Source organism: Barbatula barbatula (assembly GCF_947034865.1).
Source record: "Barbatula barbatula genome assembly, chromosome: 18".
NCBI classification, from domain to species: domain Eukaryota; kingdom Metazoa; phylum Chordata; class Actinopteri; order Cypriniformes; family Nemacheilidae; genus Barbatula; species Barbatula barbatula.
Genome location: NC_136781.1, coordinates 924,841 through 1,065,989, shown reverse-complemented (window position 1 = coordinate 1,065,989; position 141,149 = coordinate 924,841). Strand labels below are relative to the sequence as shown.

General features: G+C 39.7%; 13 protein-coding genes across 17 annotated transcripts in view; 7 read left to right on the top strand and 6 right to left on the bottom strand.

Moving 5' to 3' along the window:
- The window catches only part of kcnip1a (Kv channel interacting protein 1 a), a gene marked incomplete at its 5' end in the record, with an annotated part of 16,840 nt that extends 10,297 nt beyond the window's left edge, over positions 1-6,543 (bottom strand). Inside the window, one exon of the mRNA XM_079479416.1 lies at positions 6,486-6,543. Coding sequence (XP_079335542.1) covers positions 6,486-6,543 — 58 coding nt within the window. The remainder of the gene's footprint in view (positions 1-6,485) is intronic.
- Positions 6,544-21,240: 14,697 nt separating this feature from the next.
- pmt (phosphoethanolamine methyltransferase) lies at positions 21,241-30,515 on the top strand. Of its 2 annotated transcripts, XM_079479865.1 has the most exons (13): positions 21,241-21,368; positions 22,054-22,215; positions 22,944-23,121; positions 23,374-23,529; positions 25,293-25,429; positions 25,606-25,763; positions 25,942-26,136; positions 26,735-26,824; positions 26,931-27,020; positions 28,749-28,871; positions 29,210-29,341; positions 29,487-29,603; positions 29,882-30,515. In XM_079479865.1, exons 3-13 carry the CDS (start codon positions 22,961-22,963, stop codon positions 29,990-29,992), a joined length of 1,470 nt encoding a protein of 489 aa, XP_079335991.1. In that variant the 5' UTR covers positions 21,241-21,368; positions 22,054-22,215; positions 22,944-22,960; the 3' UTR covers positions 29,993-30,515. The 2 variants fall into 2 exon arrangements, with proteins under 2 accessions (XP_079335991.1, XP_079335990.1); XM_079479864.1 differs by lacking the exon at positions 21,241-21,368 and having other exon boundaries at positions 22,190-22,475.
- An 81-nt stretch (positions 30,516-30,596) lies between these two features.
- LOC306907622 (uncharacterized protein) lies at positions 30,597-42,504 on the top strand. The gene is made up of 17 exons (XM_079479863.1): positions 30,597-30,776; positions 30,870-30,942; positions 31,919-32,051; positions 32,429-32,650; positions 32,874-33,020; positions 33,380-33,539; positions 34,233-34,361; positions 34,472-34,591; positions 35,623-35,726; positions 36,505-36,675; positions 37,688-37,807; positions 38,200-38,271; positions 38,405-38,444; positions 38,776-38,924; positions 39,334-40,090; positions 41,272-41,498; positions 41,607-42,504. The coding sequence occupies exons 1-17, from the start codon at positions 30,735-30,737 to the stop codon at positions 41,758-41,760; spliced, it is 2,820 nt and encodes a 939-aa protein (XP_079335989.1). The 5' UTR covers positions 30,597-30,734; the 3' UTR covers positions 41,761-42,504.
- Positions 42,505-42,708: 204 nt separating this feature from the next.
- tbc1d9b (TBC1 domain family member 9b) lies at positions 42,709-58,285 on the bottom strand. Of its 2 annotated transcripts, XM_079479861.1 has the most exons (23): positions 58,061-58,285; positions 56,652-56,762; positions 56,146-56,264; positions 55,509-55,737; positions 55,166-55,424; positions 54,874-55,081; positions 54,630-54,809; positions 53,360-53,524; positions 52,902-53,052; positions 52,384-52,598; positions 51,785-51,902; positions 50,482-50,684; positions 50,323-50,405; positions 50,062-50,191; positions 49,887-49,985; positions 49,737-49,805; positions 49,172-49,412; positions 48,419-48,484; positions 48,097-48,168; positions 47,359-47,409; positions 45,766-45,822; positions 45,391-45,488; positions 42,709-45,060 (listed from the first exon to the last, which is right to left on the bottom strand). In XM_079479861.1, the coding sequence occupies exons 1-23, from the start codon at positions 58,176-58,178 to the stop codon at positions 44,449-44,451; spliced, it is 3,654 nt and encodes a 1,217-aa protein (XP_079335987.1). In that variant the 5' UTR covers positions 58,179-58,285; the 3' UTR covers positions 42,709-44,448. The 2 variants fall into 2 exon arrangements, with proteins under 2 accessions (XP_079335987.1, XP_079335988.1); XM_079479862.1 differs by lacking the exon at positions 47,359-47,409.
- Positions 58,286-58,605: 320 nt separating this feature from the next.
- Positions 58,606-78,001, bottom strand: bbs12 (Bardet-Biedl syndrome 12). The gene is given in 5 exon segments (XM_079479663.1): positions 58,606-60,775; positions 68,129-68,156; positions 68,158-68,294; positions 75,080-75,143; positions 77,882-78,001. Coding segments are annotated over 3 exon segments (1,812 nt in total). The 5' UTR covers positions 68,199-68,294; positions 75,080-75,143; positions 77,882-78,001; the 3' UTR covers positions 58,606-59,032.
- Positions 62,062-64,176, top strand: cetn4 (centrin 4). The gene is made up of 5 exons (XM_079479664.1): positions 62,062-62,203; positions 62,793-62,948; positions 63,318-63,446; positions 63,583-63,720; positions 63,927-64,176. The coding sequence occupies exons 1-5, from the start codon at positions 62,201-62,203 to the stop codon at positions 64,014-64,016; spliced, it is 516 nt and encodes a 171-aa protein (XP_079335790.1). The 5' UTR covers positions 62,062-62,200; the 3' UTR covers positions 64,017-64,176.
- Positions 72,679-75,631, top strand: il21 (interleukin 21). Its single transcript, XM_079479665.1, has 6 exons — positions 72,679-73,097; positions 73,191-73,235; positions 74,312-74,431; positions 74,553-74,588; positions 74,673-74,756; positions 75,132-75,631. The coding sequence occupies exons 1-6, from the start codon at positions 72,963-72,965 to the stop codon at positions 75,150-75,152; spliced, it is 441 nt and encodes a 146-aa protein (XP_079335791.1). The 5' UTR covers positions 72,679-72,962; the 3' UTR covers positions 75,153-75,631.
- Positions 78,002-88,340: 10,339 nt separating the features above from the next.
- Positions 88,341-97,484, bottom strand: adad1 (adenosine deaminase domain containing 1 (testis-specific)). Its single transcript, XM_079479662.1, has 13 exons — positions 97,355-97,484; positions 96,978-97,150; positions 96,604-96,738; positions 96,347-96,514; positions 93,778-93,846; positions 93,290-93,415; positions 92,489-92,612; positions 91,190-91,360; positions 90,699-90,931; positions 89,910-90,144; positions 89,380-89,512; positions 89,165-89,274; positions 88,341-88,782 (listed from the first exon to the last, which is right to left on the bottom strand). The coding sequence occupies exons 2-13, from the start codon at positions 97,135-97,137 to the stop codon at positions 88,776-88,778; spliced, it is 1,671 nt and encodes a 556-aa protein (XP_079335788.1). The 5' UTR covers positions 97,138-97,150; positions 97,355-97,484; the 3' UTR covers positions 88,341-88,775.
- Positions 97,485-101,254: 3,770 nt separating this feature from the next.
- Positions 101,255-107,301, top strand: srp72 (signal recognition particle 72). The gene is made up of 18 exons (XM_079479187.1): positions 101,255-101,438; positions 101,911-102,031; positions 102,247-102,370; positions 102,689-102,832; positions 103,135-103,246; positions 103,574-103,605; positions 103,756-103,880; positions 104,186-104,243; positions 104,345-104,476; positions 104,563-104,691; positions 104,763-104,835; positions 104,920-104,984; positions 105,111-105,206; positions 105,287-105,468; positions 105,588-105,725; positions 105,811-105,845; positions 106,246-106,405; positions 106,570-107,301. The coding sequence occupies exons 1-18, from the start codon at positions 101,339-101,341 to the stop codon at positions 106,730-106,732; spliced, it is 1,989 nt and encodes a 662-aa protein (XP_079335313.1). The 5' UTR covers positions 101,255-101,338; the 3' UTR covers positions 106,733-107,301.
- Positions 107,302-107,783: 482 nt separating this feature from the next.
- Positions 107,784-114,676, top strand: arl9 (ADP-ribosylation factor-like 9). The gene is made up of 4 exons (XM_079479188.1): positions 107,784-109,433; positions 109,822-109,990; positions 110,104-110,279; positions 114,035-114,676. The coding sequence occupies exons 1-4, from the start codon at positions 109,260-109,262 to the stop codon at positions 114,209-114,211; spliced, it is 696 nt and encodes a 231-aa protein (XP_079335314.1). The 5' UTR covers positions 107,784-109,259; the 3' UTR covers positions 114,212-114,676.
- A 228-nt stretch (positions 114,677-114,904) lies between these two features.
- On the top strand, positions 114,905-117,349 carry spmap2l (sperm microtubule associated protein 2 like). Of its 2 annotated transcripts, none has more exons than XM_079479380.1 (6): positions 114,905-114,950; positions 115,201-115,231; positions 115,318-115,374; positions 115,517-116,218; positions 116,688-116,829; positions 117,119-117,349. In XM_079479380.1, exons 4-6 carry the CDS (start codon positions 116,124-116,126, stop codon positions 117,230-117,232), a joined length of 351 nt encoding a protein of 116 aa, XP_079335506.1. In that variant the 5' UTR covers positions 114,905-114,950; positions 115,201-115,231; positions 115,318-115,374; positions 115,517-116,123; the 3' UTR covers positions 117,233-117,349. The 2 variants fall into 2 exon arrangements, with proteins under 2 accessions (XP_079335506.1, XP_079335507.1); XM_079479381.1 differs by lacking the exon at positions 114,905-114,950 and having other exon boundaries at positions 115,095-115,231; positions 115,517-115,648; positions 115,972-116,218.
- A 1,882-nt stretch (positions 117,350-119,231) lies between these two features.
- On the bottom strand, positions 119,232-122,672 carry hopx (HOP homeobox). The gene is made up of 2 exons (XM_079479160.1): positions 122,336-122,672; positions 119,232-120,862 (listed from the first exon to the last, which is right to left on the bottom strand). Exons 1-2 carry the CDS (start codon positions 122,489-122,491, stop codon positions 120,785-120,787), a joined length of 234 nt encoding a protein of 77 aa, XP_079335286.1. The 5' UTR covers positions 122,492-122,672; the 3' UTR covers positions 119,232-120,784.
- Positions 122,673-129,420: 6,748 nt separating this feature from the next.
- The window catches only part of sec24b (SEC24 homolog B, COPII coat complex component), a 12,682-nt gene continuing 953 nt past the window's right edge, over positions 129,421-141,149 (bottom strand). Inside the window, exons 2-24 of one of the 2 annotated variants that reach the window (XM_079479189.1) lie at positions 140,175-140,822; positions 139,955-140,092; positions 139,414-139,524; positions 136,822-136,905; positions 136,565-136,731; positions 136,282-136,466; positions 135,614-135,716; positions 134,765-134,891; positions 134,524-134,633; positions 134,332-134,444; positions 134,128-134,246; positions 133,950-134,005; positions 133,591-133,797; positions 133,387-133,510; positions 133,151-133,309; positions 132,884-133,057; positions 132,638-132,748; positions 132,193-132,368; positions 131,811-131,948; positions 131,607-131,711; positions 131,429-131,521; positions 130,851-130,954; positions 129,421-130,454 (exon numbers count right to left, since the gene is read on the bottom strand). In XM_079479189.1, the coding sequence (XP_079335315.1) occupies positions 130,340-130,454; positions 130,851-130,954; positions 131,429-131,521; positions 131,607-131,711; positions 131,811-131,948; positions 132,193-132,368; positions 132,638-132,748; positions 132,884-133,057; positions 133,151-133,309; positions 133,387-133,510; positions 133,591-133,797; positions 133,950-134,005; positions 134,128-134,246; positions 134,332-134,444; positions 134,524-134,633; positions 134,765-134,891; positions 135,614-135,716; positions 136,282-136,466; positions 136,565-136,731; positions 136,822-136,905; positions 139,414-139,524; positions 139,955-140,092; positions 140,175-140,822 (3,467 nt within the window). In that variant the 3' untranslated portion in view covers positions 129,421-130,339. The remainder of the gene's footprint in view (positions 130,455-130,850; positions 130,955-131,428; positions 131,522-131,606; positions 131,712-131,810; positions 131,949-132,192; positions 132,369-132,637; positions 132,749-132,883; positions 133,058-133,150; positions 133,310-133,386; positions 133,511-133,590; positions 133,798-133,949; positions 134,006-134,127; positions 134,247-134,331; positions 134,445-134,523; positions 134,634-134,764; positions 134,892-135,613; positions 135,717-136,281; positions 136,467-136,564; positions 136,732-136,821; positions 136,906-139,413; positions 139,525-139,954; positions 140,093-140,174; positions 140,823-141,149) is intronic. The other variant, XM_079479190.1, reaches the window with a different exon arrangement.

The following is a 141,149-nucleotide window of genomic DNA, read 5'->3' as shown; positions in this document are numbered from 1 at the left end:
CAAACTTTACATATCGTTGTACCCCTACATATAACACTATAACATAACAGTGACACGAAGTACTATGTCCTGTCTGTCTGTCTCTCTTCATCTAACTCTCACAAAACAGAAGAAATCAATTCTTCACCAGAAAGAGTGAACGTTTGATGTTTTACACCCAGCAGCAGTTTAATAAAGACTCTGAGATGAGAGAGTGTGTGTGTTTGACAGAAGAATACACAAATGCTAAAAATATTCTTTCAAATATCGCTTTTCCTAAAAGAACACAAATAAACATCAACACACCAACCAAAACAACTCACTATTGTTCGCCCAAATCACAACAAATCTATTATTCTGACAGAAATATACATCACACAGGCGTACTGTGGAAATGAACAGGACCTATGGCAGAAAAACAAATGTGAGAAAGAGATGTTTGTCTCAATCTAACACAGAATCTTTTAGCTGATCTTATAAATAACATGGCTTTATAAAGGTGTGACCTGCACCTGATCTATCTGACATCTCTGAGACAGACAGCATCCCGTCTCCAGGAAACCATCATTTGAATTGAGATGTGTTTATTTATGGCTGAGTGTATCACCGGACAAAACATCAATCATATATCAGACTGGTTTGATATCATTTATGCTTCTTCATCCATACATTTAAGCATCTCCCTAGTCCCTCCCTTCTCAAGTTGACACTTGACTGTCTGATACTTGCTTTTTCACTCCAAGTAACTATAATCAAATAATAAAATCAAAAATCTGATGATGAAGAAGAAGAAAATATACCAATATTGATCCTGTAATGAAAAGGAAATGATTACGGTTATCTGTAAAAATCCTTTCACAAAGGAAAGGTTTCTATTTTAGGACCACCCACCATTTCTAGGTCACCTTGTAGCTTTTAATACTTTTTTTTGTGCAGTTGATTCTAAAATCCCTACAGTGTGACAAATGACTATTTAAAAGTGGTCTCCTGATTTGCTGCTCTTAGCTGGTTTAAGCCGGTCTATCTCGTCTCCCAGGATCAAAACCCTTCTGAAACTTTCCACTGGTTTAGACTGGTAATGAAAGCATCATTTAACCACCCTTGTGACGTCTCTTCTCGATTTTTCCCTATCCTCTGCTTTCTCACTTCTAACAAAAGAGGTAAAAGGCCAAAAGTAATAGAAAGAATAATAGTAAGATCAGGTTCAGTATATTTCACATCTCTGAATCAGATCTGTTAGTGCTAGTGGCCGACAGGTATGGGCCGATATTGAGAAAGCAATGAGTAATAAATACTAAAAAAAGTAATAAAAACTGTTTATGCAATATTCTCTTAATTGCACAACATTTAATGAGGTTACACTTTAATATTGACAATTAGTGCAGCTTTTTTGTTTATCTGTTTTACAATCCAACAGAAGATTATAGCTAAAGTGTTTCAATGATGACGAAAACCAAATGTAATTTCTTTATGTTAATATACAGATACTGCACAAAAAAAGGCATGAAGCTATTTTACTCCGTATGTTTCACTTTCTTAAATTCGGTAAAAGTAAAACAATTCTTGACAATAAAGATTTAAGTCGGTTTTGTCTCTGTGAAAACAATACAAATCCACGACAAAAAGCACAGCCCATAAATTTGCTCTTTTAGTAGCATGTAGCTTAGCGTCAAAACAGACTAAAACGTACACTCCAGTCCACACATTAAGTTATCGTGGACAGTTAAATGCGGTGGATATTAAATATACATATATAGGAATTCAAACGTGTTATTACTTAACATACAGTGTACGTGTCTCTGTGGCTATGTCGTGTGTGAGCTCATGTTGGGACTATAGCAATATTATCCGACTGCAATACTGGAGGTCGCAATGCCAAGGACCTGCCCTTCTGGGACCCTATTTTTTTGATAGATTAACCACATTCCAAGTACAGTGTGAAGACACAGGATGACTCAGGGTAGATTTAAGATTGTGTACTTAATTAACAAATTAACAGTTGAACACAAACATATTTCTATATGAACCAAAGAAGTAAAGAATACTGTGGCCTCAAGACTTCCACACACAGCCACTAGATGACGCATCTACGTCATCCATACACCGTTTGTCCGCATTAATCCGCAGGTTTTGCAAACGCTGCATCTTGCAGTTTTAGTTCATTTAAATGTATGCTTTCAGTTGAGACTACAACGCGTTTATATAAGACAGTGACTAGATCGGCCGTTTAGTTTCAAGCCATCAAATTTCAGAATGGCCTATTTAAGTCTCTGTATATAGATAATGTTTAATGTTAAAGCAGATCATTTAGACGTCTCAACTTCCAGACTCTGGATTTTCTGTGTATGTTACAAAACGCTGTTCAGTTCCCCCTTAATAAAAAATGACACCACAGGCTTTCTTAAAGTACCAAAACAGCTGCGTTTGGCTTCTATTGGTCCATTTTTGGAGAGGTGCACATCAAGCTACGGTGCAAGGTATGCGTAGGACCTACGCACGAGCATAAACTGAACTCTAGGCAGCAGAAGTGATTCTCACGGCTGAAATGAGAGCACTGGCTGCAGGCCACATCAGTCTGATGCCAGCCGAGCTTCATTCTGTCTCGCAGCTTCTCTCATTCAGTTCATTTCATCCAGCGGGAATAACACACACCGCTCTATTCCTTAATACACTTTAAGAGCTTGAAAAAAGAACCAAGTGCCATGACATGTGAGGTTTTTGGACACATGTCGTGGTATTACCATGATATTCATGGCACCATGTAAATGCAAACTATACCATGGTATGAATGTTTAGTATTTCTGTTTCGAGCGTGATCCCATTACAATGTTTTTGTTTTGGAAATGTATGATGATGATAGCATGTCTGGACATGTGCATGGTTTTATTTATGGTGGTACAACGTAAATACCATGGTATATAAAAATAAGTGCTATGGTATTATCCTCACTCCGCGATGGTACAACAGCAGTATGTTTGTGTGTTTATCAGCGGTTTAGTAACTGAAGTGGAAGTTTGGCAAACATCTCAATATGTTTCTATGTTCCTGCTGTACAAGGTGATATTTGTGCAAGACAGAAATAAAAACTTTCTCCTTCATTCATTTCCTTTCGTGTTTTCTTTGTAACTTGACCTGATTTTCTCATCTCTGTCTCACTCAGCGCTCGTTGTGTGCGTGTCTTTATGTAATGAATGAATCACTAATCTCTGCTTTGTCGGAGCCATTAAAACTCATACTGCTGAAGACATTCACATGATTTAAACCACATTACATCTGCCCACAACCTGTTTGTTCAGCAGCCCGTAAAACATTTTTGATCAAAATACCCTTTGTGTATCATGTTCATACGTTCATCGATCCGCTCTCTCTCTCTCTTAATAGAAATATTACCTCTTTATTACCTCTTACCACATTTTCAGTATCTTTCTTCACAATTTTGCACAAAAATAAAACATCATATATTGAATACACAATATACTTTTTTGTCATTTTTAAAAGTCGTGGAAAGTAAGAGTCCAGATCACATAGTCCAATGTTTTGTTCTTATCCATTCTTGGGTGATTTTACCTGTATGTTTTGGGTCATTATCCTGCTGGAGGACTCGTGACCTGCTACTGAGACTGAGCTTTCTGACACTGTACGTTTCGCTCCAGGATACCTTGATAGTCTTGAGATTTCATTGTGTTCTGCACAGATTCAAGGCACCCTGTGCCAGATGCAGCAAAGCAGCCCCCAAACATAACCGAGCCTCTTCCATGTTTCACTGTAGGTATGGGGCACTGCCTAGAAAGCTTGATTTTTTTCGTCTGTGAAAAGAGCTGATGTGACAGGCCAAAAAGCTCCAGTTTTGACTCATCTGTCCAAAGGACATTCTCCCAGAAGGGTTGTAGCTTGTCAATAAGAATTTTAGCAAATTCCAGTCGGGCTTTTTTATGTTTTTCTTCCATGGAGCGCACTTTTGCTCAAAAAGCAACGGATGGTGCGATCAGAAACTGACGTACCTTCACCTTGGAGCAGGGGCGGACTGACGAGTAGGACATTCTTGTAACATACAACACAGCCCCTCTCCGACCCACGTCGACAGTATTGGTGGAGGGACGATGCCATCAAACACACCTTCACCACAACATACCTTCCCCTGTTGACAAAATTGGTGGAGGGCCGTTGTTGGCCGAATAGGCCAGGGCCGAAATTGCTTCTGAGTCTGCCCCTGCCTTGGAGTTCAGCTTGTATGTGTTTGGCAGTTATCCTTGGTTCTTTTTCTACCATTCGCACCCCTTTTGTTCCAATCTGGGGTGGATTTTCCTTCTCCGGCCGCGCCCAGTGAGATTGGCTACAATTCCATGGACCTTAAAGCTCTCAATGATATTAGCAACTGTGGTCACAGGAACATCAAGCTGCTTGGAGATGGTCTTGTAGCCTTTACCTTTAACATGCTTGTCTATTACTTTCTTTCTGAACTCCTCAAACGGCTCTATCCTTTGCTTTCTCTGGTCCATGTGGGGAACACAATGATACCAAACAGCACAGTGACTACTTTTCGCCATTTAAAAAGGCTGAATGACTCATTACATGATTGGATACATGTGTGATACTAATTAAATAAACTAATTGGTTAGACTAATATCACTATAATCCAATTATGTATTATCTTTTCTAAGGGGTACCAACAAATGTGTCCAGGCCATTTTGCAGATCATTTAAGATTTGCAATTTAAGGATTTGAGATCATCACTAGGCAGATGAGCCATATTTAGAGACCAGAACAAGACCGAGACTAATAAACTGAGTCAGTCAACAACTATCCAGAACACCTTAGCAACACCCTGGCAACTACACAACTTACATAACCACCCTCACATCTTAGCAACCCCCTGGTAACTACACAATTTACATAACCACCCTCAGAACACCTTAGCAACACCCTGGCAACTACACAACTTACATAACCACCCTCACACCTTAGCAACCCCCTGGTAACTACACAATTTACATAACCACCCTCAGAACACCTTAGCAACACCCTGGCAACTACACAACTTACATAACCACCCTCACACCTTAGCAACCCCCTGGTAACTACACAATTTACATAACCACCCTCAGAACACCTTAGCAACAACCTGGCAACTACACAACTAACATAACCACCCTCACACCTTAGCAACCCCCTGGTAACTACACAATTTACATAACCACCCTCAGAACACCTTAGCAACACCCTGGCAAATACACAACTTACATAACTACCCTCAGGAAAACTTTGCAAAACCCTGGTAACTACACAATTTACATGACCACTCTCAGAACACCTTAGCAACACCCTGGCAACTAGGGCTGGGTATCGATTCTGAAGTTCCGATTCTATTTGATTCCGATTCACAAGCTCTCGATTCTATTCGATTCTCTATTCGAGTCAATGATTACAGATACAAGTCCTATAGATTTTTCTGAAAAAAGATCACCAAATATCAGACTGCAATGGTGAATAAAAAATGAAACGAGAGCAACAAATCTGTATATTAAACTTTAAACAGACTTAAGTATATTGAAACAGAACAGTCGCATACCTTGATCAAACAAGATCAGGTCATTTTACATTTAAGATACAGTATCAAAAACAATTTCACAAAATTATCTGTAAAGAGAGGCTGCAATCATATGAACCGCTGCCATCTGTGAAGGTGATGTTAAATTCGACGACGAAAAAATCTATTTACAGTTTTTGAGAACCGATATTGAATCGACCGCATTTTACAAAAACGATTTATCGATTTTTCAGTTTTTTTCCGTTCATTACATGTCTGTCCGGTCCTACTGTAAAATATTGACGATTAAATGCTAACAAAAGTGAAATAATCTTTGCACAACTATTTCTTGGTTTCAATATTTACAAACACACACAGTCCATTGGTCTGATGAGAGTTAAGGCCATAATCATTAACGCACACGTGTATGCGCACGCAGGCGCAAACGATATAATGCCAACAGTGAATACCATCACCTTTTATAGATCGGCAGTACATCGTGTATTTACATAACTCCTAGTCCAGGAACTATTCATTTAAGAGACGGATGAGATTTACAATAAATAAATACCACTGACAGACGCAGGAACAATGTTGTGTCATTTTCTCGTTCTAAAAATACACACACATTATTTTACATCAATGACATTCAACAATTAAACATACACTCATTCTTAAACAACTCTTAACGGTTGTGCTTGAAAAAACATTGAAAAGTCATTAATGCTTTACGGTCAATGATGTGAACAACTATCTAATACAGATTTTTCAATACTGTTTGTGTTGTGTAAAACATTGATGTATTCATTCTGGCGCGCACTGAGTTATACAAGTTCTTTTAAATCGAGCCACAACAAAACAACGCTCTAGCAATCACATAGAAACACCCTAAAAGCTCAGAACACCCAAGCACACAGCGATCACTCGTTTTGGATGGACATGCACATCTTGCAGAGTTAAAAACACACAGACTCTTACCTGCGCTATGATTCACCTGTTTGTTCTGCAGAGAGAATGTGCCCATAGCCAGACCCATATCTGCCCTGACACAAAGTGTCTCTTTACTGTACTTTTAGTCTATGTCTCTCTATCTGAGACAAAGACACACTCCCTCTCTCTCTCTCATCTTATTTGTCTTTTCTTACTCTGCCCTATCAATGCATGTGAATATTACTCTCTTACTGTCTGTCTGTTCAAATCTCTCTCTCCACCCACCCTGTAGACACCCCTCAAGAGGAAAGCGAGAGATTGAACACCAGAGTCAAGTAAGTAAGTATGAAAGAAAGTATGAAAGAAAGTAAGTAAGTAAGGAAGGAAGGAAGGAAGTAAAGAAGGAAAGAAACAAAGAAACAAAGAAAGAAAGATCTGTTCCAGGGACGTCGCTACTGGGACACTTGCCTCTTTATAAATTTCAAACTTAAGTTTTAACAATCTTTATTTGTCTGTGTAATAATTTATTGAGGTAGGCTATGAAAACTACATTATTACATTTTAAAGAGTACGAGTATGATTATGGATGAAAGAAAGAAAAAAAGAAAGAAAGAAAGAAAGTACATTATTATATTTGAAAGAAGAGAGTATTAGTATGAGTATGAATGAAAGAAAGAAAGAAACATGATGAACCTAAAGTAAGTTTCTAAATAATATCAATCATCATATTTTGACTCGATCATGACTAGCCCCTGTAGATGGACATCAGCAGAAGCAGAAAGTAGATATGATGAGTTTGAAACAAACTACTGCAACATCCCCAGCCGGTCAGGTCTCAGACATTAACGTTAGAAGAAAATGTCTCAGTAAAACCTCTGTCAAGTCTGTAAAATTGCATTGTCGCTTAGAAAAACTTGTCTGTTTTTCAGATAAAAAGTGTTCTTTATATTAAATGCAGCCATAAAACGACTGGTTTCGTAATATTTTGTAATTGTATATTCTTGAAAAGATGTAGTTATTGATTGTTATCAATGCGTAATGAATGCAGAAAAAAAAACTTTCATTATTTCCATACAAACATGTTAATAAAGTTTATGTTAAGTATGTCGAAGATACTAAAATATTTGTAAATACATTAAAGCAACAATGAGCTGTTTTGGTGTATGGTTGATAAGCGCATTTACTGTCGCTGTATAATATTGAGATCCTGATTATTTAACACGATTACTCATTAACCTTAAGAACAACATAGAAAATAAAAACAACTTTGCTTTTAAACTCTGAATTTACCTGAAAGATAAATGCATAGAAACAGCACTGCTGAACCCATGTAAAGAATAGGTGTACGCTGAGGATTTATACTACAAGAAAAGAGAGGATCCTTGCTAAAATGGAATGCGGCACAATAATCGTTTAGCTCGATTTTTTGTAATTGATGAAGACCAAAACTGACGATTACGATTAACTTTCGATTTAATTACACAGCCCTATTGTTTAGTAACCCATGCGAATCATTTTCTGTGGTTATATTTTCAGAAACACACTCGCGGCCAGGCGTTGTGCTTTGTGTAATAGGTTACATCAATAACTTGCCTTCACCTCGCTATGGGAATAGTGGCTAGCATAGTAACTTTAGATACCGATAGCATTTGTCCACGTGCATGAACTAAGAAACCAGCAACTTTTGAACATTTATTGTGGTTTGATAGTCATCATTTACAATAAATACACAAAATTCGTGACGAGGCGCGATCATGCTACATAAGCGTTTGAGACCCGGCAACATTACATTATTTCTAGTCTATCTTACGGTTATAAAGTGTGAACCAGTAACCTTAGTGCGCCAATAAACCACCTTACTAATACGCTCAAAAGTACAGGACAGTAAGAATTTTTTTTTTACATATAAGACTTTATTATCCAGTAGCGGGAAGGCTAACGTTTGGTCTCCATCTCTTTCGCAAACCGTTTCCTCTTGTAGCTCGCCTCGCAAATCCGTCAGATATTGATTCGTGTTCGGGCTCGTATCCGATCACTCTCTCACTTTTCCACTTTGTTTATTTTTTGCTGGCTCTGCCATGGTGATAGTTTGGAGTCTTGCGTTGAACTAGATCCTTTTGTCTCATTGTTAGATGTTGGTTAACTTCACCCAGGCTATGAGTAAAACGTGACGTATGCTGTAAAGCAGGTGATGGGCGGGGATTGCGATCCTACCCGCGTACCACAGTTACAAGTGCGATTTCAGCCGATGGAGGGCTGCTTAGGTAGCAGCGGCAGTAAAATTTGTCCAGTCAAGAGCTACTAAAATCACTTTAGAGAGATTATTTGAAGGTCGATTAACGGCTTGTTGTTGCTTTAATGTTTATATTTTAGGAATAGTGGTTTAAGCGAGGGAAGTTTATATAGTGCAGTCTGTTTCATACTTCTTGCACAAAGCAAGTTTTTAAGCAAAAAGTGATAGAAAAAGTAATGGGGGGCCTGTGCCCCACTAGAGCTTTAGGACTAGCGATGCCCCGATCTGTTCCACATCATGTGTACTGAAGCCAATCTTTTACTTTATAGCCCATAATTTCCTTTTAACACAATATTTATGTCTTGGAAATGAATGTTTCAGAGAGACACTGTCCATCCACAGGCTGTCGTGCATACGTGTGTTCTAGGTGAGGGATATACCACACGAAATATACATTCTCACATTCACAAAATATCTACAAATCACATCACAAAATGTACGAGTAATACCTAAACAGCATTATAGCTCAAGTAAACAAGTTATCATTTCAAAGCAAAGATCTTCGAGTAATAGAAACAACATATATCTAATGTCCAAAAACATCAGGTAAACGTGGGGAAATCTGTCAAATCTTGCTAATACGCAGGTGCACGCAAACACACAGCGCATCTCATTGTGAAGCGTTTTGATGGCATAGTTTCTCAATCCCTTGAGAGAAAACGCGACACGTCTGACAGCAACTTTAATTAAACACATTCACGATGACAAATTATCATTTCAATGTCAAAGCCGAGCCCTCCTGCTGCCAGACACACAACCATGTACAACAAATCTCATTTACTGAATACAAATAGCCTCCATTGCCATCAGAGGAAATGAGTTTAATGATGATTAAAAATAAATGATGTTGATATTTAACTGATCTCATCAGTGAAAAGCCAATGAAGGCTGAATGGCTTTCCTCGTCTTCCCTGACGTGAGTTTACAGGTAACACAGGACAAATTTATTTTCATAACTCCAGTTCTGATAACTGGATACACATTATAAGAAATAACTTTATAGAGACCGTCCTTACAAACAGCAAATAGTGGTAAAAATACAGACATTATCGACTGAAATTTGATCAACATCCTCATGACATTATCAAGTTTCCTTTATCTGGAAATTTGTGTTATATATGTCATGTGACTATGCTATATATCATTCAATAAGCACATTAAACATTTAGGTCAAACTAAAATCAAGGAAAAATGCATTCAATTTGACTAAATGATGTTCCTTGTAATGGGCTTTGGCGCCCTCTGGTGTTTGTAGGGAACATTACAGGGCTTCACCTTTATATATAAAAAATGAGAACAGTCAAACAAATAGCAACAAACCATTTTCAACAGGCTTGTTTTACTATAGACATATTAAATGTTTTTAATTATACTAAGTGGCCTTTATTACATCAGTTTTCTTTATTTTAGCCAGCCACTTTCTCACAGAGACTCACAACAGCGCCATCTATCGACCAACAGTAAGACAAACAAGACAACAAACTAAAACGCTTATTATAAAAGTTACATTTATAAACGATATAAAAGCTTGAATGGTATCGTATTCCAAATTATACTCGTTTAGCCGTTACTTACCAACAATGATTATAGCTCCAGCAATATCAAAAAGATTGACTTCTTAAGTAAAAATGTTGAATATTTATTTATAACACTATATCATAATAAACATTAAAGGGAATTTCCATTCATCTCATCCACGGAAAACTTGGGAAACACCAGTTTGTGTTGCATAGACCCAAACAAACAAGCAATCGTACAAAACCACATAAACAAAAACAATACACACATAGCCATGTGTAAATAACAATAAAAACATAACAGCATATTTAACAACAGACACTTCAAACACATTTCTAGCACATGAGCTGCAGTAACGTCAAACATAAACAAAACGGCGCTGACAATTCATTTAAAATCATGAAATAAACGTGAACCGCTTATCTCGTGGGTTCAGAACACGTATGTGAATTAAAATATACATCCAAGACATTTATTTTGATGTGCTCCACTGATTTACTGACTAATATTTCATGACCTCAAACTCGAGACGAAGACGGAAAAACTAATTAAAAGTCCAATGTGGGCGGGACGTCTAGTTTTTAAAGAAATATGCTGCTTTTAACTGACGCCAAAGATGGAGAAATCAATATATATATATATACAAATATTAAATGAATGTAAATAAGTGAAATCAAATTAACAAAGTACGTTCTGTCAGACAATTTACATGCGTCGTTGTCCGCGTCGACCACACGCGTGATGATTGTTTAACCAAGACAAGAGCCGAAGAAGAAGCAGCTCCAGAATCATTAGCAGTGATGGCGGCAAGTAAACAGACACTTTTGCTGCAGCTTGAGATGTTAAATACAGAAAAACAAATAATTTACTAAGATAATTCATTCGAAAATTGCGTTTGTGTAAACATGACGCTATTGCGGAGTTTTTTTACCCGAGGGAGGCGTTCAAATAGACCAATCACAGCGCTTGCTTTGAGTTGACGCGTTGAAGCATATTTGGAGAAGTGCACGCACAGCATACGCTTTAGCCGCGCAGAAGTATAAATCGGGCTCAAGGGATCATTTATTTATTCATTAATTAATTTATACGTACAATTAAATAAGACTTCAGTTAAGTGTCATCAGGAGAGGGAGAAAATGCAGATGGAAATGAATAAATAAACATTTAATTTAACATAAAATGTATGTATAAAAATATCTGAAATTAAAGTAATGCACATGTGATAGCTATTTGTATCCAATAGGTGTCAGTATAACTCAAGATTCTCTCTCAGCATCTCATTAGTCTCCTGCTGGGTGAACAGACAGCTAAAGTGGCTACAAGCTGTGAATATAAATGTGAATGTTAAAGTAATGTTTGATTACAGTCTTTCCTTCTGACTGTTATGAAAACTTGAACACACCTTTAAACCCGAGCAAAGCCGCTGAACCATCTCATGACATAGAGAGCTTTTTATTAGACATTAACTACTGCAGTGGAAATTGAATTCCATGCATCCGAGAGATTGAAATTGAAAAGTGAAATGATTGAAAGTGAGAGTTTCTCTGCAGTTTTCTGGTAAAGAAATGTTTCCCCTGCAGCAGGTTTGAGATGAGGAGTGTTTCTCACGCCGGAGAGAAGAAACAAGCTCTGTGAGAATCAATAAAACCTGCAGGACAGAACGATGCAAACAGCTTTTGTGTATTTCGATCTTCACAAAAGAATTGTGTTTAAGAGGTATGATTCAAGTCAATAATTCAATATAATTTAAGAAAGTGTCTATAAATAAGTTCTATAGTCATATACGTGCATTTTTACATAAACTGTATAAATACTATGGTTTCAGTTGTGTGTTTTTGTGCTTTCTATAAATCAAGACACACACAGAGAGAGAGAGAGAGAGAGAGAGAGAGAGTTGTCTGTCTAGTGTCGGCCGGGTCTGGATGATATTTGCTTGTGCCAGAAAATCTCCTGAGGTCACTGCACTTAAAGAACAATGCAAACATAACTTAACAAACTTTCAACACCGGGAAGCAAAATGACACACACATGAGAGGCGTGATGTGCTTGTGTTCCCTGGGGGAACGGACAGAAAACACACACACACACACACACACAGGACTGCGTCTGTGTTTCATCTGAAAGCTCCACAGGGAGTTCTGTGTAACATCTGAGTCTGAATAAATCACATTACTTGAGAATCAGAGAGCGGAAGTGTGTGTATGTTTCAATGTTTATTTCAGAATTGACTGTATGGCCTCCAGTCTCTCAACCAAATACATTCAAATACATAATATAAAAAGTAAGAGGCACAGACTTGCTTAGTGAATGTGTGTATGTGTGCTGACATGAAAAGAAAACTACATCCATTTTACATTCGTAAATGCTGCTCTTAAAGTGCTTGCAAGAAGAGACATTGCTGATTTGTATCTAGAATGATGAATGTCAAATGTTTCCTCAAGACTTTTAAAAGTGATCTCAGCAATGTCTCGAACCCAACGGTGTGTTCACATTAGCCAAGAAATTACAGTAAAAGTCTGAAGTCAACTTGAATGTTATCTATTTATATTTTTGAGACATTTAAGAGGAAACGTCTGAGATGTCATTCGTGTGTGGTGTCCTGGCAGGCCCTATGCCGGGGAACAAATGTCCAAACATTTTTGGGAAAAACAAGTTGAAAGTCATGATAAATTATGTTTATTTGACCATATTAAAAGTAAGGTTTAGGGGAGAGAACATACAGTTTGTTTAAAGTTATTACAGTACGTCACATAGACAAGTGAAGTGAGCTTGAGAACACATTTTTCTGTGAACAACATTATTACCTCCAAACCACAATGCGCAGCTTATAAACAATCATGTGATGCAATATATAAGCCAATATATCTTGACTTTTCCCAAACACGGAAACTCAGCCAACATTTACTCACCCTCATGTCCCTTCAAACCTGTGATCCAAATCTTATATAACAGCTTTATGTGAGAAACACATGAATAATATTTAATAAACATTTTGCTGTCAGCATTGCTTTGAAATCTCAGTTTTTTGTAATCATTTCTTTTTGGGCTGTTTGTCGTTTTTGTACTCAACTGGTTCACCTTCATTCACTTTCATATGAAGAAAAAACAACATTGACATGTTTGTATACGTGGTGATGAATATAGTTGAACTGGTATATGAAGTGAACATGTTTTCATACCTTTATTAAGGGTTCCAGTCACCAGTTTACTCACAGACAGAGCAAACTTCACTAACCCGTGTTTGCAGCGTCTGGCACAGCCCGACATCCTCAGTACCGGCGGTCAGAGGTCACAACAAGGGTCAGATGTAATGAAGTCCAGAACGAGTTTAGTCCTCGGCTCAAGAGCACACAGAAGACGAACTCGAACTCTCCAACTAGCGGATGCATTAAATCAGGTCCATCAAACAGAATGACTGAAATCCAGAACTTCAGAGATGACCGAAAGCTGGTTGAAAAGATTTACAATCAGACAAACAAGAAAGACACTCAAACTCCTTTAAAGAAAAGTGAAAGGGTAGGGAAAGATGTATGAATAACTGAAGATGTCAGAGATCCTCTGATGAAGATACAGCAGGAGAACTGATGCACGCAGCCTGATTTTATCCACCTTTCTTATGACCATCTCTCTCTCTCTCTCTCTCTCTCTCTCTCTCTCTCTGCTGCAGAGCATCGTTCTGCCTCCAGCACTGCTGTCTGTGGTAACCCCCTTCCAAAGCAAGATGCTTCTGTATTTCTGCATGTACAGTAAATAAAACCCAATATACACCGTAACCGCAGTATGACACATTATTATACACAGACTAAACACCCCACACACAAACTCTTTTCAAGGCATTCCTACAGGACTGATCTAACATTTACTCTAAATCTTGATATTTTACATTATATGTGCAAATAAGACACTCGTCGTGTAATTTCCTTTTTCCTTTTTTATAATTTTTGATTTGGTTGTGTAGTCTTTAGTACAGCAAGACAACATTAAACACCACAGGCAGGATTGTGTTGGTTTTCAGATCAGCGCACATACCAAGATGTTCTTCTTTTCTGTTCTAACCCAAATCTCTTCTGCTTTACAACTGCAGTGTGCTGCAAACCTGTGGCTCAGTGTTGCCTGAAGTCCACTCATTTGCTCTCTAAACAACACCACATCACCAGCCATTTCAATTGTAATGTGTAAGATAGAGGGTAAATTAAAAGACGGTACCCGAAAGATGGTTAACTACGCCTGGGAAGGGCAAAGCCAGAGGAAACTCTGGTGGATGTCCGCAGCGGTCCTGACGTGCAGATGGGTCATCAAAACTGGGTATAGGGGCGAAAGACTAATTGAACCATCTAGTAGCTGGTTCCCTCCGAAGTTTCCCTCAGGGAAGCTGCCGCTCGTTCGCAGTTTTATCCGGTAAAGCGAATGACTAGAGGCCTTGGGGCCGAAACGATCTCAACCTGTTCTCAAAACGTTAAATGGGTAAGAAGCCGGGCATGGAATGCGAGCGGCCAAGTGGGCCACTTTTGGTAAGCAGAACTGCCGCTGCGGGATGAACCGAACGCCGGGTTAAGACGCCCAATGCCGACGCTCATCAGACCCCAGAAAAGGTGTTTGTTGATAACAAACTGGAGCGTCGGGCCCATACGGTGGAGCCGCCGAGGCTGCAGATCTTGGTGGTAGTAGCAAATATTCAAACGAGAGCTTTGAACGCCTGAAGATTAAAAGAGCATAAAAGTCATTAAGAGAAGGGAAATATTTTACGCATCAACTCACTTTTATATTGAAAAACAAAATTTCTGGTTTCATTTATTTAGCAGTTATAATATCAAACATTGGGTCAAACAATAAGCATTGTAAAGCACCTTTAATTTCTGTTATTCTGTTATTTCTGAACTGTTCATGCACAATTCAGATTAACAACTTTCTAAAAGTAGTTTTAATCCTCAAATTTCAAATGTTTTTGTATAACTGTAAGAGAGAAACATTTCCTCACTTCCATCGACGTTGATCATTTCGTTTCCTGGATTTTCTCTGCGGCTGTGAGCGTCATTAATACATAAAATCAGAGAAAACGTAAAATCTCATGCATAGAAATGCATCGGCGGTTTGTTTTTCTCTCGCCCACTTATATTCTGTACCATTTATCTATGAGTCCTTCTGTTCCCACCATCAAAGTGCCCCATCATGGCAGAAGTGCAGAGAGAGGAAGTTATTAAACGTAGATGAAAAGCAGAAAGAAAGAGAGAAAGAGAGAGAGAGAAGGACAGTGAGGAGACTTCCCATGCTTAGGGGAACGAAAGACAGACAGACAGACAGACAGACAAGTGAACAGAAAACCTTCCTCTCTGAACAGAGCAGCGCTCACATCTGTGAAATGTAGTTTGGTCTGAAATGAGTTTGTTTATGCTGTAAAGAATTACTGAAGCATACCTGCTTATCACAAACAAAGAAAAATCAAGAAACGGAAAAATAAGAGACTGAAAACACTATGGCGTGGTTTCTCACACAGGGATTATCTTAAATGAGGACTAGGCCTTGGTCAAATGAGGACATTCACGTAGTTTTTACAAACATGACATACAAAAAACATCACATATGTGCAATTTGAGGCAAAACGATGGCACTGATGTATTTTAGGATATATCAATGCAAGTTGTTTTCAGGTTAGACAGCTCTAACAATTACTTTAGTTTGGTCTAGTCATAAACCCTGTACGGGAAACCTCCCCTAAATACAAAATTGTTTGAGTTATTAAAATGAGCCGATCATAAAAGCAAATCGCCATTCGGAGAGGCGCAAACATGTGTGTGAGACCGATTCAAACAAGTCTCGACATTTACCATCAGTCCTTGAGATGAAGAGAAGATAAAATGCCTGTTCGGGAAAAATGTGAGTGAACAAAGGAGAACAAAACCTGTTTAGCCATGACATCATATCATCTCATCATAAACAGTGAAAAGAAAAGAGATGACATGGTGGAATGGAGAGGGGAGAGAGAGAGAGAGACAGAGAGAGAGAGAGAAAGAAATAATTGATGAAAAATTGTTTCATTCACAGACTTGCATAACTGGGCGAATGAAACCAACACGTTTAGGTCATATTTCACCCCAGAAACACAAGAGAAAAATATATGTACACACAGATCTTCATATTACATTACAGTATAAACTTACTACACTAGTTTTGGAGATTCATCCCGACTAGCAGGGACAAGATGAGGAAATAAACTAATGAAATGATATGATGCAAGGCGGGCTGTAAAAGCTGTTTAGCACGCACACACAATCTGTCGCACAGGGGTCTTGAAAACAGCTGCTACCCTTGGATACATCAGACCGTCTGGGACACAACATCCCAAACACACACACACACACATTTATGTTTTATTATCTCCGTCAGGACAGTACAATTTATAAGCTTTTGTGTCCGTGGGACCTCACTTTTGGTCCCCACAGTGACACAGGTCCCCATGAGTTGGTGTGCATTTAGGTTTAGGTCTCACTTACATGTAAAAACCAAGTCCACACACACACACACACACACTCCTATACACAGTAAACACGTGGACTGAGATCACTAACAGACCTAATAAAGCAAAGATCACACAGTTTGATTTAGTTACGAAGCATCTTTATTATCAGTGTTCAAATATAAAAAAATATGTCATTTTGGTTTAAATGTTTCTTTAATTGTTGCAATATTTTACTCTAACATTCTCTCTCTCTCTCTCTCTCTCTCTCTCATTCTCCCATTTCTATTCTGAGGCATAAGGAAAGAAAAGCTCATAATAGATCATGTGTAAATAGGTAGTGAGATAGAGACTTTGCTCACTGATTTGTGATTCTCCAGTGGCCGGAAAGCAGTATTTGGTTCGGTCTCTTAAAGCTGTCAACATAATGACAATAAAACACAGAAACTCTCACACACACACACACACACCTCAGTCCTGTGAGAGCAAGCGTTCAGCATGCACAGAAAACATCTGATGAAAGATGCCATGAGAGCAGCTGTCAGAGTCCAGAAGTGAAGGAGATGATTCTTCAGAGAAACACACTGAAGTGAATCCACCTGCTTTTAAATCACACAAGACACTTCGGCAGATTTCTCTTCCAGCTGTGCTTTGTTGTTTAGTGCAAACTAATGTAACAATACAGTACATGTGTGACCATTCCAGACTCAGAGGTGTTGGGCTCGCCGTCAAGTCTAAAATGTTTCTCAAATTGTGTTTTCACATTTGGGTAACACTTTGCATTAAGGTATAAAGCATTCATAAATGTGTTCATTAATGATAAATAAGTCATTTACAAACGCATTATACAGCAGTTATAAATGCTTGAGTAAAAAGAGGGATTCTAACGAAATACCTGCCAAAAAGTGAGCCATGTTTAACTCGCATGTTATAAATGCTTAATAAATGTATTCATTCATCATTTATTTGACTCTAAAGAAGATTGATTATTATCTTGATGTTGTTTGTAATATAGTATGTCAGACTGGACACTGTAGGGTGTGATGATATTTTTCTTATACCTGCTTACTATTGGCCAGGTATTTTGTTAGAATCCCTCTTTTTATTCATGCAGTTATAACTGCTTTATAATGCATTTGTAAATGACTTACTAATCATTAATGAACACATTTATAAATGCTTCATAAAGGATACCTTAATGTAAAGTGTTACCCACATTTGTTCTGTGCTCACGGTCAGACATTAGGATACTGAAACCCTTTCACAAATCAAAAAAATCATGTTTCATGTATTAACACAAACACTTTGAGATGCAGAAGCTCAATTTCACGCTTCATTGTTTCAGTTCCGCATTTGTAATGTAATGCAAGTAAATGATGCATTCATTCATTCTCAGCAAAGCCGGATGGGAGCGCTATTGTGGGAGTTAACAAACTACCATGTCTATCAAACTGTCATTGCGGTGGAAGTTTCAGTAAATAGTTAACAGTAATACATTTTACAATCCAGTTTATTGTATAACTTCTTACTGTTCATTCGCAAAACGAATGAATTAATTTAAGTTCAGTAAACCGAAACAGCAAAAAAAGCATGAATAAGGACTAAATAGAACGACAGAAGGGGCTTAAACAGTTTATAGCTTTGGGCTTGTTTTGCTATTCATAAAATGAACGGAGAGATGGGAGGAGTTTCCCTCAAATCTGCAAGTACTATATTAACATATATTGAAAAAAATGTTTAGTGCATTAATATTAAAACAATGCAATAATAAAATTTGTATAATAGCCTACACTCAAAACTTAATGATGGAAAAGAACTCTGGTGTAGCTTTCAGCTTTCAAGTTTTGTTCAGAGATGGGAAGCATTTTATATTCATTTCTACAAAAGCAGAACCAAAGCCATGGGAGAGCAAGCCTGCAAACCTTCAGCCAAAAAAGCACCCTGGCTTCAGCAGAACGCAGGAAAGGAGACCAGATGCTAGTTTTTAGAATGGATGTCAATGGGTTTGGTTAGCCGTCTCCATTTGGAAGTATTACAGACTCTCCGATCTCCCTATAATAAGAGTATATCTGGCAGAGCGTCACACTCTTGAGAGGGATTGTGGGATTGATTCAGTTACACACTAAAGAATATTGTACGGCTAATTGAATTAGACCAATTATTGACATTTGCATTGTGCTGTATATAGTAATGGGTGAGACACTGAAAGAACGTTTAAATGTTATTTTGGTCTTTTGTGCAACCACCAGATTTCTTGACCTTAGTTTAAACAACATATTGTTTGTGTTATATTTCTATAGGACCAGCTCCTACAAAATGTCTTGTATCCAACATCCATTTTCTCCCTTTCCTCATTAGTTTGAATGTTAAACAGCAGGTCATATGGGATGTCACGTCTCTCACATGAAAATCTGTTCTGTAGGAATCTGAGATGCTATCTGAACTGAATCACAATGTAAAGAGCCAGGCATCATATGCAGCTGTGCTTTCAAAGAAGCATCACGGTTTCTATTGCTCATAGACATACTGTTCTTTAAAACCACGTTAACTGAATCATTTACTTTATTATCAAATCACGCAGCTTGTTGTTTCTCATGGTTTTGACTTAGTATAGCATTACAACCTTTGACCTGGGACGCTAAATCTTCATCTAAAATCCACACAGAAGAATATATCGCATAGCAACACCCTGGTTACCACCTACACTTTCTATCATCATGGTGGTGATTTTTGCTCATGCAAGCATCACACACATTCTCACTATCTTCCGTGTTAAAATGTTGAAACATTAGCACTAGTTTGGTGCCGTATAACATGTTTTATTTTCCCCAATAATGCTCAGTCACGGGGAAGAGCTTCTGGTGTTAGGAATGGCACATTTACTGCCGCAAGATCGTGAATTTGTTTTGTAATAATGTTCACTCAACCATTCTTTATCTCTCATATAAACACACACACACTCACTCAAACACTCTCATGTAGACACTCAGCGGTGTGAAAACACACTTGTCTCGCTCCTGCTGTGTTTTTGCTGAGGTAGTTTGGACGACAGCGTACACCGCCCCCCCGAAACAGCAATAAATGACAGTGATAAACCAATGTAGACCAGAGCCAATAGATTCCTGTGCGTTTGTGTTGGAGAGAGAGAGTGTGTTGTTACTGAATTTTTCAAAAGCTTTTATATACATGGTAGCAATTAAAAAAGATCTTCAAAAAAGAAACACAAATAAAAAGAGAAAAGAAAAATCAATAGGACAAGAAGAGCACATTAAATCAAAATGTCATGATCTGAACAATAAACAGAAACTGGTTTTGTATGAATGAGATTTGAGACTCAGACAGTGGCCAGAGATTCACCGTTTCCAGTAATGTTCTTCCTAAAATGAGATGTTTATCTAATAAAAATAAATAAACTTAAGCTTAACGCTGTAACTCAGTGGTTTGAGCGTGGGGCATTACATCATTATTCTATACAAATGTGTAGAATAATGCAAGATGCTTTGGTCAAATGCATAAATGTCAATGCCTCAAAAACAATGTGGTGAACTTTAATGTGTAGAAAAAGATAAAGAGGAATAAATAATTCAATAAGCCAAGAAAACACACAGGGGGGAGGTATTAAACAATGCACAAATAAAATCTGATCGACCCTATTAAAGAGAGCTCTTGAGATCATATGAGATGTGCTGACATCTAGTGGTTCATCAATGACATAACCCCAAATGTATTCAGGGTTATTTTTCCTGATTTATTTGCAATACGTTAGAAGTATGTATTCAGAATGAAAACTGTATTTGTATTATGGTAGTATCGTTGGTAGGCTATCAGTAATGTGAAATATACACCATATACTGCAATGGTATATACTTCACATACACTGCAAAGGTATGGTACACCACTGTAATACCATGGTACATGTCTCGGTACAATATTTTAGACCATATTAAACAAAACATGGCATTAAATGTGCTCATAATCCGTATTTGGATCATTTGTATCCAGTTTGTTGAATGAACTACATTTTATTCTGAATGCTGCATGGATGCACATCAAACACGTGCACCTATCATCTTTGATCTTTGTAAATCATTATCTTACTCCAATGTGTAACTGGTTCTAAGAGCACACAGACGTGGCAGTGGAATATGTGGTTCAAATCCAAGAACAAAAGCTCTGGAGACTCTGAACAACATCACACCACAGTCCAGCACTGAATCCAGGTCATCTTAACCAACTGAACTCTGAACTCATGTTTACACCCGTCAGGTGTGTGCTGGAAGAGTGACTCACGAGTCGACTGACAGACCAGTGTAGTGTATGAGTGCAGTATAAATCTTACACTCATTTCATTAAAAGAAACTAAATATTAAACATGGAAAAATACGGAATGAATACAAAAAGATGAGCAAACAGACAAAACATCAAAGATATTTCTCCTGAGAAAGAGTCACAAATGTCAGTGTCATTAGTTTCATAAGAGACGTCAACAATGTGTCAAACTGAGCTTATATTTGTCAAGTCGGCAATCAAAAGTCAATATTATTGAAGAACTCAAAATGAACTCAAACATTTTTGATTTGCTTGCACTTTAGCATTTGGAAGGTGATAGTTTGTAGTAAGAACCTTTCATACAGAATTGGGACATTCTGTCAGTTCCAGCTTTCAGGTGGGTTAAAGAACAGCATGTTTCTCTTGCATCATCTGTCTTTGAGCTCACGCTGGTGTTTTATCTCAGCGGAAATTCAGTGATCAGTTATTGTGTGAAGCGCTAATAAATGATTTCCCTGCATTTATAATCTTTTTAAACCGTGTAATTGCGTGGATTAAGAAGATTATGAAATGCTGTGTTGTTTCAACCCAAGGACAAACAAAGACATTACTTTAAATTGAGTTAAAATCCATTCTTTTGCAAAATGTCCATATTTCAACCAATCAGCATAATATTTTACACCTTTATGAATATAACATGTTAACATTGATGTTGAGAGAACATGCTATTACATAACAAGTAAAGCTATATATATGGACTTATCACAATTGATCCCAAAGCATCACATATAATGACATTCCAGGGCAATAATGTTGGAAACGTTTAATAGCTATTTTGATCTTCAAAGCAACACTGTACAACACAATATTGGATTAAGTATTAGAAATAAAGTTTGAACAGTCTAGCCGGGTTGGTCTGCAAAATGCATGAGGCAATATTGCGCAACGCACATTCCTCCCTGGAGCGCGCATGGAGACGCGTCAGCACATTTCCAACAGAAGCCCGTGCACATGTAGCGCTTCATGTAATACACCATGCGCGCTTTTCCTTGTCGTGTAATTTTACATTCACCATTGGGAAGGCTGAGGAGGAGCCGCCTTTCCTTTGTATCTCCCTTTCTTCTCCAATCAGAGAGCGCGTTTGGACATGGGCTCATGATCGGACACATCCCATTACTGACGCCTCCCAGCATTCACGCTTCCACGCACAGCCTCCCTGAGCTCGCATCGAGTCCGAGACTGAGGTAAGAGAGAGGAAATCCCGTTCCAGGACAGATTGTAACACCTCCAGACCAAACATTATTATTATTCATGCGTAAAGGCGCGTGTCTCCACCCCTCGCCCTCGTGGTCTTTCGGGTTTATGAGCTGCGAGCCATATAGACCCATCACAGAGCGCATGAATATTTAAAGACACACAGAGGCTCACCGAACAGTTGTTGGTGTAAAGACTTTGATCTATATCTGTACTGTATTTGACTTTAAATAAGTGATCATGGACCAAGGTAAGACACGTTTATTTGGGAAATAGCTTTTGTCACAGTATGTGTTGTATTGATTTTAATTGAATGACACATGGCACATTATAAGATGTTTGTCTGACTCCGTCAATATTTGCGGTAGAAAAGCAAGAGATCTTGGAACAATCCCAGACCTTTTTCACTTTGGTCTTGCAGAGTGTAACTTTCAATACATGTTTTGCCCCTGACATCTTTTTTGCAGCTTATTAATTCTAAAGCTTGAAAATGCATAAAATTGTTCAATTTGAAAAAATAATGAATGCAATCTATGTCATGGCCAAATTCTGGATAATTACAGTAATTAAGTCTGATTTTCAAGTGCCTGAATTTACATGATCATTAAAGATACACAATTATTTTGAACAGTTGCTTTGATCTAGATGTTTGATGAATTTAGGTCATTCGGGTATTAAGTATTTGTAACATACTTATACCTGGATTTGGTCTTTAAAGAAACGGAGAGAAACACCATGACAGAGTTTTGGAAGGAACACTCCAAGTTGGCGACGGTAGAGGAGATGATGCTGGATTCTAACGCGCACCGGCTAACACAACATGAACTTCCAGAGATCCTCTCAATGCTGCCATGTCTGGCCGGGAAAGATGTGCTGGAACTCGGAGCTGGAATTGGGTCAGTGACCACATTGTCCTTTACATTTAGACCCGTCTCTGTCAAACTGACATTTGGGCAAAAACGGTCACATCAAGGTTAAATAATTACTTTTCAGTAATTATGGTATCAGTTTTAATATTTCATGAGTATACATAGTGCTGAGGTTTCACAGTGAATTTACATTTCTGTAGGGATTGTTGTCCTTATCCGTGTTTTGTGTAAAACGTGTTGTTTTTTCTCTATTGTCATCACGACCTCTGACCTTTGCAGCCGTTACACGTGTCACCTCATTGGCAAGGCCCGTCACGTGACCGCGGTGGACTTCATGGAGAACTTTGTGGAAAAAAACAGGGAGGACAACAGTCACCTAGGCAACGCCGAGTTCCTCCAAGCTGATGTCACAAAGCTGGACTTCCCAAAACACAGGTGCACACTAACTACATTTACTAGAATGTACATTATACACAAAACTTATGAAGGAAACGAGGGTTGGAGGACTTTTGAGGCATTTTGAGCTTTGTACATTACAGCTATACATTTTGATTCGTGTTGGATACTTCGGCTACACTTATAAATGTCTGCATGTCAGCAACAGATTATTAGTTAAAGAAAAAATATTTTTAAGAAAAAATAAAGAAGCTTAAAAAGCATTTGACAGATGACTCTTTTCTGTTCTGATGTTTACAACATATGACGTGCAGTAGGGGTGAGTGGGGTAAGATGAGCCAGTGGGTAAGTATATATTAAATATAATAACTAGCATTAACCTTGAACCTATATTTAAACGTACGTAGCCTTATACTACCCCGTACTTCCTTAGGTATGAACACTGTTTGTACACTATAGGTACACGTACTGTAAAATAAAGTGCAAACACTCAGGGCGTAACATGTTTGGCATTAAAAAGCACTTTATAATGCCAAGAATCTACAAAAACAGACATAGTGAGAGCAGAAAATCATTTATTATTAATAAAAATAACTCTCAGTTTCATCGGTTTGTGGATGATTACAACTTTGTTATAACAAGGTTATTTCAGAAATGCAAACCGAAAGATATTGTAAATGACAAGACAAATGTAAAGTTATTTTGCTTATTTTTGGTTTAAATTAGCTTAAAAAAAACTATTAGTATTTGCAATGGAAATAAATGATTGAATTACTTTTTCAAGTGTACATGTTTAAAAACACGGTCTTTATTCAAATGTGTCATGATTCTGTCTAATCTTGTCTTGGTAGTCTGGTCTAGGGGCAGAATCATGACAGACCTACGTGTTTTATGTGGAGAGAAACATATTATTGTCAATCAGGACATGATATGTGTTCTCTCCAGTCTCGTCATTGGCCCCGCCCCTCTCGTTCCTAGTGTTGCTTTCCTCCTGTGTCTTATTACCCACACCTGCCCATTGTTATCTCCTTTGTTAGTCTCCCTATTTAATACCCTCTTGTCTATTGTCTTGTGCTCGTTCGTTGTACGTGTTTCCTTGGATGTACTTATATGCCATTCTTGTTACCGTGTTCCTGAAGCCTTCAAAAGTCAAGTCTAGTCTTAGTGTTTTGTATTTGCGAGTCCTGTTGAGTGTTTAGTTTTCAGTTGTGGTATTTTGTTAGTAGTGTTTTCCCCATCGAGGGAGTTTATGTTTTGTTCCTGTTTTATTTATTTATTAAAGTCTATTTGTTACCCCTTCATCCCCGTTTTGCTGCCTGCACCTGGGTTCTCCTTCAGTTTCGTGACACAAATGCAGTTGCATGCTCACTATATTTCCATATGGTTCAACTCCCCCCCCTGACTCGGATCTACTTACCCCTATCGTGGGGCAAACAGAAACAAAGGAGCACTTTTTTATATGAAGCCATTTGTTAAAACCTTATGTCATAGAGGTTTTCTTATCATTAAGATTGATATGAAACATCCTGAAATTAGATAACATACTTTTATTGCACTCATTCCTTATTTTCTGTCATCTCGAGGACCACTTAAGTAGAAAATGGCTCATCTTACCCCACTGCCCAACAAATCCCCCCCCCCCATACCCAAATATATACTCAGTTCGCTGTTTACTTTTATAAATACTGACGTTTTCATTTTCAATAAATCACAGTATTTTAATGCTTGACCGGAAGACATGAAATCACGCTCTATCTTTCTCTCTCTCTCTCTCTCTCTCTCTCTCTACCCCTCTGTGTCAGTTTTGACTTGGTCTTCTCTAATTGGCTGTTGATGTATCTGAGCGATCAGGAGTTGAGGTCGCTGGCTGAAAAGATGCTCGGTTGGCTCCGTCCAGGCGGGCACCTCTTCTTCAGAGAGTCCTGCTTTCACCAATCAGGTTCGAGAAAACTGCTTTGCACCTCATTGGTTTGTTTTTATCACATTGATTTACCTTGTTATATTCTCTGTCTTATTTCGGTTAGATTGATGTACAAAAACAATGAAAACCAAATACTTATTTTTAAAGTTTAAACATTTTAAAGGTGTAACTGTTTGTCGTTTTAACCCAAACAGGTGACAGCAAGCGAGATTTCAACCCCACCCACTACAGAACCCCCGCCCACTACAACCACCTTATGACATCAGTGGTGCTGAACGAATCAGAGAAGGGAGGAAAGCAATGCTGCGGTTTTGATATAGTCCTCAACAAACCAGTTCAGACCTACGTCAAGGTAAACAAAGTCCTACGGACACCGTCGCATTAAAGTCGACCATTCGCAGCGCAAAGGCTGTGGGTTCAAGTCCCAGATAACAAATGTATATTTTCATGCACTTTAAGTCGTTTTGAATAAAAGTATCGGCCAAATGCGTTAATGTAAAGAATGTATAAGGAACCTTGTCATGTTCCAGATGAAGAAGAATCAGAACCAGCTGTGTTGGATCCTGCAGAAGGTTGGGCGTAATGGAGTCGAGCAGCATCCGGGCGGATTCTCCACATTCCAGCAGTTTCTGGATAACCAGCAGTACACCCGTAGAGGAATCCTGCGTTATGAGAAGATGTTTGGCTCTGGATATGTCAGCACAGGAGGACCCGGCACTACAAAGGTCAGAAGTTTCAGAAAAGTCAAGGGGTGTTCATTTTACAAACATGTGCACAAGAAGAATAGTCTGTTTTAAGATAGCAAATTTGTTTCATATAAAAATATAAAATGTGCTTACTATTGCAACACAGTTGCTGTATTTATATAAGCTTTTATTCTTCTGTCTAGTTAACAAGCAATTTCACAACAAATTGCTATGAATAAACGGTAACATTTTAAACAAAAATGATGTGTTTCCTTTGAAAAGTTGCTATCTTATATGCAATCACATGGCCGGTTACTTAGAATTAAAATTGTTTTTCTTGCCATCTATTCAACACACTTCTGTAGAAGCACATCTCTAGACAGTACGTCATCTTTTCACTTAAAGGGGTCATTTGACGCGGCTAAAACAAATATTATTGTTTGCTTTAGATGTAATACAATGTGTATACACGATTTATTTCCACATACCGAGCATGTTTGTATCTCCTCTTTGCTCCGCCTCTCTGAAACGCGCTGATATTTTACAAAGCTCATTGCTCTGAAAAGTTCACTTGTGCGTAGTGATCGGTCGATCATTAATCACTTGTTTTCTGATACACGAGTCTTTAACCCGCCAGGTGTTTGTGGAAATGTTGAACTTGACCCCAGGACAGAAGGTGCTGGATGTCGGCTGTGGAATTGGAGGTGGAGATTTCTACATGGCCAAGGTGAGCGATCATCAGAGACGTCTAGTGTACAACAAACACCATCCCTTTAACAATATCTTAACAACACATCAGACATGCAGATTTATAACCACTGTGTGCGATTCAGACTTTTGGTGTTGAAGTTCTGGGGATGGACCTGTCGTCTAACATGGTGGAGATCGCTATGGAGAGAGCCGTCACAGAGAAGCTTCCTCTAGTAAGTCACGTTTATCAAGACATGTCTATGAAAACCCCCGTAAGAGGAAAAAAACAAGAGATTAAATGGACAGCAAATGGAAACTTTTGTTAAGTCTCATCTGTGTCTCAGATATTTCTCCTAAGAGAAGGGGTAACAAATGTCACTGAGTTTGAGAAGAGTCAAACTGAGCTCAAATTTGCTAAGTCTGCCATCAAAAGTCAATTTTAGTGAAGATCTCAATATGAACTCAAATTGAACCAACGACCTCTACAATCTACATTCATTTACACCTCCAGACTCCTCATGTGTTGAAAACAATAACACTCTCATTTCTCCATGAGCAAATTTAGAGAAAGATCTGTGACTTCAATGAAAAACAACAAATGACCAATAAATTCTCACTCTTGCACCAGTCAAATATCTAGATGCCGCATTAGCATCCGTACAGTAGTGATGCCCTCGCCCATAGATATAAATATCTAGATGCCGCATTAGCATCCGTACAGTAGTACACTTACAGAAGTGATGCCTTCGCCCATAGATATAAATATCTAGATGCCGCATTAGCATCCGTACAGTAGTACACTTACAGAAGTGATGCCTTCGCCCATAGATATAAATATCTAGATGCCGCATTAGCATCCGTACAGTAGTGATGCCCTCGCCCATAGATATAAATATCTAGATGCCGCATTAGCATCCGTACAGTAGTACACTTACAGTAGTGATGCCCTCGCCCATAGATATAAATATCTAGATGCCGCATTAGCATCCGTACAGTAGTACACTTACAGTAGTGATGCCCTCCCCCATAGATATAAATATCTAGATGCCGCATTAGCATCCGTACAGTAGTACACTTACAGTAGTGATGCCCTCGCCCATAGATATAAATATCTAGATGCCGCATTAGCATCCGTACAGTAGTACACTTACAGTAGTGATGCCCTCGCCCATAGATATAAATATCTAGATGCCGCATTAGCATCCGTACAGTAGTACACTTACAGTAGTGATGCCCTCGCCCATAGATATAAAAATCTAGATGCCGCATAAGCATCCGTAGCATCGTCCGCCATTTTGGAGCGATGCGAGCCGATCCGTGTTGCAAAGTCTGCGGCTTTCCAGTGGAATTGGGACAGTTTTTAACTGTTGGTTATAAGTGGAAGGCTTTTTTTATTAAGCTGCCAATCTTAAAATATTAAGATTATTTAAAAATGTTAATTTCTGTTGTTTGGACTAGGGACGTTAGACTCGTCATGAAGGATTTTCTATCACAAATCTGGCAACCCTGCACAAGCCGGTCCGTTATCACTCGAGAGCAAGCTGTCTGTGTATGATTATGAAAACATATTTGTTGTTGTGTAAACTCAAACGTTATATTTGCTAAACTAACACATTTCGACAACGAATGAGTATCCCATTTTTCGGGTGTTGTGGCATTCGAGCATACTGTGAGTGACGCCAGTGGACCTTTCCAAGATGGCCGATGCGTCTACGTGCCTGGAGCGCTTAAATTAAGCATATCTATGCCGTGGCTGCCCAGACACTTTAGATAATAACCTAGAAATTATAATTTTGAGTAAGAAGCTTGTGGCCACGCAACATAAATATTATAATTATCGACTTTATCTTTACATGCAATGACATGAGACTAATGCGATCACTAACCTTGTTGAGGTTGAGAAATAATACAGCCAATGGTTGTTGACCTAAAATGGAAGTGATGATGTCATTCTTCTGCAGGTGCAGTTTGAGGTGTCAGATGCCACGAAGAGAAGCTTTCCTGACTGCACCTTCGATGTGGTGTACAGCAGAGACACCATCCTGCACATCAAGGACAAACTTGACCTCTTCAGAAAGTTTTATGTGAGCGTACCGACAGCTACACGCATGCATATGTGTATGGGGATGGAACCTTATTAAAAAACAAGCCGTTGCGTTTTTACCAAACTTAAGCAGATAGAGTCAAACTCACGACAGGAATAATAAGATAATTGAATGGATGTGAATAATTATCGGAGGAGGTGAGCACATTTGCGGAGAACGCTGTAAAAATAAATGTTAAACTACAACTAGGAAACCCAGTATGATTGACTTTATTCCATGAAGAAAAAAGTCAATCTTCTGTTCAAGTTGTGTTCTTGTGTTCCAGTAAAGCAAACGGGTCGATCATTGGTTTGACTTGTTGAATGTGTGCGTTTCAGTCGTGGTTAAAGCCAGGCGGGAAGCTTCTGATCAGTGATTATTGTTGTGGAGAGCAGCCGTGGTCTCCAGCGTTTCAGGAGTATGTGAGTCAGAGGGGATATATCCTCTACACACCTCAGAGATACGGACAGGTGAGACACGCACGAGAACACCGATATCTGATGAAATCAAACTGAACTATTCATGTTTGTTTGTGATCAGATTAATGATTGATCCGTCATGTGTGTCGTGATGCTTGTTTGTGTTTGCGCTGTGATGATATTGCGTGTGTTGTAGTTTCTGAAAGAGGTGGGATTCACGAACGTTCAAGCTTTGGACAGAACAGAACAGTTTATTCAAGTCATAAAGTCTGAATTACTGAGAGCGGAGGAGATCAAGGAAGCTTTTATACAGGTGAACTCACACACACACAAACATTTATACACACGTCTACTAAAACACACAAATACATTTGTTCACACATACATAGACACTCATTCAAATACGAAAAGACAAAAACACAAGCATTTGTTCACAAATACACACACACGCACATTCAATCACTTACTTCCTCACACACAAACATTGATTTCATTGATATAAATGACTTCAAATCTTTTTTAATTTACTGAAGACAAGATGTGCTGGACAGGAATTAGCTGTAACGTCATAAACCTCCGTCTCTTCTGCAGGAGTTCTCCGGGGAAGATTATGATATTATCATAAACGGATGGACAGAAAAACTACAGCGCTGTGAGACCGGAGACCAACGCTGGGGACTTTTCTACGCCACCAAAGACTGACACAGAGAGAGAGAAAGAGAGAGAGAGAGATCCAACAAATTATCAAACAAAATATCTGCTGTTTTTAAATACACTATTCTGTTAAATTCTGTGAATTGCAAGACAGTGCTGTAATGTGATTTCCTCTTAGAACAATATTATAAAAATATCAAATTGTATCTACTATGTTTTTACTTAATTCTCTGATGACATTCAAATATTTTATAAAAAAAACATTTAAATAAAGTAGACAAGTTCACAAACATTGTTTGTGCCTCACTGAAAACTAGAGATGTATTGTCATCAAGGTGGGACTTCAATGTGTTTTTCTTTGGAGCAGCACTGCGGCAAAATCTTATTGTCTTGAAATTCCCACATAAAATGAAAATCTATAGATTTATTAACTTAACAATTAAAAAAGAATAATACATACTGTATATAATAGTAAATGGTATTTATGGTGACTAAAAAACGAAGATGCTACTCAATGCCATAGAACCACCACTGGTCTATAAAGAACCTCCAACTGTGATCTTTTTGCAGCATTTTATGAGTGTGTCATATTTTCTTATTAAGTTCCCATCTTTTCTGCAAAGTGTATGTCTACATAGTTTATATTTGAATATGTAAGCATGCACTGTGCACATACAGACACTTGACATTTGTGGGTGGGAGTGTCACACAGACCCAGGTCTGAAAGAGGAAGCGCTGCTGAGCTCAAGACGCATCAGTCGCTCTCTCTCTCCATCTGACGCGCGTCTTCATGATGGCGAGACTCAGTGAACACGGCATCCGCCTGAGCTCTGTAAGTTTACTTTATAACTACATTCACTTTCATGCATTTTCATCTGCTTTCATATAATCTACGTTATTTTAAATCGTCTACATTATGCTCTAGATGAGCCCGACGTATCTGGAGAGCAACTCCACCAGTCATACATGGCCATTCAGCGCTGTCGCCGAGCTCATAGGTAAACATAACAAATGCATTTTGAAATTTGCACGAAACCTCAGTTTGTGAAGGAAGTAATGCGAGTTTCGTTTTAAACTTCCGCAAAGTCTTACAGACTGTGCACGCGTATTTGGATGACGTGCGCTTTTACGCACCTGCTGCTGGTGCGTTTTTGGGGCTCTCCGTGAGCCCACCGATCACGAAATATAGCACTTTATTGAAACTACTCACTTTCTAAAAAGCAATGAAATGACTCTGTACTAACTCATGAAGTCTTAAAAATCCACCTTGACACCATGGACAATACTGACGAGTCTTAACACATGGCTTCCTGTAATAAGTACTTTTCATCAATGCGTATATGTTAAATTCCTACTGCACAAATGAAAATACGTTTTTTAAAATGTCATATTATTTTATACAGAGCTGTGGAAGTATACAGAGTACAAACATTTACATAATTGGTAACTATAAGTTAAATAAAGAAAGAATGTTTGTTAGCTTAGAAAAAACTGTTGGTTGCAAGAAAAGCATATTCATTGTGAAAGGGTATGATCTGCACCTGTGGTTAGGACACCTGTGTGAACATGAGTGGAAATGACTTCATACAGCCACTACATGACTTACATGTGCAAACACTATACAGAGTTCACAGCTGAAGATGTTGTTTAAGTGTTCGGGAGCAGATCCAACAGAGACAGTGGAAACATTTCTAAATGTGTTCATCTTTGATCATTTAATAATCAAGATACGAAGAGTAGGAACTTAATTCAGCTTAATGCTTCAACAGGATGCATAACGGAAGAAAACCAGCACACGTGTTTGTGTTGCTGCCTTTAGGTTGTGGGTTTGTGTCACTTAAGTTTAAAGGTTTTTAAAAAGTGTGAACGATGTACACGCGATTGCTCAAAGCGTACATTCAACGGATATAACGCATGTGGTGTTAATAAACAACAGCTGAATGTAGCTGAACTGATACAGATGATCTGTCACAGATAACGCATCCGACCCCGGAGTCACAGCCAAAAACATCTGGATTGATGTTCTTACAGTCGGGGAACAGCTGTGTCTCAGTTTTATGGACAACGGGAGCGGAATGACACCTAACAGACTCCACAAAATGCTCAGGTGCTGAATACACAGATATATTTACATACATTTGTCATATCATAGACGCTTGACCATTGATTCTTTTGGCAACCGTCAGCCTCAAAGAGATTTTTTTACAAACAAATTCCGTCATGGAAACCTGTACAGTATATGACTCTTCGGTGGAAAAAAAAAGACCAGATATTTTAAGAAACGTCTCAGTGGTTTTGTGTTCGTACGGAGGAAGTCAATGGGGTCCACGCTCTTCGAAATATCTTCTTTTGTGTTCTGATGACGAAAGAAAGCCACACAGGTCTGAAATGACACCCATTTCAGCAACTCCATAGCAGCTCCCTGGCATCGTGTCAGCAGGTTTTGCATGACCACTAAAATCTATTTTACTCTCGTTTTTATAGTTTTGGATTCACAGAGAAGGGTTCTGCCAAAGGCAGTCACAAGCCCATCGGGGTTTACGGTAACGGGTTTAAGTCGGGTTCGATGCGTTTGGGACGGGACGCTCTGATCTTGACGAAGAACGGAGGCTGTCAGAGCGTCGGTATGCTTTCGCAAAGCTTCCTGCAAGCCATCAACGCTCAAGCTGTCATCGTACCCATCGCACCCTTCAACCAACAGACCAATATCCTTCTGTCCAGCCCAGATCACATACTGCATTCATTTATCTGAATAAATATAATTCACTTGTCTGTTTGTTTCAAGTCAACACCAGTAACCAAATATTGTTATCTTGACATTAAAGCAAAATATGTTTATAGTATATAAACAGTCAAATGTGTGAACTCCGTCCTTGGACACAGGGTGACATGTTTGGAGCGCGTTTGCCCTTAACAGTCCCATCTTACAGACGCTGGTGGTGACAGAGGATTCAGAGGCCAGTCTCAGAGCCATCCTGAAATATTCTCTCTTCAACACCGTATCGGAGTTAGAGGAACAGCTGGACTCCATACAGGGCAAGAAAGGCACTAAGATCATCATCTGGAACATCCGCAGGTCCGTAGCACAGAGAAACCATACGAAACACATTATTAACAGTATTGACAAATGTATTGAGAGAAACAAATCATGCCGGAAGAGCGTTTGGCTGATTTGAATATGTTTTGAATATTACCTTGAAACTGTTTAGTTTAACAAACGTCAGTTCTTGACATATGACATATTTGAAAAAGGGACACTTGACATACTCGTACAAGACCAAGCAAAGATGAACTCATTCTTTATTTTAATTTTATTTTATTTAAGCTACATTTCTACATTTTTGGGGGGGTTCCATTTCGACTCTGTGGCAAATCAAGGTGTGATCCGTCATGGTTTGCTTTGTATTTCTCACCCTTTTCCCACCTGTGCGACAGAAATAAAGACGGAAAGCCAGAATTTGACTTCGACACGGATGCAGAGGACATCCGTCTGCCGGAAATCCATTCAGAGGAGGCGAAGGAGAAATGGAGGAGAGATTATTACAGACATCGCAGAGAGAGTCACAGCACACCGGAGATGGAGTTTTCTCTCCGAGTGAGTGACAGAGAGATCTAGCCAGAAACTATGAGAGAGAGAGAGAGATTTGAATATAAGACATTTTGTCCATCTGGATTTACATTTGGAGTGACATTGACCTCAAGATTAAACGGAGAGCAAAGTTTTGTGAAAGTCTAATTTCCGTGTCATGAGAAAAATAATCTCACGAATCTCATTAGAGTTTCAGAACACAGAAAAATCGCCTGATTTAAAAAGGTCAAATTAACTCTCACAGTGTATATAATCCACACTTGAGAGTGTGGATTATGTATACACTGCGAGTAATCTTCGGTTTTACTTTGAAGAGATGTCAACAATGTGTCAAACTGAGCTCAGATTTGTCAAGTCTGCAATTGAAGATCTCAATATGAACTCAAACATTTCTCATCAAATTGACCCAAATCCAGATCATTTCAAGCGTCTCATTTGTTTCCGTTTCCATGTTCTTGAAGTTCTTCATACGTGAAAAATGTTTACATTGTACTTGCTGTTGATTGTCTTTGTCTAACCAAATGTATGGAAATGAATGTGTGCTGGATGTTCACTTTACATATAAACACACGCGACTCCTAATGAGATTGTGTTGGAAATGAAGACGTCTATTACAGCATCCGTGAATCCAGAACAGTTTGCGGTTCAAATGAAGACAGAAATAAAACACACGTCTCTCTCTCTCTCTCTCTTTTTCAGGCATATCTCAGTATTCTTTACCTGAAGCCCAGGATTCAGATCATTTTGCGACAGAAGAAAGTTCAAACTAAGCTGGTGGCCAAGAGTCTGTCTTTGATCGAGAACGACGTCTATAAACCACATTTCATCGTATCCTTTCACAGACCGCTGATTTCTGTAAAAGACAATGAAAATATGTGTAACAACTTCAGACGTTCTGGACGAGAGACGAAATGTTTTCTTTAAAAGCCACCGCTCAGAAGGACAGAGTGAAAATAACGTTTGGATTCAACAGGATAAGAAAGGAGCACTACGGCATTATGATGTACCATAAAAACAGACTCATAAAAGCCTATGAGAAAGTCGGCTGCCAAATCAAGGTATTAGACACATAATCTATATAAAATTGTGGACAAACAGTGAAATGGCATTGGCTCTCGTTTGTCTTGTGACTGTTTACGGTATAAAACACTATTGGCTGTCACGCGCTAACCTTGAGCGTACAGTTTAATAAAACACGAGCCTGCTGGACTCACACCGGGCTTCAGAATACTCGCCACGCAACCCGTTTGTAATGCTCTTATGCTGTTTTTGGTTAGTGTTTGCAATAAAAACCCATATCTGACTTCAGTTTCGTTGTTGCGGTCGGGAAGTGTGTATTTAAAGGTTTAGGGTAGGGGTCGGGTAAGGTGCTACATACAGTATCTATTAAAGTACAAAGTATTTATAAAATTATTTCAGAAGCAAACCGTGACACTCACATGCATTCTTGCAGTCAGAGACACTTTACTGCAAAGGTTTTTGTCAAGGCGGCACGTGAAAAGAGAAAGAGAAAGAGAAAGAGAGGGACTCGCAAGAGTCTTTCTGCTTAGTTACATCGACCGATGATAAATAAACTATAATTTATACACTATTTTAATGTATTACGTTTTTATCAATCATGTATTAAACATTTGAAATTGTATTTAAAACACGAAATGTAAATGATTATATAGTTAAAAAATTTCTGTCGTCAAGTACCACTAGTGGAACGCTTTAGCGGACCAATACGGTTCGTCACTTTAGCGCCCCCGGTGGACGTTTGTGTCCGTACCTCTGTAAAAAAAAGTTTACAAAAGGTACATATTTCCTATTAAGGGAATAACTATTTTACAATAAGGCTAATTCGTATGAGTTCGTATAACGCGAGTCATACAAAAATGTACGATTCTTAGAAAAATAAATAATTAAGCCCCGCCACAAACCTGACATCCATGCACAAAAAGGATTGTACAAATTCGTAGTATGAATATTTTACAAGCCACCTTGACAGATTGCATTACGTTCTGTGGTCAGACTAAATAAATGGTTTTGGTCTTGTGCATTTGGTGACCCCGTCAGTGTGTTTATCTTCCTCTTGTGTGTTGTTCAGTCATCAGGTCAAAGGTCAGGGGCCGGTGTCATTGGAGTGATTGAGTGTAACTTCCTCAAGCCGGCTCATAACAAGCAGGATTTCGAGTACACTAAAGAATACAGGTGGAGCTCACCACAAACATACTCATGCAACGCTACACCAAAGCCATCCAACTCATATAACAACTCATTTAAATCCCGGCCTGATTCACTCGCTTAATTCAAAGCCACAGAGAACACGTCCTTCAGTGACAGTGAACACATTGGTGTAAAGAGGAGAACTAACAATACACAATAAGGTTTTTTTTATTTATAAACATTAAAGCTGCAATTTGTAACGTTTGACTTTCGATCGCCATCTCTGAAACAAACCTGCGGGCTACTTCATGTACTTATTTTTAAGTTTTTTTTGTTTATCTTAAATTATTATTAAGAAAAATATATAAACTACAGCTTTAATAACATTTAAAAGAGGACTGTCAAACGATTAATCGCATTCAGAATACAAGTTTGTGTTTACAAAATAGATGTCTGTGTACTGTGCATATTTATATTTAAGAAAAATATCTAAATTAATTAACATTTATATATCATTTAAATAATTGGTCAATATAAATATGTCAATATTTCCTACGTAAATGTCTGAATATGTGTTTATAAATACAAAATGAATATGCACAGTTTGCATATATATGTACTGTATTATGTTAACAAAAACCTTTATTCTGGATGCGATTTATCGCGATTGAAAGTGCTAAATTAGACAAAACAAACTGTATAATAAATGTAATAAAAATACATTCTAAATGTAAATAATAAACGTGTATTTTTATCATATTAGTTGTTTATCTATTTAAATGTTTACATTTCTAACCACACTTTTGCTTTTGTATACTCCTAGACTTACTCTGGCAGCTCTCGGCCTCAAACTGAACGACTACTGGTGTGAAAAGAAGGAAAAGAAAGCAAAAGAGAGAGCGTTTCAGGCCCTGGAGAGGAAAAAGGAAGACGAGGATGCAGAGGACTCTGAGGAAGTAGACGAGGAAGAAGAAGAGAAAGAAGATGAGGAAGAGTAAGCTTCTTTCCCCCCCGGCTTTTCATACAGATGCAAAACAGTTGCTTTATTGAAACGGGTTTCCTCGTACCTGCATCTTTCTGATGGGACGAGTTCATCCATCTGTCAGAGAGGTGGCTGAGCGGCATCGGCCACACTGAGCTGTGGGTTTGTGGGTAAAAAAAAAAGAGAGATGCTTGCTAAAAACTGACTGTGTATTTTCTGTTAGACCACAGAGCTCACACATTTACACACAGTGATGCTTTGGATAACAGAAGTAGACATGTGCTGTTGTATTGTACAGATCTGTTCGTGACATGGATTTACATGTCAACAAGCCTAAAATAATAAACACCTAAACTTTTAGTTGTTTTATAGAAGATGATTTTAAAGATATGATTTAAAAATGAGTAAAAGTATTATCTGGATAGAGTTGTTACTTTCAGCCAATCACTCGAGCCGTAAATGTCACATGACATCTGAATCTAGAGCCACAGGAATAAGAAATATACAGATAAAAACGGTATCGCTCATGTTTTATTCACATTTATTGAAACACTTAAAAATAAATGAACAAAAAATGTGTCAACCATGGAACAAAAAGGTTGTTAAAACAGATTCGTTTGATAACCACGGAACAACATTTTTCTGTAAAATAAAAGTTAGTTGGATCTATTCTCTTCCGTTAAAGGGTATGTTCACGCGAAACAAAAATTTGTGTCATCATTTATTCACCCTCATGTCTTTCTTCAGCGGAACACAAAAGAAGATATTTTGAGAAATGTCTCAGTGGTTTTGTGATCATACGGTGGAATCAATGGTGTTCAGTGTTGTTTGGTTATCAACGCTCTTCAAAATATCATCTTGTGTGTTCTGCAGAAGAAAGAAACTAATACAGGTTTGTGGATAATTCACTGTATCCCTTAAAATCTGACGTGTTGATTGTAATGTTGTGACGTTGAATCGAGAGCATCTCTGTGAAGCCAATGAATAAGAGTTGGTGGGTTGATGAGTCTCACCTTTCCTCCAGTGATGAGACGTGGATTCAGTGCGAGGCGTGTTTGAAATGGAGAGGAATTGCAAGCCATCTGTTCTCTGGAAACGTTCCCGACCCCTTCAGGTGCAGCATGCATCCAGTGTCACATCTGCGGTGAGTGATCAAGTAGTGTACTTTAAAGAGATACTCCACCCAAATGCATTTACATGTAAGTTCTGTCATCATTTACTCATCTTCCTTTGCGTTCACCAGAACAAAGATATTTATAAAGATTTGAAACAACCGAAGGGTGATCAAATGATGACGGGCGGAGTATTTCTTTAATATGGACTATGGCAAGGCTTACAAGCACTACGAATTTTCCTACAGTTTACCATAGTAAATAATCATTGGGCTATGACTCAAAACAAACAGATAAAGATAAAACACGTACCTTTAATGCACTGTACTCTGCGTTGTTATATATAAAAGGATTTACCAAATGCACCGATCTAAATGTTTCAGCATAAACCGATTGAGGAATTATTGCATGTGTTTGTTTACAGGAGTTGTTTGTTGCCAGAGAACACAGAGGAGAACGTCACATCAGCCAGCTATGAAAAAACCTTCAAGAAACAGTTAAGAAATAAAAAACGTCTCTGCGTGCATGTGTGCGTGTGAGACCACATCCTGAAGTCTGAATTCACACGCGGTTAATGTGCAAGCGTGTCTTTAAAGCGACTCACTGTTTATTTGTTTGTGTGTGTACAGGGAACAGGCGTCAGTGAGGAGAAGAGGAAGATCTTTGGAGGTACACATCTCATGTGTCTCGGTTGCGTGTATGAATGCTCTCTGTTTGCGGCCGTCTCCTTTTACATGTGGCCAGATAGGACATATCGTTTATACGAAAACTTTGCATACGCAAACTTGAACTATTGTTTAGTGTGTGTGTGTGTAGGCAATGGGTTTGTGCATTACAATGCAAATCAACCAGAAACACAACGTTTTGACTGCACTCGTTGTCTTTTCGTGGTCATAAGAGTGTTTTATAAAAATAATGATGTTCATGTGAAACGGCATCACGTCCTTTTTGGGATTGTGATGTGCTGTTCACACCCCTGACTGAAATAAGTGTGTTATAGTTGAATAAAAGCTCAGCGCATCCTCTTTGTCGAGTGCTATCTGAACCTACATCAGCGACCAAACAGGATGAGGTCACGGTTTCCGTGGAGACGCAGGTTGATGATGGAGTCGCTGCCCCGGAAGAGGAGGAATCGTCGCCATCGCCAAGGTCTGAAAGATACAGAATATAACATTTACAATCACTTTTGTAAAAGCTCAGATGTAGGACAGAAACAAACTGAAATGGTCACGAGGTGTGGTTAATATACAGTAATAACCAAGGAAAAAAACCCTCAAAACAGACAGTTTAGTTTCATTTACATCACAGCCTGGAATCTGATGAGAAGCTGAAGTGCAGAATAATGTCATAAAACATCGATCTGTATTGGTGTATCTTCTTTCTGTGTCATTTGTAGATGTTTTGGAGAACATTAGTTTATTATATGCAAGATATCTTTTAAGTTCTTGCTAAAAGCCACAAAACTTGCATTTTGATTTCATTGGGACTTAAGAAGGTACAAAACATCTAATACATGATTCTCTATTGCTGTTGTTTATTTTCTATTTGCTCTTTATAGAAAAAGAAGGAAAGAAGCATCTTCACATGATGAATTGTGGAAATTATCCTCATACCTAGATGAAATCGCTTGCGACATGCCTCGGGTACGTCAATATACCGAAACAACAGATCAAATTCACAACGCATCAGATATACCAGTTCAATTTTATGGAGAATCGGAAACAACAGATACAATTCACGAAGCATCAGAAAGAGAAACAACAGATGAAATTCAGAAATCAACAGAAATGGAAACCACTGATAAAATGAACCAAGACCCAGAAAAAGAAACAACAGATAAATCTCACAAAGTGTCAGAAACAAACATCCCAGCAGCACCCGGCGTGGATACATCGTCCCACGAGGAACACGTGCATCCGGAAGCGGCTGCGCTCGAGAGTCCCGCAGAGCCGCAGACATCTCACGGGCCTCCGCAGTCCAGAAACCCCCTTCACCCTCTGTCCCCTCACGCCTCCGTGGCTCAGACGGTTGTGGTCACGCCTCTGAGCCGCTCGGGGTTTCAGCCCGTTTCACCGTTTCCGGGGGACGGCTCGGACCGCGCGGCCCTCAGTCAGAGACTCGCTCAGCTGGACCGCGAGGCCAAGCGGCTTAAACGAATCCTGGGAATCAGGGAGACGGTGATGGAGGTTGCCATGGTAACCGATGGGGAATCATCAGAAGCCACCATGGCCGAGGAGCGGTCTGCATGTGCAGACTCAGGGTCACATGAACAGAATGTGGAAAGACGGACGTCCTGCTCAAGCCTGGACTGTCAGGTAAGATGAGGGATGCCACTTTACATTTATCGATGCAAAGCTGTGAGGGCACATTGTGTACCGGTACATTGATTTAGCAGACGCTTGGATGTAAAGTGATTTACAGATGAGAGAGCATTTAACACTTTTAACAAGGAGCCAACAACACAACACGTGGGAAAAGAGTTAAAAGAAAAACGTATATGTTTAATATTTTATACAAAGAAAGCAGAAAGTTGGGGGTTTGTGTTCATAGACCTTGATGTCATAAAACGCAGAAAATACATCTCATCACTGGCTTTAAGTGGACAAATAAACAAAAAAACTGATCCCTACCTAAAAACATTTTCTAAAGTAAACTACGGTGTTTCTCAACCTTACTATAGTAAATACAATAGCACAGTGGTTCTCAAACTGGGGACCCCAAGATGGATCCAGTGGGGCACAATTTTTGTGGCATTGTGACATGAAATATAGAAATTTATCATAAGTGTTACGCATAATACATAAATAAAATAAGCCTACAACCAAAATAACCGAGGTTCCAGCATTGTATAACTGAATAGCCTGTTTTAGGTTTAATTAAAATTCTAAGTTTAAGATTAAAAGATTATAAGCTTTCCTGTAGCTCAGTGGTAAGAGCATGGCACTAGCGGCACCAAGGTCATGTGTCGATCCCACGGCTTGCACATACTCAGATACAAATGTAGAGTATCATTCAGTGCAAGTCACTTTGAATTAAAGTATCTGCCAAATGCGTAAACGTAAATAAATCTTTCTTTGGGGGGCCGCAAAGCATGCACCCTACGCAAAGCGGGCCTTACAACGAAAAAGTTTGAGAACCACTTCTACTATAATATATTAAGTTAGTACTACAAAATAGTACTATACAAGTATTTTTTACAATTTATAGTAAATACTATAGCATACTACAATATTACATAGTTTTTTAACAATAGGACCTACAGTAGTATAGTAGGTTGTGGGTTGTACAAGCACTATGATATATGAAACAAGCAGATTTCTGTTTTAATGGTTTGTAAAACCCCTCTTGCAAAACTGACATATTGTTATTATTCAACAAATTGAACATCTTCGATGACATATTTATGCTCATACTCATACATTCTGTAGAGTCTTCAATGAAACATTACCAAATCAATCATCACTTACATGATATGTACCAACTTGAACTCCTTCAGAGGTCGGACGCACAGGTGAACGGTCTGGAGACGGGGAAAAGCATCTCTAAAGATGAGCTGTACTGGAGTAAAACATGTGCTAAACTCCAGACTGAGAATCAGACTTTATTAACAGATCTGGACAAGATGAGAACAGAAAGAGACCAACTGCTCAACCAAATGAGACAAACGGAGATGAACGAGAGGAGAGACCAGAGCACAAACACGACCAACCACACATACAGCAGGTCCGTGTACAACAATGATGAAGAAAAACACTATTCATCTTGAAATGAATGTAGAAATTCTTGTGCCGTACCTTAAACATCTCTGTCTGTCTGTCTTCCCCCCGACAGCACCGTCACGCTGGACAGACTGCGATCCATCCGTCATAACGTGGTGGCATTGCTGTCCTCCATTCTGCCAAGCTTGGATATGCAGGGCATAAGCTTCGACACAGTTGATGTAGACAATATCCTACAGCAGATCATTCAGGCCAACAACCTCTGATCCTGGAACAGTGATAACCGAAGAGACCTGGACAACACGGGCGGTGACAAAGACCGATGGGGCCTAAAGTGATCGTTCTTTCAACGTTTACTCATGTCTTGTCAAACCTTTGAGTTTCTTTCTTCTGCAGGACACAAAAGAAGATATTTTGAAGAAATATCTTCGTTTGTGTTTTACTGAAGGAAGAAACGTATGCAGGTTTTGAATGACGTGAGGGGGGACATATTAAGACAGATTCTTTCCGTTCTGGCTGAAGAATCTTTTTAAGACTTCAAGAAAGCAAATGCTTCCAAACACACAGCATTAATGTCAAACATGAACCTGTTTTGTATTACCGTAGTTTTACTACAAATGCCAAGGTTAAAGTATGGTTATAGTGGTAAAATCATGGTAAATCTGTGTTACTTATGGTTTTAGCACAAATAGAACAACAAACATGCTTCATTTCATACGGAAATCTACATTTCCTAAAGCAAAACAAAAACAAACACGCAGTCTTTCCAGTGCTTCAGGACAAACAACATTCAAATCATGTCACAGCTGGTCAAGGACACGCACACATTTCAACAGAGATCTTCATAGATATATTTAAACCGGCTTTTCTATAAACTGTACTGAGCTCAGAATAAGCATCATTTTCAAGTGTTACTGTATTTTTATAAACCTTTTTACTACTGTTGCTCTGATTTTGTTAACATGTTTATTGTTTTTATCACACAATAAAGATCATCAGGGTTTTTTGTGGTTTTAAACCGCGTCGAGTATGTACATCTGAGAGAAGGCTTGTATCCTTTTATTTAAAAACCTTTTCCACGCCGGGGCGTTTTAACATCAACAATTCTACTATTGCTTTACTACAGATACACACGATTGAAGAACAGCTTCTGACGTCCTCGAGCATCAATGCACATGCTCGGACAAAGTTATTAGGCAATAATACACATTTTTCCAGAACTTTTCTTTTATTACAGAATATTACACAATACTGCTTCATAACAATACGCTTTAAAACAACCTTTAAACGGGTGGACAGCAGATTATATCTAATGCAGGTCACTGTATGAGACACAAACTCTCCACAGTGAGAAAATACAGATTCATTTATTTTGTGAGATGCAGGAAATGAGAAACAGTGTTAGTCTGTGAATGAATCAGAATTCAAGCAGTTGTTTTCACAGTCGGACAGAGGTCACGAGGCAAAGGTTCAGCAAAGCTCCTTCACCTTCAAATTCATGGTACGACAAAATAAAAGCACGCTTCGGTGGATTATATTCGCTCCATACCAAACAAAAAATATTTGTATAACTTAGCCAGTGTTTGCGTGAGCGGCCGTTTAAAAACACGTGACGCAATTATAATTCTGCATCACTTATTTAAAACTTCGCCCTCATTTACACGCTTTTATCGACAACATTTTGGCCATGTTTGTTTTTCACATCTGAAAATGAATACTGAGGCCTTACAGAATCTCTTCAGAAGAGAACCGAGTTAAAGCTTATACAAGTACAAAAAACAACAATTAAAAACGACATATAGAGAATAGAAAAAAGATTATGTGAAGGGATAAACGAAGCAACGCAAAACACGTCTGAAAGAAAACCAAATAGATCATTGCATAAGATTTGATGTTATCTAATATATTTTATAATGCCTAACTATTAACAAATTGAGAAGATGCGGAAGTGTGTTTCAGTCATGTGATCCCCACTTAAGTCTTTAAGGTTATGATTCTTCTTTCTATCTAAATATAGTTTGTAACTTTGCAAAATACACCGACAATCCTTCCCAAAACAAGCTCGAAGAATTTCTCTGTGATCATTTGGTAAAATCATAAATTGTTGCATTACATAAAAAAACAATGCCGTTCAATGACGCATATATTAGTGATCAAAGCAACAATTTACACATGTAGGACAAACAGATTTTTGTATTTAATGCAACAATTCACACAGGAATAGTTTCATGAGGTTTGACGATGCCCGACACTGGCGAGAAAACAAGCAGAAATCAGCATTGACTAATGTAGTAAAGGACATTTTAAAGTTGAATAAAATAGCTACATGTTTGACGGCACATCAGTGCCTATCAGTGTGTTTTTAGCTTAAGGCAATAAGCTATTTACAAACAATAAAGCGTTTTAGTTTTTAAGCGACGGGCCAATGCGTTATTACGTTACATGGGCTTTGAGGTGTGCAGAATGATCAGAGGAACGAGTATTAAAAGTGAATGCTTCATATTCACATCAAGGACACTTTCTTTCGGCCAAGTACACTAAATATACATCTCGCGTGCAAGAAAGCATTAGTGACATACACTTCAGAGTGAGATAATCTCTCGAGACGAGTGTGCAAATCAAACCATTAGTGTGACGGTTCTTTCATCCATCTTTATAGTACGACTAAAAGCGGATTAACATACGTTCTTTCTGTAGATAATATAGATTTCATATACAGTAAACCATGAAGGTACCAAACAAGCCACATCCCATAATCCTTACTTCCTGCGAGCTGATGGCGTTCAAATATGAAAACCATCAAAGCCAAGACACCTCAGAGAAACAGAAAGCACATTAATTGAGACTATGAGACACTAGAAGTATCAAACTCCCGATGCGTTGGTCACGACATACATACACCGATGTTTGTGTTGTTCATGCGTGTTTGATGCATGCGTGTGTGTGTGCGCGTGTCAATGCGCAGACAGAGAGAAATCGAGGTCGCTCGACGTGCTGGTCTGTCTCTCCACCGCTCTCAGCGACTTGCACGCCATCATTTTGCTCTGAATGTCGTGCTTTTTCTCGAAGTAGTCAACCAGCGACGTTTCGGTCAAGAATGATGCTAAAACCTGCTCCAACGTAATCGACCAATCGCCATCCGGCGCGCTGACCTTCCTCCGATCCGCCCCCTCCCCTCCCATGCAGCCTATCAGAACGGTGTCTTCTGCGATATCCTCGCACTGCAGCGAACCGGCGCTCACCACAGAGTAAGATGACACAGACGTGTCGTCTTTGGTGTCTTCGTCTGAGCCGTTCGCCGTGGGAGGGGGCGTCTCCAGCTGCGCCTCTGCCAGGGCTTTGCAGACCTCACTGGAAGAGTCTTCCCTGTCCGGCTGCGGGGCGTCCGTCACGCAGGGCGAGTGAGATTCGGCTTTCTTGCCGCCGTTGTTGGTGAATTTTTTCCCCACTTCTCCGATCTGCAGCAGGAGACTGGCCACGGTGGCGATGCCGTGATAAAGCTCCTGCTCTGACGGATCCTCGCTGAACATGTTGTACAGAGTTTTACACATCTCAATAAACTGCTCCTGTTAAAAAGAACGCACAGAAATGTTTTTAAACTGGACAAAAGTTAAATCAAGACAATGTTAATGTGCATGGTTTACCCTTTTTTTTCTTACTAAAAGTTCACAGTACAAAAAACTAAAAAAATAGTCTGACTGTTTACTTCAAATAAAGAAATTGTATTACACATATGACAGTGACCCAGATCTGAAAAAAATGTTTTTGGGCCTTACTGTCCATCACAAATTTTCCAATTGACACGATTCTCGATCTGCGATATTCAATCAGATTTGGGCCGAAGTATAACCTTTTATTCTCCCCCACACATCAAACACCTTATAAAGTCCGATCACCTGATTCATGCGAGGCAGATCTTTGATATTATCTTTCTTTGGCTCGTTTTCTTTGGCCCACATTCTCAGATAGTATTTATAATCCTTTGGCTTCTCCTCTGAAACCCACAAACATCAGACACAGTCATGAGCATTCAAAGATATGCCTGTATGACTTTCTTTCATCAGCACAACACTAAAGAAGATATTTTGAAGAATTTCGATAATCAAACAACACTGAACCTCATTGACTTTCATCATATGAACGCAAAACCACAGAGACATTTCTCAAAATATCTTCTTTTGTGTTTCACAGAAGAGAGAGTCCAGGTTTATAACCACATGAGGATGATGAATGCATTTTCATTTTTGGCCCAACCGTTTGTGTATTTCTACCTTTCTTTTCCTCTGTGTCACCGCTGGCTCCATCTCCTCCCACTTTTAGTTCCTCGCCTGTTAAAAGTGTGTTAATCCAGATGAATAAACACAAACATGATTACAACATGACTGTAAAGAACAGTATCCTGATAAAGGAATTGTTCACTTTCAACATGATAATTTACTCACCCCTGTTGTCATCCAAGATGTTAATGTATTTTTTTCTTTAGTCGAAAGGAAATTAAGGTTTTTGATGAAAACATTCCAGGATTATTCTCCATACAGTGGACTTCAATGGACTCCAAACGGTTGAAGGTCAAAATAACAGTTTCAGTGCAGCTTCAAAGGGCTTTTGAAGGTATTTAAACAATACCAGACAACAAATAATTATCTAGCGAAATGAGCGGCCATTTTAAAATGTATATGCTTTATAAGGACAAATGCTCACCTTGCTCTGTTCTGCGAAGCGACTTCGTGTAATAACATTAAAAAGGTCACGCTTGACGTCGGCAAGCAAGAGTCAGTTTCAATGTTCAATGTTCAATGACACATATTCAACTGTCTTTGTGTCAGTTTTTTGTTTAAAATGGTCATTTCGTGTGCGTATCCTGGATTCCGCCTACGTCAAGCGTGACCTTTTCAACGTAATTACGTAATACGTGAAGTTGTAAACGCGCTTCGCAGAACAATGCAAGGTGAGTATTTGTGTTTATAAAGCATATACATTATTTTTTGGACCGTTCGTTTCACTAGATAAAACCCTAATTCATCGTCTGTTATCGTTTAAAGCTGCACTGAAACTGGCATTTTGTTCTTCAACCGTTTGGAGTCCATTGAAGTCCACTGTATGGAGAATAATCCTGGAATGTTTTCATCAAAAACCTTCATTTCTTTTCGAATCTTGGATGACAACAGGGGTGAGTAAATGATCATGAAAATGTAAGTTGAAAGTGAACAATTCCTTTAATAATGAAGATGACTATAGATCTGCAGCTCATACTGTAGTTCTGTTCCAAAACCTAGTGAGCTGCCTACATGGACAGCATTCTAAGCATCACCACGCTATGTTTGAGTTAGTGTTTTTCGAAAGCAACATAATCATGCCATACTTTTAAGACCCCTTTATGGACAACATGTAAAGCAACTTCACATGCCCTTTACTAAGACCATCCCAGAATGCACCGTGACATGCTCAGCAAAACTTTTTACGAAATGAGAGAATTGTTAACTATGCATTTGATCATGTTAGCTATGTTTTTTTTTTCAACACAAAAAATTCATATACCCATCCAATGCAATATTTGTGTTGCACTGTAGTTGACTTCGAAGACAGCTGACTATGCAGGGAGCAGACATCAAGTCAGGTAGGTTTTGGAACATAAAGTGCATTTACGGGACTCTGTGTTGTAAACACAGTTAAAAAGCACATCGTTGTGTGCTCGTAAACACCCCAACACACATCCTAACAGGCTGAATATACCAAACCAGCAGTGAGGGGGGGTCAGTGAGAGGACAGTGTACAGAGACCCTCAATACAGATGCTCTAAAGCCCAATGAACGTGCTTTAAAAAGCGAAGAAGGACCGGTTACTATGACATCATAGACACAAACCTGACATCACTTCCTGTGCCAGGAAGTCCAGATGAGACAGGAAGGGAGGATCTAGAGTGATCGAGAAAGAGACAGAATAATAAAAAGTAAAGAAAGAAATGAGGACAATTTAAGTAAAGAGAGAAGAAAGCAGGAGAAGGACAAGACATGACACGAGTAGGCTGAGAGATCATGGTTAATAATCAGCTGTGCGGTATTAAAGAATATATCGTGGTATGTGATACCCGCGTTGTGGCACGGTGTTCAATACGGTGTTATTTCTTCTATAAGCATCAACCTAAAACTTACAGTCCAGAAGCACTTCCGTTGTCGTTTTTTTATCTTAAATATATAAATGAAACCAAGATATTCGTTTAACATTTTGATTCGGTTATATTAAATGATAATTCAGCCCTAATATTCAGGGTTTTTTGAAAACCTGCACTGTACCCTCCACAGACACACGCAGGGCAGAACACAAGCCTCAAAGAGAAACCAACTATCAGTATTGAGCATTACGAGTTCAACTCAGAGAAGAAAATGAAGGAAAGAGTTTTGATTTGATTGTAATAGATTGTGTTCATGTTCCTGAAGATCAGATCTGTCAATATAATGCAAGATCTAACACAACGACTCTGAACAGTTACAGTAGTCTGTGATTATTGTTTGTCAGAGAGGGAAACGTGTAGAAACAGAAGTATGGCGCAAAATACGTGATAAGACTGGCTAAAATTATATTTAAAAAAAATATGCGTGTACCTTGCGGTGTGTCATCATCTGTAAAAAACTGTGTTGCCTCTAGTGCTGACTCCGCCTCCTCTGGGCACAACGCTGCAGAGGAAAGAAGAGAGAGACTCTTTAGTAGCACATGCCACAAACACATTCTTGATACATCACACCCTTTACACACAGCTCAAAAGTAACACATCTCATCTTCAAATCTGAACACATCTCAACACAGAATCGTCTTTAAACATTTCCTCACACCTCTGTGCTTCACACCGCTATAAACACATTTGAAGGATTTTCACACTTTGACCGTCTTACTGTTGAAGTTCACCATTAGTTTCTGTAAACTCACCAGGAGGCAGGTGCACTTTGTACAGTAGTTTGAGTTTCTCAGTCATATCTCCATGATACATCCCACCTGAGAAACACAAAACACACATCACAGAATACAAACATTATGTCTACTTGAAGTTATTACACTGCATTCGTTTACAATATTTATTATACAACACTCCTTCTGGTTCTAGAATCCCATTGGCTGAGAGCCGTGCGATATTTTACAAAGGGAAACACTTCGCCGCATGTATCGCTTCATCACTGCGCTAAATCGGACTAATGAAAGTAACACATGCACATTAGGCAGTGTCTTTTCAAAAACGAGGGTCTTGAGACGTGCGTTACTGTGAACAAGCGCATGTTTACATTTAGAAACAATCGCAATGGGAACAACGCATTCTCTGCGAGTGTCTTCTTACGGTCTCTCGCTTTCATTCACAATGCAAGTCCTATCTCATTATTTCCCACTCATAACTACACTGAAGCAGCACTGTGCTCATTTTAAATACGTGACGGTTTGGAATTAGTAACAGAGGTTTGTTCAACCTTATGCTGCCGAGCTGGAATTCGTAACGGAAGACAGTAGTTCCCATTTCCTTCAAAAACGAAGGGTTTTAAAGACACTCCATAAAGACTCTATTTCAGAAAGGCTCCTGCGCTATTATCACAGCCATGCTGATATAGAGCACTATCACACTCCTACTCGAGCGATATTGCATTAAGATCACAAAGTTTTGATTCTCTCGGCGTGAAGCGAGCATCTACTCACTGAGACCGGTGACAAACTCTTTGAAGTTGATGAGGGAGTCTTTGTTTTGGTCGAGCAAGCGGAAGAGTCTGCTGGCAAGCGTGTTGGAGTGAAGACCGCAGCTCCAGGGTGCGAGGGCAGAGAAGAGCTGAGCGAACTGACCGCAGTCAATGCGGTACTGCTCAAGGTACGGCTGGCTGGGGTCGTGACGCTCTGCCGCCGTGCTGCTCGCTCCCCAATAACAGCTCATGATGTGTTTGGCCTGTGACGGACACAAACCTAAGTTTATTGACTAGAACCAATGAGAGCATGAGATCGGTTTTCTCCAAGTTTGAAATGAAGAGGGAATGCGGCTATATGGATGTTCAACATATTTTAATCAAATGTTTTTCTAGATTGATTTTTCTTCTTTTGCTGAACAGAAAACATTAAAACAAAGAAAATGAGGACTTCTCATTGGTTAATAAACATCGATGTCTGAATGAATTGCATGAATCTGCTCTAAAGCCTTGAGCGAGCGTGTTGTTCTGATGCTTTCAAACCACAAACACGTATACCACTCATGTTCAGAAGGGCTTCATCTCACCTTAAACAGAACATAGAGCTCCTCCAGCTCCTCAATGGTGAAGGCAGATTCTGTCATGATGGCCCGCACCTGAACATCAAACGCACACAACATCACACGTCCGAAAATACACTCTGGAAATGCACTCGTTCACGTACACAAAACCCTTACCACGCTCCTCTTGGCTGTATCTTCTAATGACTGGATGACCTTTAACCTTTGTTTGAACCTCATCTGCTCGATGACATCAGCACGCAGACTGCCAAACTTCTGCAATAAGGAAATTAGTAGTAAATTAACAAGAAGTATATAAACCGGTCAAAAACAGTTAGCCCCGCCCTCTCACCTCATAGGACGCTTTAATGAGCTCAAACACGTCAATCTCAGGTGGAGGGGTGTTGCCACTGGTCAACAGGGCGTGAAGGTGGGGAATGGGCGGAGAAACAGTCTGCTTATTCACAACATTATCCAGATATCTGCAGGACAGAGACGCAGAAAACTCTTTCAAATTTCATTCAAATAAAACATTTCTAACTAAAAATGTTCAAACTGTATCTAGAACAGCAAAGTCTTCTATGACACGCCCCTTAATTCAAGCCACACCCACCTGCCCAAAATAGTCATGGCTTCTCCCTCATCCGAGCACGCCAGCAGCTGATCCATGTTAGCGTGTAGAACAGCTAAAGACACCTACATACGAGACACATCTACCGTCAGACAGACACACTGACATTTAATAGAATTACACTATTGGCTTCTTTTTGACCTGGAAAATGACTTTAATGCCCTCGTAAAAGAAACAGTCGACCAGCAACACAGCGCTATCGAACGGCATGACGGAGAGAAAGAGAGTGAGAAACCACGAAAGCGAGATGGTGGAGATGACGCCCAAGTCCTGCATGTGCTCGTACAACAACGGCAACACCTCACGGGTGAGCTCCTCGAACACGCCCTGATCCACCAACGCCCCTGAGAGAGAGAGAAATATCTGTCATTATTTACTGTTCTTTTATTTTTGTATAGTTTATGTTATTGTGTTTTTTCTGTTATTGTTGTTTGTATTTTTGCCTGTTATTTTTTCTATTCTGTTCTTGTATTTTTTCTTTTATTCTGTTCTTGTATTTTTTCCTGTTACGAAATTTTTCAATCACGTTTAAAACCACAGAGGCGAACCAAAGTGCTGCACAATGAGATATAAAACAAGAGTACACCTGTACATTCAGCAACATCATCAAAAATAAGATAAGAATAATCATTGAAGCAAGCATGAGTAAGATGCAGCTCGTACAGAACGCTGCTGCTTCTGAGCATATTAAACCAGTCCTTAGATCCCAAAACTAGGATTGATCTTAAAGAGCTGTTAATCATTTATAAATCACTAAACAGGTTTACATCTAGTGAGCATATCTCATTGATCATTAGGATCAAGTCAGTTAGATATAGCAAGGGTTCAATCTAAACAAGGGAATTAGCTTTTATGCTGCCGTAGCTAGAATCAGCATCCAGAAGAGATCAGATGTGCCAAAACATGATCGACATTGAAATGCAGATTTAAAACTCATCATCTTGTCAGCTGTGCATGTACTGAATGAGCACTGTGCCTTGTTCGGACTGACTGCACTATATTTCATGTATAATCATGCTATTCTAAACTGTTTTAATTCACTTCAAATACATTTAAATGTCTTGTTTTAATGTTGTGATTGTTTTATTGGATTAGTTTAATTATTTTTATGTTACCATTGTGTACGAAATGTGCTATATAGACAAACTTGCCTTGCCTAAGGAACATTAAAAGCAAGAGAAAATACAGGTGTTTTGAGTCTGGTTTCAAAAATGGAGATTAGTTTTAACATGCAATGGAAGACTATTCCAGAGTTTCGGGCCAAAACTGGCAAATCTTTGTATTTTTCTGCTATTGTATTTTGTCTATTATTGTATTTTTGCAAAATTGTAATTTTGTACAATCATGTACCTTAAATTGATCAAAAATGAGAGGAAAAGAGAGAGATCTGACCGATTATAGTTCTCAGCATGCGTTTATATATATTTGTGTACTTGTGACTAACCTACGACTCTAGTGTTGTAATAATCGGGCAGCATTCGTTCACACAGAGCAACAAGCAGCCAAAACGCCTCCTCTTCATTACAATACAACAACAACACAGACGTGACGATATTCATCGCCTGCAGAGAGAACACAGACTTACATCAACAACTATTCACACAAACAGATGTTTACTGTGAGATGATGTCAAAAAAGACCATCAACACTTTTACATGTAGGCCAAAAACATGCTCTATGAAAACAAACAATATTTTGCCCATGTGGCCCATTAGATCTCTTATGATAGTCTCTTAAAGCGATAGTTCACCCAAAAAAAGAAAATGACTACATTTAGTAACCCTCATGTCAATTTATACCTTTATGACTTTCTTCTGCAGAACACAATTTTTGAACACCATTGACTTCCATTGCATGCACACAAAACCACCGAAACATTTCTCAAAATATCTTATTTTGTGTTTCACAGGCGAAAGAGTCACATAAACATTTTTAACCACATGACTTCGTTTTTGGGTGAGCTATTCCTGTAAGAACACAGGTCTCATAAAACAGGTCACATCGGAAAATAGTTCATTTCTTTTCACGCATGCGTTTGTGTACCTGGCAGTACCCGATGCCCGGGTTCCTGTACGCATAAGCGGTCAAAACTCGTCTGAGGGCAGCGATGCCCATCTCGTTCTGGAACGCGTGATGCTCGGGCATTGATCGATGAAGATCTCTCTCGATCTCCTCTGTTGCTAGGGTACATTTGCCCATGGCCTGCTCAACCAAACTGCCATAGTAACCGGGGTGTGCGGCCATCTCGTTTTGTGCACCTGGAGAGAGCCGGAAATACACTTATTAAATCTCCACAGATGACAACATGTTTCTCTTAGACAGCATGAGACATGTCACACGTGTGTGTTAACAGAACCTCGGTGTTCACACACAGACCCGCACGGCTGTGACAAATATATCAACATTTATCAAACATGCAGCACACAACACAAGCGCATTGTCCAAAATCCCACAATGCAATGTGCTTGACATGATTTTCCTTTTTCAGTGTGATGATTAAGTCATTTAGTTATTTGATCTCGGTGTAAACAGCGCCTCCTGCCGTCTGATGAACTCATTACCTGAGAAGAGCAGCCAGAGTTCTCCTCTCAACGTCTCTGGTATCCCGTTCAGAACCAGCTCTCGGGTTTTAGACGTCCGGTACATGCAAACTCCACGTCCAAACTCAAAGAAGTGGATGTTCCATGATTCTTCCTTCATCTTCTCTCTCGTCTGGATCATGAAAACGAAAATAGATCCAAACACAATCCATCCAAAGTAAATCGATGACTTTTATCCATTGTAGTCATAGTCCAGCTAATGTATATTTTTTATCCTTTATTATATCAAATAAACTCAAATATTGTTTTAATGACGGATAAACGTTATAAGTGATGAAGTTATGTATTCATTTACACACACAGAGATAATGTATAGCACGCCGGTCATTATCTCTATTTATAATGATTGGCGTATTCATAATACGCTGTTTTACGTGTGCTATATTTCAGGGTTGATGAAAATGAGGGGTGTGTCTCACAGCTTTGGGTCCCAGCTCCTCCGGGACGTCCTGTTGGTAGATCTTCAGGAGACCATGTTTGGCGGTGAGCACATCGGGGCTGAAGTGTTTGTTGGGAGGTATCTCCCCTGCTCCCAGCGATGGAGATGGCGGAAAAGAGGGAGGCGTGCTTGGGCTGGGGTTCTCCTGGATACAGATCAGGAATAAATCCTTTCAATTATTAAAGGTGCCGTGATCCCATCTTTAGTTAGTGTGTAATGTTGCTGTTAGAGCATAAATAATACTTGCAAAATTATAAAGCTTTGAAAAAGTTCAATGCCAAGCGAGATATTGTCTTTAACAGAACTACAGAGAACGGCTGGAATCGGACTACAGCCCTCTTCTTTCCTGGGTACATGATGTCACTATTCCGAGTTTTTGGATGACCTCCGGCCAAAGGAATATGCATAAAAGCGGCGATGCCTTCCTTAGAGAAGAGTGTTTGGATCAGAGATTGTAAACACTTGACTGACACAGCTGGTAATAAGAATTCATCTAAACACATTCTAAGATAACCGACGGTCGAATAACAGCTTCCATTACTTTAACATCGGCTGTGAAAGCTGTTCTGTGAAATACACTGAATTGTGTGTGTGTGTATCCCTCCAAAACACTTTTATGAATTCTGTTATTAGTGTTAGTATAACCGGTTTGACACCAATCCGTCCGGAGTCATTTCCCTCACCATTGTATGAAAAACAAGGGAATCCTTGCTATAGTAGGAACAAACGCGCTCTTTAACAAAGATTGACGTTTGCACATACACTATCAGACCTCCGTTTCACTTCTCAGCGTGTTTGTAACAGATGACGCCATTTACTGTTTATTGGTAAAAGCCAAAGCTTGTGCACTGAGAGAGGGACCGACAAATCACAACAGTCGCTGATATGGTATGGGTGGGACATCTTGAATCATTGGTAACCAATCACGACAGAATCTGATCGTTCCGTGAGAAGATGGTCAACCGTGAAGAATAGACTCGAAATATGTGAAATGTAAAGCCTTTTTTGAAACTAGAAACACCCGAAAAAACTTTATCAAAGCTTCAAATACGAGACCTGCACCTTTAATACCAGACACATGTAGGATCCAACGGGAAGAGTTCACATGCATCGTTTCTACAAAACCTGCATTGTAATCCCAGCGATTCTCTCGATGTTTCTTAGTGAACTATGTGTCACTTCACACCGCCAGCATCATCAAACACATCAGGAATATCTCATATCACAAGCAATACTTCACTATTACTCACAGATGGAGCGGTTAGTCCACAGGGTCTGTCCGGCGTCCGCTGAAGGAAATCTGAGATTCGCTGCACCAGAAAATCTCGATCTTTAAGATTGGCGAACAGGAAGGTCATCTTGTTTTTAGTGCTGATGGAGAGAGGACTCGGCAACACGCTGCTGCTGTCGGCTTTCTCCACTATAGTCACCTACAGAGAAAGAGCGTGAGAGCGCTTGTGTTGTGTGGTTATCTGTGTGTGTGTGTGCGTTTACCTCTCTCAACGGGATGATGAGTTGACACAAGTCTTCCTCGCGGCTGGCGAAGCAGATGTAATTGTTCGAAACAAACATCTGTCCAACGACATGCATCTTGGCAAATGGAGTCCAGAGCGTGCAGTCTGTGTGGCCGTCCAAACGCTCGTCAGGCGTGAGTCTGAACAATGCTCTGTAGCGCTCGTTCTTCGCCCGGGCATCCAAATCTCTGAAACACACGACACCCAGAACTTACAACATCAAATCTTTCTTCACATGAGTTAGCTACTCCATAAAGTTGATCTTTTCAGACCTCTTGAGAGCGGAGACGTTCTTCAGGGTCTTGCAGGGTTTGGGGAGCGAGCGGTCGGCAGCGAAGCTCTCGTTGTCTAACAGTTGTCTCATGGCGATGTTGGCCAGCTGCTCCATCAGTTTGAAGGTCTCGTTGATGTTGAGGAACATGGAGAAAAAATGCTCGGTGTCCCGCGTGCTGACGCGGATGCTTTCCGGGAAAACCAGCGTGGCGTTCTTGTCTAACTGTGTGATGTCCGTCCACTGGACCACCAGTGAAACTACAGCGAGAGAGCGGGGAGTAACTCAATAATTCTTAGGATTTGTGTGTCAACGTGTCAATCAAACAAAAGGTAAAAGCCCACCCTCTTTTCCCAGCAGGAATGAGTAGAAGCACAGGTGATTGACGGACAGGTAGATCCAGCCCTGTCGCGGGACTCTGCCCTTCCAGTAACTGCAGGGATAATAATTCACCAGCTTCTCTTCCTCCGGCATTCCAAACAGCTTCCTCATCTTCAGCTCGGCTTCACGAAATTTCCCAGGATCCTCGTCGTCCTGAGGTCTGAGGCCTCTATTCTCCTCCGCGATGATGCCCTACAGGGAAGACATTAAACAAGGCCAAACTCTCTGTTAGAAATCTGTCAAACATTGTGTCGAGCTTGGGATAGAAAGAAGCATGTGTCCAAACGTTTGACTGGTTGTTTTCTTACAGTATAAACGCATGCATACTGCAAGGCCTATGGTACATCTTACAATTCACAGATATGCAAATGCATGAGTGATATATTTTGTATAACTTTTGATAGATATAAAATACGGGAGCCGGGAGTGTTGTTGGCATGTATTCAGTATGCTGTAGTGATATAATGATATGAAGCTAACATGAATCTGTGGTCTGAGAAATAATGAATTTATTTAATGAAACAAATTGGGCAAAGCACAGTATAAAGATTCATAAAAATGTGTTTGTGTGTGTTTAGAAGACTTATGTCGAAGACCCACCTGTATTTTACCCTTGACAAATGTGGTGATGTCATCATCATTGTCAAAGATGGAGAGAGTTTGAAGCAGATTTGCCTCTAGCCACTCCCAGTGTTTGGTGATCTCCTTACGAGACGAACCTGACACACACAAATACAGAAGCAGGTTAATAAAATGTAATGAGTTAAGTCACAATAATCTTCTTGACACTTGGACTAAACACATCTTGAAAAATCAATTCGTCTCCAGAAACTCCAGACCAAAGGTTCCTATATTCCACAGACCCCTGTATATCATCCACCATGACGTAATATGACAATCTGTTCCCTAATCCTGTATTGATTAAGTGACTGATTTTATTATTTTAGAAAGAATCAGTTTTGACAGATGTGGAACGGATCCAGGAAAGGTACGTGAGAGTGATTCTTTCCCTTTTTGGGATGACCCTACAATTCACAGCACTCCTGCATATCATCTTTTCAAGTGGTTCGGGTGGTTTCGGGTCCCTGTAAGAAAGAAACACAAACCACAAGCGATGTTCCAGAAGATCTGAGACTCTCCTGTCTGATGCAGAATTCTGTACGGGGCGACACGAGCGCTGGAGTCCAACACAACATCCAGCGTACCCACCAACAAACCTGACAAACACACAGAACCAGGAGAATTAAACACACACAAAAAAACAAACGTCTTTTAAAAAAATGCAACGCCTATGGGTGAAAGTGTGACGGTTAAATACTTATATACAAATTCAGTTAAACGTGTTATCTGCAACTGGTGAGAATGTTTAGTGGTCCTTACAACCAAAAGTCTCATTCCCTGGCCGGATGCGTTTTTACTTTAAATCTAATAAAATCAACAGGTTGTGTGTGAGGACTGGTTTATGAGTTAAGGGATAGAAAATAGAATTAGCCTGGTATGAATACAATGCAAGTCTTTGAGAGAGAGAGGAATTGAACATAACTCTGTCATAACATCTCTGTCACACGCTCACGTCTTTACTTCCTCCGTCACATGATCTGTTCATGAGTGATATGAACACGAATCGCTTCCGTCAAACAGAGTGACAAAAACACAAGCGTGACATCACACACCAAATAAAATCTTCACAGAAGCAACGTGACACACAGGTAGAAGAAACACAGACCAAAACACACCCACATCACAACACTGCACTGCAATGATGTCATTACATGTATAAGGTCAGAGGTCAATTCAGTCATTGTACTGTCATGTGAGTGACTTGACTTAAAACTCATGTTTTTTTGTTTTGTGTCACGAGGAGACAAATAAGAACAAGAATGAGACCAAGATGAGGTTTCTTTGGTCTAAAATCTGTTCATGTGCGACGGAACTAAAAATGAAATGTAATTTGTCTCTTAATATGTTCTCACTAGTATATAACTTGAGCATCACAGTTAATAACAGTGTTCTGTGAATTTTCATGATTGAGATTAATCTGAAAGACTACAAGCAAAGTGGGAGTCAAGTATTACACATCTGTATAATCTGCATGCGTAAACAAAGACAGAATGACACCATTAATCCAGATACACAATATAATGACACACATTACAGAAAACACGGATGTGACAACCTGTAGAAGCAGCACATAAATAATAACAGATGAGTCACCATCAACCACCCAAAACTAACTACACATACCATAAAACATTTATAACACGCTATATTCAATGATGCACGAGTTATTTTTGATGCACATTCTACGGATTTCCTCATATAATCCAAATGTAAATAATCAACACATGACGCATCAGTCACAATAAGATGCGACCAAAACATTTTACACTTGCCACGATTACCAAGCACCATGCAATAGACTCGTAATAATATATATTTAAAGTTGCATTTGTAACATGTCATGCATTTTCCAATTATTATGCAATGCGAGTTAATTTAGCGCTCGTAACGTTACCCGTGATTCCTCCTCCGCGGCCGTGTCCCTTGCGTCTCTGCAGAATGAAATAAGGGTTCGCGCGCTCGCTCACCCACAGCGCGTTCGCCAGTAACACTTCCTCTGGAGTAATCCACATGGCGAAACTCGTCACTAACACTTTATTTAGACATGAAAGGTGCGAGTTTATATCACGCCAGAGTGGACAGAACTCAGTTGATGTTTGACGGACCGCCCAGCTGATCCGACTGCGGGAGAAACCAGCCACAGTGGAGCCAAGATGGCGTCTGGAGCAGGATGCTTTCAAAATAAAAGCCTTTTTACTAGAACGTGCTGATTTGTTATCAAACATAAAGAATACTGCGAATGCATAGATATGAAAGTATGCATTTAATAATACATATTTAAATGAACAAATGTCTTTAGAAGAAAGAGATCCGATACACGCGTACAAAAAATTAGAGCCATGAGACTTTTGTTTGTCAGACATGAGAATTTAAGAATGATACGTTTTACTGAACAAATAACTTTAATAAATTAAAGTGAGGAAAACACACAATGAGGAGTCCTATGGAAACTTTTATTAAGTAGTAACATACGCTCATTTGTAATATCCGGTTCTGTTGTACACATTTATGTCCACGTGGTGGCAGTATTAAATAATATACATTCAGCTTTTTTTTTAAAAATTTCATGTTTATCCCAGGTATTTCAGTGCAGTGAACATAGAAATAATTTAAGAATTAAAAGAATTAACCTAATAATTGCATTAATGTATTCAATTCGACATGATAAAAAAGACAGAGACTGAATTAAAGTTTTTATCCTTTATGATAGAAAATACTGGTTCTCTGAAATCACATATTTCTACCACACCGTACAACAGCATCTAGTAAGAATAGATGACATTGATTCTTGACAATTACTGAACAGGTTGTATTTAAAGCCCTTCAAATGAAACATACCATGTATCCCGACTAAAGTCTGTCATTCTTAAAGAAACATTAACTCATTATAAACATTTTCTCCTTCACGGGCACCTGTAATGATCTCAGTGTCAGACTGAAGAACAAGAAGCACCAGATCTAATGCTCTCCTCCAAGCTTCAAACTTCACCGTCACATTATCATACACAGAAGTCACAGAATCTGTGTCCGCCTCCATCGGGGCCCACAATGCTTTAACACACAAGGGTTCTCCGTCCTCACAGAGTCTCAGCAGGCGTGTGACAGATGTCCGAGCCTCCGCTTTACATGAGACCGTCCCACAGTTCAGCATCAGTGTGGAGATATAGTCCATCCAGCCGTCGGCCATCAGCCGCATCACAACCTTCTCATGTGGCTTTTCCATCCCAGTCCGTGTGGATTTATAAATCTGTCGGATGCAGAGAAGCTCTGTGGCCGCCGCTCCCCGCAGAAGCTTCCCGTCTTTAAACGCCTGGTGCAGACGGTGAGCGCATCTCCAAAACCGACCCTCCAGGCTTTGTAACTCGGCACCTATGGAGCAGGTTATGACCGCTGTGACCAAAGACGCACCTGCAGCTGTAATGCTGATGGCGGTTGATTCGTTTTTCCCACCGTCGCTGCTGAACTCCCTCCATCGCCGGATCTTCACCCCTTGGCCAACGCATCGTTCGGCGAGCTGTGTGATGTATGACACGAGCACGGCACCCGTGGATGTGCTGAAGTCCTTCAAAATGTCACTTCTCACACCTTCAACAACCAGAACGTTGTAAGGAATGCAACGATCCTTCAGCTTTACAGACACCACACCACTCACAAGCAGAACATCTACGCTCAGTTTCCGCAGCATTTTGGATGCGCTCTCGATCCAGCGCTCTTCACGGCTCACACACGTCACGTCAGGACGATCTGTGATGTGTGTGATGTGTGCAGGCCTGTTAAAGCCCACGTGGCGATAATCCTCGCTCAAATCACCGGTCACCAGAACGATTCTTAACGTCTGCTCCTGAAGGTGTTGAACCACTGAAGACTGGTCTGCGGACACCAGCACGACGTACCCGTGGAGCACACGCGAGTGTTTCTCAGAAGGCCCGGACACTGGACATGTGACAAGCTTTTGGATATCCAGCGCGCTCGTGTTATTTCCAGACTGCAGCTTGTAAGCTTCCAAAACTAAATTCATGGAGTCCTGACATCCGTGGCTGATGCCGTGTGCTATATGAGACACATCGGCGCTTTTCACCGTTTGAAGATCATTTGAAGTAAAGTGTCTGCTGTGCCTCAGTGTTAACCTGATATTCTGAGGGAGCTTTTCCTCCGTTTTCTTTCGCTCGAAGACCTCGAAGTCTTTCTTACTGGACACTTCTTCCAAACATACAGCCGAGCGTCGGCACGCCTCCAAACACACCTCTAGTCCGTTAGTCATGGCATTTTTTATGTCCAACACACTTATTCCTCTATTCAGACAATCCAAAGCGACTCTACTCCAGATCCCGGTCAGAAACACGAGCGTGTTTGACCCAGACCGGAGGATCTTCTGATGAGCCTGTACGGTTTCATTTAGCAGCTGAGCGACAGAGCTGTCCGTCTCTATGTTCTCCAGCAGATGTGCAGAGGAGCTGACCAACACCGCACTACCTCCATCCTCATCCTGAATGAACTTCTGACGTTTATTTGGACCCAGAAAGGAATGAGATGTGGTTGCAATGGCTTCCAGCTGCTGGAGAGCGATGTGGCGACGCTGACCGATGGAGGCCACTGAAGCTCTGGACATCTGTTAGAGGAATGAAAGGATGCTGGTTAGAAATTAAAATAATCATATTTAAACGTTACATTTCCTGTGAAGTAAATTTGTGTGTTACAGCCACAGAAAAAACACGAGACCACTTCAAAATTATATTTAGTCTTCTGTATTTACTCCGTCTAGATATGTGTTTTAGTAAAATTATCATTTTTATTACATTCCACAACATTTCTCCCAAATGAAATTTGGTTTGTTTGTGTTTTTGCATTTATTTGCAGGGAATCAAAACGAAACAAACTGATAAAAATAACAACAACACAAAATGCAACGAAAGCCAGATTTCTTCACAACTTCATGCCTCGGTCTTTCACGTTTGCATTGGGTGACTTTATGTAATCCCTGAGGTTTCTATCTGTTGGAATTCAACACACACTGGACTGAAATTGACACGATACGTATAGAAATGATGATTAAAAGCAAAACTGTGATCTCTTACTTTTTTCCTATAATAAAATGTCTAAATTTCCATCATAGATAGTATTTTTGAACCTTAAATTAAACATGAACGTATACTACAGCATTTACAGCATTATTGATTGACTTAAAACAGAAAACTATACAAACACACTTCAGTAAAGGCTACTACACTATACTACACCATTTCTTTACGTGGGCACACATAATACAAATACTGGAGTCAAGATTAAGGTCTTCTGTGGGCTCATGTGGTTTAAACCTACATTGTTTTAGTTGCGGTGGAGATTATAAACCACTATGCGATGACTTGTAATGCTTTAAATCGACATTTTAAATGAAGATCTCGGACATAAACAATGCATTGACGCTGCACACACGTTTCGACACGATGACTACGAATAAATACTCCCATGCTTTAGCTGACGAGGACAGATCAAGCGTTTATATCAAAGAAGTTAACACGAGTGTCGATAAACATACAGAACACATTTCAGTTACGTCACGCGAATGGCAAACGTAAAGCACTTCAGCGTGTTAACCAGTTAATTAATTTAATTTAATCTCATTTAAACCTCTCTGTGAATACTTGTATGTTACATTTTAAAGACAACAGCACAACAATATTCACTTTGTTAATCATTCTGCAGAAGACACGTACCTCCCTTCGCCAAGTTATATCGCGCGCATGCGCAGTCCACTACCACCGCACACGATTACGTCAGCACGTTGCTAAGAGACAGACGCCAAACGAACGCAACTGTCAGTTACATCACATGTATCCGATTACTGGCCGATGATTGGTCGCCGGGTTACTTTACAGCGAAACGACATCGCCTATTGGCCCAGACTGTTGTCACTCACTCCGCATACAAACGCCCTCAGAGGAAAACGTCGCCACTAGCAGCATTTCCTACTGTTGTTTACTAACATTTGACGCGTTTTGCGAAGCTTAAATCGGATTTTACTGATATTTCCCACATGGTAGGTGCACTTTATATTGAGTTGTGAAACTTGTTGAGTTAATGTACGTCCGGAGAAGCTAAATGAGAGATTGTGTTGGTTAGCTGAGCTGTTAGCCTGCATTGTTATGGAAACCAACAGTTACCCGAAAGTCAGTAAAATAAACATATTTGTATTTATTTTATTTATTTGATCTGCCTCGTGCTTTTTGATTTGCGTGAATGTGCTTTATTAATGTTGGTTGAGATTAAACCAATAGTATTGTAAACCCACGTGCATGCGATTTTACGAGTAATCTTAATTGCAATTTAACTCCATATGTTTGGTCTCATTATGCGTTTTAAAGCATTTAAATAGCGTGTAAATAACACGAAGAATAACTCATTGACATCATTTAAATGATAGTCACTCATATTTGAGATTGCTTCTTTATATCAGTTTGAATACTTTAACTTATACTTTAAATGCTATGTGCTTTGAGTATTGATTGAATGCAATATAACAATAATACACATTTAATACACACAATAAAGATCAAAATGCAACGCAACGCCCCCTAGTGAAAGTTTGGTCGCATCTCTATTTGTGTCTCTCTGGTGTTTTATTCAAGGCTTCTAGCTTCAGAAAACCCAGTGGCACCAGTAACCAGAGGAAAAAAGCAGGTCCCAAACCAGAGCTGACCGAAGAACAGAGGCAAGAAATTAAAGAAGCCTTCGATCTGTTTGACACAGACGGTGCAGGGACTATAGATGTGAAAGAACTGAAGGTACAGTTTAACTCATAGCTTGTGCTTGTCCTATTATAGACTCCAAATCTAATTGATTTACATAAAGGATTTATTGAGTAATTGTGAGTGATTAATTCCCACTACTTACTCTCAACTTCATTCCCAGATGCTTTCAACAGTATTGAAGATCCAGTGTATGTTCATTCATTGGCTGATTTTCCTTCCTTATTTTGAGAACCACATAAGAAGATAATTTGACGACATTGTATCATAAAATAATGTGTCTGTGTTCAGCAGGTGCACAATTTCATGAAGCAAAAGCCTTTAGTTCATTTAGATCTAAGGATGAATAGAACGCATAAAAAGTCATGAAATTTGAATAATAGAGCGATTGGATTATTGCCGTAGGTTGCTATGCGAGCTCTGGGCTTTGAGCCAAAGAAAGAGGAAATAAAGAAGATGATCGCTGATATTGATAAAGAAGGAACGGGCACAATCGACTTCAGTGATTTCCTGTCTATGATGACAGTGAAGATGGTACGTCTGATGTTAATAATAACAAAACTAATCAACATATACATTTATGAACACTTTAAAGTGTTATAATGGCAAATTACATAAATAATACGAATTAACACCCACTTATAATGTGGGTCTTTGTATATTTCACAAGAGCGAGAAGGACTCCAAAGAAGAGATCCTGAAAGCATTTAGACTTTTTGACGATGACTGCACAGGCAAAATCTCCTTCAAAAACCTCAAGAGAGTGGCCAAAGAGCTCGGGGAGAACCTCACAGAAGAAGAGCTACAGGTGGGTCTGGATACAGCAGGGAAATCCACAGAAACATGGTTCTCCTCAGAAGCTGACTAGTTAGTCAGTGGGTAGTTAAGTGGCTTTTGATCTGATAAGAGGTTACGGAGGAACAGCTGACATATGTTGGAAAAACCTGCTGCAAAATAACATGTTTTTGTAGACTGTTGTTTTAACATGATTGTGTTTCTTCTTTTTTGACGCAGGAAATGATAGATGAAGCAGACAGAGATGGAGACGGTGAAATTAATGAGCAGGAGTTTTTAAGAATCATGAAAAAGACAAGTCTCTACTGAATCTACCCCCCGTGCCCTTAAACCCTCACCGAAGCTGTATCTGTAAGACTCTTAAAGTGTTGATTTGTGTTGCTTTCTTTTCTATGAGGTTGTAAAAATATTTTAATCTATAATTATTTTGTACAATATTAAATACACAATAAAATGTATTTGTGTTGTCTGTCTGCATGTACATATGATATACAGCTAAAGAGGAATCCGAGCAACACCTGATATGAATGTCACTGAATTATTAGCTAAAGTAGGAAACCAGTCAATTTAATCACGTTTAAATAGTTAAACAATAGAATCACAATAATTGAAAACCAAGTACTAGGATGGTGTTTGGTTTCCTAAACAGTGTGGACCTTGGATGCTGAATCGATCATTTTAAAATTGGATTAATATCCTTCAGTGTTACACATTTGCTATCAGATATATTTGCCAAACTGATATATCATTTATAAAGAAAAAAATAACTACAACTACCACAGTGCTATTTCAGTATTGTCTCGAGTCAAGCATGAGAATAGTTCTGAGAGAAGTTTCAGCATCTATTTTTGTTTGTTTGTTTTGCTTTTGCAAATGGTTATGCCATGAAATTCAGACATTTCTAAGTGCGCAGATATATGAAGTACATTATTGGGAAACATAGAGGGCACTCTCAGAAATGCCAGGCAACAACACTTGAAATTGCTTGTTATTAGTAATGAAAGACTCGTACTTGTTTATTTGAAGAGTAAAAGACTCCAACCACAGACAATCAGATAAACGTGACCAACTTTTACTGTGAAAGATTGAAAACATAAGTAAATAAACATCATCAGCCCAAACATTTATTGTTAAAACACTGAAGCTTTGAAGGAAATTTAACATGTCAAATCAATTGAAAAGTTTTAGTTAGAAGTAGTTAGAAGAAACAAGGTGTCCCTCAAAAAATCAACAAACAAGAGCTGACAGTGATGATGTACAGGACAAATCGAAGGTATAATCAAGTGTGTCATCTTTTCATGAGCTTCAACGTGCTGTGTCGTACGGGCAAAAATCTGACCTTTGGGTCACGTTGGAAGGTGTAGCTAAAGTGTTTTCTCAAGAAGTCTCGAGTGGGTCAATAATGTCTTCATTGAAATCTACTAATGTGAACTTAAGAAGCTTAATAAAAAAATTGTTCAGACTCCTAAGAGAGCACGGGATAGTTCAATAATAAAAATGTAGTCATCACACGAAACTTTTGTGTTCTGAAAGTCATACAGATTTGGAATAATGTGAGTAAACCATGAAAGAATTTTCATCTTTGGTGAAATATCCCCTTTCTGAAGCATTTTAATATAAAACAATATGGTTATTAAGTGTACTTTTACATTTTCTGGTGAAATACGAGTTTACATTAATTGCCGTGTCCATGCAAAATATATCCGTACAACCTTCCCTGTTTTTTATCAATCCATTACAAAAGTGCTTTTTGAGACCAACACAGCTAGTCACATTTGACTTTGTTTCAAAAGTCTGTCTATGCAGAGAGCTAAATAAACGTGTCGTCTGGTGGTGAGAGAGGCCTGTGAGAGCAGAGACTCTCTCAACCATCAATATGACTCAGCCACTGGGAGAGAAATGAATGAGACTTTAATGAAATGACGCCGCTCAGACCTTCATGACTAACACATCAGTAAAAGTGATTTTGCTTTTCACGCGTCAAATTAAAGCCGAGAAGGCACGTTGCACAGGCCGTGGATCCATGCTAAATTCAGCTTCGCTTCACAAATACACACAGTTTCCAAAAATAATGAAAAGTGCGATCTGCAGACCTCACCTGTGTAATAAACAGGATTTCAGTCATTCGTTATTTTCCGAACAGCAGAGGCGTTGGTGTTCTGCTCGCAGGGGTGAAAGTTTGTTTACAAGTTTCAGACCCGTAAAATCCTCAATGGAAAGTAGGAAATGATGGTGTCGAAATTTCATCGCTGCCTCCGTCTCAAAATGTCTGATGCTTTGATAACGACGAACGCCAACGCAAGCGTCTGTGACCCCCTGCCTCGTACAGCTACTGAAAACTTGACTTTCTCTGTTTTGTGCAAGTAAAGAACACCAGATTGATCTTCTCTTATATTACTCACATTAAAATCAGAAGCAAAACCCTGACGATATCTCAACATTCGCGTTAAAAAGGACCAGAACGTAAAACAACAGTACCATGTTTTTTTTATCTAGGCATGTACAGTGGTGAAAACATGCTGTTCCATATAAATACCACGGTATAGTACATGATAAAAACAGGACAGTACTGTGATGGTTTTGGGTCGTAATACCATTGGAAGGAATACACTTTCGACCACCTTCCATAATGCATAGTAACCGATCCGTAACTTTACCATGGTACCACCACAGCCATGACGTTCCTTTAATGAACTATTAACCTAATCAATAACTTGTAAAAACCAAAGTCGCATCTCTTCTCAGAAACGTCCCATGTCGCCTCTGTACTGTGTGTGCCGCTCTGATGGAAAAATTAACTTTGATGTCATAAATAATACTCCCACATACAGGCCTCTGGACAGAAACTTGTTTCTAGTTTCCTCTAAATCTCTGCGTTTCCATAACAACATGTGTCTTCTGTTGTTTTCAGAAGCGGCGATCTGTTAACCCCTAAATGCCAGGGAAATGTCACGGTTTCAGAAACGATAATAGTGTGTTAATGAAGTGAGAGACCCTTTTAGTTTTCAGTCAGACACCAAACGTCTCGCTGCCTCGCACCACGAACACTCCACACTGATGCCTAACACTGGTATGTACCGTTTTGTTGTGGTTGGTTTTTGTTAGAAATAATACAGATTTTGTGTTGACGTCCCAATCTGTGCCATAACTTCAGTCAGACATTCTATATGAATGAATTCAGCTGATTTCCTTAAGTCCCGACTGACTTTTTTACATATCTGTGTTCATTTATGGTTATTGGTTTGGTTTATGAAGCTCACTCAGGTGTTAGCATTAGAAGATTTCATGTTTTATACTCGTGTACTTGTGACACACAGAAAGGGCGTGACGTTCTCATTGAAGTATTCGAAACTCTTGAAGCGAAATGACCTGCTGAGGGAAACACCTCCATCGTCTCCTGTCGACGTGTGCAGGTGTCTTTCCAAACAAATGAATAAATGACACAGCAGCAAAAAATAAAACTCTTTGAATCAGTCGAATGTTTTGTTGGTTTTAGATGGTTTAGCAGGTCTTTTAGCTGAAAAGCCTCAAAATGAGATGTGGTCCTATTAATCCTATTATACTCTTAGGAATAAAATGTTTTTTTGTGGCGGATAAAGATTGTATATCTATAAAAAAAAATTGAGAAATTGTTATTCAATTGAAAAGCTTTCTGAATAAACAAAAACGGTTCTTCTTTTTGGCATCGGCCGCTTTTTCACGAAGAACCCTTTTAAGCGCCCTTAGTTTTAAGAGTGTAGTCAAGTTTAAGCTGGGTTTAATCTGCAGGAACCTCACTTAATACTGTACAATTGCTAATGCAAATAATGTATTTTCATCTATGTAAATGAAACCCATTTATTTATTTAAATGAAATCTGATGAAATGTTGGATACATTGAAATACAATTTTCAACATTTTTCCTACACTTTAACCATGAAAGTAAATCATAATTTTGTATGTTTTATTATGTTTTAGCAATATATTATATGTTGAATGATTAAAACATGCTTTAAGTATGTACTCTTATGTTTTTGCACATAATAAGAATAAGAAAGCAGAGGTTAGGTTATTTATTAGTTTATTTAGGGTAATAATTTGCCACGGCTGGAAATTATAGTTGGAGATATAATGACTGCTTAAAATTCATAAAGTACACACTTTTGCTACACAATGGTACACAATATTACTAAAGACATGAATCTTATATAAATTTTCTTACAATTTCAACTCAATTTAATCCTTGATGACAAATTCTATCAAAATTCTATTCTATCAATGTCGACTCATTTAAATTCATGTCATTTTCCAGATTGAGAAGTAGGACACAAGGAGCCACACATTCCATAGCAAAGCATCAACAAAGCACATTTATTCCCAGCTTACATACAGCCAGACCGGCCGTCCCCCGCCCACATCGCCCAGTCTTCCTGTGCACTTACCGTAAAATCCGCAAAATCGACATGCCTCTTTCTCAGTCTGAATAAGTGATTCACTTGCGTCTTCACACATGCCCCAATATCAGTCGTCTGAACGGTTGCCTGTTGACTTCAGCTGGGCTGGAATCAATATTCTGATCGGGCTTGTTGTGTCTGCATGTCTGATGTTCTGCGTGTAAAAGAGAAAGTGAAAACTGAATATTCAACTCTCAACCTACACCCAAATGCACGCCTGACGCGCTTCATGCTAATGTATAGAAAATGGCCACACTGAGCAACAAAACTCGAACTATATATCCGTGTGCTGAGTAAACTCAGAAATAATACTCAAATAGCATCATTGTCCTACTTCTCAATGGCTTCCTCATTTGCGTTTCAGTCGAGGTCTGTTTCAAGACACGCAATTGGTGGATTTTAGGGAAGCTACAGTTTACAATTTAGATAAAACACAAAATACATTACATTTAATTGCCATCATAAATCTAACCAGCACATATTCTTCACCTGGATCTACAGCACCCATGACAACATTTTTGCAAGCACTTCTTTGCATATTGATTTTAAATACTCCTATTTCTGATATAGAGACAACAACACTGTGAAAAATCTTGAGCCCCATTTAGAGTACTCAAAACTAAATAATTATAAATAAAATTAAACTATTATTATTTTGAACTAAACCCAAGTCATTTTGTTTTTGAATGTTCTTAATATTTCATGTTTTTAACTTGCATTGTTAAGTAATGCCAACATTTACAAACTATAGTTTTATGTTCACCGAACATTGTCTTTCATGCTCAATCCAAACAAAGACGTGCTAATCACAGCATTTGCATTTCTAATGTAATGCTGTTTATCAACATTCAAAACCTGTTGTGAACCTAACCAAACGCTCTCTTCAGCTCAATGGTAACCTCTTAAAACCCCCAATATCCCCAAAACTCTTTTTATATCAATAAATCAGTGTACTAAACGTTAAGAAAACCACCACTTCTTCCGTTATTCTTAAACATTTATTAAATAACATTTCAAATATTTTTTTTCAGTCTTATGCAATGAATGCTGAGAAATCCTCATGTCTTTGTGACAGTTAATCTAACTTTTAAGTCAATTTAATTTAAATAGTATATAGGAAAATGCCCAAAAAAGCCTTTAGTTTACTCAAGATAATATATACATTATTTCATTCTCAAAAAAGATATGATTGCAACAATTGATATTAAGTTGGATACCGTTATATTTACCTATAAGGGAAATAAAAGCAAACATTGATCACGGTACTAATATTTATTGATCTGGTAAAATTAAATAAAAAAAATGTGTAACGTTTTGCCATGTTTATACTCCAAACACAACAACACTCTTTAACGCATCTTTGAATATATATAAAAAATAACGAGCAAAGATGTCCATTTTCCAAAGGCTCACTTTTGATCACTACTGTATGAAGACGTAAGAACATTTAAATGCAAGATATCTGTTACAGATTTATCAATTAAAAATTATTTCGACAAAACATTTTTCATATCGTATATAAACATAAAACATGAAAGTCTTATGAGCCCAATCTTAAGGAGAAGTCTTTGGAAGGATCTATTTAATAAACTTACTGTGACGTTAATTTACAAAGTGAAGTTAAGATGTTTAAAACACTTTAGTTTGTGTTTATCAAAAAATTACAGAAAAATTGTTTTGCTTAAAGCTCGATCACTTATAGATAAAGATTTAGCCTCTGATGCTACTTTAAATATAACAAATAGTAAAAAAATTAAGATCTGGTTTAGACTTATTTTTTTAAGTTTCTCACCCAATAATAAGATCTGGCAAAGAGACTACAAATGAAACTAGCCTCTGGCTAATTTTGGTTGTATTTACATCCATGGTCTCTTTTGGAAAAAAAATATAATAAAAGGAGAAATGTTCACACTGAAAGCTCCGATCATAAATCGGATCAATTTTAGCAGACATTGTTGGAGAGCAGTCAAATTAAACATCACTTCTAAATAAAATATTATTTACTATAAGAATGAAATGTAAGTGCATTTTGATACAGACATTAAATTTTTTCTTCAGTCTCATCAGATGTACAGTATATGGCACCTGTAAAACCTTTAAACCATATTGTGACTCAGTCCAGTCAAACCTGTCTGTCTCGCTCCAGCGTGGGTCAATTTGTTTTTGTTATTGACTGAATGACGTTTTAAATCATGATCAATAACTCACCTCGATATAAGAACGCATGTAAAACCCGCCTCCAGAAAACAAACTGATCAAGAGACAAATCACATCATTTCAATTCATTTTCCATAGAAAGAAAATATGTTTTATAATATAAATCAATATCCTCAAATAGGAAAAAATGTATAGAAACCTGTTTAACACTGAAGTTGTGATATGCACACGAGGTGATTCAGTTTTATTTTAAAATAGAAACACAGTGAGTAAGAATTCTGTGCTGAATTTTACTTGATTTCACCTTATAATGGAAATATGACAACAGAAACTGACTCATAACCTGAAATATCTGAGCTATAAGTGATCTTTGATCACCGTAGGGTCTTTCCCCCTTTTAAGTAAAGCTTCTAGATGTTTATAAAAACTCAATATTTTTGAGCGTTGAATTGAGTGTCGAGTCATTTGAAGGGCGTGTCAGAGGTTAAACGGTTAATCTTCAAATAAGACACATTTTCCTTTAATGGAAACACTGAGTGTCGCTTTTTAAGGTAAACAATCAATTCATCCCTTTTAGACTCACTTTACACTATAGTTTCCACTGCGCTGCATTATTTTTGTATGCAAATACCAAACAAGAGATTTGGGACTTTTGTGCGGTTAGTCATCACAACATGTAAAAGTGTAGGAAAAAAAGGGACAATTTGTGTTGCATTTTTCATTTAAAAACAGTCTGATTCAAATGATATGATCTGTTTGAGGAGATCTCAAACTTAATCAAACAAATGTTGAGGAAAGATGAAGAAAATGAAACTCAGTTTATGTTAAGGGATAAAAGTGCACTGTACTTTGATACTTATTTATTTAAATATAAATTTCAATATAATGCTTGAATAAGGACTAAAAATAAGCTTTATATCCAAATATTCTACATAAATATCCTCCAAACCGTCTTGAATATGTAAAAATGTGATTTGTTTTCTTCATTCCTTCTCACATTCAGAATGGACAGGAAATAAAGGCTGAAACAAAGGCGGGGATAAATAATCATTATAGGGCGGAACAAACAAATACATTTTGATAAAAACAAACATTTTTCTTCAGAAAATGACCTACATTTCTTGTTGACTTTAAAGGGCTAGTTCGAGAAGATATTTTGAAGAACGTTGATAACCAGACAGCACATTGATGTCCATTGTATGAACACAAAATCAAAATATCTTCAATTGTGTTCCAATGAAGAAAGAGTCATATTTTTTCAACCTCATGAGGATGAATAAAAGATGACAGAATGTTTATTTTTGGGTCTTTAGTCAGCGTGTGATGGAGTAGGATAGGTTTTACAAATCCACCTCTCCTTGAGTGTTCATGTAATAGCTCCCGAAATGGTGATGTATTCCTAGCTGTGTATTGTCACACTTGCCTAATATCTTTCTCACACCTCCGACACAAAACCTTTGGGTTTACATCATCACCCGCAGACATCATCAATCTGCCCATCTCTCTCTCTCTCTCTCTCACACACACTCAAAAACAAACACACACACACGATAAGTTTAATTCATGCAATTTCACCTTTAGACTCCCCCCAACACGCACATACAATTTGTTTTCCAGGTGAAGGGAAATCATCGAGATCTTGACATAACCGAAATAGGAAACTTCTGAATCATATTGTTTTCACCTTAACACAACTCGTCTTCCATGATCTTAGAGAGTGTCACTTCGAGACCGGAGGAATCCCCAGCGCAACTTCCTCCCCGGTCCAGGGGTCACTGGGGCCTTCCCCGCCACAGTGACACTATGGGTACGGCATCTAGCAACCGCCACCCACAACTTCCTGTTCAGCACGACCCGAGTCTTCTGATTGGCCGAAGGAGGGATTGTTTCACATGCCCATGCGTATGACATCATTTCCTATTCTGCGATCGGTCATTTCAAAACGTGTCACGATACTACGGCCAACGATGCGGGAGGGGGCGTTTACACACAAACGCACACGGCCGTGTGCTGAACGCGAGGAACATCTGTGCTTTATACAACATTGTCATGTCGACGTCTAAATGTCCATCAGCTGAGTTTATGTGTAAATATTTCATTTCCACCAGTCCGAGATACTGAGCTATTCTTATCTCACAAGTCAAAAAGTACATTAAACTTCCTGTTTTTGTCTATAATCAATATGGTTTGTGGGAAGCCGCAAAGAAAAGCACCTTTTCATATCCATTTAGTTGATGAAGTCTTTCACACACACACACACACACATGCGGCACTGATGCTGATTCAGAATGAGAAGAGGAACTGACAGCATTTTGTAGTTTCCTGCCAAGTGTGCAGAAAGTCTGGGTCAGGTTCATACACGCACACACACATGGGCGCGCACACAAACAGAAACACACACGCACCGACACACACACACACGCATGCACGCTGCATCCGTACACCCCCACACACACGGCTCTCGATTACATCTCTCTCGATTGACAGTCATGACGAAGGCCAGTGGAAAAGAAAAACTCATTATGTCCGTCCCTCTAGTTTTCCAATCTCCACGAGAAAGCGGTTTTCCTGGGTCCTGAAGGATATAAAGGTGAATCTCTACCTTTCGCCAGTATGAAGGACAAAGCATTAGAGAAAACACAGAGCTGTTTTTACCGGGTCAAACATGAAGTTTGTGTGTGTTCTGTTGGCAGTGGCGTGCTGGGCTGTAGCGGCGGCCGAAGAGTCTGTAGCCATCCTCACGCTCAGCAAAGCTATGAATGAACTCAAGAAGGTGGAGAAGGATTATAGCAGAGGAACGGTAAGAACCTTTCTGATGTTCTGCAGATTCGACATCACTGTCTTTGCTGCGGAACGACATTGACTTTTCTTTTCTTTTTTTTGTCTTAACCAGGTCACTGACACAATGATCAACTCGCCCCCCGTCAATGACATGAAGGTAAGAAAGAGTTTTAACTCGAGAGGCAGGGAACGCGAAAGTCTGAACGTCTAATGCGAGCGCATCATTATGTTTATTGTTTGACAGCGGTCTGTGCATGACTCAGTGAACCGGTCTGGCGTAATGTAAACGTGATTGAACTCATTCTTATACAGCCCACCTTTTATAACAGCCTGGTTTCACTAGTACAACGTGCTACAGATTTATTAATCCACAGAAACAGATTCAAACCAAGATTTACATGACAGAGTATGTGGGTGGATTTCGTTCAAATGATTCGTGTTTCAAGGAACTCAAGGCAGAAACAAACAGCGCATCTCCTTATCGCTAACTCTCAGTCGTAGTTTTTCTGACAAACACACTCTATTTTTGTGAATGCTCATCTTAGAACAAATACAAGTAATGTTGCACAATGAGAAAGCATTCGGTCAGGAAAAGGCGACTGGTGAGGTTTAAGAGTCGAGCCGTAGAATCATACACACAACTTCGTTTTAACGTTTAAACTATCTTTGTCCAATTTCGTTTTTAGCGAAAAGTCATGAGCAAATAGTAAAATGAAACTTTTTTGCTGTATATTATGGTAAAGCAGAAGTTTTGAAAACCTTTCATGTTTCCTCTGCGTTAAAAGCAGAAGGGAAATTTCCTGTTGAGATGTATAGATTTCTGCGACCAGTACTGACACACACAGAGAGAGAGAGAGAGAGAGAGAGAGAGAGAGAGACATAACGTTATATTACCGTACATTCCTTTAATCTTTTATGCATGTATGTATGTATATGTATATTTGCTTTTGTAAATCCTTTTAATTTTATTTTATTTATCACTATTATTATCTTTCTTTTTGTTTGTATACATGCTCTATTTGTACGCAGCCCAATGCTTTGGCAATACGAGAGAGAGAGAGAGAGAGAGAGAGAGTACAGTTATTCCAGAAAACACTTGTGCAGTCTGAGCCAAAATAATTTTTGGTTTGCGCAGATATTTCACAAATGTCCATCTCTAATCTGACTATAAAACTATTCAAGATAAAAGTCTAAATGTCACCCGGGTTAAACGCTTTGATTTTTCTTTAACAGGACTGCTGCATTGCATCGGCTCTCAAATGTTTCGCATCCAAAGTGATTTACCTTCCCGTCAGTAACAAAATGAAGATCCCACAGAGAGTGATCCACAGAGAGCTCCTCAAAGCCAAAATTGTAAGTGAATTATCTTTATGCTTCTTGTGTCTGTATTTGCATATATTGAAATCATATTTGTTCATCTCAACATCAAACCAAAGGTCTTGTCACTCATGTATTTATTGCTTTCCTTTTATAGCTTAATAAAGTGTCCTGTTCCAGCAATGAGACAGAGGTAAGAAAGAAAAACAACTGCACATTCAGAAATGAAATATCCCAACGCAGGTTTCTAACGTCTATGTGTATCGGTGTGTTTCAGAAAGCCCAGTGCAAACCCTGTAACATGTATCCAATGGTTGACGGACACACGTATTTAAAGAACTTTCAAACTCTTCTGCAAAAGGTTAGTAGAAAAACTAAATCTGCAACGATGGCAGAACGCTGTCTTTATAAACTGTCTATGAAAAGAAATTGGGATCATTTTAAACCCGTTTGCTGGTGGATTACTCGAAAACACCCCGTTTATATCTCACCCCAAATCAAAAGAAAGAAATAACACAAAGAAAATGTAGAATTAGCTTGAGGACAGATCCTTAAATAACTATTAACACTTTGGTTTGGTTTGTCCAACACAATGACAAACTCTCAATGTATTACATGAGCTTTATTTTGCTCTGATTGTGGGTTTTCTTGAGATTCACGGTGATCGTCTATGTGGTGTTTTACCTGAATATGTTCTGCAATAAGATAACCAACGGCCCACTTTCTTCTCCTCTAGATCTTCATCAGACTGCAATAGAGATGAGTACAGTGAGAAAGTGTACATGACACTACCCCAGCAGAACCTCCAAACTGCACCGCTGCTCCGACATCCCGCTACTCTATTTATTACTTATTTATTGAACATTTTCGTGATTATTTCCACTAGGAGATCTGTTCAAGGATTGTTGAGTTTTTGGGAACAGGGAAGCAAATGTTTAGAACTTGTTGATTTGAATGAAAAGTCTGTAGCACCACCTCGCGTTGACTTCACACAACTGATGTCTTAAAACCATTCCTGGAAAGAAACTGTGAGGTGCTTTCCCTGCCGAACATGCAAAAACACACAAGTGCTCTTTATGGAAGATAAGACCATGTTTTCTCAAAACACGTTTAACCTTAACATCCGTCTGGAAAAGCGTTTTATAGATCTATATGTATCTAAACCTGATATCTCACAATGAGATGTATGTATTGTTTCTGTGGATATTTATTTGATAATAAAAGTTTATCATATTTACGTCATGGCTGTGTCTGTGCATCTCAAATCTACTCATTCTGTAGGCCTATTACAACAACTTTTATTGTTTATCTAATATTAGTATATAAATAACATTAGTCCATCAAAAATGAAGAAATAGCAGAAATATAAGAATTGATTTAAGTTCATATATGAGCTTTTTCAATGTTGCCCATATTTAACCAATTTCCTGAGTCTACAAAACATGACCCATTATGTATTACTGGAACCGCATTCAGCTTTCGACCGGCACTAATATTTTAGTTCACTACAGAATTATTGACTTAAAAAAAAGATGATGTGCCTAAGCAGATTTTATGAAAATGAAATAATTGTTACGTTCCTTTTTAAAAAAGAAATTGAGTTAAAATAACTACATAAAATCGACTAATTTTGGATGTTAAGTTTTGTATTATTTTGTTTGAGTAATTTTAATTGAACAAATGATTAAGTAAATCCAACTCAATTTTATTATTTCTCACTTAAACTCACTTAAATTGGTTCAATTACGTTTACTTATTTATTTTATGTTGAGATTACACATCATATCATTTTTGAAGCAGTGGATCTGTAGTTCCCAGCATGCTTTGCATCTGACTGCGTTAGGTGATTCATTTTTCAGATTAAATGTCATTTTAAAGTGTTGTTCAGTAAAAAGAAAGACTTTTTTGTGTTGTGTGTAGATGTAATTGTGGTTTTTTTAAGGGATTATCGTTGTTCAGAAGAGCGGTGCTTGTGCCTTTAGGCTGAGGGAGGCACAACATTAGTCATGTTATGTGTTACTGTCATTACACAGACCACCAGTCTCTTCTCACTTCACCATCTACAATCTAGAAAAATTTGACATTTAAAGATGAAGGTAAATGAACCGTGAAGTTTTAGTTAGACGTAATCTTTTTTTGTATACTTCAAGTAATATTTACTTATTATTTTAACGAACACTAAATGTATTTAATGAGTAGAATAGGTTTTATTCTAAGTTGAATTATAGGAGCAAATTTTCCTTAAAAAATATTCGTGCAAATTGTTACATTAAGAAAATTATTTTTACAGTGTTCGTTTGTCTAAAGAAAATGTTTAAATTTAGGTAACGTTATTCAGAATAACATATTCCCTGGCTTTGTCGTAGTATGAAATGCCTTTACATCAGGTATACGACCGCAGCCGGCCCTGTAATCTAATCCTGGCCACATTGTATTATGATGTATATTAAAAATCTTTAAGATGTTGCATTATAAATGTACATAAAGGACCTTAATTGAACAAAACATTTACAGTAAACACCTTACAATTTAACATCACAAAGTGTATATTTTTTACTAATGACATAAGTGCGTTTGATGCTCATGAACACCGGTGTCTGCGTAACCACAGCAACAGTTGAGTGTTTTCCATCAGCATCAGTTGTCATTGATAAAACACGAGGGCTGTTGTCATTTACTCAAACAAGTTTAGAAGAAAAACCAAAGACACCAAATCATCTGATTTAGCCAATCCAACTACCAGCTGAATAATGAAGACACGCCTCTATCTTACACCTTAACTTAAACTAAATTGAATACTATTTAATACATTAAAAACCTCTTTTATGCCGTTTACCTGTATATTCTACTTGTAAAGATATCCCTCGTATTAGTAAACATGTTTTTACTTTTCACTTTTCTGTACCAAACAATGTTCTTCATTACAAAAACACGGGTTTATATGATGTGTAAATCACCCTGCTGGAAATATAGAATAAGAAAAGACATAAACTGATTTAGACATCGAATAAGCCCATGTTTTTGTAATGATGAACACGTGACTGCAGGTGGTCTGGTACAGGTAAGTGAAGCACGAGCGCCCTCTGCTGATAACAGAAGGTCATACACATGGAAATTCAGCCACAACGGTGTCCCAGAACCAGGACATTTATTTAAAATACATTTTTTGTATCATAACATCACATCTTATAATAAAAAGCCAGTTGTGAGCTTCAGATCCAAGCAAAATATAGTTATAACATACCATTTCAACAAGCACAGCATCCAAGGTGCACGCACGTGATCACAGAGATTGAACGATCTAGAAGACGGTATGTCGCCCAAACACAGCAGATAAAGTCACTTCAGTATACATGTTGGGCGTACATTGACGCCTTTCAGCTTTTAAACACCTTCACCGCATATATCCACACAGTTGTGTGACCAAACTGAATTAAAAAGCGACGCACCTCAATATAATGTTCTCAATAACAGCTGCCTATTTACCTCACTCGACTGCTGCAGGCGCGCCAACAGCGCCGCCATCTTGGAAAGGTCAACATCGCGTCCATTCGGGGGCAAACACGCAGCCAGACGCTATTGGTCATACGAACAGTCAAGATAAAGATTATAGATTAGGCAACAAAAGTAATAACCTTTTTAACATACTAATATTCTTTGTACTGTAAAATAATCAATTTCCAACTGAGCATTTTGGACGTGTTTCTCAGAACAAGTTAGGGGAAAATATTTCAATTTATGTTTATTTTTCTCATCATTTGGAGATTTTGTATTGTTTTAACCACTCCATAACCCCCTTGTCTTCCTCAATGGACCATTAATCCACTATATTTTTATTCTATTTTATTTTTTTAGATGAATGCCTCTCAGAGGCCACACCCACTATGTCTGTCACAATGAGAGGCCCAAAAACTCCTGAACACTCTTCATCATAGGCGGTCATTATTCATATACTCATATACAAATTATACTTTTAATTTGAAGAGCTCTTATCGTGATTACTAAGCTGTCCACGGTCAGTTTGTAAAAACCACAGAAAGACCAATTGACTTCTTCACATCATCCCAAACCAATATGATTTTCTTGAGAAAGAAATGAATTGTTCTTTTCATTCGAGGAAAACACTCTGCCGTGCTTTTATACATACAAATTGAGAACGCAGTTTGACATCAAACTCTGTGATCTTTGTGTGGTAACAAAATATAGGTTTCCTGGTAAATGCATTGTTAAACATGTAGTAACTAAATGGAAGAGTTTGCGGAGAGACAACCAAGGAGTGAATCCATATTAGCAAATATTTTTTATACTGTGATTTATGAAATGTGTTTTGATTTATGCAAATTTTGTTTAAAAATAGCCTATATCGTTCATGGGATATTAACAAGTTTCCCTTACCTTTTTCTGTAAACTAAAACCAAATCACTAATCAAATATTTATGGAGCCTGTCTTGTCTCCAAAGCCCTCTGGATGTCAGGATGCGGAGTCTCCAGACCAGGGTCGGGGAGAGCTTCATCAGCCAGGCAGTCAGGAAGCTAAACTCCCTTCCCACCCTCCCTTCTCTTGACCCCATCATCAGGGAGTTCCACTCCCAAACGCAAATTGACACATGAATAGTTATTCCACCCGTCACATCAAGTATTATCGGTTTACCCAAAGGGTGATGGTTGTGACATCATTCCACCGGATGCTTCATGAGAGGAACACATGTTTTTCATGAAAAAGCAATAACACACATGGATGAGTCTGTGACAGAATTCTCTGAAATGAGCAGAAAGTTACTGCTGTGAATATTATAGTGATGTGAATAGATATTTTCATGTTTTCATCAAATCTAAAGTTGCTGAATTGTCAAATGTAAAATAAATGTAAATGTAACAAAAAGATGTAAATACATAAGAGTGTTATACAATATTACTACAATATTCAAAAAGCTAAATAGTTGTTTTTTAAATAGTTAGTTTATAGTAAATGGTTTGGGGAAAAATATTTACGTATAGTACCCCCCCGCCTACCTGGCCCACCTTTCATCTCATATCTGGAGCCGGGCCTGAACAAATGACATTGAGGGCCGCGTTCAGCATTTTAATAGACTTGTTTTTAAATGTGATGCAAGTTTCTTCGGTGACGTACAGTAGCTGTTGACACATGGGGCTGCACTGTAGAAATCTCTGTGTTGTAAATAGCTCTTGGATAAAGCCCAGGAAAAAAGGAAACATCTCACAATTTTACAACCATGTTTTTTTCTCCCCTTCAGGAATGTCTTCTGCCCTCCCATAAGAGCAATGAGTTCACATCCAGAAGAGATTCATGTTATGACTGAAGACATGCATGAGTCCATAACAAATCCAGGTGTAAATATGTGAATAAAATACAACGAATACCAATGAGAGACATATCAACAACTTCATTTGACATACACTGTTCAAAATGTCAGCAGCTGCCAAGATCAATTAAAGTCACGTATTTACACCACATTAGTCAGCAAAACTGCACATCTTTGCAAATCAGATCAGACCATGCACAAGCTTGACATTTTAAAAAAAATCCCCAGAGCCGTGTTTTGTGCTTACACGACACCATTTGACTCCAGAGCACCTTGAGTTTACGGGTAAATTTTTGTGGTAAGAAACACCTGAAATGTTGTTTGGTAGTATCACTGAACAATAGAAACACAGAGCCAAACAAAAACACTCGTATCCTGATGCAAACTCATGAAACCTGGTTAGCCACAACTGACAGCTGCATAAAACCTCTCTCAGCAGGTGTGTGCGTTTTTAAAAACAGCTGTGTGTGATTTCCAGCCCGGGGAATTCAGGTGGACGGCCTTTCTTCTGCATCTGGTCACATGGTGATTAAGTGCTGGAGTACAGAGATGACAATATCAAGGTCACAGAGAACCACAGATGCTCTTCTGAAATCCTCACATCCAAAGAGCTTCTCTACATGCCCAGAACAAGTTTACATGCTGTCAGGACATGTTCTTTGGGGACGGAGGTCAGCTAAGGTGTGAAAGATGTGTAGTGTGTTAGTTGATAGAGGTTGTGACCCGGCGCTTATGTCGGGCCCATCACTGATTCGAGTCCATCTTGGAGTATATTTGATTAATACTTCTGAATGTGAAATGCAACATCATTCCAGTTACAACATACAACATACATGTCTACTCTATTTACACTCTTAAAAAAAGGTGCTTCAAAAGCTTCGTCCATGCAGTTGAAGAACCTTTTGTTTTTTTAGGTGTAGGGGACCAACAAGAAGAAAATTTGAGTCTTTAGCTCATCAATGCATGCAGTTTGGTGAATAGAGTGCAGGAGGTATAAATCTGATTATCATCCGTATTGTAGTGGTACTGAAAACAATCATTTGAAGCAGCTGTGCGCGCACCGGTCCCGCATCTTATCACGGAGGAGATTGGGAGCTTAAAAGGATGTTCGGCAGGACTGTTGACGAGAGAGGACCGGGCCCGTATGGGACATATGTTTAGTTTGTGTATGTTTTATGGCCGGCAGTCTACCGTGAGGTGGCTGCCGGTTACTTCCGTGTTTATTGTTTATTTAATTAAAGTTTTAGTGTTTGAATGTTCGCCGGTTCCCGCCTCCTTCCTTCCCTTCTAACGAACTGTATTACAGTCATCTGAATAATTTAGTTTCACAAAAGTTCTTTGTGGCAAAAAAAATCGTTCTTCAGATTATAGAAAACGTAAGAAAGAGATTGTTCTTTAAAGAACCTTTGACTGAATGGTTCTTCGTGGAACCAGAAATGGTTCTTCTATGGCATTACTGTGATGAACCGTTCAAGCATCTTTATTTTTAAGAGTGTATCCTCTATAAAAAAACTTCTATCATCATTCATCTATCACACTACTTTTGATACCACCTAGAATAACTAAATCCACCAAAGGGGGTCGAGCTTTCTCATACGTAGCACCTAAACTCTGGAATAGCCTTCCTGATATTATTCCAGGATCAGGCACACTCGCCCAATTTAAATCTAGATTAAAGACACATCTTTTCAGACAAGCATTAACTTAATGCAAAATATGCAAAATAAACCACCAGGAGATGCTGACATTAGATATTATTTACTAGAATAATTGGATTTATTATATAAAACACCATGTAGTGTGTTTTACCCTTTCTTGGGTTTTTCGTTTTCCCCTGTAAAGCTGCTTTGGAACAATGCAAATTGTGAAAAGCGCTATATAAATAAAATTGAATTGAATTGAATTCATCCTGACATCATTCAATACCTGTATATGACTCTTTTTTTGGAACACAAAATATGTTTTGTCAACAATTTATTAACACTCTTCAAAATATCTTCTTTTCTTTTCTGCAGAAGAAAAAAGTTTGGAATGACATATATATATATATATATATATTATAAATAAATCATAACACTCATTTCTGATCTCTTTAGATACACTTTTATGGTTAGGTTACTCATCATCACTTTCTGTCCCAATAGAGGACTGACCATACAGATCCCACACATTACTATAACCATTAAATCAACAATACGTTTCATGATTATGACTCAGCAAACATTTGTGAATACCACAATTCCCCTTTCTTGTTCTGACCGTGCCATCTTTCCATAGTTCAGGTTGTTCAACATGACGCAAGTATGTGGGTTTGATAATAAAACACAAACAAATAATTATCTAAAAAATAATTTTCAGCCTACAACCCAGTTTTCACGATCACGTCTGAACGCTGTAGTCCTGAGACCCTCACTCGGGCTTTTAACCACTGAAAACACGTCACATCACTCAGAAACATCCTGTTAGCCTAGTTATTACACACACAGGTTTACAACACCATTACGTCAGATTTTATAAACAAATCTACCATAAAACATCAAATGGTAGAGCACCGAAAAAGCAGAAGAGGAGGTTGTGGGTTTGATTCCCAGGGAACGCGCGATCTAATTAAAACATATATCTTAAATATACCGAAGGTCACTTTGGATAAATACATCCCGACCTTTAAATCTCAGTGGTGCCATGAACGCACAGAAACATGTTATTGCTCAGAAGGAGAAATAAAAAAGACACAAATCAGAGTGTCATTTTTGAAACACATTAAGAGCAAGGAGGTGTATAACTGATATCAATCCGTTCGGTCATTTAATATTGACTTTTGATTGCTGACTTGACAAAAGAGTTCTCTTTTGAAACTCTAATGAAAGAGACATTTGTCACAGACATCTGACTTTTTATATGTGAGATGTACTTAATATAGTTTCCCTCCAATTTCTGGGAATAGTTTATGAAAAATAAGTCTTATTTTTTTTTTTTTTTCTGAATTGGGATGAGATCTCATCACATCTTATCTTTACATTCTATAAAAAATAAACAAATGTATTAAGGTTGTCCATTTCATTCACTGATTATCACATTTTGCGTTGCATTGTTTTGTTATTTGAAGCATATTTTAATAAAAATATTCAAGAATACCATGGCTAGAGTAGCTATGCATCCATGTGAGATTCGATCAGATGTTCTTTTAATTTTACATTACAATGTTGTTTTGTGTGACAGAAAGTTTCTGTCAATGTCTTTTATTGTGCTTCTTTTATTGCATCCAGCAGAAAGTTTTAAATTAAAACAAAACTCACTTTATAGAAATATGTAATGAATTACACCACTGTCAAATTTGATTTGCTGTTTCAACTTTTAAAAATGTGTTACCTGGTTTTATATAAATATGAGTTTGTCAATGAATTTGATGCAAACTCGTTGTGTTGACTCGTATTTTTAAGTTAACTCAAAATTTTAAGGCAGCCAGGTGACTTAGGAAAAGTAATAAAATATTACTTTACAAATTAGTTATAATAACTTTTATATATTTTCTCAGTGCTGAAGTCTGTCAATGGAGAATAGTGTCAGCCTGAGCTAATGTGGGACTCTGAAACACGTGACTTCAGCATTCTCAGATCAGATTCTTCCGATTGCTCATAGATTATTTTTCACAAGTGGAAACAGATTTATATTTGAAAGCGTTCCGGGTGGGACGAGTATCACTTTTGCCAAGGTCATGAGTTCAATCCCAGGGGATTGCATAATGCTGTAGTCAGAAACAAATGTATAACAAATGCAATGTAAGTCTTTGGATAACGTAAATCCCGGCCTACTTCTTTCGCCGTCATCTTCGAAGCTCAGTAATTCACATTCAATCAAACTAAAAGAAGCGTTCAGAGGTAGACCTCCTTATAAGAATAAACACATCGGTTTCACAATTTGTCTTTCATGTGGTCAAACTTTATAGGGGAAATAATCCATCAAGCACCCATTTTTCCGTTTATTTCTTTTGAAGTGGAACGGTCTGTGGTATTCTGACGTATATGTAAAGATTGTGAGAGATACAAATCCTCATCAAATGCTCACAGGGAACCCTGAGGTGCTGATAGATGCGTTTCCATGACAACAGCACCTTCAGGTGTCATGCACCACCATCATCCAGAGCTCAGCAGAGGGCTTTTCCCTGATGCCTTCCCTTTCTCTCTCACTTTCACTAAACACATCCCACATAATTAACCACTAAAGGACACTCACCGCATTGAGATGTTCCCCTCAACGCTCAGTCCCTCACCTCGCGTCAGGTTAAAGCAGGACATTTGCTATAGTCTGTCATTTGCTATTTGTTTGATCGTGCACACTTAAAATAGATGTGTTAATGTTATTGTTTTGTGTTATTTGTTTGACACATCATGTGTTACTTTCAAAACACACCTTGTTGTTTCCTCCCAAGAAAACATTGTGTTGTGCTCAAGCAAAAGAGAATGTGTTCAATGGCGTAGCTCTCTTTGCTCTGCGGTTGGTTAACCAAAAGGATATTATGAGAAATGTCTCAGTGATTTCTGTTCATACTACAGAAGTCAATGAGGGTCAGGGTTGTTTGGTTATCAACATTCTTCAAAATATCTTTTTTGTGAGTGAAAGAGTAAAAAATGAATAAGAATAAATGAAACCAAACCTTTTTCACTCCAGATCCATTCCCAATTCAATTCTGAGCGGTGCAATGGAAACAAGATCTGTTAATAATGTTAAACCGATCTCCTTCCAAGCTATACGGGTAAAATGTACACAAGCATTTTCTACAGAGCATCCCATGGAAATACAACGTAAAGAAGATTGTGACTCGTTGCATGAACATGAACACAAAATGTGATCATGACATCATTTTTTGTATGATAAATATTTTGCATGGTTAAAAACCCTGGAGACTGTGATTGAACGGAGGTTAACACTCTCTGAACCACAGTCGCCTCAATTGACGTGACAATGGATGTGTATAAGAACAGACACCTATGTAACATGTGTAGGATAATGCAATGTAAGTCGCTTTGGATAACAGCGTCTGCCAAATGCATAAATGTAATGTAAAAATGTATAACAACACACACTATATAACAATCTTTCACACTTTCTCTATCCTACGTCTTCGTGTGTAAGTTTCTCTACAAACCATCCTAGAACTTTGCTTTTTTTGTCTGCATGTTTCCTGCGCCTTTCGGATTATTCACTTATGTTGTATTTCTTGCAGAGCAGCTTTTGTAACATCAATAAATCTTTTCTACATCAAAGAACATTTTGCAAAGCGATTCGGCAAATATACAGTAGATGTTTTTCACTGCCAAACATGTTCATCTACGGCATCATCATTTAAAACCTTTATTTACACATTTACCTTTTATTTAATTTGTATTTAAAACAAAGTAATCAGAAATCTAGACGACCAAATGAAACCCAAAATAGCCACGAGGAGTCAGCAGGCATAGCAGATGCTATGTGCTGTGTATTGTCAAATATCAAATGACAGGTTCTTTAAGTTATTAACTAAGTATGACTGTCCACATTCAGCCGAGGAAACAACATCTGTGTACAACCTCAACACACACACTGAGGTGGAGGGTGGAAGGAGAGGGGGGTGGGGGCTAGCTCGAGGAGAAAAGGGCAATATGAAAACTCCCAACAGTCATCAAAAGGGGAAAAAAAGTCCAGCGCTTCATTGCATATGCCCACCCATTCATTTTCCAAACCTTGAGCTGCGATTATAAATACAGATTCGAGGTGCTTTCATATCACTTGCACTCGTGGATACACAAGAATCAGGTGCATCTCAGAAGACATATCCCTCAGACATCATGTCATCTCTACCCTGCATCTGTACCGTGACACTGGCTCTGCTCTACTGTCTGACCGCTCATCCCTTGAGACACAACGCGTACTTACAGCTGATTGACGATTTTTCTAAAACTACTGAAAAAGACAAATGCGTAAGTATCTTATCATGAAACCACACGACAATATCAGCCATCTGATGTATAACCGACGCTTTAATAATTGACTTAACTTTGTGTTTTTTTTTATCACAGTTTAATGAGATAAACCCAACATTCTACACTCCCGTCGATGTAAAGGTGAGTAAACCTATGAGATCTTTGCTTCTCGATTTTTGAGCATCGAACACGTTCGTTTGCGAGAGATAAGAGATCAGAGGAACAGGAAGGAGGTTAACTATGCCAAAGCCAAACCTCAAGCCAGCAAAGATAGCTCTCACAACACACACACACACACACCTGGAGGTTTAGTGTCTACATCCTCCGTAACAGCCTCCATCGGACATCAAGTTCTAAAACTTTTCTGTTTCTGACTCTTAGGAGAACTGCCTGTATTCTGCTCTGAATTGCTGTATCATAGAACTGGATGCGTTTATTCGAGATTGTAATTTGATGGAGGCTGCGGATGATCTCATGTTGACACTGACGAATATGAACAAATATAACGCAGTAAGTTAAATTTGTTCTTCACTGACTAAACCATTATGTGACTTGAATAATGTTTGAAGTGCGATCTGTTCTCACACTTCTTCTTCATTTGCTCTCATTTCATAGTCCGATTCCTCCTGCTCCCATTTCGACTGTGAAGTCTCACCCGAAAAACCCTTCAATGAATTCTTGAAGGACACGAAATCTCTCCTGCAACAAATAATGTCTCTAAATAAGTAGACGTCTGCTCCGAGCAACCTCGAATGAAACTCTGGACCAAAACTAAAACTAACACTGTGAGGTTTCTGTGCCCGGGGTTTACATCTACAGAACCTTCCGATGAAACTCAGCACAGACCCTTATAGGATTGTATGGGTTAACGCGTTTCGACATTGCACTGCTAGGAAAGCATTCTTTTCAATAGTGTTCAACTTCTATGAAGACAGATATGCTGCCAGTTCTCAGGATGTATTTTAGAAAGAAAAAAGCACTAGAATGTTTTTAAGACATAAGCTTCGCTGCTTATTTATGTATTTATGAGAATATTTATTTATGTTATTGGTTATTTATAAGGACATCTGCCATGTGTATTTAAAGACAAATAAAAGTGAACTTATTTAAAAAAAAACTTCTGATTCCTTGATTTTTTTTGTCATTCACTTCTGTGCGAGTTTAAATACTCAAAAGTCATTTTTGCAATAGAGTGGATGTGACCCGTCCGCTGACTTTGGTTTTGACCCCCTAACCTACATGCGAGTTCAGGGACGGCGGAATTTTTAAGTTCAGGTGGACATCGTGCACATCGTGCACGTGGACCCTTTGGGAAAGTCCCCGATCAAACTTTCTATGACAAATGATGTGAAAATAGATCCACCGCATTCCACTCTTACTAATATTAAGTCACTCAGCCATCACCTTTACCCACCTAAACCGCAACGGGACGCTCAGACTTACAGTCTATAGGAGCAGAAATTGATCTCACATCGCTGCCAAGTAGTTCATGTGACGTTGAACCCCATTGACTTCCAGTGTATGAACACAGAACCGCAAAGACATTTCACAAAATATCTTCTCTTGTGAAGCGATCACATACAGGTTTACAAGCACATTAGAGAATAAACGATGGGGTGAACTATCCCTTCAAATGCCAAACATATAAGGCACACTTTTACAAGAATTACAAATTACTCAAGACCGCTTCTTCCAGAACGAGACATGTTTGAGGATCAGGAGGTGTGTGTGTGTGGTGTCACGGTACGGTTTGTCAGTGATGTAAGTTAGAAAACAAAACTATAAAATATAATAGATCTCTTATGTGCGAGTGTTATTGAGACCAAACCACACCTCGGTGAAGTTCCTCAATAAGTCTTGATGGCTTTATTCCATATGTGATCTCGTCATGATGCGGGACGAAGCAGTTCAGTTCATCACCTCATTACTGATCACAGATCAGTAGCGCAGGACAGGTGATGCATCAGTCGAATGAAACCCTTAAAACCACATCCTGAAATGTAAGGTGTGTGAGTCTTTGAATGCACAGAACACTTTTGTAAACCGAATGACATTGCAGTTGTATTCTGTTGCTTTTAAGAAACAATTCGACCCCACGTGAAACTGTTTTGTTATTTTCTCAATCGCATCACATGCCATGTAGTTACTCACGCCAAATCTTTCAAAGTCTCAAGAACATGCCCGGGCCCCATGAGCAGTGACGGCAGCATGCAAGTTGCATTTGAAATTTCACCCTTGACCTTTGACCCCTGCAACTGCACGAATCCAACCATCTGCAATCATCCGACTTATTTACGCATTTAATACTAACATAACTAGTCAAAGTTTACATTTATATGCATTTGGCAGACCAAGTCTTTAAAATGGGACTTCACGTTCGCAATTGATCATAATGCGCATTCTCGGAAATCAAACCCGCAGCACTAACGCAACACACTCGCACTTGAGCTGCAATTTAAGGGTTAATACAATGCATTGCATGAATTTCTATTCAATTGCAATAAGATTAAGCCGTAATCCAACAACAGCACACCTCTGTTTAGAGCGTGCACATCTTTCCTACATGCACAACACATTGAACCTGCACGTCTCCCACACACAAAAACATCACGCACAAAAAAAAGTAAGAAACGCTTACGTGAACATTTTAAGACATACATACAGGGTACGAAGTATCAGTGTTTATTTGCAGTCTTCTCCACGTCCGGACACTCCACTGCATTTGACAGTGATCGCATTTTAATGAAAGGCCGATCCTCACATGAGCACCACTAACAAAGACACTGGATGCAGTGAAAACTTTAACAGGAAGCTTCTGAGGTTTCCTGTGTTGTAGCGTGATCATTTACCTCTCCAAACATACTACACCCTTCTACAACCTTCTTCATGGCCCCGCGCTCGACTGGAAAAGCGATACTTCATCTTTAATCCCAAATGTATTCATCTTCACGTGGTTGCAAACCTGTATGCGAGTCTTTCTTCAGTGAAACACAAAAGAAGATATTTCGAGAAATGTCTCTCCAGTTTGTGTTCATATGATGGAAGTCAATGGGGTTCAGGTTTGTTTGTTTATGCAGCGTTCTTCAAAATATCTTCTTATGTGCTGTGAAGAAGAAAGTCATACAGATTCGGTTTTACAGTTTGACGCAACATCATGAATGAAACGGAAACACAGAGCACACGCTAAAACAATGACCAAATGAGGGAAAAGGAATTTTTCTTTATTTTTTTTTTCATTTTGCTTTGATGAATAAACAGAAATTCACCCCTTGTTGTCATGTAACGTTGTGGTCTATTTAGTCTGTTTTGTATTTCTTTCTCATTGATACATTAGGGGGAAGAAAAACTTGCATCTCTATTGTCTAAAAGTGCCATCTTTTTATGCCGTTAATAAAACAAACCAAACAGGCAAAACAAGCAAGTTAACAACATCAAACAGTTTGAACAAACAAATAATGCGTTTGTTACATCTCCGCATGTCTCACATCGAGAATTGATCGCTGATCGGCGGTTTCTCAACCCACTGGCCGTAACCCTTCCTCGCCAGGTAAGATTTCAGGACGCTTTTTGCTTCCTGGTACGGCTTTGCCATCATCTGGATGTTCCATAAACAATGAGATTCATTGAGAACAATTATCGATCATTAAATCATTCTATATTGTAGACGTGACGTCGGGTATTGATGAAGTGTCTGCGGTACCTTTGCTTCTCTGTATGTGACAGCGGCGAGCAGCTCCTCTCTCTGGGCTTCTTTAGCCACCAAATTAAATCGACTCAACATAGCTGCTTTACACAGCCGACTGGCCAACGCTGGACTGCTCTTAAACGGAGAACTGGTAAAAAACATACCCATAAGAAACACCAATACAGATGACATCATCACGCGTGCACATATATACAAGAGGAATATTTTACCCAAATATGAACATTTTCTCCATTTAGATTTTGAACAAATGCAAATCGGTGGCTGCATTTTCATATAAAATGATTGTCCAACTGAGGAAGGAAAGTCACATGCATCGGGAATGGCATGAAAGCGACTCAATTATGAGAGAAGCACCAGTGCCTAAATAAATCATAAAAGGCATTATTACAGTTGGGTTAACTAATAATTTAAGGCAAACTAATGTGCATTGATAGGAGGATGGTATGGCTGCAAGGGAAGGCTACTGGCTGATGCGTGAACGAATGCATGGATGGATGCACGTACAGATGGAAAACAACACTTACTCTTCAGAAGACTTGCCCTCCAGAGCATCCACCACCTCAGTCGTAAGGTCGCCGTGGCTCCAGTTAAGACTGAGGGATTTCTGGGAAGGTTGTGTGCCTGCAGGCACGGCCGAGGTCACCAGGCTGATGTGCGGCCGGTAGACGTAGTAATACAACGGAAGGGTTGAGGTGACGCCATCCACGCGCTGACTCACGGCCATCTGCAAACCGCGTACATCACTGCAGCCTCCCTCACCTCAACACATTAAACAGATAATAAATGTTAAACAAAGTGTTTGCCAATGCAAATAAGTGCGGTTAGTCCAACATACCTAACACGTAATAAACATTGGTATCAAGATATTTTGGAGACATTTTTTTTTAATTCAAAACATTAACAAATTTCAATAAGCTTTCCGTTGAACATACAAAACTGGGCATACAGATTAAGGCCATTGCACATTTACACACTGCCTGCGATATATTATAAATGTGCAAAGACCTAAACTAAACATTCCATATGCAAATAAATAAAAACTGAACGGGTCAGTCACTGGAAAACTATTCAAAATAATTATGAAGAATTTATTAAACCAAATTAAAATTGAAAAGAGAAATAAAAACGGCAAAAAAGAAGTTCTTACGGCACAAAAATAGAAATGTTGTATATGCTCACATAACGTGTTATAAGCTCAATTTAAACAAATAAACATCATTTCATTTTAAGAAATGGATAAAGCGACACGAGCCGCATTCAAATTAGCTTGGTAATATCTCGATATGTCTGCAACCAGATTTGTATCAATTTACCAATGAATATACTGTTGACGTAGACGGGCTCAATGAAATGACTCAGTAGCGCCCCCTGGAAGCCCAGCACCAGCCACTGTGTGATCTTATCGGTTGCAGACATGCTGACCACATGAGAGCCCATCTGCTCATATGAGCTGGAGAACTTCGAGAAGACCTTCCCTTCCACCACAACATGAAGCCCGATCTGATTGTTCACCTCCCACGCAGAGATCGACAGCGGATTCAGACGCCTAGACCACAAAAACAGCGCTTCGATCTATTAAGAAACAGCAATGAATTTCATATTTTGTACAATTGGAAATGTACGTCGGGTTTAAACCATTGACGTGATGCATTATGTCTGCATTTGCAGCGAGGTCATGCGTGTGTTGATACCCAAAGATCTGTGATTTCGAAAGGTCATCGTCTCAGGTTATTAAGTCATCGTTAGTATGTTTAATAGTTTCAAACATGTGAGTGGCCGTGTGCGTGTGTTTGTGCATATGTACAGTTGAGACGGGATCTGCGCAGCTCCTTTGGGCAGCTGACTCAGGTACAGGTGTAAAGTCAGATGGTTTTTGAAGCTGAGGAGTTTGGTGGTCTGGTCCTGCTGGAAAACCGACTTCTCCTCCAGAGAGGGATTCTTACTGAAGAACAGCAAGAGATTTTTGTACAGAAACCTACAGCAGATTGAAACATATTCAGGAATTCAGAACAAGCTTAGACGAACAATGAACAAACATAAAGATCAGCAAATATTTGATATATAATAATATTCAGAGAAAGCGATTTGCGAGATGATGAAATGACGGCGACAACCTCATCACCCTGTCATCCATAACAATCTACACATTCCAATCATTTTTTCAGTCACCCTTTATGTTTGTTGCTGGGTTTTTCAAATATATAGCCAATAAAAAGAAAGTGGCCGTATCTCAGACGGTTTCTGTATATCTCAAGTTAATCTTGATTACTTACAGAATACATGTAGTCATTTAGCAGATGCTTTTATCCAAAGCGACTTACAGAGAGTTCAGGGAGCAATAAGCAATACGTCATAAAAGACCAATAATACAATAGGTGCTAAAACAAACTACCTGTTGAGAAAAAAGGGTTAGTGTATTTTTTTACATTTGTCTGACAAGTATTCACAGAAGAGGTGTGTTTGAAGTAGTTTTTTTGAAGGTTGAGAGATGTGGTTGACTGGACCGCATTGGGAAGATGCGTAGTATCTGCCCTTTATTTCCTCCTGCGTTCTCCATGTCTTGGACTGCTGCTCTTTGCAAATCTGAACTACGTTTTCATTTCATACTTCACCAAAAATGTACATTCTCAAACACACATTCGAGTTGTTCCATATCCGATTCAATGTCTTTGTTCTGATGAACACAGAGAAAGATATTTGGAATAATGGTTATAACCAGACACATTTTGGCCCCCATTGACTCCCATAGTAGGAATGTTTTTTACAAAAGTGCCCCAGAACAGTTTGCTGTCCTACATTCTTCAAAATATCTTCTGTTGTGTTCAGCAGGTAATTTTTCCTACTATGCGAGTCAACTGAGGGTCTTGATCTGTCTGGTCATAAGAACAAACACATTTATTCACATTTGGAACAACTCGAAGGTGAGTACATGATGACAGAATTGTCATATTTGGGTGAAGCACCCTTTAAGGCTGTTAATAACTTGAATTAACTGACCCCTTTCTGTGACATTTGCAATAGCAAGGTTGGCAGATCATGACAAACATAAAATCAGTCAATCAAAACTTAACAAAACTACAAACGTGTACACGAGTCCGTTTACCTCATGAGTGACCTGCGAGCAGTTACCATCGCATGAGAATCATGCAGGATTCGTCCTGTGGGCGCCGGAGTCGCTTTGGTGTTCGAGCTGCCCGTCCCGAGAGCAATGACCTCACATCCTGTGGCTTCAGACACAACACGTTCCTTCATGTTAACATCCAAAAATAATCAAAACCACTCAAGGTTACCGGTATAACAGCACACTGTGGATGTTATCTACAAATCTGATAACAAACTCCCACATTGTCATTCTTCATTTGTCTTTTCCAAATTCAGGATAAAGAATCCTCAAGCCGCTACGGACACAATATGACGACTTACTCTTCCATAATATTTACGTAATTGGAACAGCATTGTTAGCCACCGTTCCATCGCGTATACTGTACGAGGATCATTGTCGATCGTTCCCATGATATTAGAAAAATGGGAAACAGGTAATGTTGTTTGATTTCTCTCATATCATTTCCAGGTTTGATAGTTTCGTTTTTATCCAAAGCGAAAAACTTCTGTCATCATGTATTTATGGGGTTCGGTATTGTTAAATTATCAACATTCCTCAAAATATCTTGTTTTGTGCTTTGCAGATAAAGGTCATGCAATTCATTTATTTAAATATAATTTAAAAAATCATAGTGTCATTAAATAAGTTACATTATTCTCTGTGACAAAATATCATTTGATTTCGGGACAAGGCCGATTCTGTGCGGAGAGGATTACGCAGCAACATCGTTTGTCACGTGACATTTTATTAGAAATCCCACAATGCCAGGCTGTGGTCTGACTTCCTGCGCGACTGACTTACGAGACTGCATGACAAATGCAGCCACTGTTCCGCCACAGGCAGAGAATTCTGGGTAACTGTCCATCAGCCTGGTGAAGATATCCCTCACCGCGCTGGGTACCTCATCCTTCAGAGGGTTCTTTCTCTCTGTCAACCACAGTGAAATTATTAGTCAACTTTGGCAATGGTTTAACCAAAAATAAACATTCTGTCACCTTACGTCACGCAAACTTGTATGACGTTTGTTCCCCCGTGGAACATGAAAGGAGAAATTGAGAACAATTCGATGGAGGAAAGAACGTCATACGGATTCAGAGCAACGTGAGCGTGGATGACAGAATTTACATTTTGGACAAACCATCACTTTAAGACACATATTAAAAAATAAAAGTTGCTCTGTATATCATCCCAATATTTAAACCATATCAGGCCTGAAACCGCTTTTTTTCAGGATTCTCTATTCTGATAAACGACACGTTTAATGTATTTAAAAGGAAGAATATAACTACCCATCACAGCCCTTCCAGGGTGGACTTCTGGTATGAACGAGTCTTTGTTCCTCACAGTCAGAGACACCGCTGAGAAAAAACATAAAGATGCACGCTCAAACAAACATCAAATCCACAATAAACGAAATATTGCTGCCGCGATTTTTATTGTTTTGGCCATGAATCATAATTATTAGTCTCCCTTAAATGTTTGTCACTGGGCTTTGCAAAAAGTATTAAAAAAGTGCTTGTAAACTTTGACAACACATCATATCAAATGTACAGTGTTTGTTCCATTTCCTTAAATTTGGACATCTGAAGTTTTGAAACTATTATTCTCTAAAAAAGATGAGAGTTGCGTTTTCCCGACATCACGGCCTCGGTGGATGATCACCAAATCGGTTACCATCCGAACTAATTGCTTAAACTACTTCCTGTACGAGTCACATGACTAAAGGTGCTATTCATGTCACAGGATGGGTTACACAGAAATTTACTACTAAGGGTTCGGAGTTAGTTTCAGGTGTGTGCAATAGTACAAACAATGCTTGCCTTAGCAAACAGCACTGACACTGACCTGTCCGTCACACTTTAAAAAGCTGAAAAATCCAACGTTTAACATGTTCCTTCTAGATACCTACAGGCTTCATGCGATCAGTTATTTGTTAACATTTCTCTAACACCAGCCCACTGTGAGCGTCCTTACATTTGACTTGTGTTGAAAAACAAAGGCTGCACCTCCACCTCAAACAGGAAAGAGCTTTACCACGGTTTCTGTGAATGACTGTCGGTGTGTTTCGATGGGAGGGAACGCAGCAAAGACTTTTCATTTCATTCGATTCTGAGGAAATGTTTAACGTTTATTTTTTAAGCGCTTGGATTTACATTAGAGGTAAAAAAAGGGGGAAGTCTGACTAACCGTTCACATCGATTCTATGGAAAGTGTCACACTGAATGTCACACGTTTTCTCGCACATAAACTTTACCAGCACATGCCAAAACAGAAATAGGTGCACGTTATTTACTCATCCACAAGTCAAAATCTTAAATCTGCTAAGGCGAGGGGCAATTAAACGCATCACATCACGTGAAAATGAATCATTTACTAGAAAATTCAACGTTTTATCAAACTTCAGCATTTGTCTTAGTCTTGACTGAGATCAAACATGGATGTCATGATATTCAAATTGTAATGCGATCATTATTTATTTCAGTAATTCTATTTAATATGATGTACGATAAAAGATGTCCTTATGTCTCATCAACAATGTTTTAAGTTTAACAAAGCCATTAAAAGGAATCGTTCACCTTCAAAAAGAAAATTCCGTCATCATTTCACACCCTGTAGTCATTTTGAGCCTGATTTTATTGCTTCTGCAAAACCCAAACGAAGATTGGTAACCAAAAACCGCTGGTCTACATTGACTTCCACTGGACACAAAACCAATGCAAATCAATAGAGACCAACGCTTTTCTGTAACCAACAATATCTTATTTTGTGTTCTGGAGAAGAAATAAAGTCATACAGGTTTTAAATGACAAGGTGGCGAGAAAATGACGACACTTTGAAGGTGACCTATTCCTTTAATAGCTTTTATTTTGGAGCTGGACCGCACGGACACTTTAGCTGTGTCTGAATTCGCTCAATCGTTAATTATCCCCTACATAGTGAATGCTAAATAGTCCACTAAATGGGGAAGAAGCAAATAAAAATGAGTAAACGATTTCACACACTGATCTAATAAACCCTTCGACTGACAGTACTGTCGCGGACATTCGTCATACCACTTATATTACACCTGCATGGCTTTGGATTGTAATTAAGTTTTTTTTTTAGTTTTTAATAAAGAGAACAATACTTTTTAGTTGTTTCATAGTTTGTCACGTTTCTTTACCATAACATTTATTTATAACGTTTAATAAAATGAACACATTTTAAATAAAACACGATTGTCTTTCATTTAATCTGTGTCTAAAATGGCACAAAATAACTGTCAACAAGAACAAACACAACGGTAACGTTAAGCGTTTCATTGCATTGATAATAATGTTAATTAAGCATTACATTAATGTAAATGTAGTCCTATTTCAAACTGTATAGTTAGTATTAATTTATTATTACAGTTAATATTTATGTATAACATATATTTGGCATACCTTATTTACATCATTTCTGAACACTTTAAAACATGTTTTGAACTTATTTTATTCTAGTGGGGATTATGACATCCACCTAAAGTATGTATTTAACTTGATTTGTTATATTTTCAATGCATTAATTGATGACGCTTTGAAGTGACGCCGAAGAGACATTTCAAATCACTTCTTTTAATTCCTCCATCCTCGCATCCTGAAGGCTGAAGCTCAGACGTGAGGAAAGGAAGCGAGGATGCACAAATAAGAATTGAGAGGCACCCAGTGTATGAACTGTGCTTGTATGGAAAAGAGTGTGTAAAAAAATCAATAAAAATCCTCTTTGTGTGTAGAACGGAAAATATTACACACATAATTAAAATGACAACGGGATGACTAATTTTGGCTGAACCGTTTTTTCATTGTTGAATGTTATGAATCATCATTAGATTCTTACCAGAAACCTCTGAAGGTATCTCAGCATTCTCTGAGCGTGCCACAAGCTCTTCTAGGGCAAGTTCAGCTGCTTTGGCTCTGGCCTCTTTTTTTGTGATGCCCATCCCGGTTTTATACTGGACTCCATCGATTACAACACAGAACGCAAAGTAAAATCCCGTAACACCTGCTGCTCGGAGGAAAGGCACACGCGTGTTGAATGCACGTCCCAGCATTTCAATCAAATACTTTGCGATTAAAAGGGGAATAATGTGCTACCGGTGGTCACGGTTTCCTTTAGATCCAGCTGAAACTGCAGAACCTGTGAAAGCTGGTGCAACGCAGACACCGGGTGCATCTCTCCTCCCTTATACCTGTCAATCAATTCACGGGGCAGAATCTGTTGTTTGGAATCTGTAAGAGACATCGGCAATAGACCAAAAATCACATAATAAGATTTACTGAGGGAAAACGTGAAATCAAAAATGAACGGCTGTACTTTTGGCATTCAAATATACACACATCAATCATATTTAGAGGTTTTATCCTGTTTGGGTGTTAAATACTCTTCCATAGCTTTTAAAGCAATAAGAAATCATGTATAGACTAAATGACTGAATAGCCTAAAAACACTCAAGATAAAGACTCTCAACTGGTTTTGGCTGTGACACTGAAGGCTTGGCCAGGAAGACATTTATTGTTGTTTATGTCGTTGAAATCAGAAAGTGAATTTCCATGTGACGACGATGGAAAGATGTTTGTCCTGCCCATGTGGGTCAAGCCAGCACGCCTGAAGGATGTCTCTCTCAACATCTCTATCTCACCACTGAAGAAGAAAAACACAAACAAATCAAATTCATTCAGAGAGGAAAACAAGCACGTGTTTGCATTTCTAGGTTCATAGGTAAGACGTGATGTCACATCCTTAAAAAAACGCCCACCTGGCGGGCCAAAGAATGATTTATTTGAAATGCCCGTCAGCTGTTTTATCATATTTGTTAAGTCAAAATACTCGAATGAAAAGACAAACCTGCGTTGTGCTTCTGCAGATATTTCAACCACAGCTTCTGCAAAACAGGTGCGCGCGTTGTGTGCTCTACAGACCAAACCAACCGGCGCATGACATGACGTCAGAGCAGCGCCAACCTTCGCGGTACTACGATGTCGTAAACATCGCCAAAAGTAGAGACTTTGATATTTTAGTGATTCAGTTAACTGTGGTGTAAATGCTTGTGCACGCAAATAATATTTGTTTTTTCTTCTTTTTTTGCGAATTAATATCTAATGTTTGTGAAGCAGTCCTGCCCGCTCCAATATGGCGGCAGCGCAGCTAACGGCTAAAGCGCTTAACTCAGCATCCGTTGATTTAGCATCTACGTTCCAACCCAGCTTTCAACTACGGTAGTACTTCCAAAATGACGTGTTTATTCTTGACGCTTCTGTGATGGATTTAATTCACATGTAAATGTCATAATGCCTTCCCAGATACACAATCCATCTGGTTTACGTCTATTTGACGTCTGCATTTACATCTGCAATAGGCCTACATAGTTTGCTCGTCTGCAATACATCTCGGAGATGTCTGAGCGCCTGTAATGCGTCTGATTAAGATCTGGGCTGCGTAAAAACATCTGCTTAACATTTTAGAAAGAGCATCCATTCTAAATCATAAACATCTTACAGACATCTTCTAGAGGTCTATATGACGTCTGACAGCAGACATCTCAGAGACGTTTTGCAGGTGAGCAAACGTCTCGTAGATGTCTTGCAGATGTCAAATAGATTGATTGTGCTATCAGGGTTATTATTTATGTATATGTTGATTTGTTAAAGCGTCAATGACAGCCACGTGGCTGTACTGTACATTCAAGTCCGTAAATTAGTGTTCAAACGAGCATCAAAACCATGTTAGCAACATGACCACTATTATAAAAAAACGTAAACTGTCGTAGGCTATATGAGACCAGTTTTTGATTGCACGTACGCTTTTTGTTGTCCTTATGTTGCTTCAACTGTTTAACCTCATTTGTAAGTCGCTTTGGATAAATGTAAATGTCAAATGTGACGTTTATTGTGTCAAATCGAGTAATGCAAGAATCACAGTGTTAGCACACAATCCAAAATGAATGAATCGATTCTGATGTGTGGTAACTGAAGCAGTAATCAACACAAGTTTTTGCAGAATAACGTCAACCATGTGGCACACATTTTTGATTTCACACAGTTGGATTGACAGTCACACAAACATTTCTTCTCGTAAGTACAACCACAAACATATTCTTGTTCCATTAAATGAAGCCCAATATAATGAAATTCTGACCTAGTGATTAAAAGTGAAATATATGAAAGTGACACCGTGCTCAGTGCTGGTTGTGTGATTAGGGACAATCAAGGGGTTTTTAAAGGGTTACTCATGAAAACACAGTTTTCCAGTGATGTGTGTGTGTGTGACTCAAGGAAGGGTGTGCAACAGGAAAACACAGTCAACTTTTTGCAAGGTCTAAAAATAGAAGACCTTTATTAACCACAATAATACAAGATCAAAAGAAGAGGAAGAAACATTACAATTCTCTGCCAAAGTATAGTTCTCATTCAAAAGAGAAAGCCATAGCTATTTAGCCTATTTACTGTACATTTATATCTTCGTTTGGATAATGAAGGAAATGCAGTTTCCATCACACGTCCTTTATACGCAACTACATCCAGTTCCTGCAATGCCTTTCAAAAAGAACTGTTATTTTATAGCTACTACCTTATGTGTTTATCCATTATAAATATATTTATATATTAGATTTTTCTTTAATTTGCTAAAATATCATGCACCTGTTATGGAAGATTATATCAGAAAGGAATAAATATATTCTTAAAATGTTAAAATAGAAAGACCCAGCATTAGATTCAAAAGCCCCCACACTGTGGAAATGTTGACTAAGATCATGGAGACTGGTCTGTATTGTGTGTTATAGTATTGATTGTAACTGAATATTTAATGTGTATGCAAAATGTGAAGAATCTATGGATAATTTCAGTTACTGACTCGGTGGAAACAGGTAAGGTTTTATGATGAGCAAAAGAGCAAGTCGTCCCACCGCAATACCCACACACTAATATTGATGCCCGGAAACACCTCTTTGAGAACATGACGTCTTTAATATGATTTTCCCATCTTCTGTTCCATGCAGAGACAATCCTGAAAGTGGTGTTTTAACTTCGGTCTCAGTGCCTTTGATTGCATTTATAACTTTGTTATTTTTATACATGCATATATGTCCCTATCATGATGGAAGAAGGTTTTGCATTAGCACTCGATCTGGCACTCAGGGATTTGTGATCTAAGACATGACACTGACAAAGCTGTGTGTAGGTGTTTTTGGATTTTTGCTTGTGGCCGGTAAATGCGGGCAGCTTCTAAATTTGTTTGCTTGTCAGATAATATCTTTAAGCTAAAATTATATACATTATGTAGGAGTACTTATTCCGCTTGCTAGCAGACATTCTAGATGTACTGAGGGTCTGCACAGGAACAAAAGAGGATGTTTGAATCATTATTTTAAGCATCTGTGGAAAGAGAAAACACATCAGAAGAATTAGTCAATATGTTGGACATGAGCCCAGATTGCGTGTTTTGATTTAACACTGACGCATCTGAACATCTGATATAATACATCACACATTCTTTTTACAATATCGTTAAAGAATAAAGCGCCACGTCATCAAGCTGGAAATCCAGCATGTGCAAAACTAGCAGATTAAATTGCACGACATATATTGTATTGCTCATTTACTGGTGTAGAGTTTAAATTCTGTCCAGAGTTCCTTACCTGGGTATTTCATTCACAATAGCCAGAAAAATGTAATGTGTGCACTCAAGCAAAGGCCTGTTTTCATTTTTTCAAAATTTGCCATTCAATGCATGAGAAATGTCGAGCGCCCCCCTCTGGCAGAGATTGGTATACCAAAAGCTAACCAATTCCAACATAGCCTTAAAATGCAGATGTTCATTTTAATTTTTCCCAACTAATGTGATCACTTTATGTTTTTTTTCGTTTCTGGTGACCCTTCCGGTCATTAACTTCTAATACTGATCCTGTTTTCAGATCCGCATCACTTCCTACAGTCTAAAACAAAGGATGCTGTGATTCACATCCCATGGGATTCAGCCTTATCCATCATTGATTTCGGCTTTGTCCATGAACAAGACTTTTAAAGACTCCTGGAAAAAGATTTGGTTATGTAAATATCTGCATTGCATGTGGTCAATGGTTGAAGTGTGATGATGCTGATAATGAATGTGGGGATGCTCACATATATTAAATATATTTGGCAGATGGTTCAACAAAATGTAATTTGTCTTTTGGGTCAAACCGACGTAGTAATAGCACATACAGTTAGCATAACCTACAAATCCTTTGCTCAGTGCTGAACAGTTATTATTAATATCAGTTAGGTGCAAATGTCCATCAATGTCACAGGTTATTTGAGAGAGTGTAAATGCACTACAAAGTGCAACATGGTAGAGGTTTGTATTTATGATAAGTTAAAAGTCTTTGTTATTTTAATACTTTAATTGTCGTGCATTCGTTATACTATCAATTTCATATTTATTAATTGAAACATATTTAAACATTACTCATTAAAGCATTTTATCTTTACAGATTAGTATGTCATCCTTGATCACAAACAGTTTTCTAGATTCTATCTGAAATTAATTCTGCCAATAACCAGTAGTGCTGTAAATGAATCATTTGATGTAAAACTTTTACATTTAATAGGTATTAACATAAACAATATCTGAGACAGTTGGCTCAATGTTGTAAACGAGCCGGTTTAAAATCAATTCTATTGTGTAGTAATCCTCGTCGTGGCTCTTTAATTCTTCAAGATTTCATTGAGACTTTTATTCTGCCAGTTACAATAGGTCTTTGGGTTATTCAGCGACTTTTATTCTATTTTCACGTGTGGCAGTCCGGAGACTTTTATTCTGTCCCGGTCGTTTCCGCTCTTATGGCTGAAGATGGCGAGCGGACCGGGGCCCGTTTCTGCTCTCTGGACCGAAATCAACCGCTGCGGACAGAATGGAGACTTCACGAGAGCCCTGAAGGCTGTCAATAAAAGTAAACAAACACAGTAAAATCATACGATTCCTCCGACGATCTTCCTGTAGTGTAAATGGATGTTTAAGTCGTTTTTCTCCTGTAACATGTGTCGAACCTGCAGGGAAACGGGTTTAGAAATGTCTGTGTTTTTGCTTGAATGTCTTTTAATCGTGTCGTTTATATAATCGACACGTTAGCTCGTGAAGTCGACCTGAAGAAGTCTTTACTGGTCTGCGAGACTTTCTGAGGTTTTGTGGGGGTCTAGGATTAGTGATTACGTGTCATATACAGCACGACTAGATTCAATGTAAACAGACTGTTAACTAAGGTTGTTAACAGTTGTAAATGTGTGTTTATACTAAGTCTATTTTAACGTTAATCCTTTATAATTAGTTTAGATACCCCCCTTCTTGCTAATGGCTAATTGATTGACGTTATTTAAAGTTTGACAGTGATGTAACTTAGGTTCTGTTGTGCTTTCTTTTTCCAGTTTTGCACGAGAATAAAGATGACGTGACCGCTCTGCTATGTAAAATTGTCTGTCTGATCCAGAATGGAGGTTTTAAAGAAGCCTTGAACGTTATTAACACTCACACAAAATCACTGACCAGGTGAGATGGACACATTTGGTCACTGTACCTGTATTGTGTCACACCGCCGCATCGTAACATTTCATTGACCGACTTTTCCGTGGAGCTTAACTCATTCATACACAAGTGTATAATGCTGTCTCTCTGTCCGACGGTTCAGTTCAGCGGTTTAATTGACCGGTTTGGTCTGTCGGTCAGTGCGATTCGAGCGTATCATTGTGTTTCTGTGTCTGTAGCGATATGATCGGATTCGAGAAGGCCTACTGTGAATACCGTCTGAACAGGGTGGAGAGCGCTTTAAAAACCATCCAGGGAATCCCAGAGCAAACGGATAAACTGAAGGAACTCTACGGCCAAGTGGTGAGAGTTCAAGTTTATTTATATTGCACTTTTTACAATGTTGCGTTGTCTCAAAGCGGCATTGCAGGAAACACGAATAAAAGGAGGAAAATTACGTGCAAAGAGATGACGGTGTTATTCATGCCAAGTCCAAATTCACATAGTGACGTGCAAATCTGAATTCACCTGGGATTATGAAGAATTCAATTTGTTTATCATTATTCCTTTCATCATTGTGATTTAGGACTTTTATGAAATTTCAGTTTGAGTGGATTTTTACCCAGAATGCACATGTGGTTCTTGTCATTTCTGAAGAGGTAACCGTGTATTTGTGTGTAGCTGTACAGGCTGGAACGCTATGATGAGTGTTGTGCCGTATATAAAGATCTGATCAGAAACTCTCAGGACGATTATGAGGAGGAGAGAAAGACGAACCTGTCGGCTGTATTAGCAGCCCAGAGCATGTGGGAGAACACGGCACCGGTATGCGACTCAAACACACAAACCCTTCAGAGTGATGTCTGATATTTCAACATGTTCCTGATGATAAATCACTGTTTTAATACGTGTTTATAGGGATAGTGCTTTATTTACTCATGTCAAACCGTATGAGTAACTTTCTTCTGAAGATATTTTGAAGAACGTTGATAACCAAACAAACTTAATTTCTCAAAATATCATCTTTTGTGTTTCGCAGTCGAAAGACTCTCATACAGGTTTTGAATGACGTGAGGGTGGATAATGTTTTGGGTCTTTCTTTGACGTGTTTGTGTGTTTGTTCACAGGAGGACCTGGATTTACCCGAGAGCTCGTATGAGCTGTGCTACAACGCTGCCTGTTGTCTGATTGGTCAAGGGCTGTTCAGCCAGGCCCTGACGCAACTACAGAAAGCTGAAGGTCAGAGGTTATGCTTCTATATAATGTGTTTTAAATCAGAACCACTTCTCACATCCCCCCCCAGCCAACACAAAGTATGTTTGCAAAATCTGTAGGCATGGACAAATATCTTTTTTAGTTTTTCACTTATCGTACAGTGAATGAACTGATTGAGACGTGACCTCTTACGCATGTTTTAACACGGCGGTTATGTGGTGATGTTTAATGGTCGCTGGTTCTGTGCCAGTCCTCAGTCTGCCTACACGCTTTCATTTTGACTCTCCGTTCATCAAAATAACGTTTGTGAATCATAAATCAGTTCATTTGTCTTTATTTCTATTTTTCCAGAGTTGTGCAGGAAATCTCTAGCCGAGGACTCTGTGAGTAATTCCTCTCTCTTTCCCCCTACATTCTGTTTGATGTTTCTTTCGATCTGTAGCCTTTTTTCCCCTGTCGCAGACATTTGCTTTTTATTTTCCATTTAATTTTTTTGTACTTTGGTTGAAATCAAAATGAGGTTGTTTCTATAGGATGTGATGGAGGAGGACATTGACGCCGAGCTGGCCACCATTCACTCTCAGATGGCTTATGTGATGCAGCTACAGGGCAGAACTGAAGATGCTCTTCAACTCTACAATCAAGTCATTAAACTCAAGTCAGTTTTCTACAAAAACACACAGAGTGCGTTTACATGCACAGTCTTACTCCGATTATACTTAATAAGATGATAACGTGTAAGATCATGTAAAAAAAGTTTTTCGGGGAAAGCTCATAAACGGCGTAAGCAAAACTTGCACATGTAAACACGTGAAAACTGTTTTCTTGTTTAAGCTGATTTTTAATAGATGTTAATTTTGTGCATGTAAACGCACTCACAGTTTAAATTCCCATTGAGCGAATAAACGTTGCTGTTGGTTGTCTCACTCTCTCTCAAATTCTCACTCTTGTGTTTGCGCTCAGGCCGTCCGATGTTGGTCTGCTGGCTGTTACTGCCAATAACATCATCACCGTAAACAAGGTAAATAATGCACATTATGATGTGGTAAACCATCAAACCTGGATAGAACTGTAGAAGGATTCAATATCCGTTCTCTGTTTTTGTTCTCTCGAAACCTTCAGGACCAAAACGTGTTTGACTCCAAGAAGAAGGTGAAGCTGACCAACGCTGAGGGTGTGGAGCACAAACTGGCCAATAAACAGTTGCAGGCCATCGAGCTCAACAAAGCTCTGCTGGCTATGTACACTAACCAGGTGACAAACGCACTCGCTGTAGAATAAACGCTCTCATCTAAAATCGAGCTGTGATTGTGACTTCTTGTGCGTCGCCTCCCCCGCAGGCAGAACAGTGCAATAAGATGGCGTCAAACCTGCAGTCGCAGTACCCCGGACACCCCAAACCGGTTCTCGTTCAGGTGGCTCAACTGTGTCGAGAGAAACAGCACAACAAAGCCATAGAGCTGCTACAGGTACTGGAAACTCTTTCTTCTGGGTCTCGATTCGATTTTTGTCGTCTGTAATCGTTTCATCTCTTGCGCAGCGGTTTGCTGATCAGTATCCTGAGAACGCGTCTAGAATCAAACTCACAATGGCTCAGCTTTACCTGACACAAGGTACCTTTGAACAGAACATTTACACACAGTGAACGAGAGTAAAGGTATGGAGCTTAAAGAGTTGACTGTTTGTCCACCCCACAGGTCATGTGACTAAAGCGTGTGACATCCTGAAGTCAATTGAAGAATTTGAGTACAAGCTAGGAATGGTAAGAATCTCTTCACTTTTTTTAGTGTACGGCGTTTATATTTAGAAAACACGCATACTATATCTTGAGCGCACCGTGCGACTTGAGTATTGTGGCTTTCAGTGTTGCCGAATTATTTCATAACAGGTTTCTGCTCTGGTCACGCTGTACACTCATGAAGAAGACATCGACAGCGCCATCGACGTCTTCACTCAGGCTATCCAGTATTACCGGTCCAAGCAGGTAAAACAGTTTAAAAACCCTCGGTCTGTAAGCTCAGAGCTGCCCAAATGTGTGTTGAATATTTCACGTCCCTCCGCCAGCCCGGGTCTACGGCACATCTTTCTCTGGTCAGAGAGGCTGCCAACTACAAGCTGAAGTACGGCCGTAAGAAGGAAGCGACCAGCGACCTTGAGCAGCTGTGGAACCAAAACAAGAAAGACATCTACACGCTTGCTCAGCTCATCTCTGCATACTCGCTGGTGGATCAGGACAAAGCCAAAGCGTATCCTCAAACATAGCTGTCTGAAACCAAACCAAAAAGATCACAGCGTTCACTCAAGAATCAAGTGACAGAATTGGCTGCTTTTATTTCAGTGTTTTCCTGAGCGGTGCTTCTTTCAGGTTGAGTAAACAGCTTCCTTCTCCAGACAGCATGTCTTTAAATGTGGACGTCGATGAACTGGAGAACTCGCATGGAGCCACAAACATCAGGAAAAAAGCTACTAAAGTGATCGGAGAAACACAACCCAAAGAATTGGGGTAAGAACCATTCACATGTTCAATAACAACAGTGGATTTCTGTTGATTCACATCATTGTCCTCTTTATCACATTTTTTTTTCCAGGCCAGACATTAAAAAGAAGAAGAAAAAGAAGAAAGGTATGTCTGTACTGATATTTATTTTATTGTTTTTTTATAATGAGGACTAAGACTTTTATAATAGTATTTAGATTTTTTATTATTTGACGAATTCAAATAACAGGTTCAATTTTAAAATACATTTTTCATAAATTATATAAAATATTTTAAATAATTGATTAAAAATGTAATAAATGTATATAGAATTAATAATTTTTAAAGATTTATTTGAACCTTCTCCATGTAAATGAAAATGTAATAGGTCAAACAATTTAGCGCTTAAGGAAGCCAAACCGGCAGCTCAAAGAAATATGATTAAACAGACATCATATCCTAAAACATTTTCTTATGTCTGCAATACATGTGCCATTTCAGATCTGTTTGTCATTTAGTTTGTTCATATTGTGCTCCTCCTCTTAAGGTAAACTGCCAAAGAACTGTGACCCCAAATCGACCCCCGATCCTGAACGCTGGTTGCCGATGAGAGAACGCTCGTACTATCGCGGCAGGAAGAAGGGCAAGAAGAAGGAGCAGGTGGGCCGCGGCACGCAGGGCGCGACATCAGGAGCTTCTGCCGAGCTGTAAGTTCACACACATAAAAACATCTTCCAGCAGAGAGATGCTAGTTCTGCTCTTACACCTAGTGAGCCAGAAACGCATCAGACGGCATAATCCGCATTGTAAATATCTTTGAATTGTGAGCTACACATTCTACAATATTGAGCCGTTTGTGCTTGGTTTGCAGTGATGCAAGTAAAACAGCCAGCAGTCCGCCCACCTCCCCTCAACCCGGCGTAGGAACGAGCACCAACACGGTACCTCCACGACAACAGAAACCTGCTGCACCCGCAGCTGCTCGCAAAAAAGCACCACAGAAAAAGAAGAAGGGGGGGAAAGGAGGATGGTAGAATGAGAAACGGATGATTTGACCGAAAACGAAACGCTCGTTTCTCTTTAGATTGCTTATTGGGTTGTAAAAGTGAAGATGCCACGTCCCCTTCTAGTGGCCTGGAGATGATCGAGCATGAATTACTCAAATGTTTTAGTTCTGAAATTTGGATAGAAGGATGATGAAATAAAAAGGCGCGAGTTTTGAACGTCTTAAGGGTGAGTGACCTTGCAGTTTGGAATAAATGGGAATCTTGATGGTCATCTTTTTTTGCCCACACATTTTTTAAGCATTTAGTCCAATGTGTGCATTACTGTAACTGTTAAAGAGTCAAGGGCATTATCATGTATGATTTTAAAATTAAGTGTTTTCTCAACCTTATTTTTTTGTCTACGCTTGATCAATGTTTGCTTGAGTATACAATAATGTTATCTTACAATAGAGGCTGTTTATGCAAAGTTAAGATCTATTTATTTTTTAACTTCCTGAATAAAGCTCAACCCTAATTATCATTTTGAACAAAATGTCCTCAGGCAGAAAACATGAAATAAAGAGATTCCCGAAACATTGATTTTTGAGCATCTTTATTGTCCGTGTCACTACTCCGTGAGTTGTTAGAGGACTGAATCACTGCATGTTGTTGTCAGCACAGTATTTAATGGAAGAAAAAGATTTTATGTACACTAAGCATTTAACAAGGGAGAAAAGTTTGTTGTTTGTATTTTTGGAATATGGGGCCAGTTGTTCAAATAGTTTAATCTGGATCCCATGTTTTGCTATCCAGGATCAGATAATCCATTTTACTCTTGTGCCAATTTTTCAAAGCAAAACTGGATCAGATCACCCTGATCTAGAGACACACTTTTCAGATTACCAAATCTGGATTACAAGTGCTCTACGAAGCCATTAAGGGACATGGGGATTGGAAAAAATATGAAATAAGAAACAAGGAATATATATATATATCTCAATGCTTTTGTTTTTACTCTGAACAACATTGTGGGTGCAAAGTAAAAAGAAACAAAGAATTACTTTTGACTGGTTCATCACTTATATATTTTCTTAACATATATTAACATATGTAAAATATAATGTGTGTGTCTATATTAAATTATATACATGTTGTATTATTGTCCAGTTTTTAAGTTTGTATTACATTTTCTGTTCCTGAAATCCACCCTTCTGCTGGGATCAGTATAATCCTGGTTTTTATCAAAGGTCTCACGATTTTACTAAAAAGTTTTGAACAACACAAACAGACAATTTGATCCAGATCAAAACCTAGATTTAATTTTGCGATTTAATTAAATTCTCAATCCATTTTAAACAACCTATTTTTAAAATTTGATCCAATCCGATAGCGGAAATTGAATTCGATTACTTTTGAACAACTGCCCATAGTGATATTAAGATATTCATTGTAAATATCAGAATGAGATTTGTCACACAAATATATGTCAGAGATGAACATAATATATATAAAGTTATATGAAGAGTTTGGTTCCTACATTTTTCACTGTGTTTTATTGTGTAAGTTAACTGTACTTGTTTAGTTATTATGGCTTACATCAACAGCAGTATGATTGATATTAATTAGAATGCACAATAAAAAAACATGAATTTTGAAACATTGTAAAAAACAAACATATATTAAGAAATATGAGATGTAGTGCACAAAAATTGTGAGTGTTTGTACAGGCAGTTTAATAAATGAATTCATTTTGCACCAAACTGCAAGCTGTGCATTGAGTTTTCAATGTTTGAATATTTGTAAAAATAAATATTTTATATTGTGCGAATACCAATAGTTTGTAATACCAAGAGCTCTGCATGATATTCGGGGAATGACCGATATTTTCAAAATCGCTCGCTAAGGTCACAACAAAACAACACATTGCCGACAAACAATTACACAAAAGTTGTTTTAAAGAACAAGGCGCTGAAATCTACGTTAGTTTTAAACGATTGGCTTATGGAGTCCCTTCGCCGAAGTGGAGCGTTTCACTTTTCCTCTTTCAGGAGAACATCACTACGGCGTCTTGTTAATATCTATAGTCTTTGGTAGCGTGTTCTCCGACAGAGGGCGCTGCCGCGTCGCAACGTGCGCGTGACACGAATCACACGAACGAGCGTAACGTTACCGTAGCGTTAAATAACAAATAAAACGGTTAGTGTAGTTCACCTCTGCGGATTATTTCAGCTTCCGGTTCCCTGCGGAGACGTTAAACGTGAACATCTCTCGGGACGCGTTGTAATTCTCACATCTCACGAGATCGTCGTTTGTTGTTGATCTCCAGGAAACGCAGAAGGTCTGCTCGCACGCTTTCGTTATTTTGCAAGGACTGCGCGTCGTCTACAGTAACACTGACGTTTATTACCAGTTGTATTGTTTCCTACTACCCGGAAGTATCTCACCGGACTTTCTGGTCCACTTGTGGAGTCGCGCTAAATCCGGTTAGTCCGTCTGTGTCCATCATGTCCGCGTGCGTGTAGAACAAACACCGTGTTAATTGATTTCTAGCTGCACGCGCAAACTACGCGTTAAAATGCCCGCTGCGCGCGAGATCGGGATGATGGGCGCAGCGCTCGCGCTGACGGGAGGCGTCGCGTGCGCCGTCTGCTATTTAATGCGCGCACACAAACCCGAGAAAAGAGCGAAAGAAGAAGCGCATCAAACTACAAAGACCAGCACCGCACAGAAACAGCCCATAATAAAAGAGGTTTGTTCGTTGCGCGAGGCCACGCTTTCATTGATCTTGTTTATATTCAACAAATTATGAAGATTTAGAAATGTGACGCCACTCGGACATCATTTTGTCATTCTGTGCATTTAAACCGTTGTTTTAAGCATCATGTCATTCATAAACGTTAACATGTCCGTTTGTTCATTTGAATGAAGTTACAAAAAAAACCTTCTGGAAAAAATACTATAAATAAATGTGCACGCGATGTTTGGGCTTTACACCCCGTGCAGCTTTAATCCTTCTCTTCCCTTCTGTGACCCACAAGAGCTTTACACCCACAATCCCTTGCTGTGATTCAAATGCTCTCATATAAACGACAGAACTTCTAGCGGCTCAGAATGTGTGTTGTGTGTCATCTCCGCAGCCCAGGACTGCAGGTACACAGGTGCTGTTTTTGGGTCTGGACGGGGCAGGAAAGACGAGTTTACTGCACTGCTTTGCCACGGGCAGTCTGGAGCAGGACGTCAGTCCCACGCAGGGATTCAACGCCGTGTCCATCAACAAGGAAGCGCTTCAGATCGAGTTCTTAGAGAGTAAAGACATGCGTGCTCTTGGGAATCCTGTTTGTTTAATGTCATTTATTCAAAGGCACATGATCTCATGTGCAGCTGTGAACTTCTGTAATGATCTTCTGTGTGTTCTGCAGTCGGAGGAACAGAGAACCTGCGGGATTACTGGCAGAAGTATCTGTGTAAAGCTCGTCTTCTGGTGTTTGTGGTGGACTCTGCAGACGCCGAGCGCTTCTCTCTGGCTAAACATCACCTGCATCAGCTCCTGCCTGCTGACCCCTGTCTGCCCCTAGTGCTGCTCGCCAACAAACAGGTGACAACACTCTTATCCTCTGTCTGTCGCCCGCTCTGTCTCTGTCTGTCGCCCGCTCTGTCTCTGTCTGTCGCCCGCTCTGTCTCTGTCTGTCGCCCGCTCTGTCTCTGTCTGTCGCCCGCTCTGTCTCTGTCTGTCGCCCGCTCTGACTCTGTCTGTCGCCCGCTCTGACTCTGTCTGTCGCCCGCTCTGTCTCTGTCTGTCGCCCGCTCTGACTCTGTCTGTCGCCCGCTCTGTCTCTGTCTGTCGCCCGCTCTGTCTCTGTCTGTCGCCCGCTCTGTCTCTGTCTGTCGCCCGCTCTGTCTCTGTCTGTCGCCCGCTCTGTCTCTGTCTGTCGCCCGCTCTGTCTCTGTCTGTCGCCCGCTCTGTCTCTGTCTGTCGCCCGCTCTGTCTCTGTCTGTCTGTCGCCCGCTCTGTCTGCGTCTGTCGCCCGCTCTGTCTCTGTCTGTCGCCCGCTCTGTCTCTGTCTGTCGCCCGCTCTGTCTCTGTCTGTCGCCCGCTCTGTCTCTGTCTGTCGCCCGCTCTGTCTCTGTCTGTCGCCCGCTCTGTCTCTGTCTGTCGCCCGCTCTGTCTCTGTCTGTCGCCCGCTCAGTCTCTGTCTGTCGCCCGCTCTGTCTCTGTCTGTAGCCCGCTCTGTCTCTGTCTGTCGCCCGCTCTGTCTCTGTCTGTCGCCCGCTCTGTCTCTGTCTTTTGCCCGCTCTGTCTCTGTCTGTAGCCCGCTCTGTCTCTGTCTGTCGCCCGCTCTGTCTCTGTCTGTCGCCCGCTCTGTCTCTGTCTGTCGCCCGCTCAGTCTCTGTCTGTCGCCCGCTCTGTCTCTGTCTGTAGCCCGCTCTGTCTCTGTCTGTTGCCCGCTCTGTCTCTGTCTGTCGCCCGCTCAGTCTCTGTCTGTCGCCCGCTCTGTCTCTGTCTGTCGCCCGCTCTGTCTCTGTCTGTCGCCCGCTCTGTCTCTGTCTGTCGCCCGCTCTGTCTCTATCTGTCGCCCGCTCTGTCTCTGTCTGTCGCCCGCTCTGTCTCTGTCTGTCGCCCGCTCTGTCTCTGTCTGTCGCCCGCTCTGTCTCTGTCTGTCGCCCGCTCTGTCTCTGTCTGTCGCCCGCTCTGTCTCTGTCTGTCGCCCGCTCTGACTCTGTCTGTCGCCCGCTCTGACTCTGTCTGTCGCCCGCTCTGTCTCTGTCTGTCGCCCGCTCTGACTCTGTCTGTCGCCCGCTCTGTCTCTGTCTGTCGCCCGCTCTGTCTCTGTCTGTCGCCCGCTCTGTCTCTGTCTGTCGCCCGCTCTGTCTCTGTCTGTCGCCCGCTCTGTCTCTGTCTGTCGCCCGCTCTGTCTCTGTCTGTCGCCCGCTCTGTCTCTGTCTGTCGCCCGCTCTGTCTCTGTCTGTCTGTCGCCCGCTCTGTCTGCGTCTGTCGCCCGCTCTGTCTCTGTCTGTCGCCCGCTCTGTCTCTGTCTGTCGCCCGCTCTGTCTCTGTCTGTCGCCCGCTCTGTCTCTGTCTGTCGCCCGCTCTGTCTCTGTCTGTCGCCCGCTCTGTCTCTGTCTGTCGCCCGCTCTGACTCTGTCTGTCGCCCGCTCTGTCTCTGTCTGTCGCCCGCTCTGACTCTGTCTGTCGCCCGCTCTGTCTCTGTCTGTCGCCCGCTCTGTCTCTGTCTGTCGCCCGCTCTGTCTCTGTCTGTCGCCCGCTCAGTCTCTGTCTGTCGCCCGCTCTGTCTGTGTCTGTCGCCCGCTCTGTCTCTGTCTGTCGCCCGCTCAGTCTCTGTCTGTAGCCCGCTCTGTCTCTGTCTGTCGCCCGCTCTGTCTCTGTCTGTCGCCCGCTCTGTCTCTGTCTGTCGCCCGCTCTGTCTCTGTCTGTCGCCCGCTCAGTCTCTGTCTGTCGCCCGCTCAGTCTCTGTCTGTAGCCCGCTCTGTCTCTGTCTGTCGCCCGCTCAGTCTCTGTCTGTCGCCCGCTCTGTCTCTGTCTGTCGCCCGCTCTGTCTCTGTCTGTTGCCCGCTCTGTCTCTGTCTGTCGCCCGCTCTGTCTCTGTCTGTCGCCCGCTCTGTCTCTGTCTGTCGCCCGCTCAGTCTCTGTCTGTCGCCCGCTCTGTCTCTGTCTGTCGCCCGCTCTGTCTCTGTCTGTCGCCCGCTCTGTCTCTGTCTGTCGCCCGCTCTGTCTCTGTCTGTCGCCCGCTCTGTCTCTGTCTGTCGCCCGCTCAGTCTCTGTCTGTCGCCCGCTCTGTCTCTGTCTGTAGCCCGCTCTGTCTCTGTCTGTCGCCCGCTCTGTCTCTGTCTGTCGCCCGCTCTGTCTCTGTCTTTTGCCCGCTCTGTCTCTGTCTGTAGCCCGCTCTGTCTCTGTCTGTCGCCCGCTCTGTCTCTGTCTGTCGCCCGCTCTGTCTCTGTCTGTCGCCCGCTCAGTCTCTGTCTGTCGCCCGCTCTGTCTCTGTCTGTAGCCCGCTCTGTCTCTGTCTGTTGCCCGCTCTGTCTCTGTCTGTCGCCCGCTCAGTCTCTGTCTGTCGCCCGCTCTGTCTCTGTCTGTCGCCCGCTCTGTCTCTGTCTGTCGCCCGCTCTGTCTCTGTCTGTCGCCCGCTCTGTCTCTATCTGTCGCCCGCTCTGTCTCTGTCTGTCGCCCGCTCTGTCTCTGTCTGTCGCCCGCTCTGTCTCTGTCTGTCGCCCGCTCTGTCTCTGTCTGTCGCCCGCTCTGTCTCTGTCTGTCGCCCGCTCTGTCTCTGTCTGTCGCCCGCTCTGTCTCTGTCTGTCGCCCGCTCTGTCTCTGTCTGTCGCCCGCTCTGTCTCTGTCTGTCGCCCGCTCTGTCTCTGTCTGTCGCCCGCTCTGTCTCTGTCTGTCGCCCGCTCTGTCTCTGTCTGTCTGTCGCCCGCTCTGTCTCTGTCTGTCTGTCGCCCGCTCTGTCTCTGTCTGTCTGTCGCCCGCTCTGTCTCTGTCTGTCTGTCGCCCGCTCTGTCTCTGTCTGTCTGTCGCCCGCTCTGTCTCTGTCTGTCTGTCGCCCGCTCTGTCTCTGTCTGTCTGTCGCCCGCTCTGTCTCTGTCTGTCTGTCGCCCGCTCTGTCTCTGTCTGTCTGTCGCCCGCTCTGTCTCTGTCTGTCTGTCGCCCGCTCTGTCTCTGTCTGTCGCCCGCTCTGTCTCTGTCTGTCGCCCGCTCTCTCTCGCTCTGTCTGTGTCTGTCGCTCGCTCTCTCTGTCGCTCTCTGTCTCTCTGTGTCTGTCTCTCTGTGTCTCTGTCTCTCTGTGTCTGTCTCTCTGTGTCTCTGTCTCTCTGTGTCTCTGTCTCTCTGTGTCTGTCTCTCTGTGTCTCTGTGTCTGTCTCTCTGTGTCTGTGTCTGTCTCTCTGTGTCTCTGTGTCTGTCTCTGTCTGTCTCTCTGTGTCTGTCTCTGTCTGTCTCTCTGTGTCTCTGTCTCTCTGTGTCTCTGTGTCTGTCTCTGTCTCTCTCTCTCTCTCTCTCTGTCTCTCTCTCTCTCTCTGTCTGTCTCTGTCTCTCTCTCTCTGTCTCTCTGTCTCTCTCTCTGTCTCTCTCTCTGTCTGTCTGTCTGTCGAAAAATATTGCACAACAATATATATATATATATGTTTCTGACCTTATAGCCAATGTGAACTGACGTCCACACGTCAGTTCACATTGGCTATAAGGTCAGAAACATGCACAAGCATGCACACACTCTTGCATTGCTGTTGGAGTACTCAAGGGGGCGACGGTTCTCTTTTAAACGTCTGTTCAACTTAATGTTTGATGTGAATCTTGTTAAGAATGCTCTGTTCACATTTTGAATCCACATGCAGGATTTGCCAGCGGCCCGTGGCATCACTGATCTCTACGAAGCGTTGGAATTGGGGAACGTTGGCGACGGGCATCGTCTCAGTGTGATTGGTACACAGGTGAAGAAAGGAAAATCTGAGACCAACACTGGTGTGCAGGACGCCCGTGACCTCATCATTGAGATGATGTCAGGAGATTGAGCTTATTTTGAAACGGATGCCCTCACTACAAACATCTGAATGTCACAATCCTTCTGGCTTTCATGAACTTTCACTAAAGAGTCTTCAAAACAAACTAGAGACAGTTTCTGTAGTAATATGGTGGTTTGAAATAGTTTTATAAATTAGGTAAATGAACTATTAAATAGATTATCATGATGGTAAACATTCTCATGAAACTATTTTTGGAGTATTTTGCTATACAAAGATAATTCTTAGTTTTTTTGCAGCTGATGTGATTTGTGTTGTTTATTTGCAATGATACAATGCTTAAATTGGTTTACAGTGTATCTGACAGATAAGTCAAAAAGAAAAGGCTAAACTTCAATGTCTTTATATTCATTTTGTAACTTGACTTATCTCTTATGGGCTTTTAAAGTCTGATAAATATATTGTGATGGTATTTTGATGACCTTTAAATACTGATTAAAGTTATATGCTTATTATATCTCTGTTTTTTTTGTAGCATCCACAACATGACAATACCTATCATTACTGTTACAATATTTTGTGCATAATTGTATATTTAAAGTATTGTGTTTATCACATCACTGTTACCCAGCATGCTCTGTTAGTCACTGGCTTTGAAAGCAGGACCACGTGACACTCGTTGCTACAGTAACAGCTTCCTTGGCAACAGCTGGTCACTATTGTGACATTAGCACACAGCTTCCAGAATACCGGTGGGGTCTTTATCGGGACAGAATGAACTCTAACACAGGTACAAATCTACCTTTATAGCTTTCCTGTATCTCAGTGTTAAGAGCATTGTGTTAACAACGCAAGGTTGTGTGTTGGATCTCAGGGGATTGCAGATACCTGTGTATAAATGTATAGAATAATGCAATGTAAGTCCCTTTGGATAAAAGCGTCTGCCAAATGTAAATGTTTGTAAACAAAATAAGTATTAGTACTAGTTTTGTTATTTAAAGTGAGTTTCTGTTAAATGTTCGTCTTTATTATTTTGGAAGACATTGAATTGAAGTCATCTGACTGGGACAGGTATGTACACAGATTACATCATCACTTTTTAAAGTGTTTTCTATTCAGTTCTTCGGTTTGCTTATTAAATGTTTTTTTTTTTGTAGGATTTCATTTCTAGCTCAACCTAAGCTCTCAAAGACAACTTGGTCCACAAGGCCATGGTAACATTTCTGTGTAATCACAGTAATTAACAGTTGCCACCAATATCACAACAGAAATGTGCACAAATCCCCTTCTGTGTGTCGTGTGTGTGTGTGTGTGTGTGTGTGTGTGTGTGTGTGTGTGTGTGTGTGTGTGTTGCAGGATGCTGACATGGGGAAATCAGGAATCAATATGGCCGTTGTCCTGTTCTGCCCTGCAAGCCGTTCCAAGCTCCAGAATAAAAGCCCTGTCTCAGAACAAGAAAGATTTCTCTTCTCTGCAGATTGAGTTCAGGTACAAACTACAGCTGCTCCACTTATAAAACACAGCAGCGTGTGTTTGTGTGCAGTGATGTGAGGTCGGGTTTAGCTGTTTCAGCAGGTGTGAGGTTAATAATAAATGAGAGTTTGAGATCCGCGTTCAGGAACTTGACTGCATATATACTGCATACGTGGCATGTGATCGTGTCAATGTTTCATTATGAAACATTACAGTACACCTCTTAGTGATTCGGTGTTTGCTTTTAAAAAGAGATTTAGAAATCACAGATCTTTAATGTTTCAATTGTTCTCTTAGACATCAATGAGAGAGCAGATTAAGTCTCATCTGCATTTCAGATATTTCTCCTGAGAAAAATTACGGGTGAAATGACCATAAACATGGAACTATACATTAACTTACTGAACTCGTCTCGTTGTCTTCATTTGCCAAACATCCGCTCTCTTGTATAAGGAGAGAGAAAGAGAAAGAGGAGGAGAGGAGGAAGACGATGAAGGTCTCCCACCCGTCTCGCACAGTGCAGTATGAGGATATCATCCGTCTTGCAACTCCCAAATTCAGAGGACGAAGCTCCCAGGAAGTGAGGTAAGAGGTCACGTGACCCTGACCTCCAGAGCATACGTTCATGAGATCTCACAGATGCTGCCAGAAATAAGTCCTTGAGGATGGCGAGATCTGAACTTGAGTTCTTTTCAGTAGGCCTGAGAGATGATGTCAAACATTAGACTATGGTCTCGTGTGTCACCACAGCAGTTGTGTTTTTTTATTTTGAACCGCAGCGTCACACAGAGTTTCTATTTCTCTGAAGCTTTTTACAGACTCGCAAATTGTGTCGTGTTTGCTTTTGCGTCAATTTGTTTGTGAAGTAAATACCGAAGTTAAATAATTGGAATGTTAAATAAAGCTGGTGGATTTTTCTCATGTAACGTAGTTGAGAACACCTGCGTGCCAGACCGTTTTTAAGTTTGTGAGTGTTGTCAAGCCAGCTGGAGAATGTTCCCTGTAACATGTGACAATAATAGTTGCTTTAAATGAAACGTGTGTGTGTGTGTAGTTCTTCACACACAGAATTGTGCGAGCATGACTGTCCAATCTGGCACGTGAAGCCCTGCGTGAGGAACGTGGTCATCTCACCTCGACTGCTTCAGCTGTCCCGTCCCAAACCCAATCACCCCGACTTCACCTGTGATAGACAGGTGAGAATATCACTTTGACCCCGGTAGATTGTAAGAATGTGCATGTGTTGTTTTGTGTTTCAGAACGTACAGACGTTAATCTCATACGCAGCTAAAACAGCCAAGATGAGCCCCAGACTTGAGCAACTGTCACTGCCCAAACTGAGAGAAAACAGACACTTCTGTGACGACGGACAACCAGAGAGCCCAATCCGACCCGTGAGAGAGAGAGAGAGAGAGTGTGTGTGTACTCTGTCTGTGGTCCTGAGCCTGGACTGATCCATCTGTGTTTTCTGTTGTCATCTTGCAGGTTTCAAGAGGAGCGAGACATGCCACAGCAAGCGCTCGGGTCCGAGGTCTGTCCGCTCCTAAAGCTCTTTCTAAAGACTACATCCCCCCCAGAGAACCCACCTGGAGACCCTGAGGACATTTGATCTCTCTTTCTGTGTTTTTGTCTCTTCTGGATTAGTAATCACCGTCTCAGTTTTTGTCTAGGGAATGTGAATGAAATGAAAGTATTACACGTGTGTTACTCTGCTGCCAAACCGCCGGTCCCTGAAGCACCTCAGGGTTTTGTGTTTTAATGCTTGTAGACGTCAGGTTTCACAACATTGTGTGAGAATCTCACACCATCAGCATCTGTTTTATGAATCACAGGCTTTCTAATAAATATTCTGAAACTCGTGCTTGTGTTTTTGGGTATCATTATTCCCTAATCTCCTTTTTTTATCTAGATAACTCAATTTAGTATTACTTTTTTAACAATACACATTTTATTTATATAGCACAATTTAAAAGCACCCTATGGTGACTAAAGTGCTTCACAAAAAGACGATGATCAAAGATTTAAAACACGACTACATTAACCCTCTTGGGTATGGAGTTCACGAGAGCATCACAGGTTTCCATGACGACATCATCATGGAGCTGGTGGATGTTAGAGACCTTGCCCCACAGAGATGCTCAATAGAGTTTAGGTCACCTTTATCCACAGTCTTCTCATAGCCCTAGGCTATCTTTGAGATACTGTATGTACTGTATATATATATATTTCTTGATTTCAATCCCCGTGTCCCTTTATGGCTTCCGTAGAGCACTAGTGATCCAGATTTGGTAATCTGAACAATTGTGTATCTGGATCACGGTGACCCAATCCAGTTTTGCTTTGAAAACTGGTACACGTCCGTCTCTACAGTGTCTTTGTGAGATCAGAACCCGTTTGTTTCACACAGATTGCTCTGGATGTGGTGGAGGGTATTGGCTTTCTACACAGTCAGAAACTCCTGCAACAGAGACATCAAACTCAAGACTTTGTGTGTGTGTGTGTTTTCTGGAAAGTATGATAATTCTGTGGACATGCATCCGCTTGATACTATGCGTTTTTCTTCTGGTATCACTGCACCGGTTTGATCAAACTCCCAAAAGCCTTTGAGAAATGTGCCAGTAAAGATCAACTGAGGACCGACATAAAGAAAGCTAACAAGTTGCTTTTTCCAAACAGTGACAATGGCGACATGTTTATGTTTGTGTTTTGCAGGCTCGTAGCCGGGGCGTTTGCCGTCGGTAGATGAGGAATGCTGGCAGCTCATGGAAGCGTGCTGGAATGGCGACCCTTCTCAAAGACCCCTTCTGGGAATCATGCAGCCCTGACCCACAAAGCATTATGGACAATAAGTGTTTGTGTGACAATTCTGAGCAAAAGAGCAGACGCCTCGACGACTCAAACTGACACACACACATGGAGGATAAGCGTGTTATATTTGTACCAGATCAGAATGTTTATGTGACGTGGGAAAATCACAAGAAGTTGTTTTGCATGTTTGATATTTGTACATGACTTTCTGTGTTACGCACATTAATGAAATATTCATGAGGCTGTTTAAACTGGTTTGCTGTTATCCTGACACATTTCTTAATAAAATCATTCGGATCGACTCACTTCTTCTCCGCACTTGTTTTCTGTGTCATTTTTCTGATTTTATACTGGAAATAACAAACAAAAAACAAAATGTAAATTTGTTCTCAAAATATAGTCGTTGAGGGACAAAACCAGATGATGTATGTATGCACTAATGTTGTAGTACTTGAGACCGGTCTTGGTGTGGTACCGGTCTCAGGTGTCTTTTGTATTGGTCTCAGACGTAGGGGTTCTAGATTTTTCTTCAAGACCACAACTGTGGGAATGACACTGAATTGCTGGTGCATTGTCTGATTTGTGTGTTAACATCATGTAAATGGATGTTAAACTTCAATAGTTATTTTGATTATTTTGTTACTACTTGTGCTGGTAAGAATGACTGGGGGATTGACCAAAAATAATTCTGTCAACAAAATGAATAGAAAGGTCCACAATATTCAAGATGTGATTGCAAAAGTAAGATTTACTTTCTGTTTGTTTATTTTACTTCGTTTTTTTTACTGCAGTTTGGTGACGTAGGTCACTGACATGGTTTGCACTGTCAATATATTTTTTCTAATAAAACATTTCTTATTTTATTTTAAAAGAACCAAAGGAAATACCAACTATTAATTGTTATTTGTTGAACATTTGTTTTATAAAAGCCCCGTGATCACTAAACGGGAGCAAAAATGCGGGGCGAAGAATATTTCTCGAAATAACCGACGGCACGTCGATTAGAGGTCATGAATGGCGGTTTGGGTTACGTTTCGATTAATCGCCCACATTTAGTAGGAGTTCTTTTTTTATTCATAATATAACGTATAAACTGACGTGATCTAAAGAGTGATATGGTTATTGAATGAATGTAAGAGATAAATGCGACTTCAATTTTAGACACAATTACAAAGGTTTTGTTCGATTTTTGGAGATCTTTTGTCGAACGTTTATATTCCATGTTTAGTTTTAATGTTATACATTACTATTTATTCTTAAGTGTAACTTTATGACATTTCTGATGTATTTTTTATATCTGTATTTTCCAGTGTAATTTCCATTTCAAACATCTTCAGTGATTCCCCGTCGCGGTTAAACCTCGTGCTGTTAAGTGTGTGTGCACAGAAGAGCATTGTGCTATAGTCAAATAAACATGTTTGTTTTTCCATAGTGGGTGTGGAACATTTTTCACACCCATCGCTCAGAAAACACACACAGACACACACACACACACACACACACACAGCAGTCAGAATCTCCCGGTCACTGAAGCTAACCTTTCAAACATTGCTTCAGTTCTTCATTGTTTATGTTTGAAACATTTTGAATATTTTATGAAACACTCATGAGCATCTCTACTGGCCCGGGGCATCTCCTGTATTGTCCTGTATTGCGTTTTCTTGCATCCGTCACAACATCAGTGTATTCATTGAACAGCATCTTTTCATCTCAATGTTTATATTCCTCAGGGCTGTTACAGTTTACATCCAGTACATTCACACTCAGTCTGCCAGAAAACATTATTGCTCAGAGGTTTTAACTGTGGTCTCGATCGTATTTCCATTAAAGTATCGGTTAAGATGGCTTCAGGAGCTCTAGTAGAGGAACATCTGAGAAGCAGGAGACATCTCCAAGGTCTCGCTGGTAAGAGAAACACTTGAGATAATAAAACGATTTTGTTTGTTTATCTTTCCCGAGGGCTTAAAAATAAAAGTGTAGCATCTTGAGATGTTCCTCTGTTCGGTTTTCATAAAAAGGCAAATGAGAAAGTCATGTTTTGGTAGCTAATAATTCTTCATTTGAAATAAAACCCTGTATGTATACAGATTATGTCATTATATACAGATTTTTACATTTAATTTATATACGTACAGGTGATTAAGATATTAATAAAACACATGGCACATGTACACTTTGCTTTTGGCCAAATATTATAACTTAGATTAAACAAAAAAGAATAAAATAAGCTCTTCGATCTTCAGAGAGTGTCCTGAAGAAAGCAAAAACAAAAGTGGGAGCTTGACTACTGAAGACAAGACGGAATATTAAAAAGAGAACATGAGGACTGAGGTCTTCCTTCCTTCAATCCTTCACTGATCCCAGGTCAGCGGGAAGACCTTCTGCCTTTCTCCACTGAGCGTTTCTCATCTTGAACCACTTCTATAGAAAGAGAGAGAGAGGGAGAGAGAGAGAGAGAGAGAGTAATTTCACAGGTCCTTTTAAAAGAGACACATTCTCATGTTTAATATGAGGATTAGAAAAGCGTGAAGGTGTGTGTGTAACATTAGTTTTGTGTCCCCCGGGCATCTATGCCTCCAAATTCATCATCAGAGTTTCTGAGCCAAACACTTTACCCTAGAGATATCCACCAATCACAGGCTTACCTTCTGACACACACACACACAAAATGCCTGTGTTTGTCAGCAGGACCGACCGGTTTACAGCAAATAGAAGACAGAGAGGGTGTGTGTCTGTGTGTGTCTATGTGTGTCTGTGTGTGTGTTCATACCACACCCTTTGAGTTTGAGTTTTCCTAACATTCAAATAATGCAAAGAGGTGATATCACATGCCCGGAAAAAAGACCGAGTTTGTTATTCAAACCTGCTTCCCCAGGTCATATTTGCCTACGAAATAAAGCCATAGATGGAAGGCTCAGTTTATCTTTCTGCATCAACAATGGTCAAATTATGGTCATTATTATATCGCATGATGAACAAATGTTCACACTGTCACCATAGAAGATGTTGCTCACCGGCCTTAAGATATCCATTAGACATTACAACATCACTCGATTACACGCCATGTGTGGGTTAGTTAGACATCATCGGGCTCAATGTGTTTGAACACGCAACCCTGTCCACGCGCATCCGGAGAGCGCTATTGCGCGCGTCAGCTCTCCATTCACAAGCGCACCCTCTCGTCTTTAATGCTGTCATCGTGTTATTTTGAGCCCTGACAGCAAAACAAGAAAGAACACAATGCACGAGAGGAAGAGATAAAGCTGTGGGTGACTTATGGGCGGCTGACTGAAACGTTGCGGGATTAAACTCCACAAGCTTCTATCCGCGTACTGCGCATTTAACCGAAGGTTAATGAGGGAATGACATAGAGTGACTTAAAGCACCTTGCGTTAACTTTAAGACTAACAACAGAATATGAACATTTATTATCATCATAAACTCTCCCTGTTCAAATAAGCCATCTGGTTGTGCTGCAATAACGCATCGGTGGTTTGTGAACAGTCCTGTCGCTTTGGATAAAAGCGTCTGCCAAACGAATAAATGTAAATGTTTGCGAAAGCAAACTATATTGACCGTATATTGACCATATATTGGCCATACATTGACCATATATTGACCATACATTGACCATACATTGACCATACATTGACCATATATTGGCCATAAATTGACCATATATTGACGATACATTGACCATATATTGACCATACATTGACCATATATTGGCCATATATTGGCCATAAATTGACCATAAATAGACCATATATTGACCACATATTGATCATAAATAGACCATAAATAGACCATATATTGTCATATACAGGAGATGGTCACTTTTCGACCGCTCAGCGCGTCATCAGATGAGTTCTGCGGGTCTCGTATTGAACTCACCGCCGTCTCTTCCTCGCTCAGCCCGCACTCCGCCGCGATCAGCATCAGCGTCGTCTCGTCTGGGTGTTTGCTCACTTTCGTGAAGTTCTCCTCCAGAACTTTAATCTGATCATCCGCTAAATCCACCTCGAACCCCGCGTTCCCATGCGCGCTCATGATGCGCAGCTCTCACAGAATCGCGTGGTCTGATTCTACAGTCGCCCAGGCAAACCAAGTCCAGATCCTTCAGAAACCCCAGCAGCCTCCGCGAGTAAATGCTGTGGGGTGAGAGAGCAGAACACTGTGTGTAACTTCACCAAGAGAGAAAGATCAACAGTGAACGCCCCTTTCCCAAAGACAATGCAGTGTGTTATTTAAAGTGTGTGTGTGTGTGTGTGTGATGATGTCTGAACTCCGACTGCTCGTTCAATGATCATTCAGAACTATATATTTAATGACGTCACCGAGGATCCGAGGAGTGATGCACATGACAGATGTGTTTTCACAAGCATGTGATTATATTATATTATGGGTGAAGTATGTCCTATAGGCATTTATTCATCAATTTATTTTCCTGTTATTACATTTTATTTATTTTGTATGTGTGGCCTATTTATTTATTTAGGTTTCATTAGATTTAGCAAGTTGTATTAGCAAACATTATTAAAAGGACTGCTCCTCGACCATATGTACAAACCTTTGCTTCTTTCCTCGTGTGTAAAAGCTTAATCAAAAGTCTCTTGTGTTAAATGTGAAGATCGTGTGTGTTTCGTGTTTGCTTTGGTGTCAACTTAAGCAAACAGCTGGAATGCTGAATGGTGAGTTTTGTGTGATGCCGTGATGTGTGAAAACAGATGTAGGCCTGTACACACTTATAAGAAGCTTGCAGTGATTCTTTGAGTGCAGAATCGAAGGCTAATAGAGGGCTATGGCACGCCGAATTAGCATTTAATCATTCTCAGGGTGTTTATTTTTTATATCAACAATTAAATTTTTACTAGTAGAAATTATTTTCCTGGTATCAAGAACTATAATGTTTACTAGTAAAATTGAATTGTTGATATCACAAATTGATAACCGGGGACTGATTAAAAGTCAAATCGGCTTGCAAGCGTTTTACATATCAATGCAAAACTACAGTGAAAATCCAATTAGAAATATCAAGAATAATCGATTTTAGTAGTTGATATCAAAAATGTGATTTCTGCGATTGATGGCGTGATTGTTGATATCAAGAATTGTTGATATAAAGAATTCATATCCTGAGAATGATTAAAAGTTAATTCGGCTTGCCATAGAGGGCTATGGGTTGGACCGGGAGGGAGGAGAGGAAGTGGGGTGGGGATTAGCACACACTGTCAAAAATATCTGTCAACTGTCATGAAGAAGTTTGTGAAGTTTTTATCTGTTTACAGTTGACAATAAAATCCAACATTCAAAGCTTTCTATCATCACTTACTCCTACAGTATGGTGTTTCTGCGGAGAGCGTGTTGAGTTTTTTAATGACTCAGGGTTGTGTTCTATGAAGGTTTTTTGTCAAGGGTTTGTCAGACAGTGCCCACACTTGATCTTGTGAGCACAGGCTCGATTTGACTGCCAGAGGCTCTTGTTCTTCACACAATGAGCTCAGGTAATTATTTCATCTTCTGAACAATTTGCGCTGTACTATTTCATAAAGGTTTAGCACTGCATATTCACTCGACTGTTTCTGAAGCGATCACTGTGTGTAAAACCTTAACAGATGAAGAGAGAGGGAAGGTCACGGTGAAGGTCACAGTTGTCTGGATGACATGACAGGGAGGAGACAGGAGGAAATGAAAGGTGTGGACGGGAGGAATTACTCTGTAGAAACATGAATCACACACTGTAAAACTATTTAAGAACACACCCCAAACAACAACAAAAATCCCCAAGCTTTTTCTTGCTTGATAGTAGTTTATCTAAACTAAATGTTCTCATTTATTGCAGTGAAGCGTTAACTCAACTGTGGATTTAAGTCCATCAGACTCAAAATAGTTTTCTTATATTATATTATTTTTATAACATTATGAATATGCTCTAACATAAGTCTATGGAGACAGACCAAAACATCGGTTCAGTAACCGCTCAAGCAGTTTGTCCACTTACATGAGCAGACCATGGGGTCATGCACTTGACCTCAACACCAGAAACACAAACATCAAACATGGTGACATAGAAAACATCTATAAATCCAACAGGGAACTAAGCATTTTCAACAACAACGGCTCGAATGAAGTTAGCAAACACTAAAACAGGAATCCTTTTAAAAATCTTGACTACATATGCCACAGTGCATGCTGGGAAATTTTCTGTTTGTTGAGTTTACATAATTTTTGCAAGTCCACTCCGGTCAATAAAATAATTTTTGTGAGCTACATGCCGTGGACGAAGTTTGTTCAGTACACACAGAATAAGAAGTTATTATTTTTGTTATATGTAGCATATTCAAAACATAAAAAAAAATGTTTGCAGTGCAGAAAGTGATTTTTGTTGTTGTTTGTAAGCTGGGTGGGGAAGACAAAGTTCATGCAAAAATCAAGAAATCAGGAACCTTCCAAGACACTGTTTAGATGAAGACAGATCACATGCTGTATTTAGAATGATCGAGAAGCGGATCGAATTAGGTCATTTTAGTTTCTTAATGTATAACCAAAGTCACAAAGCCGAAGTGATTGAAGTGTAACAATCTTCCAATTGACATAAAATACAAAAAAACGTATAAATAGCTGAAACAATCAGACATGAAGAATTAGTGTATAAAACTCAACAAACGAAAGCTTCATGCTGCAATGCATACTGGGTGACAAAACGTATTCATGACTCCCAGCATGCATTGCAGTTGATCTGTTTATCTAGATTAGTTTGATGATACTCACTATTGATGATGTTTGTATGATGAGTGTCGATCTCTTTGTGTGTCACGAAAACGTTCGGTTTATTTGGAGGAAACTGATGGACACGAGCAGCTCTTTTTCTCGAGTCAACAATCGGTCGCAACAGTTTTCAGATCACAACAAGCATGCTTCATCAATGGTTTTGTTTGGAAGGAGAAAAAAAATCGAGAGCTATGACCAAATTGGAGACAAGTCCGAATGCAGATACCAACGAGGCCAAGACAAGTCCAAGACCACAGAAAAATATCTCGAGACCGGACTCAATACGACAGCACTGTATTCAAGTATCAAAACTCATAGTGCATTGATGTGGGCCGCTACTATGTGAAGTATTTATGTCAATGTGAAGACAAAATATGTCTGGATGAAAATAAAGTTGTTTTTTTGTGACCGATCAAGATTGACATGAATCAGCAGAAGATGGAGTTGCTCTTCAAACCGAGACCAGATCAAATACAACACTGAAAATATCACATCCATCAGTTGTGTTCCTTATTTCTGATCATTTCTGATGAGATCATCTTGTGTCAGCAGGTTCCCAGAACGTGTGGTCAGATGTAAATCAGAAGTGTGTGAATGATGTCACCTGAACTCTGTTGAGAAATATTTCCATCATATTCCACAATCTCCTCCAATGGAAACAAAATACAGAAGTGAATTATTTATGTGTATAAATAAATCGCTACCACTATCGCTCTTAGACTTGGTTTCACAGGACTATGCCATAGCTGCATTAGGATTTTTTAATCGAAAAATGCTTTAGAAAAAAAACATGACTGGTGTGCAAGCCAAAACAATGAGGGTGATCTATTTTTAGATATGTCAGGGCAAGTTATGTTCAGTTCAGTTTAAACATTCAAGTTAGTCTGGGTCTAGTCTTAAAGTGGCCCTGCAACGGTGTTTCAAGCATTCTGACTTCTTTACACTGTTAAACGTGTTGTCTTCTCATGCTTGACATCAGTTTTTGCACAGAAACGCTGCATTAAATATTTTCAGAAAATATAAAACTGTAGTTTTTATAGTATTAGTACTGCAGCTTCAGCGGGAATCCGGTGGTTCACATGCTGGAGGAATCATATTAAAAACAGAAAGACAGACTGACCAAATGGCACATGACTGTTACATAACTCACCCCTCCCTCACCAGATCCATTGAACACATCTGGAACTGAAACACACCAGAGGAAACGAGAGAGAGAACAAAGGCATGTAGGTAACTATACACGTGACAGGAATGGATTAAAAAAGCATTCTGCGTGTGTCCAGGTTCATCGTTGTGAGGATGGAATAAGATTTGGATACTTTTACAATTATGAACGTTCACATGCCCTTCTGTAAAAGTGTAGATTTAGTGATGGTTACTGATCATTCAATGCAAACAGACATGACCTGAAACACCTGTGAGTTCTCATCTGGTCTCATATGTTTCTCATTTCAGCCGGACTGCTCATCAACAAACACTTCACGCCTCATCTTCCAACAGCCCAAAGGGCTCATGTGATCTCTCTCCACTGGCTACCGGTTGAAGCCCGGATCAGATTCAAGTCACTGATGTTTGCATACAGGACTATCACTGGATCTGCACCGGCATACTTTCACACCCTCCTACACCCCATCAAGAACCCTGCGTTCAGAAAACCAGCGGCGTCTTGTATTGCCTTCTCATAAGGGCACTAAATCCCTTTCCTGCTCATTCTCCTTCACAACTCCTTCCTGGTGGAACATTCCTCCCAATGCGGTCCGGTCAACCACATCTCTCACAACCTTAAAAAAAGAGAAGAAAGCCTAAGCCTCTCTCTTTCTCTCAACAGCTAGTGGTCTAGCTTTGGTAACTTTGTATTAGCACCTATTGTACTATTGCTCTTTGTATGACATATCGCTTATTGCTCCTCGAACTCTGTGCAAGTGGCTTTGGATAAAAGCATCTGCTAAATGACTAAATGTAAATGTATTACTGCAAAAACTGACTGTATACTTTTATCCGTAATTATTATTATCAAGTAATAATGTTGAATCATAATCAGATTTGACTACATGAGAGGTCACATGGGGACCGTGAACAGATACTTCACATTATGTTTGTTTAAAGAAACAGGGAGGGTTGCTGACCCCTAAGACGCAATCTTCCTATTGTGAGGAACACCACAATCTTCCTCTGCTTCCTGTAAAACAATACACATTGTGTACAGAGAGGAAAATCCCTGCAGCTGACAACACGCATGCATGATCAGCAACATACATGAGTGTAAAGATATAAATGACACGAATGGAAAGTGTTCCACGGAATAAAACATCTCTGTGAAAGTTTTCAGCACAGAACAAGAGAAGAGTCTTGCTTGGATTTGGAAAAGGGAAAATGTGGTCATTCATTTGGGCAAGAGGAAACCTATGACATCATTCGCATGAAATATCCGCGGTTTGTAGTGGAAAAGAGGCTACGTCAACACAAGTGTGTGTGTGTGTGTTTAGGAGGGCAGCGGGTGAGAACCGCCCTGTTCCAAATGACCACCTGAATACTATTCAGATGTGATGCACTTTATTGATGGCTGTGAGCTCCGTCACTGTGTGTGTGCGTGCATATGAATTCAGTTGTATATAAATGTTTTGCAGTGAATTTAAGGTAAAGAATAAAATAGTGACATAATTCACATAACAATATTAAAAAAAAAAATCCTGTTTTTTTAACAGATTTTCCACGTAAAATAAGTTTTACTGTTTTAACAGATTTTCTGTATTTTTGAAATACGATCAAAAACTTTCATTTGCGCTCCTTTTCTGTCATTTAAAAAGAAAAAAGTATTCTACAGTTTATTTACAGTGAGTTTTAATAAGATTTATTTCTTTTTAGTTTATTTTTGAAATACGGTCAAACACCGTACAATACCTAAAAAAGACAACACATGTACAAGGAGAACGGGGAAAACAATTTAACATATATCCTTATATGTTGTCATTTTACAGGGATTTTCTTATTTCATAGGTTTGTTTTTAAGTGTACGGTACAATATGTTAACAAAATAATTTGTTGGAACAGGATCAACAACTCTGTCAAAATCATACAGAACATAAAACCACGCAAATGCTTCTGGAATCACTTATGAATGTGAATTGGCTTTTTACGATCCATAAGAAATCAGATCTTTAAACAAATGAGACGTCTCAACACTGGCCAACCACAAACTCTCTGTGTGCTGTTTGAGTTCCAGAACTGATAATGTTGGATTTATTTTCATGTGGAATGGTTGACTCGCTGATAATCAGCGCAGATAAGAAGAGCAAATTTCTATAAGCAACTTCAAGAGGGAAGTCTGTAAATGTTTCAGGGCTCATTTTCAATGTTAATGAAGCATCACCAGCGTGAGAGAGAAAGCTTATGTGCTGAATCACCCAAGACTTCACAAATGGAAATCATTATTTCAAACACAACACAAGCCAGGGAAGATCTTTACATACATTGGCCTCAATGTAAGGGTTTGTCAAGGAGGGAGTATTTTTACTCCCTGTTGTGACTATAGCTGTGGGGTGATTAATGAAGAACTAAGACTTGTGTGCTCAGTTTCCTTTTCGAGATGAAAGTATTGCCGATCTATTCTTAAAGTCTTAAAGAGCAGGAAGGAACACAAGTGTTTTCACTTCACTCTCCTTTGATGAATATCTGTCTGAAATCGGCATCATGCACAACCTCACAATGAGGAATATCAAGCTCTCTAAACGCTTCTTCATCGGTTTGTGTGGTTCTTCTATTGATGCAAACGTCCTTCTTGAGCACTTCTGTTTGTTAAAGATGGAGGTTAAAACATTAATAGAGAATCATTTTACATCCTTTAGAAATAAAGAGAAGGGAATACAACAGTTCCCACGTTTTTTGCTTTGACAGAATTTCACAATTCAGTTTTTAATCTTTCAGATTCTCAAATCATCAATTCTAGATGAATGCTGCATGCTGTCTGGTTAGATTGTTTTATCATAACCATTAATATAACTATTTATTTAACGTTGTCTTTGAAAGCTCTATCTGCGGTTACACAAGAAGGCCTTTCGGGATTAATTTTCCAGTTTTCATTCTTCGTTTTTTGTGCAGGCGAGTAAACGAAGAAAGAATTTCAATTTTTTGGGTGAAGTATCCCTCCAATCAAGTTAAATGGTTCTTCAGTTTTGGTCCGATTTGTGTAAAGAAATCAAGCATCCAAAGCAAGAATTATCATTTCATTTTATTCAATAAGCTTGTCATAATTTATAGCACATTAAAATATTTTTGTTGAGAGTAACAAGTTGAAAGCAACATCTGTCGCCGGCCTGATTTGTTCTCTCTCAGAAAACAACGAGCTGTCAGCGAGGAACGTCATAGCTTCATTAAACAACAGTTTCCAGCAGCAGCCGAGACAACATGAGACAGAAGAGAGAATCTGATGAGACACTGTTGAGATGGTGCATGAAAACAGATGAACCATTACACCCTTACAACAGACACGTTTCACAACGCGCATTACAAGATCAAGAAAGAAAGCAAAAGGGAGCAGAGAAAAGAAGAAAGGGACGTGAATGGAAATCAGACGTGGGGGAAAGCAAATATAGATAAATGATAAAAGCACACAGTGTGTATGAAATAAGTAACACAGGGAATTGAGAGCATTTCATGTAATGTGGATATATATAAAAACTAAACAAAACAAAAGATGAATTTACAACAACACAATGTGACAATAACGGGCAAACGTAATCCTAAAGGCAATGGGAGAAATGTTATTCAGTAATTTAAAACCACTGTGTCGGAGTCCAGTGATCCACAATGGCAGAATATGAAGCAGCACAGGAATGATTGACAGCTTGATCAGTGTCTCTATGTGTAATCCGCTCTACTGCTACACTTTGTCCTCCGCTCTGGAGCTTTTTTATGTCATAGTTGTTCACTTTTCATTCATTCATTCACTTTTTTAAAACATCATTTATACTCAAATGTCTATAAACAATCCCCCATAGAAACCACAGGCTGCGATTGGCCAGCTGGGCATGTCCCTGCCTGCCTTGCGGTCCAATCAAAGAGGTCCGTGCTAAAGTTGAGCTGTGGAACAGAAGCTAGCTGTAAACCTGGAGCTGCTTATATACAGTTCTACTTGGACATCTGCTGCTGAACGTGGAGCAAGAACTCATAATAAGAGAAGGCCGATTCAGTGCGGTCCTCCACAAGATGCTGGAAAAAACTGCTCTTGACGGACGCATCATCCCTACAGGGACAGAGAGAGAGAGAGAGAGATAAAGAGGGGTTTTCTTTGTTAAAATTACAACAGGATTTTCTTCGCAGGCAGAAGAGCAAAAACTGTACAGTCAGTATTATCATCAAATCCTGATGACATTAAAGACAAAATACTTTTTATCCTAAAGTAAAAAGTGTGATATTTAATATTGCTGTCTTTAAAACACAGTTAGCGAGCTCTGTGTAACACATATTTCATAACCAATGATCTAAAAACACTGAGGAATGTAACAGCTCCAACTGTGAGAGGAGATATAAAAACACACAATCCTCCCTCAGGAACACGCGCTGCTCTACGGCTATGAATAACAGAGAGGGAGAGATAAAGAGATTGAGAAATATCCACACACAGAGAGAGCAGACGTACTTGACCACATGAAAAGCAGGATGGAAGGTTCTAGCCTCCAGCAGCCACGACAGGAACGCTCGAGTCCTCTCTGAATACGTCGTCTGCAGCTCAGGAATTTCAGTCTGCAAAACCACACACAAAAAAACAAGTTATCTTAACATTCCCAAATGGATTTGTCTGTAAAATGTCTGGGATTGAAGGAATATTTGGAAGCTGCCCGCCTGCTGTGGTTAAGGAAACCGTTTTTGGCATGAATGGATGAGGTTAGGATCTAGATTCTTAAAGAAACAATACACCGGTCACAAGTCTCTCTGTGGTGACATGAACCAGATTAACAGAGACGCCTTCAACATGAGAAGAAAACTCAAGACACCTTCTGACTCGCAACTTGATCACATGATCAAAATACTGAATAAGATCTGACGTGTAACCGTTGTTGGTCAAATGAGCCATCAGAAAATGTTTTGCTTTGTGAGCTTTGTATCTTGAATGTTTAAATTTTACAGCTTACATTCTTATGTAATAGCAAGAAAAATATGTATTTCTTTGATTGGGTAACGGCACAGGATGAGAGATAAAGGTAAACGTGCACTCACCATGTTTACGGGTATGGATGCGTAGTTGGGGCAGCCCAAGACATCCCGTACAAACGTCTCATGACAACATTTGCCCACCCACAAGTACATCACCTACAGGACAAAGAGAATGAAAGAGAGTTGAGTCTACAGAAGTTCACTGAAGTGGGCAGAGATCCAGCAGAGATTGAGTTCTTACACTGCCACAGTCCATGAGAAATGCTCCCTCTCTAGTAAGCTTCTCTGCCGTGAGCTGCAGTAAGGGCGGCTGAGGGATCACGGAGTCATTCAGGTGCAGCGCCCCCTAGAGGAAACACACCAGCAGGTAATGAGAGATCGTAATTGTTTGAGATCCTACAACCTCATTCTGTTAACCAGAGCACACCTGTGTGTTCTGTGTTACCTGTTCAGTCATGTTGTCGATTCTGTACAGGTCTGGATGAACCATGCGTGTGATCTGATGTAACGGCTGACTCTTGAACTCGCACATGGCGAACACTCGCTCGTCCAGACGTGTGCTGGTACCCGTGCGCAATGCTTTCTGCAGGACAGAACAATCAGTCCACCGTTATTCACGACATACCTTCATCTTCTGTTGTTTAAAAGAGTCTAAATAGTCAAATAAAAACAGCTGGGAATTTACAAACACAAACTTTGGTGCAATATTTAGCAATTCATCTAAAAAAATATGAAGAAATATGACTGCAAGTTACACCCTGTAGCCCGTTTATCACTCTGCAATTAATAACTGATCCTCTGACAGTGTTTGTGTACAGCGCCCCCACCTGTTTGAGCAGAGCCAGTACATAAAGAGGGAAGAGACGCAGGGCGGCCGGGGCGATCAGTCCGGAGGGCTGGATGTTTGAGCCGTTAGCACGATAGGCTGATAAACAATCCACCACTGCATTGACTAATGCATCCCTCGCATCGGACAGACTGGAGGAGATGGAGCGATCGATAGCTGCAGCGACAGAGAAAGAATCAGAATAAGCTTTAGTCCTTGAACACAACCACAGAATTTTTTGTGGTTACAGGAGCTTTGAGTACTTACCATATCATATAATAAATACACTGTCATTTGTAAACTGCTTTGAAAAAAGCTAAATAAAATAGGCGATACAATAAGACTCAGAGAACATGAACACTAGCAAGAGGACAGTGTGGAAAGCATAATGACACAAAAACACAAACGTCAACGTCTCTTTGTGGATGCGTGTGCGTTTTACTCACCCATGTTAGCCAGCAGGCATGAGATGGCCTGGACATCTGCACCAGCAAACACATCATTCAACTGACCGACCACCGGCAGACACAGTGTGTGCACTCGGATTCGACGCTTGCCTGTCAATCACCCATAAGCACCAATCAGAGTGTCAATAAACGTGCTGATCATGCCCACAAACACCACGAATATGGAGAGCAATAGTGATGGAATTAGACTTAAGATAACGTGGACGCACACATGCATGCGTGTACCTTTGCTGGACGTGTAAAGAAGAGCCGCCTGAAAACACACGAGCGACGTGTCGGCTAAACTCTCCTCGATGGACATTTGTACGGCGAAACCGGAGTCTGGATTCACATTGGCCAGAGACAGCAAATCAGTGGAGCGCACAAAGAAGTTTCCATGGAAAGTGTGGATGGACAAGCCTGTCGAAAAGCGTCGCTTGAAATGAATCTGTGTTTCTCTAAGAAGAGACGTCAATGTCAATCATTATAAACGGGGAGTCTCCGCCCCCTCACCTTTGGTGCACCTGATCCTCATCACGGCTTCGAATCCGATCTTTCTGGCGAGGTAGCGCTGGAGATCTTTCTGGAACTTCTGTCTCTGCGCTGGATTGTGATTGTGATGGAAGGATGGGTAGTAGAAGACGCTGCCGGCTGAGTATTTGGACACACCGGCTACAAACAAGGAGTGTCATTCCACGATGTCAGAGCCCATGTAAAAGAAAATCGAGTGATGTTTGTAGCGTACGTACCTAAAGTAGCCAAATCCGAGTATTGAGAGCTCAACAAGAACAAATCCACTCCGATCTGCTGACCAGAACAGTCCAGAGCCAGTTTCTTATAGAAGTCTGTTGCAGGACCCAAGTTCTGGACGTTCTGAACACAAACAACCAACAACATGCTGTCAACCAGAATCGATGCTGTCAGTGAAAAGTGCAGAAGGAAAGATGTTTCACCTTCGTGCTGGACCTGAGGTTGGGGTCTTCTCGTGACTGCAGGTGACCGGCTCCGAGCGTGGGCAGCTGGGTCTGAAACACAGACACTCTGCCTCCTGTCGAGGACATGAGCTTATACGCCGCCTGTAGAGCCGGACCCAGAGCGCTCTGAGTCTCACGCGTGTGCGCAAACATCCCCGGCAGAGAGTTTAACAGGTCCTTCACCAGCTGTACACACACACACACACACACACACACAGTCAGTGATTTTGGGAGAGGTTACACAGCTGCAGAAATCATGCCAAAACACACGTCAGAGATACACGTCAGAAAACAGGAAGCAGAACACGGGTCCGGATACGTTGATGTGACATTCATACCTCTTTACTCTCCTTAAGGTTCACCAGCAAACTGTCATGTGTTGGAAGAAAGACATCTAACAGAATCAAACAGAAACATGCCATCAGACAAAAGCAGATGTGTGACCTCATCTCAAACAAAACAACTCGGTGTTCATTTAACAGCATTTTTCTGTTTGGAAGTAACACTACCCTTCACCTTCAATATCAGAGACCACCAGCATCTGAGGTTGAGACAGACCCTCCTGTAGATTATAAAAGTGGATGGTGCTGTCAAATGTCACGAACCCGATTCGAGTGCGCGTATCCCCTGGCAGCCTGAGACACACAATCACACACCGTGTCACATCTGACGTGCATGACACTCATAAACATCCAATATAAATCAAGACTAATATCTCACTTTTCAAGACTGTCTAGTAATGACTGACAGAACACGTTCAGGTAGCCCGACTCCACAGCATTATGGGATACGTCCAACACAAACAGGTAAACAGCAGGCTGAGGAGGCCGCAGCTGTGGGGAAAGAGAGAGAGAGAACACGTCTGTGAATGTGCACGTGTTAAAAAAGATCATTTAAGCTACGAACTCTTACCATATAATCCGAGGAGGCGATGAACTCCACAGTAGAATTCTGCACCTCTGGTCTCTTGTGAGGTTCACCGTATGAACGGGTAACAGGATTATACATGAACTCCTCAGGAACTGATCAAAGACAAACAACTTCAATAAAGCAGGCTGATATCAACATATGATGTGATGTTTCTGTTTGCTGGGTACAAACGGCTTCCTATTGACTGATTGAAGTGTGAAAGTGCACAATGTAAAGATCGTACCATCATTGACTCTATAACACAGATTGCACTTCCACCTGCGCTGGTCCAGAAACGATACGAAAGGGTTTATATACGTCCGACATGAGCGACAGCGAACTATGGTGTTAGAGGTGATGACCGGTAACTGCTGCAGAGAGAGAGAGAGAGAGAGAGATTGAGTTAATGGAAACATTTTTATCTATTTAGCATCAACTATTTGAACAATATATGTTCTAAACTAAAGAAACAATGACGTTTTGTCGTCTTCTCATAAGGGGGAACACAGCCCTGGTTTCTGAATGACCCAGTTTACAGCAGTCAATTAATGATGTGGGTGAGAAGAGAACAGCTTGTTTTTCAGTCCTGAATGTTGGATTGTGTCCGTTAAACTAAAACACATTTTATTTACAGCAGCAGAAACCAATTAAAAGAGACAGAAAAGATGCTCTTTATTTTTGCAGACATCAAATACTGCAAAGCTTTTAAGCAATAAAACAGTAATATTTAAATATGTATTTACACTAAAATATGATTCTGTGTCTGGGTGGATTTCATTAAAGTAACAGAGTAAACTATTTAATACAAAACTACTTAATCTTGTTTTGTTTTTAACCAAAATGTAAATTAATATTATAGAAAAAAATCTAGAAATTCTATATGCACAAATTATTGCGTGAATTTAACTTCATTTCATGAGCTGCACAGTGAATTTAGAGTTCTCAGCATGCTCGCATGAGACAGCATTGGGACGAGTTGCGTTAAATGTCTATTGCATGCGCATCTTTGTTATTTTAAATGTAGATGCGCAGCAACAAACTCAAATAGGGAGTGATCAGTCAAACTTGAGTCTGACTGATGCTTGAGTCCTACCGTTAGATCTCTGAAGGGATGCAGCAGAAGTCCAAGAGGCAAACGGGCTTTATTCAGCAGAGCCTGAGTCTGAGGAATGTTAGTGAGAGTACAGCGAAACGTGCTGAAAGAGTGACAGAAAGAGAGAGAAAAAGATCCACAATGAAAAGCACACACTTCATGTCATCTCACTCTGCTGTTTGCACCCGTGCCGTCAAAGCACAACTGACACAAACAGCCTATACGCTAATACTGTTATTATCTGCGTCACTGAATTGCTGGATACCAACGAAATGAGACATTTTGCTGCTGCAACATTTATCAAAGGGATTTACTCATGTCACTTTCAACCTGTATGAGTTTCTTTCTTCTGCAGATAATTTTTAGAATGTTGGTAACCAAACAACATTGGACCCCATTGAGATCCCTTCTGTGATTCAACTGTCCAATTACTTTTGGTCCCTTGAAAAAGGGCGGAGCTTCATATTACACCTTCAGCAAATCTGGATGTGAATAAAGTATAAAATTGTATTTAGGAAAATTCATTTTGATGCACATCTAAAATAACAAAAAATGTGCTTCTGTCCACATATTTATGGACCTAACTGTACACGTGAGGGAGAATACATGATGACAGAATTTGTATTTTTGGATGAATAAACAACACGACGACATCTCAGTTGTCTTACTCTGGACTACAGTTGACCTTGCGCAGGTCACTGCTCAGATTGGGCTCAGGTGGAGGTGTGTGTTTGGAAGGAAGAATATTTCTCTCCTGTAGAAGATTCACAGGCCTCAAGGTCTCCATTTCCAGCTCAGGAGCACCACTGAGACCTCCCAACGCTGACGACAGCTCAGTAAGTGACGGGAAAGGCTACACACCACACAACCAGACACAGAACAGGGCACTCATTTGAAGAACACTTCCTGAAAAATGTCACAGAAACAGCAAACAAGCTTCAGATCACCAACCTGTGAGTACTGCTGATATCCCGGTGGGTTGTATCCTCCATGAGAAGGGGAGGGGTCTGGTCTAGGGGCTGGGTTTTGCTGGTAAGCAGAATGCATGGTTGGATAATTGTAGCCGAAGGGCGGAGCTTGTTGTTTGGCGAGACCAGCAGCAGGAGGACCAGAGATATCTGATGTGAGAAAAAATAAACTGTGTCAGAGAATCATTCAGTTCTGTCTGGGGATTTCGGCCTGTCACATGGCGTGCCGAGGGTGTGTACCTTGATAACTGCCGCCCTCCAGAGACTCATAACTGTTGGGAACAGGAGAAGCACTGCCTGTGGTTGTAGATGAGCTGTCCCCACCTGTGAGAGTTCACAAACACAAACTCTTTTCGACAGTTTTAAAAAAAAAAACGTTTAAACAGGAGGTAAAATGTGTGCTCTGAGTTTTTGACCCATTTAAAGAGATCTGAATTTAGTTCGGAGGACTCGAGCATTCGATGCCATAGAACAGGGGGCTGCAACAGGCGGCCCGCGGGCCAAAACTGGCCCGCCATAATATCCGGCCCACACCAGCAGCATTATTTAGATTATTTTGCCTGCAGCTGGTTCTGAAATAGATCCGTCACAATCACGTCTTTAGTGAATTTGCCTTCAAAATAAAAGTACGAGAACGTTTTTGCAGAAATTATTTATTTTGAAATTAATTGAGAGCTTTTCATTTGAAAAGTTCAGAAAGATATTCAAAGGAGTCTGTCGATCGCTAGACACACTTCTAAAATAGCCTTCATGAAATATGGGGTATGAAAAAAACTAACATTAGCACATAACGCAGGGCCTCAGCACCAACACGTGAACAATTACAAAGCAAATTCAGCTATTTTTTAAGGTGCCATGCTTTGTCTCGTGGTGCCGTCTAATATTATATTATTTTATTATTTGCAAACAGAGACAACTAAATTGCAGATGAGACACACCGGCTTTGCATTCACAAAACTCAACTTTCCTCTTTAGATTCTTTGATAGTGCCATTTTCTCTCACCATCTAGCTAAAAGCGTACCCCCAGCAGGCAAATAAAATGCTGTTTAATACCTGAGGAGTGTAAAGAATAGGCTACGTTAACTTATGTAATTACATAATAAGTATATTTTTTAAAAGTAGGCAATTCTAGTTGCATTTTTCATAAATGTATTTCTTAAATTATCCGTTGACTATGTTCTGGCCTGGTTTAAGATTTTAAGTATGTATTTGCGGGCTGCAAAGCGATGCACACTACACGAAGGGGAACTTACAACAACAAAGTTTGAGAACAGCGGATTTAGATGATAAAAATGTAAGAAAGAGATGGTTCTTGAAATATCCTTTAGCTGAATGTTTTTGGTGGAACCAAAAATGTTTCTTCCTTGGCATCGCAATGAAGAACCTTATAAGCACCTTCATTTTATATTCAAGCAGGATTTTCAATGAGAACACAGAACACTAAACCTCAGCAGAGATTAACCTAAAACTAATCCTCCATAACCCAAACAGTGGAGAGAGAGACGGACTGCGATTGGCTAAGATCCTGTCATCTGATTTACCTCACTTGATTAGCTGTCTGAACTAAAGAACTGATAGGGAAGCTAAAAACATTCTCTGAAACATCTACGTATAATGTAAGTTATAATGTTTCAAAATACTGAAATGACAAAAGACTAGGAAATGTGCCACCAATCATGTTATCATATGAGGACATTCATTCTTTTTTACTCTTTATTATTTATATTTTCAGCTGAAAGAATGTCCAGATTTACTCAAAAAGATGAATATCAATTCCTATGAAAGGTGGCACAAAACTTTTGATCAAATATGTTCCCGAACGGTCGAGCCCCATAATATAAAACCACATCCACATTACTTCCCCTTGAATATTGACATTCAATAAGAAATACATCATATGACATTGATTATTAAATATGAACACACTCTCTCTCAAGAGTCTCTCAAAGCATTGAAGAGTGGAGGACATACAGAGAATGTCCGTAAGGAAGACATAACCCTCTGGAGTTTATAATGAATCCTAATGACAAGCTTGAGCATGAAATCCAAACTCCCCGTGAGAGAACACATGACAGCAGCACTTCATAATGAAGAGCTAAATATAACATTCACACATTAACACACAAAAACCTCTGTCTGAGACACAACCATACCATAGAAGTATTGATAACCATCAGAAGTTTGTGAAATACACCCTACATGATAAAAGATTGGACATAAACATTTGTATGTTTGCATTAAATTAACTTAAATTAACTTTTAATTTTGTAGTATATATTTGTAGCATACAGTAGTGTTTTTGTAAATGATAGAATTCCAATAGTTCTAGAAATCATGTCAGGTCTGAGTACATTTTTCTTTCTTTAAATGTGTACATTATTCAAATGTGGAAAATAGTCATGAAGAAGAAGTAGGTGTGCCCGAACTTTCTCTTACATATCTGTCCGGAGTAGTTTTGTACTGTCGGTCAACTGAGTGATCAACACACGGAGCCATCAGGCGAGAGACCGCTTTGTGTGTTGAATGTTCTGGCAGGTAACATGAGTGTGTGCTTGTGTAATTGTATGTGAAACAAAGCATTTCACTATGAAAAGATATGGGTTTGATGGAGCTCTCTGAAGAGAACAAGACAAGCACAAAAAAACACAATGAGAGTGCGCACATGGAGTTAAAGGGACCGAAGACAAGAATATGACAAGAAAACAGATGAAACTAAAGTGAGAATCTAAAGACAGCTTGGCTTGTACATCTGTGTATGTAAAAAAAAAAAGAAGGGATAACAACATGGAAAAATAAGAGAGGAGGGTGGAGGAATAAGAGCGAAAGCAGACCTGCTTCCTCATCCTCCTCATCCTCTTCCTCATGGTCTGAACTGGATGAGGAGTGATCGCCTGGGACCGAGCTAACAGCGCTATTGAGTCGCCGCTCACCATACTGCAGCCCTGAAATACAGCATTCATCAGAGAGAGAGAGAGAGAGAGAGAGACATAGGGGTTGAGTACAGAAAGAGAGAAAGCCGAAACAGAACTGGGGCTCTCCTACTCAAATCCCATATGAGGATGACAAAACAACAACCCAAGACAAAGGAAAGTGAAGAAAACTCAAAGTAGAACAATATAAAGTCTTCTCTGTCGACATGAAGGTTGACGTCAACATAAAATAACATTCACAACCCATTAAGCTTTTAAAATGGAACACATTTCTGAGTGAAGAGAAAATGAAGCAGGGGGGTGGATTTGATTCATTGATTGGTTAAATCACGCAATAAATCACACACACAATCAGCACCCGAAAGATCTCCAATAAGACAAAAAAACTACAAACTAAGTTTCCCGAATGATGCTTTGACCTGTGAAAGTGGATCATTCTTACCTGGATGGTGCTGTGGTGAAGAATGCACAGAGGTGCCAGGTGTTCCTGAGGGTGCTCGCTGCGTATTAGGGGCCTCTGAGCTGAGAGGGGCTCCGGAATAATGATGGCTCATGGGATTTTGGTCATAGTGTTGTTGAACTATCAAAACATCAGAAAATACAATCAAGAGGTAGTTTTCAACATTCAGTAATGCATTAGAAGGGGTTTCCTCCAGACCCACCTGTACTTGATTGGCCGTTGACAGTAGCCGTTTGGCTGAAAGGAGGGGCTCTGTAGCCCGCTTGAGCTGGTGGGGGAGTGGCCCCGTTCCCTTGAGGGTACTGTTGCAAAGAATTCTGGGTGGGCGGCGGAGGCATTACAGTAGAAACTGGTGGAAGCCCGGCAGCGGGCTGAGAGGACCTCAGTGTCCCGTACTGACTGCTCCCAGGGGCTGATGGGTAAGACACGATAGGGTACAGCGGGGCACCAAGGTTGTTGCCGCTGGATGCTGGTACCAAGCTGGGCTGTGTTTGGGGAGGCTGAGTTTGTCTCTGCGAGGGGTGATTATACTGTTGTCCGTAGTATCCGGTTGGCAAGCCGTACGACGTGGCCTGCTGGTATGACTGCACGGGGTGTTGAAGTGTTGCTCCGGACGCAGGGGCATTAGTGGTGGTGTAATGATGGGCAGGAGGATGCGTTCCTGGTGCCGATGGGTACGGTGACGGACCTGAGCTGTTCAGGTAGTAGTTTCCACTATAGTCTGTGCTACTTACTGGTACTTTACCGGTTGGAGCAGCGGCATGGCCCGACATAATAGGGTTAGTCTGTGGCGGCGCAGAATTATAGTAGCCGGATGACGGATGCATGGCAGGGTATGTCTGTCCTGGACCTGTCAAAACAACACACCGAGTATGATCAGCATTGGAAAATCACAGGTTTTATGCAAATAGCTCTACGAATTTCAATAAGAGAGCTCACTTTCATTTCCCTTACAAATATTTACTGTGATGGTATGATGCACATACGAAGAACTGATTTACTATCAAGCACACCCTATATCTGCCATGTTTAGAAACATATTTTACACAGTAATCGATGGATTTATACCACGGTACCATAACCAAAACCAGTATGACAGCTTGCACACGTCATTTAATAAACTGGTGTATAAATACAAAATATATAACAGACGTACATTAGAAAATACAAAACTAAT

What these genes read in the sequence shown, in the direction of transcription:
- srp72 (XM_079479187.1), top strand. Translation starts at nt 101,339, where the DNA reads ATGGCGAGCGGACCGGGGCCCGTTTCTGCTCTCTGGACCGAAATCAAC. An exon ending in CCTGAAGGCTGTCAATAAAA is followed by an intron (nt 101,439 to 101,910) that starts GTAAACAAACAC and finishes TTCTTTTTCCAG; the next exon opens with TTTTGCACGAGAATAAAGAT. An exon ending in AATCAAGTCATTAAACTCAA is followed by an intron (nt 103,881 to 104,185) that starts GTCAGTTTTCTA and finishes GTTTGCGCTCAG; the next exon opens with GCCGTCCGATGTTGGTCTGC.
- cetn4 (XM_079479664.1), top strand. An exon ending in TAGATGTGAAAGAACTGAAG is followed by an intron (nt 62,949 to 63,317) that starts GTACAGTTTAAC and finishes TTATTGCCGTAG; the next exon opens with GTTGCTATGCGAGCTCTGGG. An exon ending in CTATGATGACAGTGAAGATG is followed by an intron (nt 63,447 to 63,582) that starts GTACGTCTGATG and finishes ATATTTCACAAG; the next exon opens with AGCGAGAAGGACTCCAAAGA.
- adad1 (XM_079479662.1), bottom strand. Translation starts at nt 97,137, where the DNA reads ATGTTGAGAGAGACATCCTTCAGGCGTGCTGGCTTGACCCACATGGGC. An exon ending in TGCATTTGTCATGCAGTCTC is followed by an intron (nt 92,613 to 93,289) that starts GTAAGTCAGTCG and finishes TTGTGTCTGAAG; the next exon opens with CCACAGGATGTGAGGTCATT. An exon ending in TCACATACAGAGAAGCAAAG is followed by an intron (nt 89,275 to 89,379) that starts GTACCGCAGACA and finishes TGGAACATCCAG; the next exon opens with ATGATGGCAAAGCCGTACCA.
- hopx (XM_079479160.1), bottom strand. Translation starts at nt 122,491, where the DNA reads ATGAGCGCGCATGGGAACGCGGGGTTCGAGGTGGATTTAGCGGATGAT. An exon ending in TGAGCGAGGAAGAGACGGCG is followed by an intron (nt 120,863 to 122,335) that starts GTGAGTTCAATA and finishes CTCTTTCTATAG; the next exon opens with AAGTGGTTCAAGATGAGAAA.
- il21 (XM_079479665.1), top strand. Translation starts at nt 72,963, where the DNA reads ATGAAGTTTGTGTGTGTTCTGTTGGCAGTGGCGTGCTGGGCTGTAGCG. An exon ending in AGGATTATAGCAGAGGAACG is followed by an intron (nt 73,098 to 73,190) that starts GTAAGAACCTTT and finishes TGTCTTAACCAG; the next exon opens with GTCACTGACACAATGATCAA. An exon ending in AGCTCCTCAAAGCCAAAATT is followed by an intron (nt 74,432 to 74,552) that starts GTAAGTGAATTA and finishes TTCCTTTTATAG; the next exon opens with CTTAATAAAGTGTCCTGTTC.
- pmt (XM_079479864.1), top strand. An exon ending in CAGTTCAGACCTACGTCAAG is followed by an intron (nt 25,764 to 25,941) that starts GTAAACAAAGTC and finishes GTCATGTTCCAG; the next exon opens with ATGAAGAAGAATCAGAACCA. An exon ending in TCAAGGAAGCTTTTATACAG is followed by an intron (nt 29,604 to 29,881) that starts GTGAACTCACAC and finishes TCTCTTCTGCAG; the next exon opens with GAGTTCTCCGGGGAAGATTA.
- tbc1d9b (XM_079479861.1), bottom strand. Translation starts at nt 58,178, where the DNA reads ATGTGGATTACTCCAGAGGAAGTGTTACTGGCGAACGCGCTGTGGGTG. An exon ending in TTGTCAAGGGTAAAATACAG is followed by an intron (nt 55,738 to 56,145) that starts GTGGGTCTTCGA and finishes TCTTCCCTGTAG; the next exon opens with GGCATCATCGCGGAGGAGAA. An exon ending in CAAAGTGCACCTGCCTCCTG is followed by an intron (nt 48,169 to 48,418) that starts GTGAGTTTACAG and finishes TTTCCTCTGCAG; the next exon opens with CGTTGTGCCCAGAGGAGGCG.
- spmap2l (XM_079479380.1), top strand. Translation starts at nt 116,124, where the DNA reads ATGAAGGTCTCCCACCCGTCTCGCACAGTGCAGTATGAGGATATCATC. An exon ending in CGAAGCTCCCAGGAAGTGAG is followed by an intron (nt 116,219 to 116,687) that starts GTAAGAGGTCAC and finishes GTGTGTGTGTAG; the next exon opens with TTCTTCACACACAGAATTGT. An exon ending in ACTTCACCTGTGATAGACAG is followed by an intron (nt 116,830 to 117,118) that starts GTGAGAATATCA and finishes GTCATCTTGCAG; the next exon opens with GTTTCAAGAGGAGCGAGACA.
- LOC306907622 (XM_079479863.1), top strand. Translation starts at nt 30,735, where the DNA reads ATGATGGCGAGACTCAGTGAACACGGCATCCGCCTGAGCTCT. An exon ending in AAGTCGGCTGCCAAATCAAG is followed by an intron (nt 34,592 to 35,622) that starts GTATTAGACACA and finishes TGTGTTGTTCAG; the next exon opens with TCATCAGGTCAAAGGTCAGG. An exon ending in GAGTACACTAAAGAATACAG is followed by an intron (nt 35,727 to 36,504) that starts GTGGAGCTCACC and finishes GTATACTCCTAG; the next exon opens with ACTTACTCTGGCAGCTCTCG.
- arl9 (XM_079479188.1), top strand. Translation starts at nt 109,260, where the DNA reads ATGCCCGCTGCGCGCGAGATCGGGATGATGGGCGCAGCGCTCGCGCTG. An exon ending in TCAGATCGAGTTCTTAGAGA is followed by an intron (nt 109,991 to 110,103) that starts GTAAAGACATGC and finishes TGTGTTCTGCAG; the next exon opens with TCGGAGGAACAGAGAACCTG. An exon ending in TGCTGCTCGCCAACAAACAG is followed by an intron (nt 110,280 to 114,034) that starts GTGACAACACTC and finishes ATCCACATGCAG; the next exon opens with GATTTGCCAGCGGCCCGTGG.